The sequence below is a fragment of the Scomber scombrus genome, chromosome 16, assembly GCF_963691925.1.
Source record: "Scomber scombrus chromosome 16, fScoSco1.1, whole genome shotgun sequence".
Lineage (NCBI taxonomy): Eukaryota > Metazoa > Chordata > Actinopteri > Scombriformes > Scombridae > Scomber > Scomber scombrus.
The window spans coordinates 15952788-16096966 of NC_084985.1; the positions used below are offsets into that span (position 1 = coordinate 15952788).

At 40.3% G+C, this 144179-nt stretch overlaps 7 protein-coding genes across 19 annotated transcripts in view; 1 reads left to right on the plus strand and 6 right to left on the minus strand.

Annotated features, from left to right (window-relative positions):
* tinagl1 (tubulointerstitial nephritis antigen-like 1) overlaps positions 1–3908 on the minus strand; it is a 24574-nt gene extending 20666 nt beyond the window's left edge. The window contains exons 1-2 of the mRNA XM_062436629.1: positions 3780–3908; positions 1–161 (exon numbers count right to left, since the gene is read on the minus strand). The exon at positions 1–161 is cut by the window's left edge and continues 150 nt beyond it. Coding sequence (XP_062292613.1) covers positions 1–154 — 154 coding nt within the window. The 5' untranslated portion in view covers positions 155–161; positions 3780–3908. The remainder of the gene's footprint in view (positions 162–3779) is intronic.
* Positions 3909–22492: 18584 nt separating this feature from the next.
* On the plus strand, positions 22493–26358 carry cfap300 (cilia and flagella associated protein 300). Its single transcript, XM_062435427.1, has 7 exons — positions 22493–22605; positions 22816–22897; positions 23415–23484; positions 23611–23768; positions 23858–24030; positions 24164–24230; positions 26227–26358. Exons 1-7 carry the CDS (start codon positions 22493–22495, stop codon positions 26356–26358), a joined length of 795 nt encoding a protein of 264 aa, XP_062291411.1.
* Positions 26359–30749: 4391 nt separating this feature from the next.
* Positions 30750–74148, minus strand: LOC133995841 (potassium voltage-gated channel subfamily KQT member 4). Its single transcript, XM_062435327.1, has 16 exons — positions 73847–74148; positions 45935–46025; positions 44287–44413; positions 43989–44164; positions 43247–43372; positions 41915–42025; positions 41724–41819; positions 40814–40902; positions 39995–40120; positions 39540–39560; positions 38442–38498; positions 36409–36638; positions 36218–36314; positions 31961–32092; positions 31498–31636; positions 30750–30972 (listed from the first exon to the last, which is right to left on the minus strand). Exons 1-16 carry the CDS (start codon positions 74146–74148, stop codon positions 30769–30771), a joined length of 2124 nt encoding a protein of 707 aa, XP_062291311.1. The 3' UTR covers positions 30750–30768.
* An 8258-nt stretch (positions 74149–82406) lies between these two features.
* On the minus strand, positions 82407–104719 carry nfyc (nuclear transcription factor Y, gamma). Of its 8 annotated transcripts, none has more exons than XM_062435332.1 (11): positions 104621–104719; positions 93171–93280; positions 92953–93021; positions 91535–91648; positions 89577–89672; positions 88329–88505; positions 86070–86138; positions 84872–85027; positions 84361–84465; positions 84209–84265; positions 82407–83722 (listed from the first exon to the last, which is right to left on the minus strand). In XM_062435332.1, the coding sequence occupies exons 2-11, from the start codon at positions 93267–93269 to the stop codon at positions 83603–83605; spliced, it is 1062 nt and encodes a 353-aa protein (XP_062291316.1). In that variant the 5' UTR covers positions 93270–93280; positions 104621–104719; the 3' UTR covers positions 82407–83602. The 8 variants fall into 8 exon arrangements, with proteins under 8 accessions (XP_062291316.1, XP_062291312.1, XP_062291318.1 ...); XM_062435328.1 differs by having other exon boundaries at positions 92953–93024; XM_062435334.1 differs by lacking the exon at positions 104621–104719 and adding an exon at positions 101590–101719.
* Positions 104720–107355: 2636 nt separating this feature from the next.
* si:ch211-13c6.2 (uncharacterized protein LOC100000125 homolog) lies at positions 107356–121134 on the minus strand. 2 transcript variants are annotated; one of them, XM_062436248.1, is made up of 13 exons: positions 120971–121134; positions 119742–119810; positions 117514–117538; positions 114403–114489; positions 114155–114300; positions 113924–114043; positions 113785–113830; positions 112231–113104; positions 112001–112121; positions 111797–111862; positions 111581–111682; positions 111221–111470; positions 107356–107805 (listed from the first exon to the last, which is right to left on the minus strand). In XM_062436248.1, exons 1-13 carry the CDS (start codon positions 121052–121054, stop codon positions 107549–107551), a joined length of 2247 nt encoding a protein of 748 aa, XP_062292232.1. In that variant the 5' UTR covers positions 121055–121134; the 3' UTR covers positions 107356–107548. The 2 variants fall into 2 exon arrangements, with proteins under 2 accessions (XP_062292232.1, XP_062292233.1); XM_062436249.1 differs by lacking the exon at positions 117514–117538.
* Positions 121135–121384: 250 nt separating this feature from the next.
* On the minus strand, positions 121385–129525 carry LOC133996140 (regulation of nuclear pre-mRNA domain-containing protein 1A-like). Of its 4 annotated transcripts, XM_062435706.1 has the most exons (7): positions 129133–129525; positions 126818–126947; positions 126328–126434; positions 125669–125763; positions 125286–125412; positions 124121–124296; positions 121385–122485 (listed from the first exon to the last, which is right to left on the minus strand). In XM_062435706.1, the coding sequence occupies exons 1-7, from the start codon at positions 129281–129283 to the stop codon at positions 122387–122389; spliced, it is 885 nt and encodes a 294-aa protein (XP_062291690.1). In that variant the 5' UTR covers positions 129284–129525; the 3' UTR covers positions 121385–122386. The 4 variants fall into 4 exon arrangements, with proteins under 4 accessions (XP_062291690.1, XP_062291688.1, XP_062291689.1 ...); XM_062435704.1 differs by lacking the exon at positions 129133–129525 and having other exon boundaries at positions 126818–127856; XM_062435705.1 differs by lacking the exon at positions 121385–122485 and having other exon boundaries at positions 123635–124296.
* Positions 129526–130498: 973 nt separating this feature from the next.
* On the minus strand, positions 130499–138873 carry si:ch211-199g17.2 (uncharacterized). Of its 2 annotated transcripts, XM_062435987.1 has the most exons (12): positions 138752–138873; positions 137701–137811; positions 136245–136286; positions 136080–136151; positions 135848–135990; positions 135638–135760; positions 135491–135548; positions 134968–135297; positions 134118–134254; positions 133893–133994; positions 133210–133756; positions 130499–133103 (listed from the first exon to the last, which is right to left on the minus strand). In XM_062435987.1, exons 3-11 carry the CDS (start codon positions 136267–136269, stop codon positions 133652–133654), a joined length of 1095 nt encoding a protein of 364 aa, XP_062291971.1. In that variant the 5' UTR covers positions 136270–136286; positions 137701–137811; positions 138752–138873; the 3' UTR covers positions 130499–133103; positions 133210–133651. The 2 variants fall into 2 exon arrangements, with proteins under 2 accessions (XP_062291971.1, XP_062291970.1); XM_062435986.1 differs by lacking the exons at positions 133893–133994; positions 134118–134254; positions 134968–135297; ... (5 more) ...; positions 137701–137811; positions 138752–138873 and having other exon boundaries at positions 133210–133646.
* Positions 138874–144179: the final 5306 nt, after the last annotated feature.

Sequence of the window (144179 nt, forward strand, 5' to 3'; positions counted from 1 at the left end):
TCCTCTGGCAATATGAGCCATAGGGGTCCCTGATGCCGCCTACATGGAGTGGAGTGGCAAGCTCCCTTTTGGTCCTTCTTGACAGGATTCTTTCTGCAGTTCCCTCTCCCACCACCAGGAGCAGCGTTGCCATAGTCAACAGGAAGAGGTTCATGGTAAATCTGTGAAAGAATGGAGACAGGGAATAGGATATAAGATGCTTATGATCAGGTAATAGATCTATAATCCTTATTCTTATGGACAGTTATATGATGGAATGGAAAATGTTTGCTCGCTTTCCAAAGAAGAAATACTTCTCGCTTCACAGGAGAAGAGGTGAAGAGACTACAGTGTGAGCAGAATAATTGGGGTATGACTGAACCAACACACCATCCACTTCCTAAAATTCACATAGACTACGTACACACTCATATACACTTGGTAGCACACACACACACACACACACACACACACACACACACACACACACACACACACACACACACACACACAAAAGACATCTTTAAACAGAGTTGGCCAGTAAATGGTCCAAACAGAAACTCACATGATCCTTTGGTGACTGTCTGCTTATTTTTTTTCCAACTTTCCTCTCAAGCAGCCAAGACAAACAGCAGCTAAAAATGAAAATACACTCAGCAAGAAAGTGGGAAAACAAGTGTTCAGCAATAGAAACACACTGCTTTTTAAATGCTGGATGACGCATGATAGGGTCATTTCAGGTCTCAGGGTGAAAAGCTGGTTCCCTGAGACTACTACACAAGTACATGTAGGTCCCACATTTTATTTGTTTGGGGGTTTTTTTCATAAATGCTGGTATTATATTTACTCATGCAGATCACCTTGTAATAAAATATTTTATCTCAGAGGAACCTGCCAGTACAGTTACTAGAATGAGGGAGGGACATTATCATCCAAGATTAGGGATGGTCACAGTCACGGAAATAAAGTAAAAGCTGATGAGCTGTCAAAGATCTGTCACACTGGAGGAAATTATCTGGCTGAATAGACACAACACACATCGAGTAATAACTGACCCCAGAGACAAAGAGGTTTATCTAAATGCCATGTCGGGACATGGTAAAAGGTCAGAAGGAGGTTAACTATACATATACTTTAAATGCCTGTTAGTCACAGAAACTAATATGAACACGCTTGTGCTGGAGGCTCTGATATCTCACAATGAGCATTTAAGGGCAGGATGTTGGACGATCAGCACTTTGAGAAGTGTGTGAAACTAACAGATAAAAATGCGAATGTCATTTGAAAAAACAACAACATGAAATATTGTTTACAGAGTGCTATTAAAGGTACATTTTGAGCCTATGTGGCACGTGATCTTCAACTTTAGATATGATACACTGTGATATGGAATATTTCTACATGGCAACAGTGTCAGGGATTCAGGTTTGAAGAACAATGCACTCTCCAGTGTGTGTTTATACATGTGAAACTCCTTGAATGGTCAGGCTTTTATTAATTATTAATATGTGTGTGTGGGGCGGTATGAATTACTTTGACCAGCTGACTGGGGACAGCTTGGCAGTTGCTGTCCCAATTTGGTATAACACTTATTTTTTGTAAATAAGTAAATGCCCCAAAAGTGATTTAAGTAAAGTGTGTTTGTGTGTGTGTGTGTGTGTGTGTGTGTGTGTGTGTGTGTGTGTGTGTGTGTGTGTGTGTGTGTGTGTGTGTGTGTGTGTGTGTGTGTGTGTGTGTGTGTGTGTGTGTGCATGTAGGTGGGTGTGTGAATAATCCAAACTCTCACTCTCAGGCTTAACAAAGGTCAAATAATCATCCATGTGTATGTGTGTGTGTTTATTGGTCTCAGGTTACAGAATAGTGCGGTCTATGAGGGGCCGGACAAAGGCGAGGGGTCGGCCTGCTGCTTACATAAATAGCATCATTAATTATCCAATCAGATCTCAGAACACAATAGACACTCTGCACATAAAGCAGGGGCTCCGGAAAAGATCTTTGCTGTGCTGTTTTCTGCATGACTGCGCCTTTAGTTGAAACACACACACACACATACCACACTCTACACTAGCACGCACGCACGCACACAAATACACACACACAAGCATATGGCATGGGATGGTTAGGTCTCCTCCTTTACACAAGTGTTTTGTTGTGGCAGACCCTGAGCAGCAGTGCAATTAAACACCCACCAGTCTGCCAAACGAGCTGCTGAGGCCTTCAGGTCAAACTGCCATGGTGAAAAAAAAAAGTGCTAATCATAATGCTGGCAGCTGACAATACTTTAGCAGTAGCTTTTCTATACAAAGTAGCATTTGTAACCAACAGCAAAAAATCCTCCTCATTCTCCCAGTAGCTCTCAGATATTGTGAGTTAAGAATTATCATTTTAGCATATTATCCAATTTTCTTCACCAAACTAGCATTTAAAAACTCAATATTTCTAACAGATTTATATGGATTCATATGATAAGGAGACACATTTAATGCGGAGCAACAAACATTGTAGCCTTTCAGTACATAATACACCTCTTTAGTCATGTCTCTGAGGTTTACAGAGTGTCACCGAAGCTGCCATATGGCCCATCAGTGCTCCAGACAGCTGTAGCCAAACTACTGATCCCACATTGCAGCTACAGGACAGATGAACCCTCTGCATGTGGCTCACACACACGCTCACACACAAATACTGTACATATACACATCACATAGGTTGCATCAGAGGAGTCAGTGTCAGCTCTCCAGCTGGACCTTCATCCCAGCTTCAGGACCACGATCACAAACTCAACTGGTTTGATCTCAGTGAACAGAGCATTACAGTATGTAAGACTGATTATATCACACTCAAACGCATTATTAAACAGCCAGTTATCCCCAAATTTCAAAGTGGTATGTAGCAATCCAGTTAATTATGTTTGAATTATTTCCTAGTTTTTAGAGATTTAATTAAACAGCAGCACCTCTCTCCAGAAACAGTGTTCCAGCTAGTCTAAACAATGCACCGACCTCAATGTGGGCAAATGAAACTACTTTATACTAGTCTGCTGACAGCATGATCAACATGTTGTGATTTTTTTTTAATGATGTGGGCACCAGAAATCAACTAATTATCTCAAACTATCTATGCGTTTGGGTTAGGGTTAGAGGTGTGTGAAAAAATCTTGAAAATTTGGGTCAACCGAAACTTTAATTTCCCCTGCTTAGACATGCTTTGACCACACTTTTTCTTTCGTGCAGCTGAACTTTGAGATATCACTGCACCACCCACAAGATAAATCAGCCTTCCTGGCTCAGTATGCTATTTGTAAAAAGCTCTTTCACACAGCCTTTGACTATTATCTGCCCAGCTGTATTTTTGTAAAACACCCACCAGGTCAAGACAGTGGAGAACAGAGAACTTTTTTTAATGCTGTACAGGTGTTTAATGAGGCTTACACCACAACAGGTGAGTGAAGGGATTAGGTCTTGGTGCACTATCAGTCTCATTGTGAGGTACACAAGAGGAGCAGCCACACACTCACTGGACTCAGGAACCTCTTCCAAAAAAAACAAAAACAAATCCCACCAGTCTCCCAATCATATTATCAAATCTATTAATAACGTTGTGAATATTGTGTCCTGCCATCCAACACCTAGAAAGTAAATATGTCGTATAACAGTTAAGACTTGACTAATGAGAAAGATATTAATGGTAACATGAGGAAAAGTGTATGCCACAGTGTGACGTTCAGCCTGCACCTGCCTGGAGTCTGGCAGAGGAGAGAGGGAGAGGGTAAAAGCGAAGAAAGCAAAAAGTTTCTTTACCTTGTTTGGAGAGATATATCAGAGGTTTTTGTAATCCGATAGAAAACTGGAGAGTTTTGTTGATGCCTTGCTCAGGAAGTCCTTCAGAGGTAGAGAGTATTTAGATAAAAAGTCAGTCTCCCTTTTCTCTGTTCCTCTCTCTCTCTCACAGGATCTGCTCTGTCACACTCTGTCTTCTCTATATACAGGCAGCCAGCAAGGCTAACCACTCCCCCCAATGCCCCCCCTTCACTCTCTGCCCTGTCCCCTGGATATACTTGGCTTCACTGCCTCCTGCTCTCTCTCTCTCTCTCTCTCTCTCTCTCTCTCTCTCTCTCTCTCTCTCTCTCTCTCTCTCTCTCTCTCTCTCTCTCTCTCTCTCTCTCTCTCTCTCTCTCTCTCTCGCTCTCTCGCTCTCTCTCACATACACACTCACCCTGACTCCCACAGGTTGGCTGTCTCTTCATGCCTTTCCTTTCCTTATCAGAACTGGTACGTCCAATCAGAAAGTGAAATGCTTTGCACTCAGACACATCTATATTCGCTCCACTGCTTCTTCTTGTGTTTTCTTTCCACAGCCACTTTCACTAACAGAAGCAAAGACAACAATGATTTCCCCTCAACTATCTATGGCCTCTCATTGTCTGATCACACTGCTGGGTCACATCCACTTGTCTCCTCTGTTGTAGAAGAGTGCAAGGCCTATGGACCTCCTGTCTACCATCTAGTGGTGATGCATTGCATAACTTCATCCCAGGGAGCCAGGAAGTTATGGAAGACCTCCCTGTTTCTAGAAACGTTCAAAGCAGCCTCTGGAGTTTAGGTTTTGGCAGGCATGGTTTTAAGGGAGGTCAAATACTCTGAATTTACAAAATATTATGGATGTTTTCTTTTGTGTAATCCATGTTAGCTGTCATCTGATTCTTCTGATTTCATAATATGTCCTCCTTTCCAACATGAATAAATTCAGTTCAGGAAATTAAAAAAGGGATGGATTTCCCAAATCAATTTAGTTATTTAAGAAGACCCTATACCACTGTACAGACATATCATTGCACTAAAATAGTCACTATGGATTATATATTACATGTGTATATAATCAGTCTGCTGAAAAGATTGAATCTTTTATATTTGATGCAAAATTCAACAAATGAAACTCCACAAAAACAACTCCATTGTTAATGATTTATTTCAGTCATCTTGTATTTTTTGAGACAAGAAGGCTGAATGGGTAGTTAGGAAACTGACATGGTGGTCTCAAAAGAAGCAGCTGTGCCATAGACCCCCTTTGGGTTGATCAATAAGCCAAAGGCTGAATCAATGACTGTGACACAGCAGGGTGTTAGTGTGGGTTAGGGCGGAGGCCAGGGTCCCCCAAAAATGATCAAACAGCAGGTCAGATTTGGTTAGATAAAGAAAGACAGACGGATGTACAATGACCATATACTGTAGGTTGCTGTCAGTGACTTGAATTTGTTCAGCATAAACAGCATACATTTGTATCGGCCAATACTTGTCAGAAATTATTCAAACAATATTTACACATTTTCAGAAGTGAAAAAAATATATTTATTGGAGCAGTTAATAATAAATTTCACTTAAACAGTGTTGTTTTTTGTTTTTTCACTATGGCTGCCAACACCCACTGAACAGGTGTCTGATACAGTTTGTGTCTGGCTCGACAGACTTCAGATAGTGTTGTTTTAATGACTTGATTTATTTAATGCTGTGCAGTTAAAATAGCAGCTGCTTACTCTGTAGACATTAAAAACTCTGGTAGGTCAAAGAAATTATTTCCTAAACTTACATTTTTGTTCAGTGAATCTCAAAGAATTTGAAAGGCAACTGCAGTATCATCGCCCTTTTTCACCAGGTGTCTGATAGAGATGGAAAATGACTGTTTGAAATACCATTTGGATTTTAAAGGTATGTGGAGGAGTTGACCTATCCAGCATTTTGAAAGTAAAAGGAACACCATTTTCAAGTTTGGAGATAAGATCTGATGCATATTTCATATTTACAGATTGTGTTTTGGAGTAGCAAGCACCACCTGTAAAATAACTTGGGTTACACTTTTGTCTTATGTCCAAGTGTAACCCAAGTTCACCAAGTTTCCTCTTCAGGAACTTTCTGTAAAAACTGATTGTGATGTTACATTTGCATGCATGGTTCAAAAAAGTGTCATCCCATCATAGAAAAGAAAAGCTCTCCGGCAGTTTCTGTCTATTGTGCAAGCAAAGCTGAAATGGTTCTAGGTAATATTATCACTGTTTATAAAATATAATTGTGGTTTGAACACATCTCACACAACCCCCTGAAGAAATTTGCTCTAAGCTACAATATGTTGACAGTGTTTTATGGTCATCACCACCTCATCAATCAATTATCAATCATTATTATGCCTGTTACTGTACAAGTTGTTAAACTTCCAGTGAAGATTGATTCAGTTGTACTAACATGTAAAGAATGCTGTTTTGGATATAGATACTGGCAGCAAATTAATCATGTACAGCAGAGTATGGCTATGATGCTTCATTGATGGTAAATGCACAACAGCTTGATTGTAGCCGTCTGTACGAGAAGGTGTGTGTGTGTGTGTGTGTGTGTGTGTGTGTGTGTGTGTGTGTGTGTGTGTGTGTGTGTGTGTGTGTGTGTGTGTGTGTGTGTGTGTGTGTGTGTGTGTGTGTGTGTGTGTGTGTGTGTGTGTGTGAGGACCCTCAGATAAGCCCAAACAGACCCCTTCATCAGAGAAGGAAGTCACCAGATGTGGGAGTTGTGTGTGATTCATTCTCAGTTCATCAGTGAAGACAGGGAGAGTGAATCACCTTGGATGATTATTAGCGGTGTGTTTCACAATATCTGTAGGCGGTGTGTTGTAAGACTCATGTATGGGTGTACATCCAATATGTACATATGACCCAGCCTGTATAGTGACTCAGGCCTTAACAAGACCTCCAGATGTTTAATTGTGACATTTAATTCCTCAGGGCAAAAGCAGAAAATAGGAACCAGATATCAGATCACCAGTGCTTCTGTTTGTGAGGTCACTTCCCGAAAATAGCCTGAACTGTGGAGGCTGAGGACACACATGGTAACAATAGAGCCTATACATACACAGGGAGTGTTGTAAGCGGGAGCACTCTAGGCACTCCAAGAAAAAAGCAACACACACACACACACACACACACACACACTTACATGCACACAAGAAAGCAGTTGTGTGCACTTACAGATGTGTACGCTTTTATGTGAATGGACTTTAAATGTGTTCAATAAGGAAACTTCAGGGATAATAGCTCTGAGATTGGAGATTACAGCCGCATTGCGTGTGCCAAACACACACACTCTCACACACACACACAGAGTCATCCTGAGGAACAATTCTCTCTTTCTCCTGATCGGTGCATCTCAATCCTCCCATGATGCTACGCAACGATGCTGGGAATCCCAGCTGCTCCATGTCAGGGTGGAGGCCTGCTCTCCTGACCCCACAGGGGAGTGGACACATATTCCTCTCCATCTCTCTGGTACATTTCCTGTTCCAGGAACATGTCAAAGGAGTGTAAGTAGAGTGATAGTAAACAATAATTGGCATGCTGGCTGCAGCCTCATGGACGTAGGATAGCACATAAAAAATCTTTCTAGATGTTCATGAGTCAGTGAGCAGCAGGTGTATGGAAAAACACCCACATATTAGTGCTGATGAGAAGCACAGACATTTGGGAGGGTATTAGAATATCATTGTACTGTTTGTTCTTTCTTTTTCTGCAGCTGCAGCTTTTAACAATTTTGGTTTTGTGAGCAGTCAATGTTCTGTTGGTCGGATGCTCCAAAATTACCCTCACACAAACAACTTCATGCAGTGGAACATAAGATACATTTGCTTTCTCTCTATAATCCCCTTGTACAGGTCAGTTTCAGGCTCAGATTTCTTCTCACGTTAAAGCTACCCTTACCTTTGTTACATTTTTACACATTTTTTTGTTTAGGTTAAAATGCTATTAATAAGGTAATGGCACACTAAAATGTTAGAGAGATCCACCAGGCATAGAAACTAATCATTATTCCATTCTCATAATATTCTGTGAAAACTCTGATCAATCATATCATTCGGTCCGAATGATATGATTGGCCGAGCGACCTGCCTGTTTTCCCCTTCGCATTATGTAATCGCGCGCACCCCCACCCAGAAGAGAGTCTGTTGTGGATCCACGGCATTATAATACATCCATGATCCACGGAGATAGCCGTAAACAGCCAGTAGCGACTGACAACGACCCGCAAAAGCGGGCCACGGCTTCCACCTCCAGCCGCTCCCACAGGGAAAAAGAAAACTATATATATATAGTGCGCGTTCGCGGAGGGGAAGGGAGTGCGGGGGTGGGACATAGCAGGGAGGAGGGGTTGTTGCTGTTCAAGTTTTTCAAAGTGCTGTGTGAAATGCAAGAAGGGTAAGAGTAGCTTTAAGTAAAACGTATCCGTCCTGTATTCTGATCTACATTTGCTTTTGTTCTACTTATCTCCAAGACAAAACTCCTGACCCATAATTATTCAGCCTACAAAAGACAAGAATAGTAAAAAGAAGAACTTTTTTCAGTGTGACTGCTTTAATGCAAAAATCCTTATAATGCGCAATTCTGAAGATTTGAAACTAAAATGTGGAACAAGGGTCAGGTCAGTGTCCGCAAATGACTGGCTTAACTAAAGGGCAAACAAGACACTGTAGAAACCCACACTGCCTCTTGTCAAGAGCATACATTATATACTCTCTCACACTTGCACACACAAATAACTGTACGTCTTATTTATTTATTTATTTTTGTTATACTAAAAACAAGAATGGTTTCTATTTAGTATATTATTAATTACCATAGACAAATCCCTTTGCCACAGTTGCCATAAATATCAAACACACCCACTGTCATTACGGTAAAAAATTATCTGCTCAAGGTGTCTTGTGGCCAAGGTGTTAAGGCAACGTAACTGGTTCATATCCAGCAAGGTCTTTGTTGTATGTGGTTCCTCCTCATTTCCTGTCAACTCTCCACTGTCGCTATCAAATAGAAGCTGGCAAGACCGTTTATAGTGGCTCTGTGAAGCTGTACTTAGGCACAGCTATTCATTAAGTGAGCTAAATGCTAATGTCAGCAAGTTAAAATACAGATAAGATACAGAGACACAAAGTACTGCTAAGGGTTATGGGAATGTCATTATCTTGGACAAATTCAAAGTCTAACCTCATGGTGGTGATGGAGGAAAAGTCACCAACCATATTACAATTCGTCATGTGGGGAATACAAATTAATTAACCGAATTTCATGACAATCCATCCAACTGTTGTTGAAAGCACAAGAAAAACACAATTGTCAACTTCCTGGTGGCACTAGTGGAAATATCAGAGGATCACCAAAGTCATTAGGATGCATCCTCTGCACACAGCGGTCCATCCGGTCACTGAAACCCAAAATTGTCAACCTCATGGTGGCATTAAAGGAAAAATCAAACGAAAACCAAACCATGAATGTCTGTGCAAAATTTCATGACAATCTATCTATATTGTGGAAACAATGATTGATATTGCTATAACTAAAAATGCTCCCAAAATCATTTTTGACTTGCTCAGCATGAATCACAGAATCAAAAATGCCGTAAAGGTCAGTCCGTCTGTCACCTCTGCCACACACACGTCTAGACGTCTGCCGCCTTAGATTCATATTGATTGTGAAACCACTGAGGAGCAGAATAATTATTGCTGACAGGAAAGTGACAGATTCTTAATCATTCAGTTATAGGGAAAAACTAATTGCAAAAAATCTCTGAACCTCATGTGACCTAAATCAAATTTCAGTTCTGCTTTATATGATGAATCACTGACAAGCTCAGCAGATGCTGAGCTTAAAGTAAATTACTCCATTAGAAAAAAGTCAGTGTCATGTTTATGTCCTAAAACATTCACTTCTCAACAGATGTTTCCTTTATGCATAAATAGTTATACCAATAGCATTTGTGACTTTGCATCATAGATTAAGTATCAATCCAGGACTACATGGCAATAAAAAAGACAGTAATAATTACAATTAAAGCCGCAAGCGGCGATGGCGGGCCCTCGCTCACCCATGCCACCGCGGGGCCTGAGGCATGGCAGGGCTGTGGCGTGAAGCAGAAAGTGAGAAAAAACCTGGAAGGAGGCCAAAAATGCAATGTCACAGGTAGTTACACATATGGTCTGGTGTGGTCTGGTGTGTTCAGGGCGGCCACTCATCAGTCATGTGAAGTTTGGAGTGAATTGGACAAAGCATGAAGGAGTTATGAGAGGTTGATGGTTCATCCACCAGGGGGCAGTAGAGTGTAACAAAACACAAGCGGTTGCGTTCAGGGTGGGACAGTGATTACACATGTGAAGTTTTGTGGAAATCGCACAATGATGATGTAAAATATGGCACTTCCTGTTTCCACTAGGGGGCGACACGAGTGAGATCGCCTATGAGCGAATGGAGACGTTGAGGTCGGCACCCTGGACCTGTGTACCAATTTTCATGATGATACGAGTTCAATAAAGCCATCAAAAAGCCAAACATATTTTCATGGCGAGGAATTGATGGTCGCTGCGTCGCCACACGGACGCCATTACTCGTAGCTTCACAGTCTTCATAATGTAGCTTCACCAACTGGTTCTGAATGAAGTTGATGGGGCAAAGTATGTAATTTTAATGAATCTTAGTTAACTTCCTGTTACCACCGGGGGGCGCTATGAGTTACGTGGGAAGTTAATATATCGGGACGTTCAGGGCGGAGCCATCATCATGTCCAGCAAGTTTGAAGCTGATTGGATGAAGTATGTGGGCGTGAGAGCCACTCGTATGTACATGGCGAGCACGCCAAAGTTAGTTGAGCCCTGGCAGACACGCCCTTTGACCTACGGATGCGCAGAGCACAACTTAAGCTCAGCTAGGTCTGGAGATGTTGCGTACCTAATTTGAACTTGATCGGGCGAACGCTGTGGGAGGAGATAATTTTAGGCGGGAAAAATCAAAACCAAAATGGCCGACTTCCTGTTGGGTTGAGGTCATGAGGTCAAGAGGCTTTTTTGCATATGTGGGTATAATACATATGTGTACCGAATTTTGTGAGCATAGGACAAAGTTAGCAAAATTCCCTATGGGCATTTTTGGACTTTGTAGGGGGCGCTATTCCGCCATTCTGCGTCGACCATGTGCGACCACCCAAAAATATCGAATTTCGGATGAGGCCGGACGTCCGTGCAAAAGTATAAGCATTTTCGCATTTGGGAAAGGGGCGAAATTGGGGCACGAAATGTCGGAAGAATAATAATAATAATAATAAACATTACAATTTCAATAGGGCTTTCGCCAGGCGACTTGCAGTCGCCGCTCGGGCCCTAATAATAAACATTACAATTTCAATAGGGCTTTCGCCAGGCGACTTGCAGTCGCCGCTCGGGCCCTAATAATAAACATTACAATTTCAATAGGGCTTTCGCCAGGCGACTTGCAGTCGCCGCTCGGGCCCTAATAAACATTACAATTTCAATAGGGCTTTCGCCAGGCAACTTGCAGTCGCCGCTCGGGCCCTAACAATAATAATAATAATAAACATTACAATTTCAATAGGGCTTTCGCCAGGCGACTTGCAGTCGCCGCTCGGGCCCTAATAATAATAAACATTACAATTTCAATAGGGCTTTCGCCAGGCGACTTGCAGTCGCAGCTCGGGCCCTAATTACATAAGTGTTTTACAATAGAACAATTTATACCTAAGCATTAAAAACATTGTAAAACCCAGCATGTCATGACCTATTTTAAAAACTAGATAGAGAAACGCTTACACACAAAAACTTTTGAAGATTGAACTACCTCTCAATAAACACATCTTCTCTATCACTAGAAAGATCTTGCACCATCAAATATAGGTATAATAAATCTGTTCAAAAGGATATTTTATCACTCTAAATTAAACTACATGGTATTTTCACTGTCATAGATTACACATTATGAAACAAAACCACTGCCTCAAGGCAAGACCTCCATTATTTTGTTGCCACAAAAGAGGCAACATAATTAAGGAGGTCTTTTCATAAATAGGATGCTGTATGTGGCATGCAAGGGCTTGATGCTTTGTTTGTTTTGTATTTTTCGTGGTGTATGAGACATGTTTGAATGAAGTCACTGTTGGTTAAACTGTGTTGCAATCACCACCTTTTATTTATCAAAAAAAAACAACATTAATTTAAGACTCATTCGAGGGTAACAGATTCTTTGACTTCCAAAGGGAGGAACGGCAGCACTGGTCAGTGAATGAAACTCAAACACTGGCCACATTTTAGATGTGTGTGTGTCTACTGGGAGAAGAGAGCAAAAACACCACACAGATGTGTGATACTCACTGTCTCCCTTGCCTATGATGTCATGTCAAACAAAAAACAAAAAGAAGGCCTCAGGTGGTGTTTCATTCCCCCTGTTCTCCCCCAACCCAGGTCCTTTATCCATCTATTCCTGCATCCCCACAGGGACTGGCCCAGCTGTGGTGGTCTTGGTCTTAACACCCTCGCTCAATACCTGTCACCCACTCCTGCACTTATCCATCCATCCATCCATTCTCTGAATGTGCTCAGCTCTTCAGTGGAGCATAACACATCCCCCAGGATTGTTATATTGACCTCTGTAAAGACCTGGTTACACCAGCATTTAAATGGTGAATTTTTTGCTATTAAATGACATAGTAAATCTGCACAAAAATTGTTTTTGTGCTTTGATAAAATTAGGCACTGTTGACCACACAGCAAGGTATTTTGAAAATGCAGACCTTTGATTTAATCTAAAGTGAGAGTCCAAAGTGGGGGATTGTAGTTTAAAGCTATGTAAAACATTGACATATCATAACCTATTTAAGCAAACAGTAAATGCACAACAACACTATCATTCATTTGAGGTATTTCTGTCCACCTTTAATACCTTCAATATTCACCATTTTATTTTCATTCTATTGTTAGCTCTGTTTTTTCGTCTCTAGCGACTTCCGAGGGACATATTTGACTCTTTAGCTGTTCCATGTTAGGCAGCAAGTCACTGTCTCTGTTTGCTGTCTGTGAAAACGGTTGTCTGCTGCAGCTCAATGATATGAGAATGCTGAGAGTGAACCAAAACAGCAACACTGCAGACAGCACAGGTAAACAATGAGCTGAAACTTGCTAAAGCTCTGTAAAGTTGGTGGGAGCTGCAGAGTTAGCTGATAATTCTCTGTAGGTTCAAAGTATTGCCTCTCACTTTACACATTGTCATTTGATGATACCTCATTATTATAAAAAATATTGATTATACCCACTTTAATATCCTCTGTTGGAGTATAAACTTGCTTCTCAAAAGAGGAATGGTATGCTGTCATGAGACAGCTGAAGAACAAATAAATAAATAATAAAGTGTTAACTTATTGTCCTTTAGCAACCAAGCTAATAGGCTTGCTAACTGTTAATCACAGGTTGGGTCCATGACCAAATGACCTCTGACACTCATTAACTACTCTCTATCTCTGCCTAGGAGACGGTTGGTCAATATACTAGTCTATAGTAAATAGTGATTTCAGACACAATGTATCATCTGAAAAAATGCCAGATGGGAAGTAAACAGCACATTGAAAATACAATGAAGCCAAGAGATTTATTGTGACTTACAAACACTTGTACGCTCCAGGCTTGCTAGCAAGTTAGCTCACCAGCTATAGTTCACCAACTAGCCCTGCACCATACAGTCCCTAGTCACCAAACCTCTTACAGCACCTATTTTGCAAAGACACAGAATAATTATGCTGTGCCACCTGGGTGAGTGGGCCTTTCAGCTAACCCATCTAGATGTACCTTTATAGAAAACATATATTGCAGATGAAGCAAAGAAATTCTCAAAATACACTAAATATTAGTCACTAAATACCATTCCTGAGGACAAAAGAGTTCATGTATAGTGGCATCACATGTTAGTGTCTAAAAATGCTGAGTCACTCATGTAAATACACACTTTGTTTTAGAAATACTTTACTAAGGGATAAGCTGTGTGACTTATGACAACGTGACTTGATATCTTCTCCCCAAATAAAGTAGGTAGGTAGGTTTGGCCCAAAGGAAGAGGTTTTATTGTATTTGGAGCAGAGTGGGGTTCAGAGGGCCAACGCTGAGGCTCCGGGGACTGCCGCATCAGCAGCGCTCTTCACCTCTTCTGTATTTATCATTTATTTATTCTGTCTCAACCTTACAACTGTTACACAAATGATCCAATGATATTCACAGGGACTCAAGATGCTGGTAAATTAAGTTGTTGTTTTTTAAAGGAACCATAACTGATTTAATGAGCCGCTGAGTGTTATTTTAGGCCGATATTAGACATTCTCTGGTAAGTTTATCTTAATTTCCTCCCTCTTCTTCTCTCAAGTTGTTTACCATTTACTCTCTGGCCTTAGTGGGTCATGTTCCGACACAGTGGGACAGTTAACTGACTCACTCAGTACAGGAAGTGCATACTGCATAAAATAACCATACGAACACATTTATTTTCCTAGAGGGCACGTGCATGTGCATGCTTCTGTTGCTGCAGAGCCCTGCGTTGGTGTCAGGGCATGCGGAAGCAGACAGCAGGCAGAGACAGTCTCAGTGCTTCTTGTTGTTTGCCAGTTAGTGTCACAGGAGCAAGATTGTCTCCGTGAGAGGCTACAGCAGGCTGGCAAAGACTTGAGATTACATTCCTTGACGCCTGCGGAACATCCAGCCTCATGTTCCATGTCAGGCAGCTGTACACAGACCGTTACTACGGAGACAAGAACAAAAACGAGCAAAAACAGAAGTGTCAAGAAGCGCGACAAGTGTTTGAGCTGTCTCAAAAATGTCAAGAGGGCAAGAGAGGCAAGAGATAAATAAATTTGGTCAAGATATAAATGGAAAGTTGTTAATGTAATATTCACTTAATATAAAATGCAGATGTGTCAGTGGTTTTTAAATGGAATCTCTTAACAGCCTGATGTTAACAAACTACTAGCAGTTTATCATCCACTAACACTTCTCACTGCATCATGGACCAGTCACAGTGCATTACGTCACTCTGCAGACACTTTTTTCCCAGGGCCCATTAGAAAACAAACTCACTCACCTTATATACAGTAGATGTTCAGAGTCTCTGAAGGTAATAGTTGCAACAAAGTGACTGTAGACATAAAGGGACTGTTGCTCTGTAACTTCGACTCTGAGAAGTTTAGCTGTGGTTTAGGATGGGTCCAGCTACAGTGGATTTTGTAGGGGTTTAAAACACAGCTGCATGCTACACTGGACTTGAATGTCATGTCAAAACATGTAAAGGTTCAGTTTAAGTGCAACTAAACTGCCACTTAACCAGATGTATAATGACATTACTATAAGATTTACCCAACGCGGGTGGTCTGTGTAATTACCTGACTTTTGTGTCTATAAGCCTCATTTTCATTTTTTACATTTGCTTTTTAAAATAAGCTTGTGAAACCCAAAATTGAAATGTTATGTACACCTTCCAGACATCGATTCTAAATCCTGTGTGTCCTATTCCTAGAAGCAGAAATCAATAGGCTTAAATATTTCAGCTAATATTACACCCATTAGGGTAATTGTTTATGACTTCATCTCCTCTTACCTTTGATTATTGCAACTCATTTTTTACATTCCCATGGTGCAAAATACAAGTAAGGCCTCTGACAAGCAGTAAACACAGAGATCAAATCTCTTCCTCCCTTGGCTGCATTATATGGCTCACTATAGACTTGCTTTATAGAGTCTTGGTGTTAAGGCAACCACTATGATCAACAACGTCCATCGTGAATCTGGATGGACTTGTGTTGCAAATCATACCCTGATTTTTTCTCCCTTTATTTCATGTCATCTCTTTACCATCCCGCCATAAGAAAAGCATAAAATGCCTACTGAAGGATTATGAAATCCAAGCCTTTTACCATCACACTCATGAAAAAGGCTGCTATAGAGCAAATCCTTGCATCAACCAGTACATATAATGGTCCTGACCTCTGACCACTGCAGCTGCCAGAAACCTCTTTGTCTGTAAAACCACAACACTGATCCTGTAAGACCATCAACACCGATCTCTCAAGACCATCACTACCTGATGCTGACGCTGAGTTGCTGACACCATTAGGTTAAAGTGGGATAGTATGGCGAGGAGACACAGAGCAGACAGTCCCACAGATACCATCAAACACACATTAAAGAACAGCCACATCAGTGAGGGTCTTATCTCAAGAGACTCGCTCTACCTGTGGCCCCTTCCCATTCCACCTCCATCTCCGTCTCCATTGTCTCTTCACTCCCTCCTATATATTCCCCCTCCTTGGCATGTCCCTGCATGGCTCCTCTAGAATTCCCAGAATATCTTAGATACACTATCACACAGCGGAGGGAAAATTAATAAACAATGGAAAATAAAAGAAGAGAGTGTGCTCACAGGAAGACATAACAAAGTTGCTCTGGTTTCTGATGTTCTTGTCTGGAGCGAAATAAAAACTTGAAGAAAAAACTCCCTGTATGTGTGTACTGTGTACGTGTGTTGGTATCCAGCCTGGTAGTACAAACAACCCAAAGATAAATCTGAAGGGACATTAAACGATAAGAGATGGGACTGGAATAAACTATTTCTGTAAGACAAAAATAATAAGGTTTAATATATTAAATATATACAGTGCTTTTAAAGATACTAAAAGATGATTTAAGAAACAAATTAAAAAGATCCCTAAAAAAACACTGAAACCACAAGATAGCAAACAAACTTAATCATACGTTATGTTTATATATTCTGACTTCTCAGATTTGAGCTTTTTTAGATACATCACCCCTTTAAAAATCCTTTAGATGAAACAATTTGATAATATGTGGCCCCAAGATGGAAAACACATCAACACTTCACAAAACATTTCAGAAAATACTCCAGAAAACAAAACCAAATTTTGGAAAACAACAACAAATTCTGTATTTTGTGAAATGTTAATACATAATAAAAGTTGCTATAATAATAGAATTATCACAACATTTTGAAAATAGAACATACAGTAAAACATCAAAATACCAAAGAGCATAAAGAGACATAAAATAATAACTATTATATACTATTTAGAAAAGACCTTTTGGCAAAAAACAAATAGCTGTAACATAAATATACTAATTCTCTTTTGCAAAAGCAAATATTGTGGTCGTAAGACTTGTCATCATCAAGTGAACTACAAACACACAAACACAAACATTCCTGTTCAATATAACTGTTGAATCAACAGAGTGGAGGTTCAGTGTGTTTGTTTCCAGTCACTATATCTGATGTTGTCATGAACCTTGCTGCTCTACAGTATCACAATGAGCCATACAAACAAAGGAGCTCGGAATAACCACGCTTCCTTCGGGACTCGCTCACTGCTGTACTAGTTGACCCTGAACAGAATAAAAAGTACTCTGTGACCAATTTCACTTTTACCATGACATCATTAGGAAAAGTTTACTGATTCATTCAATATCAACTCCAGCTGGATTGTTCCATTGTTGTCATAGTTTCACTTGCTTCCTCTTTCTCCATGGTAATGCCACATTGACTTTTATGTCAAACAAATGTTCATACATGGAGTTCCCTTACTACCTCACTTAACTGATACTCAAACAGTAATGTGATAACTGTCACCTGTTTTTCTACAGAGTTGAAAATAACGACATTTTTATGCTTTGAGAAAATTGGGCAAATGTGGCTGCAACTTCTTTCGTTTCTGCTGTTTTTCAAATTACATAAGAGGGTGAGGAGATAAGAGGATGATTAAAAAAAAACACAACAAAAACTGAAGAAGTTGATGGTGGTGTAAGTAATCACATGGCTTTTGTCTGTGTTGAGTAGTCTTCCTGCAGGCATCTTTGGGTGGGTATGCTGCGTTTTGGAGCCACGTCAAGCTTCCTAATTGTCTGAATGACATTTAGGAATAGGAAACACAGCCTGCATTGAAAGAGGTCAGGACAGATAATGTCACTGGGCCTGGAAACATGATCAATTCAGAAGCACTTATTGCAGGAGACTCCACTAATGCTGAGTGGTCTGCTACCAAAGGTCCTCCCAAACCTGAGAGTTGTTCTGCCTAAACATTGTTATCACTCTGAATACCTGGCTTTAATTTTCTCTGTTCTTCTCTCTTACCGTCTATCTTTTGTTTCCATTATCTCACTATTGTACAAACCTGTTCTTACCTCAAAACATGTTCATTCAGCAGAGGCACAGGTGAGTATAGATGGCCTTTCCGGGAAGCAAATCCGTGACTGTAATCTTCTGTCCTGGTCTGAGTGGAGTGATGCAAAGATAGAAAAAAGTTTCAGTCCAATAGGCAACAGTAAGGCAATGGTGCAGAAATTAGCAAAGCTAAGGAAGGACTTTGGAGTGAGAAATGGTTTTGCCTGCAGAATTTCAGAAGTTTTGCTCATGTACAAAACGTCCCTTTTCTGCATGTCTTACTTTATTATCCTCTCCATGTGCCAAGTTTTTTTTTTAACCTTATATTATGACCAGAGAGTTTGATTATGTTGGAGCAGAGGGTGTGAGGGAACACTAGTTTGGCAGTTGGGAGCGCCTCGAAAAATCAAAATACAACAATGAATAATTTGGTTTTAATGAGAATGTCATCAATCACAAATACGATTTCTATTTTTTAATTTAAAGCTGAATAAAACTGAAATAACAGGCTCAAGGCCGTAGCCAGGATTTTAGAAATTCTGAGGTCATAATTCCCTCCAAAACAACCATATTACCTTTCAACTTTGACCACACACCAAAAAGAAGGACCGTGGAAATTGTTCAGCTTTTTTATTCTTTATTTAGTTATTTTCTTGTTGGCCTATGAGGCTTTAATCATCCCCCAAAGGTCCCTAAAATCCCCAATTTAAAAAAAATACAAATGACATTACCTCAGTGTTCTTAATTGTATCTACAGCCTTGCGCAAGCTTAGTCATACACGTTTTTCATCGAGAGTGTTTGGACAGAAATTAGCGTAGGCTGTTCTCTGGAGGTAATGAGGCAATCCAACCAACGTTCTATTGTCATGATATCACAGATTATCACATAGCATTTGGAAAAAGCAGCAGTGTTGCTGTTGCATGTGTCGTACTGGCTTGTAAAGATACGATCACAAACAGCAAACACCTCCCAACATTCCTCAGCTGTTACATCTTCTCACCTGCCTCGCCTTATTGCCTGCCAGGTTTCAGATGGGATCTCTGTAAATCTGATGAGCAAGAATCAAGTGCAATTACCACATAGCAATCAACAGACAATGACAACAGCATCATTTTAATGATCTGACTCAATTATGTCAGCTAAATCCCTTAAGTCCCTGTCTGTAAACTGTCAAAACATCCATTTAACGCAATTTTCCCTCTCTCCTTCAAGTCTTTCTTTGCGTTATAACAGCTGGATGTGGCCTCATTTTGGGCCCATCACACATCCTCTGTCACTGTCTAGACACACTAAATTATCGCAGGCTGTTTTCATTATGACAGTTTTAAAAATGGATCATTCCAATTATCATCAGTATGTAAAGGATGGACTAATAGTTAACTTATGGCTAATATGTTCAAATGGGTATTTGTGTTAGACCATAATACAGTTAGTGATGATAGTCTTCACATTTGGAAGTGAGGCAGGGGTAACTTTGCTAACATCTTATTTTACATGTCATTGAATTTTATACTAATTTTAAGGACATTTTACAGAGAGTATACTGCAATTTTGTTCAAATTATTTTTTTAAACTTACCTTGTAAGGCAGCTGGATTCGCAAGATTATCTGCTGTGTCAGTTTAAGAAAAAACAGTTCACTCAAGTGTTAAGTTGCACTTGGTAAGTGCCCACTCATTATATTTGGATTCATATGTAGTTGCAAAAAGTCTAAATAAATTAGACCCTTAACAATTATTTAACTGTCAGAAAATATGTGTGTAGTTTTGAGTGTCAAACTGCAAGAATTAATGGTTACACAAGAGCTACTGTTAGGAAATTATTGATAAAAAAGGATCCATAAAATTGAAAGTGTAGCAAAAACTGTAAATGCTCTATCATTTTACTGTAACTTTAAGAAACAATATGCTAATCCATTGTTTGACACACTCTGTTATAGAATTAAGGATCAAATATATAACGTTTTTTTTCATTATTATACATACATATCATATGATGATATATATTTTTGCATACATATGAAACCAAATATATTGAGTTTGCATTTATCACTTAAACCAATTATTAAAAAATATATTTTTCTTATCATTTGTTCCAGTGTCCTAAAAACTGAACAATTACACACCTGCAAATTAGTATAAGACTTAGGGACCTATCAAATAAAGCATTACTGTAACTTTAAAATAGACCTTGAAGAAGAAAAACCCATTTGGGCAGATCACTCAGGTGATGTCTGAAAACAGCCCCTTGATCATTTTACTGTCCCCTGATGACTGACCAACACAACCCGGGATATCAAACACCACCATCACAGCAAACTTTGAACAAGGACTAGAGTGAATTTCTTCAACAACTTTTAACGTGTAACTCTGACTAGTTTAAATAACAAGAAACTGCATTAGTCATGTTCTTAATAAAGTTTCATAACCTCTTTATATATTAACTGGACTTCATAAAGTGATTAGATTTATTGCTGAAGATCTTTTGGAGTTGTTTTTGCCCCTGTGACCCTGCTGTAATGACTTCTTGTCTTTCTCCACCCTCTCATCCCTCATGTCATCAACTGAGTTAATCATAATTACTGTTAAAAAGATCAAAGTTAAAAATAATTATTTTATTCTCTAATAAAAACAGTATAGTGCACAGATATGACGATCCATTAAAAATGCTCTCGAAGTGAACGGTATCTTATTAACACATCTTTTTACATTTTAATTAGAGGTTAACTGCATTGGGACTCTGTATCTTCTCGACCAGATACTTATCATGGTAATAAATCTGGCTTATCTGATGTGTAGCTCAACTTGTGGGGTTTTAAATGCTTTAATGAAGCCAAAGGCAACACAGTTAAAGAGACAACACAACTCTGTTACACAATCAAGACTTAAGGGTGTCCATACCGGATATTCTTGACTCCTCTTATGGGGAAGATCAGGGTCTGGGCGCCCTATACTGGAATGTGGATCAAAAGGATCCCACATCCTCGGCCAACCTGGAATGTTGGGAATGAGGTGAATGAATCGAAGCTTGATAAGCGCAGTTTCAGGAGCGGGAAAACACACCAATTACACCCCTTGCTGCTCCTATATAAACAGACCTAACCCTCTGCTCCCTCTTCGCTCTCGTATTCGAGTTTCCCCCCCCCCCTCTCTCTTTCTGTTCTTCTCTCCTTCTTATAGGTTCCTAGGGGGTTCGTCGCTGCCCGGGCGCTGCGGCGGATCCCTTATCCGGCCTCCCCACACCGCATACATCATTCATTCATTCATTCATTCGCTAATCTGTTCAATAAATCTGTCAATCGTATCTGATTGGTAGTGTTTTCCTTGCTCGTGAAATGAGTATTTGAGCCAGGATGAATACAACTATTTGTAGAGCTCTGTATGTATGTTAAAAGAAGAGCTTTAATCCTGCACATGTTGTAGAAGAGTAACACACACACACACACACACAGCAAAGTTCATCCTAAACACAGCGTCCTTCAGAGGGGATGTCAAAACAATATGGTGAACGGAGATGAACCTATAAATGTTATGTTGGTAGTAAAACAGAGCCTGCCCTTTTTTGCCTCTGATGCTCAGGTGCTCTTGTCAGATTAAACAAAATTTACAAGAGAACATCTAGTTATCTGGGAAAAATGGGTCAGTCAAAATGTCCACCTGTACTTAGTCTTCAGGCTTTACAAAGAGGTGCATTGGTAAGGTGCCACAAGCTGTCATAGACTATTTGCCTGATGAAGGTCTAACACCAAAATACTGCAATAAATGTATCACTGCATTCATTCATCCTTCTCCTCTTATTATGGTTTAAAACTAAACTACAAACTAAAACTGGGTGTGGTAAACATTTTAGTTGTCAATTTATTCAAATGTGTCAACACAACAGGCTTCACAGACATGTTGGTGTATGTTAATTGAGACTGGTATGTCTAATTAACGTAAGTCAACTGTCTTCAAAAAGTGGTGTGTGTGTGTGTGTGTGTGTGTGTGTGTGTGTGTGTGTGTGTGTGTGTGTGTGTGTGTGTGTGTGTGTGTGTGTGTGTGTGTGTGTGTGTGTTTCTGTCTCTATATACGGCTCTGTGAAAGACAAGACACGGTCGCTCCCTGGTGGCTGTGAAGACAAGTTCATCTATTATTGACATGGTTGCCCTCACTCTAACAGACTGGTGTAAGTTAATTCATTTGGTATGTCTTTATCGGACCGGTGAAGAAGCTGTTGGAGACAAGAGGTGGACACTAACAAAGCGGAATCAAAAGAAATCGACGATGGAAGCGTTAAAAAAAGAAAGAAAGAAGGAAAAGAAACTTCTGGTAAAAAAGCATGGACGTTACTGCGTCTGTTGTCAAGGCAACAAGTACACGGAAGCTACTTAGCTTTAATTTCCGGTGACTGAGGCGAACTAGAAGCTTATTGGCTGTTGTCGAGCACACCTGTCGTTGATTGGTCGGTAAACGCCTACACGTCTTCACTGTTGCTGTAACTACAGCCCAACAGTAGCTAAACATGGCAGGAGAGCAATTATACGCGTTTGAGCAAAGTTTTTCCTTCAGTCCTCTTCCCTCCAAGAAGTATTCTTTCCTGCAGGACAAGGACATTTTAACCCTGCTAATGAAATGGTGCCGTTGGAATTTTCACTTTTACAAGCCCTCTCTTTGTGTAAGTTAGATCCAGTGAAGCTCTACTGGCCTTCTGATCAAATGAGTGTGTGTGTGTGTGTGTGTGTGTGTGTGTGTGTGTGTGTGTGTGTGTGTGTGTGTGTGTGTGTGTGTGTGTGTGTGTGTGTGTGTGTGTGTGTGTGTGTGTGTGTGTGTGTGTGTGTATTTCAGGTCCATGCTTGGGAGGATTTCAGCTCAGACTTTCAGCTTTGACCAGAGTTTTTACCCTTACAACAGTGAAAGGTTTGCACTGGTAAGACCTGCCATAATCAGTTAACTTACTGTACAAGTACTGTCATATCTGGACTACATTAATAGGCGGACTACACAGACTGTTTAAAATACAGTTTAAGATATGTGAAACCTTTACTCCGTTCAAACTGAAAATAAAAGGGGGGCATTTCAGTGATGTTTCTCCTTCCAGACCACATTAGATCAGTTCCAGATCAAAAACCACTATACTTAGACTTATCAAATCTGGACTAGATTGACAAAGAGACAACAGTTACGCATTAAAACACAGTTTCAAGTTTGTGTAACCTTTATTCTAGTTTTTTAAATGATTTCACCGCTTTTATCCCATCCAGACAAAATTAGGCTGGATTTGAGGAGTGTAAGTATAACAGTTTTTGATCTGGACCTGGTGTGATGTTACTAATATGAAGCGCATCGATCTCATGAAAGTCAATATTTACTGTTTGACTGTTATGTGGTACTTTTTCAACAGTTTAATAACATTTAATATCTCTATAACGTCATCCTTCATGCAGTGTTTTTTCAGAGACCCAGATGTGGTTTCCAGTCTGAGAAAGATGGAGACAGGAGCCTGGGTGCCTCTCGGTATGTCATGTCCCCTAGAAAGCCTTTCATCACTGATAGTAGGATAATTGATCTCATCTGCTGGTTAATATTTGCAGTCAGATCTCTGTCTGTGGAATGTTTTTGATTACTACGTGTGTTTTGTAGAAAAGCCGGCGGTGTCTGTTGATGTGGAGGTTGTGCCGTGCACTAAGGTCTCCATGGAGCTATTTGACCCAATCTACTCTTGTGGTGTCCTGAGGCCTACTGGACATGTAGTTAAATGCTTCCATGACGTCTACCCTGACTATGATGAACTCAGACAGGTGAATCTCTCTTTCTTCTTTCACCTCTCTGTCTTGTCTGTCTGTTTCTCTGACATGGAGTCAGATCAAGTCTTCCTCTGTTTCTCCAGATGCTGCAGGAAGAGGACTCTGAGCACTATCATGTGATTGGGAGAGCTGAGCGAGGGGAGTTTCTGTTTCGCCTGTTCAAGCACCTGTGTCTAGGGGGAGAGCTATGTCAGTACGAGGACACCATTGACCCTTATATCAGCACCACAAAGCACATTTACAAAGACCTGATCAGGTAGGCTCCCTCGACTTTATACTATCCAGCTTTAAAAATCAGGTTCACCTACATCTCCTCCTACACACGTATGTCTTCCCTGCATAAATCATGATCTAATGACGGCATTGCAATTGTATCATTTTTTCTGTAGTGTACAGAAGGCTCCAGAGACAAATAAGATCAGTGTTGTCTCCACAGTGCTCAAAGTCTCTGCCCAGGTGAGTGACGAGTTTAGTCTGAATCAGCTCTTCATATACAAAGAAGGCTGTGTGTTTCTGATGTAAACCTTTTCTAAATTCAAATAAGTTCACATGGACACGACCCTTAAAGGAAATGCTTTAGTGAGATAAAGCTTTGTTTATGTGTACAAATTTGTATTGAACTTCTGATTGGCTAATATTTAAAAGCCATTGTAAAATACCTGATAAATGCTGATAAGTGGTCACTATTTACGGAAGCTTATTGCATTCATTCAATAAAAAAAAATACAGATCCTGTTTTTCTGAGTAATTTTTCTGTTTTTCTGAGTAATTTTTTTTAAAATCAGTTTTTCTGAGTAATTTTTTCTGTTTTTCTGAGTAATTTTTTTTTAAATCAGTTTTTCTGAGTAATTATTTATGTTTTTCTGAGTAATTTTTTTGGATCAGTTTTTCTGAGTAATTTTTTTCCTGTTTTTCTGAGTAATCCTTTTTGGATCAGTTTTTCTGAGTAATTATTTCTGTTTTTCTGAGTAATTTTTTTTTCCTGTTTTTCTGAGTAATTTTTTCCCCTTGTTTTTCTGAGTAATTTTTTTCCCTGTTTTTTTGAGTAATTTTTTCTCTACTTCGAAATCTCGCGATAACACCTCACTTGCAAGTGACTCCTGCAGCTCCTGCTCCTGCTATGACCCGTCTTCAGCTCTCTACTCCACCGGGGTCAATTAAGGTGAGGCAAGTTACACACAGGGTATGATACACATGATATCAGTTTAGTTAGCCGCTAACAGTTTTGTTTCCATCATGCCGGACAGTTTCTTTTGTCAAAAGTGAATCGCCTTTCTTCCATTTTATTGGCTTGGCACAAATAAAACGAGCCCACATGCCGTCATAATATTAAGCTATATGCTAATCGTAGCCTATGACTCATAGGCTATGAGCAGTGTTGGGTAGTAACGCGTTATTAGCCTAGTAACGCCGTTACTTTGTGCCAAGCCAATAAAATGGAAGAAAGGCGATTCACTTTTGACAAAAGAAACTGTCCGGCATGATGGAAACAAAACTGTTAGCGGCTAACTAAACTGATATCATGTGTATCATACCCTGTGTGTAACTTGCCTCACCTTAATTGACCCCGGTGGAGTAGAGAGCTGAAGACGGGTCATAGCAGGAGCAGGAGCTGCAGGAGTCACTTGCAAGTGAGGTGTTATCGCGAGATTTCGAAGTAGAGAAAAAATTACTCAAAAAAACAGGGAAAAAAATTACTCAGAAAAACAAGGGGAAAAAATTACTCAGAAAAACAAGGGGAAAAAATTACTCAGAAAAACAGGGGGAAAAAAATTACTCAGAAAAACAGGAAAAAAAAAATTACTCAGAAAAACAGAAATAATTACTCAGAAAAACTGATCCAAAAAAAATTACTCAGAAAAACAGGAAAAAAATTACTCAGAAAAACTGATCCAAAAAAATTACTCAGAAAAACAGAAATAATTACTCAGAAAAACAGAAATAATTACTCAGAAAAACTGATTTAAAAAAAAATTACTCAGAAAAACAGAAAAAATTACTCAGAAAAACTGATTTTAAAAAAAATTACTCAGAAAAACAGAAAAATTACTCAGAAAAACAGGATCTGTATTTTTTTTTTATTGAATGAATGCAATAAGCTTCCGTAACTATTAATGCACTATTCACAATTTATACTAATACAGTTCACAAACAATATATTGTTTGGTTTCAGGTCATTGTTATAATGCAATTACTGATTTAACCTAATGTATTAATGTATTACACACAGACTTTTGAGCATGGAAGTTCATTCTTGATCATGGAAACAGTAGATTGACAAAAAGTACTTTACTTATTTGCTTCTAACAACTTCAACAACATTTTAAGTAGAGTTGTATGCAGACCCAAACAGTAAGTTGTAATATGGCAATAGTTGAAGTGCTTGCTTGAACTGCACATTTTAAGGCTCTCCTTAAGGGCAATATCATTCTGTAATATTTTTCCCCTGTAGGATGAGTCTGGAAGATGTTACCCTGGGAGAGGGGAGGCGGAGCAGACATTTGCCTATATGATTGTCGACCCCTACAAACGACATGTGACTTTGTTATACCACTGTTACGGCGTTGGTAGCTTCACATTTTGACAGTGAAAACTTGGAAATGGACTTGCTGCTTGAGTCTGTCTCCTGCTGTATACACTAACATACAAGCTCAGACTTGCACCTTGGCATAAAAAAGCAGTTCACACAGCGGCCATCAGCTTTCCTCCGTCACTGCTATGAGAAATGTGAATAAAAGCAGTCAAAGGCAGAGCACACCGGAAAGCAGGTGCATTGTACTAAACAGAGGATTTCCAGGTGACCTAACAAAGTAGAAGGAATAACTATTTTGTCCTGTTAAAGCATGCCAATAAAATGTTTGGAAATAGCCTCACATAAATGACTTCATTCCTGCTGTATGGATCACACTGAGCCTATAGTTGGCTCTCACTGTTCACCAATAATATGATCAGTTCATTGGCAGCCTACCTCACCTGAATATTGATATACAATATGTAATATGCAACATGTAGAATTTAGCAGTATCTAGTGGAAGACTTTGCTGAAATGGGATATAATATTCATAATTATGTTTTAATTAGTGTATAATTGCCTGAAAATAAGAATTTGTTATTCGTTACCTTAGAATGAGCCCTTCATATCTACATAGGGAGCAGGTCCTCTTCCATGAAGCACTGCCATGTTTCTACAGTAGCCAAGAAAGAGACAAAGGAAACACAGGCTCAAGAGAGGGCCTTTCGCATTTTTCTGGGAGTGTCGCAGCCACCACAGGTTCTACAGACTTAGAAGGAAGAGGGTATTTAGTTGATTGCAATCTCCAACCTCACCACTACATGCCACTTTGTTTTTAAACATTTTTTTAGATCCTTTATGGTCATTGTGACAAGTACAACGAAATTTAAAGTGCTTTATCCTACACACTGTACCTTTTTAAATAGACATCTTATTATTCAGGAAATACAAAACAGTAATACAAACCAGAGGCCAGAGACAACATACAGTCCAAAGAGCTTTATTGAAACAAATAAATTAATAAGTTAGTCAAGTGAGCTAATTTTATTTTCAGCAGATACACTTGAGTAAATATCTTTCAAAGATCAAATAGGAGGTGTGCACTAAATTAGAAAACAAGAACTTGTTAATAAGCGCCATATTTCATCAACAAGTAGCTACATCAATTGGAACTGGAAGACTTAGGTTTTGCTTATTGCTTTGATCGTTTGTGTTTCATTTTAACAATTCCAACACCTAAGAGAGCAGTTAAAGGGCAACGAGCTGGAATGTCAAATGGCAGCAAGTCAGTGAATGATGGATGGCGGGATGTCATGAGGAAGAGCAGGGTGAAAAAGAGAAAGGGAACGTGCAGATTGAGTCATGCATAGCATTCACTTAGACATTCAGTTACTGGTTCTCATACTTGGTTTCCTAGACTAGCGCCCCCTAGTGGCCTCAGAGGTAGTTGTGTGGAAGCCATTCTGATGTGTGTGACATGCTTATGAAAGGACACATGCCTGCAGAATTTTCTATGATGACACAAATGTCCATGCCTCCAACCCTCCAGATCTGACAGGTGTTAACACGGGAAGGGTGATGATGCAACGAGGTCCGCTTAGAGTTACAATGATATGCTAAAAATACAGTAATACTCTCAGAAAATATCAAAGGTTGCTACAGTCATAAAAGACTTGAAATGTTTAGAACAATTTTGATGGTGTTTCTTTGTTCGATCAAGGTTTTGCAAAAAAAAAAAAAAAAGCATGGATATCATGTGATATCCTAATAAAATACTGTTCTGTTCAAAGCAGCATCAATAATATTTGAGACAGAGTTGTTATGTAATGCAGTCGCACCAGATCAGTTACAGAACAAGGACATAGAAGGCACGGGTCATTTCCTTTCATGTCTTGGCTCAAGACTTAACAGGAGAGATCCTTACATTTTGTTTTGTTTTTTTCTCTAACACTGGGGCCACCACTAACAACAACATGCAATACAGTGGTCTCACATATATTTTTATGGAGCTCAAACTTCCAGGTAACAATAAAGTGATAGCACTGTTCAGTTTAATAATACCTCTAATAAGTAGGCATCTCTTATTATTCTTAATATTAGGCAAAATAATAAAGCTACCTAACATTTCTCTATGAAATGAATGCAGAAACTGTTTGATGCCAACAGCAAGCCAAGTGCCATTTTTTTTTTTTAAAGTTATGGCAGAAAGAGCATCAGATCATAAATAGATCTACTGTAAATAGACTGAGCAATGAAGTACATTCACTGAAGTCTTGGCTTAAATGGAAAAGTGAAGCACCTGAGTCAACTGGCTTGACTGGACTAAATAAATCAAAGTCTCATGACGGGACAGGACAAATGTTTTTACTGGCCAAATACAGTATGGTGAATGATTTCATAGTTGAAGCTGGTAGCAATTATCTGATGACATTAAAAAAATATACATACGAGCTCTGCAAGTTGTGTGTGTCCGAACCTGATCGGCTGTGTGTTTAGTTACAACTGTGTCATCCATGATTCAACTTTACAAAAATGCTACATTTAAAGTACATATCTAGATGAATTAAATATATTAACATAAATCCTTCATTCACTTTAGCAACCAAAATCATAAAAAAAACAAAAAAACATAGAAATTTATTGTTGTACATTACGCAAAATCAAGTGCATGAATTACACTAAAGAAATCAACACAAAAAGAATTATACATGACAAAAAATATGTTATATTTATCAAGTGCCAAAGTATTTAAGTAAAGGAATTGCTCCTGTGTGTGTGTGTGTGTGTGTGTGTGTGTGTGTGTGTGTGTGTGTGTGTGTGTGTGTGTGTGTGTGTGTGTGTGTGTGTGTGTGTGTGTGTGTGTGTGTGTGTGTGTGTGTGTGTGTGTGTGTGTGCACTCTCCAGTTTTGTCCCCTTGCACACAGCTTTTAATGTACATGAAACATCTCCAAGAAATAATCAGAAGAGGGAAGAACAGCGGAGAGTAAAGTTGACAGGCTACAACTGGAACTCCTTTGTGTTGCAACTTGTGCCCAACCTCGTGCACTGTGTCCGTTTTGAAGTGAAACGTACTGAAGACACGTGCATTCATGAGGATAATGGTCTGAACTTCATGCATTAGACCTCGACACCTTGCAAGTAAAAAATAACACCGAGCTGGCCAAAAGAGTTGTTGTCTCCACGGCTGCTGTGCATGTTGCTTCTCTAGAGTGAGACTTACTGACTGCCTGAACCAGCTGACCTGGTAAACCCAACCTGCAACTAGATGCGAGTGATGAGGAGCAGTGCAGAAAATTTGACAAAATTGACATTTTTTCGACAGAACATGCATGTCTGAAGGGTGGGCTGCAAGACACAGAGGTTTTATATGGTGTGAAAAACACAGTTAGGTAACTGAAATACTCAAGGAGGTACAGTAGCTTTTGAAATATTGCAAATGAAGAATTTTGGACCTGTGAACAGACATTTTGGCTCTATCAAATTCTAAATAAGTAGGAACATTCCTTACTTGAATGCCAACCAAAATGGGGACAATGTCTTGGAATTTTTGTTGGGTTTTTTTTGCAATTGGGCTTGTCAGAGACAGAACTTCTCAGAGAGGGAATGGAGATCAAAACAAACAACAATATACAGTACACAGCAGTCACTCCGACACATTCCTCCAGCTCTGGTGTCATGAGACACATCCAGGCAATTAAAGCAGGATTCACACATGTAAAATGCCCTAGTTTATGATGGCAGATGTACCGTAGAAGTTTAGTGCTTTGGCGAGGTGGCTGTCAGCCCAGTCTGCACGTCCAGGTCCCAGAGAGCAGATTATTTCTGTGTTGAGGGCTCCTCCAGTGCTTGATTTTTTTCTTCTTCTGGTGAACACATAATTGAAGGTGGGACCCATTACATTCATCACAGTATCAAGAATAGTGATGCCTTCTGAACAGTGACTGGCAAGGTACTGAACAAATGACACTTGCAGCACTGTTTATGTCAACTGAATCAGCAAATTCTCAGAGGCAGTTGATTCAAGCAGCTGAGAAAAAAGAAATAAGGAAAAAAAGACAAGATTTCTCAAAAGATTAAAAAAAAAACTTCAAAAGTCTGATTATCTACAGTTGAAGCTTTAAAGTGGGCTTAGATATATGTGTAGCATGAGGTGGTGAGTGGGTGAAGGTGGTTCAGTAGTCAAGTAATAGTCATCTCCATCCTCCTTTAGTGGGTTTGAGAGGCATGTGTGATAAGCAGCTTTGGCTGAGGCTCCTTGTCAGATGGAGCCATCTGGTGGGTATATTTGTATCAGCTCCAGAGGCTTTCACTTGAGGAAAAAAAGGTGAGGATGCAGATATGAGATGGGAGTGGGGGGTTGGAGGTGCCAGAAATCATACATTTACAGACATTTAGATTGAGCTGCTCAGAGTGAAGACTCAACTGAAGGAAGACGTTATGTAAAGGGTTGTGTCTGTGCTTGATCAACCCCCAACTCAGCTGTCATTCTAAATTGCCACTCTCAGACTGGGAGATGTTGAGCGTGTTTACGGAGGGGAAGAGATCTCTTTGGTCCGTGGGGCTGTGGTAGTCAGATGTCAGGTCTGGATCCAGAAGGGAGGAAAGGGTGAAGTGGGACGAGCCTTTCTTTAGGCACTGGGAGTAGAAGTTGAGCAGGAGGTCCAGCTTGTTCTCTATGGACTGTACCTAAACCAACAAACACAAATGTCAAACTTTTTTTCTCCACACTGTATTAATTGAGAGCCTTCATGTGTCTTTCACATTTTTTCCTGACGAGATGAAAGAGGTTCCTGGAGTTTTCTGTCCCTATTCTAATATAAATGGGTGTCTATTAAAATAGTAGCCACTAAAATTTAAATACTGGAACACTAACAATTATTAACCCTTAAAGACATTGCATCACATTAATATCTTATGAGCAGCAGAGAAGAAAGACTGATGAAAGTAAAAACCCATTGAGTTAGTAGAACAGAGAACAGAGCATGGCTTTTTATTGTCACTTTCATGTCATTGCTTTAAGTTGATCTCACTTCCTGTATTAATTTGCAGCAGCTTCTTTTAGATCTACCGGAGTACTTTTTGCTTTTCAAACGAGTGACTGAAAACACTGAAAGACTAATTCACACCATTATACAAAGTAAGTTCAGCACTCACGTTTACCTAATACATTGCTACATAAATGCAATACAAACCAAACTACCCATCTGTTACCTGTTTCTCCACCTTGACTACACGACCCATCATGCTTAGCTCATCCAGTGGGTCTAGTTCTGGCGGCGTCTTCTCTCCCTTTTCAGGACGCGCCTTCTTATCGGGCTGAACAGCCCCTCGCCCAATGATCTGATCCACCCTTTCACACACACAAAAAAATGTATAAGTTATTATCATTATAATCATTTTGCACAAGCTTAATAAAGCACGTTCAAAGGCACAGTAGAAAGTGAGTACAATACAATATACAACATATTTCAAATAGAATGAAGAGCAAAGAGGGAAGAAGCAGGAGAACAAAGAAAAAAAAACCCAAAGAAACCCACAATACATAAGTCCCACACTGATAGATTCTACTGGATGTGTGTGTGTGTGTGTGTGTGTGTGTGTGTGTGTGTGTGTGTGTGTGTGTGTGTGTGTGTGTGTGTGTGTGTGTGTGTGTGTGTGTGTGTGTGAAACCTACCGCATCTGCAGGCTCTTGATGCGGCCCAGCATATCCAGGTGTCCAGCAGAGTACTGCTCTATGACGTCCTTCACATCATACGGGCGTAATGTCTCCTTAAACTTCCTTTTGGCCACAAGGAACTTCAAGATCCTACACACACACACAGACACACTGTTAATGCTCCACTGGGCACCTTTAAAAAGCCTCACACTGCACTTCCACATACTGTATATGAACGGAAAGTAAACCTTCAGGAACAACGCAGGGGCAAGACAGCTATCAAAGGGATGCAGGCCATCCTGAGAATAATAAGATTAATTACAGTCAGAGTGACCTTATCATTCACAAACAGCCCTATAAAGAGAGCAGAGTTGCAGAGGGAGCCACCCCCCTACCAAACCATTTGCTTATCAGTGCTTGCTGTTTCAGCAATTAGCACAAATCCATAGATAGTAATGCTCAACACACACACATCTACCATAACTCCTTCCCATTTCTGCTCTTTTTCAAATATGACAGCCGTGTTGGTGCCACTGGACCAAAGCTGCTCCCACCCCCAGTGCACACAGCTCATCATCGCCACCCACATCCAACTGACTGTGGGGGTATCACACCGAGGAATGTTGACCCAGCACTACTGTGTCCGGCAAACACATCATTGACAACATCCTTGGACACAGTCGCTCTGGTTGGACGTCACCCTTGAGGGAGTGGAGGATGTGCAAGAGATAATGGAAAGGGAGTGCAAAAAGTTTAAGCGTGTGTGTGTGTGTGTGTGTGTGTGTGTGTGTGTGTGTGTGTGTGTGTGTGTGTGTGTGTGTGTGTGTGTGTGTGTGTGTGTGTGTGTGCCTGGCTCTCTATGTTGGGTGGGTCATTCAATTCCATTCTTATCACTTATGCGATAGGCAGCCCAGAGATGCTGGTTCTGCAAAAGGACAGGAAACATCAAATGTAGGCAAGAAAAAAATATACACACTCAAGCTGTCATCTCACCCTGTGAAGGATTGCACTACAAGTCAAGCTAGGAGAGACGGAGGAATGAAAGAGGCAGGAAGGGCAAGAACATATTTTTGTTTGTTTGGGGGTTTTTTTACGAGGAAATGCTATCTCTCACATCCAGACCACTAAGTCCACCATAATACTCCCACTTGACTTCACGGGAGGAAGAAAAGAAATCACATCAAAGGTCTGAGGAAGCGAAAGATAACAAATGCTCAGCTGTTCCAAGAAAAAATCACACACATATCTGTATACAACCACACACACGTACAATAAAAAAAATATGACGCCACAAATGCACGCATGAGTATAGCCACATACACACTCACAGTCAGACGCACATTAACACTACTACACACATGTGGGCTAAGCAGGGGCAGGTGAAATCTGAACTTGTGAGTGGGGTCAGTTTTCTTAAATGACCACTGTAATCTTTGTTTAGGTCTGCAGCGTTTGCATTCACCACAGTCACATATAGCGCACAGTTTTGTGTGGTGACCACTGTTGCAACAAAGAAGAGGAGAAGGTGCAAGGAAAGGAGAAGAGAAGAGGAGCGAGAGAAGGAGGATGGTCTACAGCTGGTGCTGTAGCAACCTTCAGCGTACTCTTCCCCCTCACACAGCACATTGTTTCTTGATGACTCCTGCGTTTGGGTTATTTTTGCAGGCAGTCTTTTCTTATTTTGCAGGTAGATGCAGATTTTTTTGTGAGGGTGGGTCTCAGGTGGTGGTGGAGGGGTTTCCTCCAAGGGTTTCTTCAAAATGCTGACTCTCTTTCTTGGCCAATGAAATGGCTTTCATAATACATACTCAGGTTTGAGTGTGGCCCCCTGAACACAGACCCTGGCAGTGGTTCAGTACAGCTGGCACAGCTCACTGAAAGATATGATACCTTCCTATTGTTAGGAAGTTGAGACATAAAAAAACCAATGATTCGAGGGACAGGAAGTGTCATCTGTGCCCCAAAATGCTTGCGTAGCCTGTATAAATATTTTTGCAATTCAGCAAAGGTGGATCCCTGGTATTCTCCAATGGCCAGGTTTTTATCTGTGACTGTATGACTGTAATGCTGACACGAATAGGTGGGCCACTGCAGAGACAAGACTGATTTTTTTTGCTGGATACGACCACCTACCTGCTAAGTGAACAAAATGTAACGCACTGGCTACATGCTACAAAAACTGATGACAATGTCTGCAGACAAAATGGTTGTAAGTAGTAAGCATGTCCAAACTCTTTATATATTATTAATAACCAAGGCGCTAACATGCAGACATTTTGTGTTTTGTGCAGTGTTGGATTAGTGCATGAGAGTCACAGTAGAGAAAGAACAGAAATATATTAGGCCTTGTTTCCCCATCCTCCTTCCCCTCCTCTCTTGACTGATAAACCACATGCATCTCTCTAAAGTGAAGTCTCAGCACTAAGACCTGCTGCACAAATTTGTGTTTCACAGAAATCAATCGTGAACACTCGCTGAGACGCTACATGCGCATGTGTGTATGTGTTAAAACAATGAAGCACCTGCTGTTTACACACCTGGACTATCTATAGGCACTCCCTATTGCCTGTTATCTGCAGCACAGACCAGCTGAAATCAGAGCTATCTGCTGAGTCAAGTGCAAACCCGAGGAGAGATCGTATAATACACTATCAGCAGCACAACAAAATCATACAGCCATTTATCAGACAATAATAATTGATCATCAACTGCACCCAGAGAGTCATTGGAGCCCAGCTGCCCCCTCTCAAAGCTATCTCAGTAGAGCCACCATCATTTATAATGACCCGACACGCCCTTGCCTCCACCTCTTCAGTCCCCTGCCTTCTGGACGGCACTACAGGTGCATCAGTGCCCGCACTTCCAGATTAAGGAACAGTTTCTACCCAAGAGCAATATATCTCCTGAAACAATCTGCAAAAATCCAACAGAGTTAGGATTACAAGGCTGCACCGACATGTCTGCACATCACTTCTTCACGCATACCCACTTCATTTCACAAGTGCTTCACAATTTTTTCCACCAGGAATGTAGTAAGCAGACCTGGAAAACGGAGTGCACATGGAACCACACAACCAAAAAGCAGCACGCTACCATGGGAAATGCTTTGAGAGTACAGAGCTGACATACGGGAAGTCATCATTATCCGCTCTCATCAAACCCCCCCGGAGACTGGAGTCTGGCCCCCACACCAGATGTTTGTTAGCAATTGTAGTTTTTTCTGCCACCATCAGTGAAAACTCTGTGTGTGTGTGTGTGTGTGTGTGTGTGTGTGTGTGTGTGTGTGTGTGTGTGTGTGTGTGTGTGTGTGTGTGTGTGTGTGTGTGTGTGTGTGTTTGCTGAGCGGGGAAAATTGTTCTGGGTTGTGTGTTAGGTGGGGGTGGCACACATATGTCCCTATATGTCTGCTTTCAAGGTTTTGTTGGTATTCCTGTGGGATATTTGCAAATTTAAAGAAGGTTATGTACATTGGCATTTGTCACTTAACGATTAATGATTAATTAAAAAAAAAAAATTATGGAATAATTTGCCAACAGTGCAGTTCCTCCACACACATGCACTTTTTGTAATTAGATTATGAGTGCAGCTAACCATACCCATTCATTCAAATGTCTCAGCACATATTGTGTAAGGACCTCCACCTTTGCAACACAACAGAAACATTACATCAAAGAGTCTAATCCAGGCATTGTAGGAAGAGATGACAAGTGACATCAATCAGTATCAACATCAGCAGCCCTCTTAATCAGTTGCTATTACAGTTGTCCTTGTCTAAACTGTACAACATCGTCTCTATACAGTTGTACTGTACTGTGATCCTCCATTTGTACCACATTTGTTTGTAATCGCTAACCACCCTATCACACCCCCTCACGCATGACTAGCCTGAGTGAGTTGGGCTTGCTGAGCGACAAGGTCACATGGGGGAACTAACCCTGCCTGCAGGAGGGCTCAGTTACCGCTCCTAAGTGGACATTTCTCCTCAGTCAGCTGAATGTGCACACGCCAGCATCTAAATGGAAGAGCAGCATGTTGATCTATTAATGCAGGCTGTGAATACCATGAGAAGCAGCTATGGTCCGGATACACATGCATTTGACTAAAGTGACCTTATTCTGTCAGTGACTGGCTTAAGGTTGTGATGTGCCAGGTCTTACCTGGAAGTTTTTGGTTAAGGGTTTCACATCTAAATATAGTTCAAAGAAGTACCTACAGATGCATCCAAATTTTGACTTTTGAGGGAATGACTAAAATTTAGTTGATGGGAAGACTCACCTGACAGCCCGGATAAGTGTCTTCACTGCTGGAATTACCTCCTCCATGGCCACGTCACAATATGGTTTGTCTTCCACACTGTCCTCTCCAAGCCCCTCTATTGGGTCCAGGCAAAGGGAAGATATTCAGATATATTACTATGCAAAAATGACTGCAGGAGAATGTGATTGAAAAGTGTTACTGCTACTTACCATCTACAGGAGGTCGCGGTTTAAGGCGAAGGGAGGTACGGAAGCGTGTGCGGTCATTAAAGCTCCAGCTTTTCTGGACCTTTCCCGGGCTAGTGGCCTCTGGGACATTCTCCTGGCTGGGAGAGCGGCGGACACCTGAACCGGGAGGCAGTGGTGACGCCTTGTTGCGAATGGTTTGGGATGATCGGGAATTGTTCATCCTGATCCGATCCCTGAAGCCTAGTTTACTGCTGATAATGAAGACAAAAAACTCAAACATCTGTGGGTAAAACATTATTTTTGGATCATGCTAGGATCTGTGTTTTTCCTCATTGATAACAATGTCCATGCCATTGACCCTAATGGAAAACTAAGCTGTGTTATTCTGGGAACTTTGGGAAGCAGCAGAGAGACAGCCTGAGCTTGTTAGAAAAGATTATGTTAGTAATTGTGAAGTAACACCAAAAAAAAAAGTGACTTCTGATTTTCATAGTAATCAACACAGAGACAAGTCGACAAACAGATAAAACAGGGACAAAAACAAACATTCACATTTTGTCTTGATGAAGGACAGACTAGCTGATTAACTATGGAGGCAGTCTGCCCACAGGGACCACAGTATTGTTAAAAACTAATTCTGCCCTGAAGAGTTGCTTATTTAATGTGTCTATCATAGCACCTGATTCAGCAAAATGTGAATGAAACCTGATTCAAGACTTGCAGTAGCACTGGGATGGCGGAAAATATTCCACCTACCATCAAAATAGAGACACGCTTCCTTAATCCCTTCAACAAGAGTGAATAAGCATCAAAATATCGGCTTCAAAGCACAGCCGTACAAGATGTGTGTCATTAAGTATTCTATATCACTCACCACAACCCAAACGCAGGCCTGAATGTGAGGTCATCTATTTACAGGAGGAAAGCTATTTGGCGGCCATGCTCTCCAACAGATTGACTCCTAATGCTGCTGTTAAAGCATGCTTTTGACACAGCTCCTTCCCTGAAGCCCCTTGCATGTTACGCACTGTCACGGATCCATAAGGCAATGCAAAAGTCATGCACCACAGAGCAATTCCAGCCGAGTCCTTCACTCCCGCATTTTTACGATGATATACTCTTTGTTGTGCGTGTGTTATAGCCGGCCATTTAAATTAAAATTTAAATAGTCAGGGCATGTTAGTGGAAGCATTTCATATGAGCAAGCTAAAATGCTTCAGGTAGACTGAAGGAAAATGGGGGAAGACAGAGTGAAAACCTTTGCATGCTGTTGGGGAAAGGAAGTTAATTATTTGGATGCATTCAGGGCCATAAATTGAATCCTTCCAAAACATTGAAAGAAAAGTGCATGCAAACAGAAACATTTTAGCACTTAAAAACCTTTTAAGTAATATACCACATACATACGGATTTGGTAGAAAGGTCTACAGTGTAAGACTAATCTGAACCAGGACAGCACTCAATCATTTAAACCTTCTTATCTCCAAGAGGAGACAACAACTGAGTTGAAAACATGAAGCAAGTCATGAGTGAGGCAAATCCTTACTTCAACTGTCCTGAATTTGGAAAACTACTGTGTAAATATTTAATATCTTTGTTTCATCAGAGATGTGTGATGAAATATGTTAGAAAGAAAGAAAAGCACACACATTCATAAACCATCAATGACTTCTGCCATGTTTTCAACATATGGTTTATCATGACCTTCAAGCCAAGGCAGGCAAAAATAGCCTTACAGTAGTTTCTCCAAGCTGGAGAAACTTCCTCTCGGCAAAAAGGATTCACTCAAGTATTTGTGGACCGGAGTACAGTGCCTTTTAATTGGTAACAGTCCACGGTTGAAAATAAGAGAAGTATTGTATCTGTCATGTCAAACTCACAAACTGCAAATGGTGTAACACTTTATCAATAACTCAAAACATTTAGCAAACTGCTGCACCGGTCCAGAAATGTTTGTGTGTCAGGCAAAGTGAGCAGGATGTGCGTATTAAAGGAGATGTCATTATTGGTGATGTTCTAGCGTGCCCCGTGCACAGGCTTGTTGCTGTGGATACCTCTGCTTGCGGCCAGCGTGAATCCGGAAGAGACCCCGCTTTTTAGAAAGGAGCTGACTGGGGAGACACACAAGGCAGAGGGAGAGAGGGTGAGGGGAAAAGTGGAGTGGAAGAAGGTGGGGTAGGTGAAGGAGGACGAGAAGTTCTGGGACACAACCTTGGTGCATGGTGAACCCGTGAGGATAAAATGTAGCAGAGGAGAAGGTGAAGCGGAGGAGTGAGGTGTGGTATCTCAATAGTCAAAAAAGCCTTTTTCTTTTCTGTTCTTGTTGCCTTGTCTAAAACTGGGAAATGTACTCTGAGAGGCGATTTTGGATTATGGAGACACACTCAGTGAGGAGTGAGGAATTGGGTTTGTACCAGTGAGGGAAGGATCATGCAAAGGTAGTACGTAGTGGTTCACCCGAGTATATTCATCAAGAAAAAGCCCATTAATTAGCATGGTGTGACAGCAGCTCCTCAAATCAAATTCTACCAGCAAAAATTGTATTATTCAGACACACTAATGTCTCATCTAATGCATGCAGCAGTCTGATATATACCATTAACTTAAAGTATAATTCCAATATTTTTCAACCTGAAATCTATTTTCCCATCATTTGGGGTCTAAGTGACTGATGGAGACAACAATTTTTGGAGTCCCAGTCTGTTTCTGCAGAGTGGGACCTGTTGCTGCCAGACTCGGAAAAATCTAGAAGTGTCCACGGATGAAAGTAATGCTGCTACAGGTGACTATATCCTGTGTTTACTTTCATTGTCAGACACTTATAATAACAATCGCCTGTCAGTGGCAAAAACAAGTACTTTTAGTGGACGTACTTTGACACACGCAATTGCCCATAAGGATTACATTGCAGCCTGTTTCGTGGCTGCCATTCGAAGCTATCTCACTTAATACAGGATCAATTCCAAAAAATGTTATCCCCATTAGTCACTTAGACCCCAAATGATGGGAAAATAGGGTTGAAAAATAGCAGCTTTACCCCGAATCCCTCCCTTGTTTAAACTTTAGGCTACCGAAGTTAACAAACTGTATGTAGCAGGTCCATCTAACTACCCTTCAATCAACAAGCACAGCTCATGATTTGAAGAACAAACCTGCATGGAACGTCTGCCTTCCTGAGAACAGATGAAGGATGAAGGATGGATGGCATGGAAACGATAGGATGGAAATACAGAGAAAGAAAGGAAGAAAGGAAGAAAGAAAGAAAGAAAGAAAGAAAGAAAGAAAGAAGAGTACACCAGTGAGTGAACAACGGGTGGCGGAGATGGCAAGAGTATGAGCTAAGCAGACAAAGATGCAGAGAAGCAGGGGGGCCTGCAACACAGTGGTCTCAGATCGGCATTAGTGAAATATTGTTAGACACGACACATCCATGCAGAAAGCTCCGGAAGCAGTCAGCCTTGATTGTGTTCACCTATTGAATGTGTTGTTCTCTAAGTCCATGTTGTTGCTGTTTGACTGTTTGGGCGTTTTTTAAATGAGCATGACTGTAGGTTTGGCCACCTGTCTGAGTGTACTGTGAGACTGTGAGAGGTGGCGAGGTGCGTACCTGTCCCCCGACAGATAGGGGGAGCTGTAGGGCCGCAGCCCAGACAGCAGCGTGTGGTAGGAGTTGTGGAGAGCCTTCTTGGTGTTACGCTGTCGCTGGAGGTGACTGAACAGTAGAGTCAGTTCTCTGACACCCACGTGCACAAATAAACAAAAAACAAATGACAAATGAACAAAAAAACAACAAATGACGAAAAACTCACAAAAAGGCCAAATCAATGGTCCGAATGCTCAAAAGAAGAGGGATACTTGAGAGAGATCATTCAAAGGTAAGGTAAAGATGTTTACTTAATATTAACGTAAGCATGTTTCTATTTATGCTTCTCATCTTCCCCTCCTTTTAAGCAAAACAAAAATTAGTCAAATTAATACAGAAATGCAAAATATAAGAAACCACTGCGCAGAAGAAAATGAAAATATAATTGAATAGTGGTGGCAAGTGTTTGAACGGGCTGGACACAAATTTAAATTTAAAAGAATAATTTAAAATTTGAGAGGAAATCAACACTATTATGTTTTATCGAAACCACCACTGCACAAATTCAACTGAAGAGGGTTCTTCGTGGACCAAAGGTAGCAGGTACAATGTGCATTGTTTGTTCACAAAAATATGAATGTATGAGGAAGGGTAAAACAAAATCACTGACTACTGTCAACTAATCACAGTTCACAGGCTCTAATCCAAGAGATTTTGTGATGCAACCCTAAAATCTCTGTCTGCATTGATTACAACACTTCAAACAAATGACAAAAGCAAACACAGACTTCTGCAAGTTGAATCCACTCAGTGCTGAGCATGTAGACTGATTGTAACACCTACCTAAAAGACGGCAGCATGCTGTCATAGAAGTACCATGTAGCTGTGAGATAAGAGTGTTTGGCATCTGTAGAGTAGAGACGCCATGCAGCCTAAACAAAAACACAAAACAGAAATATAAAGTAAAAGATTGCACCACACTATACACCATCAAAGAGCAATTTATTAAAGGATGACTCTATCTGTGTCCCATTCTGGGTTTTTAAAATGGAAAAAGCCCACTCAACCATTAGCACAACGCCGTGACGTAGGTTAGAACCAGAGCACTGATGCCTGTATAAAACACACACACTGACAGTTTGCTGACAGTGTCTTCCTAACATACTTGCACGTTGTACGTTAGAGTACAAAATATTGTCCAGATACACTACACGCAGTGTTACAGCGCTGAGTCTGTGGGTGTGAGATGTTTATAAATGCTTATAAAGGAGCAGAGGGACAGACAGCTGGTGAGTACCAGGAGCTCAGAAGGAGAGAGCCGGGAGAAGAGCATGAGCTTTGGGACAAATAACACCTGCGGGTCACACCAGATTCTGCTTTGATCTGGATCCGGTTACTGTTGGGAGGAGAGCTCAGAGTTGATTTTTTAAACTTTGAGCAGCAGCAATGGTGAGTGTTAAGTCTGTCTGTTAGCACGTTTAGCAGAGTAGCAGCAACAGCGAGCGCTCAGTCCGTCTCAGTGGCTACTGGCTAGGTGGGTTTATGGTTTTATATCGATTTATATGTGGCAACGTCATAATGCAGAGACCTACATCAGGTCGTATGGTAAAGGTTTTTGGAAGAGCTTTGAATTTGATTTTAATAAATAATAATAAATAAATATAGAACTACTAATGTGAAGCTACAGACTTCAAAAACGCATAAAATAATGTACCAGCCCTTTAAACATCATATGAAAATGAATCCCACTTGCCTGTATCAGGTTGGCAGCAGGCATCCTCCGCTTCTCAAAGTGCTTCTGCCGGTGCTGCTCCTGAACCTTCAAGGCAAAGCCTGATCCCAGAATTCCCTAAGGGTCAGAGGCCATAATAAAATCACAGGTGAACCTCTGAGCAGGCGGAGAGGAGTCACAAACAGGGCTGTGAGTAAATATAAGAGACTTACGGCAGGCAGGGCAAAGAAGGAAACTCCCAGAAGAGCAAAGCCAGCAGCTAGGAGCCGTCCTTGCCAGGTACGAGGAGTCTTATCGCCATAGCCAATAGTCGTCAGAGTAATCTACAGACGACCACACATTCATGTATAATATAAGTCTGTAAAGCTCTAAACAGGGGGGTTGTACAAATAAGAAAATGCTAGCATTGGCACACCACACTGTATTTGTCTTTATAGGCCAGTTTCAACGAGGACATTTTGATTCGTCATTATAGGAAAAGCACAGGTGATATCAGTAACAATGATGTCTCTGTTCTGTTTTCTGTGTCACAGTAAGTCATGACAGTGTGACAGAGAGCCAACACTAAATTCAGCCACCATTCATTATATTATTTACACCTGTGCTTTTCCTGCAGTGAAAAGGTCTATTTTCTCTCAGGAATATTTACATTCAAACACAACAATTTGTGTGTCCAGATTTATTTCTACATCTGAACCCAACACTGAACCCAAGGTATTCACAGAGCATAAACCACATTCAACAAAATATTCCACATCAAACTAAAACCCAGTTACACCTGTCATCTGTCTTTATAGTTAGTTTATAAGTAGTAATCAGGTGTAGGCACGGAGTGTTAGCTCTGTGACTGTTTAATGTTGAATTTCATCTGAATCAGCAGTTGATACAAGGGGGAAAGAAAATAATCTATTTCTGACATCTGATCAGTTTGGATGAATAATCTGCTGAATATAGCAACTCTGGAATGTACGCAAAGCAAATGAATAAAAGCAAGTGCATTTGTCAAGGATGATAATGTACTTGTGATCTACCTTATTGTTGTTTGAACATACAGTTCCAAGGTACTTTTAAAAACCTGTTCAACAGCTGATGTAAGACATTTGTGCAGTTTGCTGCACAATTTCACTTTTTTTCTATGAAATCTGAAAAGTTGACATTGACTTATCTGTGCACTTTTCTCAAGAGAAGTGTGACGACAACTATCAAAATTTGTTGTAATCATTTGGTTTCATGGACAGTGATGAAGATCCTACTATTTGTGAAAAATAGTTAATGGATTAGCAAGTCTCACATTTGCTTACATTTTTATGTGAACTAGTTTACACCTTCTTCCTTGTTCCAGTGCTAGATTAGTTGTCATGTAAATATTTGATTTAAAGGGGATCACCTCTTGCTATTTTAGAGGCATCTGTGCTGCAAATTTGAGACACTAATGATGGCCAAAAACATTTTATCTGTAAATAAAATTATGAGCTACTTTTGTGAAAAAAATGTGCATGAAACATTTCTACATTTCTAGTGTGTGTGCACCATGCAGTACTCACAGTCCCCCACCAGAGGGAGTCCGCATAGGTGTTGAAATCTGTGTTGTTGTCTTTCTCTGCCAGGTAGACCAGGAAGGAGGCAAAGATCAGGACCAGGAAACCTATGTACCAGGCTGTAATCAACTCCTGAGAGAGGGAGGAGGGGGGGGGGGGGGGGGGGGGGGGGTACACAGTCAAGTGTCAGCAGCAGCATCATAATCTCTGCTGTCATTACCATATCACTATCATCATTATTGGCTAAAATCCCCATCATCATCACATTTGGCTTACACTTTGCTAAGACAGCTGATGCATCAATTAATCATCATCACCTCGTGTGTAACTGTGTTCCGTAGCTGACCGGTGGGTGTTGGGTGTTTAAGTCAGCAAAAAAGCTAACAACTAATTGCCAAAATTGAGCAGCTAAAGGGGAGTTTGATGTTTTAGAATGGTGAATGTAATCAAGTAACAGCTGGTCATCAGCCGACTCACTGCTTATTCCTCAAGATCAAGATTTATTAAGTTATTATCCCAATTTGTAAACATCATGACCATTATTACCAGTCCTTTAATAACACTCTCCAACACTCAGACTTCTGCTTCCTGCTCTTATAATAATCCATAATCCTGTATGTATACTTTCAATTGTCTATGTCTATACAAGTTAAAAATGTAAATCATACTCAAATATACTTAAATCAGGAAAAAGTGCACCTTTGAGGTTGAGCAGTTTTGAGATCAGTACTATATTTAGCATTCCCACCTTGCTGTGAGCATAAACCACTGAGCCCAGTAGTTTCCAGGTGCCTCCTCGTCGGTCCATACGAACCATGCGTAAGATTTGCAGGAAGCGCATGCTGCGCAGGGCTGAGGTGGCAAAGATGTTGCCCTGCGTTCCTGCAGCGATCACTGCCAACGATGCCACAAACACTATAAAATCTACAGAGAAGATCAGAGACACAGAGGAAGGAGTGGGGACTAGTTAGTTATGAAATGATAATCAAGACACACAACGCAAGTTTACGTGTGTTTATATTCTGTTAACAAACAAACACATTAACCTATGACACAGAAGGGCTTCCTGGCAAATCTTAGTCGTCCCTGCCATCCACGGTATCTGCAACAACAGCCGGCTGCCCAGATCCTGATGAAGTACTCCAACCCGAACACCACAATCATCACAAACTCCTGCAGACAACATTTCCACACAAAGAGGTCAGAAGCAGGAAAAGATCATTTAAACTTAGCTGTTGCATGTGTCCACTATGCAAGATTTACAAGTTATCCATTTTATTTAAAGCATCATATTTGGGTTTATGTACACTATATTTTAATCTTTTTAAAACTCAGGCTATAGCAGGTTCAAGACTTAATCTTGAAAATCCAGTTAAACTGTTGTCATCTTCCATCAGTTTGGCATGTGTGGGCATCCTGTCAGTGCTGAATGGGATAGGTGATGTGCACTATGTGCTATCTGAGAGTCAAATGCTGAACGGCAAGTGAATATGGCAACATAAAAAGTAAAAAGCTTGCAGTATGTCATGTGTGATGGACTTCAAAGTTGGGAAGTCAATTTTCCAATATTTATGATCACGCTTTCTCAGACTGTTTGAATCACTGATCAACTAATGTGAATAGTATTTACATATAATTTACATGATCCTTTCCTATAATAGTTACACCTTAACTTGCAAGGCAGCTGGACACATGTGTGATCTTGTTTTGAATTTGTGATCTCACAAATCCAGCTGCCTCATAAGGTAAGAAGGTAATAGACAGATGGTTCATCAAATCGCCTGCCAAGTTTTTTTATTTAAAGTTTCTCTGACTTTTCCAAACAGTTTCCAAGGACGACTCAGATGGTTCTTTGTAACAAACCATCTGACATCCGTTAAGTTACACCTGTGCAATAACTGCATTATAACTGAGAATGTACCTTAATTGACATAAACAAATTCAATTAAAGAAATTAAAGTTGTGCTCTATATGTCACTCTGTACGACTTCTCTTTATTTTTCTTTCTTATGTGCTTGTTTCTGGACTGTACAGGCAGTTTTAAGGTGCACTGAAGCAATCTGTCCTTACAGCTAATGTTCATGTAAGTAAAATCCACTAATGGCTGATTGCCTGCTAATGGCTGTGTGATTGATCGAAAGAGTGAACAGAGAGAATGTGAAAGTCAAGAGTCCAACCATTAAATAACACGTAAAGATGAACAAGGTGGGAATAGAGAGTGAGAGTAGGGGAGGGGGAGAGGGGGTTGAGAGAGGACGAGTCAGGTTAAGGAGGAGAAAACAAGTGTCCATTACCCTTCACTAAAGCAGCTGGAGAACAGAGGAAGAGGGGAGATTATGGGATAGCTATTAGGATTAGTGGAGTGTGTCTGTGATTTCCTGCGCAGTCAACAACACCTGAATCCTCCCACCTGCTTACATGGCTGTCTGTGCCTCCAGCAGCAAATTTAAATAACACGTACGCAAGCACATACAGATACTTTGCAGTAAGTGAGATGGTGTGTGTAAAAGGACAGAGTATCAAACGAAAAATGGATGCTGAAGTAGTCAGTGTGTACTTTCTGTGTGTGTGTGTGTGTGTGTGTGTGTGTGTGTGTGTGTGTGTGTGTGTGTGTGTGTGTGTGTGTGTGTGTGTGTGTGTGTGTGTGTGTGTGTGTGTGTGTGTGTGTGTGTGTGTGTGATGGTGGGGTCTTACCAGGATGAAGAGGCCTTGATTGGCAAACTTATGGTGGTCGGGGATGGTGGAGAACACGGACAACACCAAGCAGCTGAACACCAGCAGAAAACTGAAACACACACATCACACACAGGTCAGTAAACAAAAATCAAAACACACATATAAGAAGTACGAAGACTCCTGGGTTATATTAATCCCATCAGAGAAAAACAATTGGACTAAATAAAACTCATTAAATATTTTTTTTTGTTCACTCTCTGCGTGATTAACCAAGAGGGAAAAACACAATTGCAAATACACACACAGGATCCATAACACAATAAAAGCACAGCATGCCGAGTCAGAGGCACAAGAATCAAAGCAACGGAACAAAGTTTACCTGTTTTTGGTACGCAAACTGTATATCTTAATAAACTTATATAAGAACAGTACTGATATACATTATTTATTTATTTTTAAAGTATTAACTGTATTGGATTGTATGTCAGCTATCGTGCTGTTCAATGTATTTTGATCAATTTGCTTCTATTTAAAAATGATGAATACTGATTAGATAAAAAAGATCTACTGATTTGACCTACTGAGGGAAATTTACTGCTGTTAGTCAAAGTGTTATTTTTACTATTTTTATTTGACTTTATTCATACTTTTTTGGTCTTTGTCATGTCATTTCTTGACTAACAACCACATAGAATACTGTCAGCTTTATCCTTAAAGTGCTAGAAATCTTTTTTTGGTATACTCTGTATGTCAATTGTTTAATAAATAAAACCGAGCAATGACATTCAGCTGGTTGAAGCAACATTTAAGTAATGTTGAAAATTAACAGTTGAAATGAATCCCTCTTCTTTAAAAGGAAGAATAGGTTGCTGAAATTCTGCAGGGACAGAAATGACTGTCCTGTAGAAATAATGGCCACTTCAGTTTGAGAACTACTTAAGAATAAAACACAACATAAATTCCGGCGAATTGTGTCTCATGTTCGTATAAACATTTAATCTGTTCTGCGATACTGTGGAGTGAGATGTCTCCACTAGATAATCTCCATCATTAACTCTAGTTCAAGAGGAGAGCAACATGAATGTACATTATCTTTTCTGCAGACTTGAAGGTCTGTACAACATCTCTTTAAACGACTAACACTATTATCACATACTGTAACTGTCACACACGGCTGTTAAATATACAGTATGATGTGATTTCCTCTTTAGTGAAAATGAAAGACAGAGAGTTCCCTGGTCAAATCTTTTTGGCAACAGAGTCTTAACTACCCATCAAACTGTAAATATTTCTTGCTGCTCAAAATGATGTTCCTCAGTTAAGATGATGTATTAACCCTCACTTCAAAGTAAAAACATTTATCTTTTATGTTTCCTCCTGAAAAGAAAACTGTGGCATTTATGTGGCGACTGAGGCTGTCTGTTCCACTTAACCATCGGAAAAAGTCATTGTTGGATATTTCAGTGGAACTGTCGGCAGGGAGATTAAAAGGAACTATTTACCAGAGAGAGGAGGGAGATGTGTGTAGTAAATCATGTTACAAACTCTAAGTAAGACCATTTTTGTATTTTCTTTATCTGTCAAGCACTGTATGAGAACAGGCCAGACAATGATTAAGAAGAATGCAGTACAATAAATGAATTAATTTGGGACAAATTCATATTTGACTCTTGATATATATACTGTATCACATGTTGAATACAGTAAGTTTATTTAATCAGATATTTGATTTATTTTTCAATAAAACAATTACAAAGAACCATACCAGCACCATGCAAGAATAAACATAACAAGGCAACTAAAAGAGCTAATAAAAACTCAGAAAAACACCAGACAATAAAGCTTTAAAATATAAAATAATGTGCATTGTGTAATACATACAACTTTTAGTTTTTACCATCATTTCTGATGGTAAATAAAGTAGATACAGTTCTCCTGTGTTTATTTTGCATTCCTATATTTTGGTATCACAGTGTGACCTTATAGTTGTATCCACAATACCTTTTCTGTGACTTAAATCATGGATACAGCACTTTAACCATGTGTGCCATCAGGGGAACAGGCAGAAAATGTTGCACACAAACACACACCACCACTGCCTACCAGCCCTGTGTGCCATGTGAATCCAGAGCAGCGAGGCAGGATTAGCCAGGTGGCAGCTGCTGGTCCAGCTGGTCTAGATGTCAGAGCCCAAAACACTTGTTGGTCGCTAAACCAATTCTCATGGCCTCACACAATGGTGCCCTTTCTCTTCGGTTAGTAATGCGATCAACAAGTCTCTCACTGGGCTAATGTGTGTGAAATTAAATGAATTTTATGTGCTCACATTAAAAATCTGCTTTAAAATATGTGTGTAAATCAGAGAACAAAGCAGCGGAGGACAGCTGCTGTACAGAAGTGCATGGCGTGTAGTCTATCCAAAATGTATAAAGGCTACACATCATTGAAGCCACACAGAGATTTACATAGGAATAAAGCTTTATATATTCAGTTCATAATAACTCATATGTTAGTCTGGCCTTAGTCCCTACATCATACATCTCCGGTTAGCTTTACACATTGAATTGAAGATCATGACCACAGGATATTAGGTGGCCAATGTATATTCAAAGGGAATTTCTCTTAATGCAAATATCTCATTAAATATTAATACAAGTCTGAAGGTACTGTTTATTTTCTCCATCTCTCTCTGAAAACATGACATGTGCGAGGAGTCACTGAATGAGCAGCTTCTCCAGCTGTTTTTGTTTTCATCTGCCTGCCTGGCCACATTTTCAAATGGTGAGACGCTCCAAATAGTAAGCAAGATAAAGCACATCTTAGACAGTTAGGAAGACAACGGACACCAGGCGTGAATAAACAGACACCCCCAAATTACTACTGTATATTTCTCAGCCCAGTGATGCGTGCACTGGCCAGAGTTTGTGCTTCAGCCATGGCGGAGTTACTTCAGATGACTCTCTGTTAACAATGCATTTTGGTCGTTCATCAACTGAGTAATGTGCTGACTAAACCGTCTGTCTTTTTCCCCTCAATTAACTCAAAGAGCTGTGTGTATTTCCATAAAGGGGAGATTAGTTGGGGCAGCATCTCAGGTGGTTTCTTTCATTGACTTGTGCTTTATGTCAGGAAACAAGTTACAGCACAGATAGCTGGATCGACAGCTTGGCTTTTACAAAATGCAGACACAACATTCCCGTAGAAACAAGTTATGAAAGCAACTCTGCATTTACCTGAATATAATACTATCCCTTACATGCTGCACACTAACTGCAAAACACTGCAATGAGTTACTGCCAACACAGCTCTCCAGATCTGTTTATGCAGCCAGTTTGCGTAATCACAAAGTAGATTTCTGCTGGGTGTCATGTAACAAACCCCATAAACCTCATTTCATTCAGACCACGAGCCACAGACAGACCTCACAAATCCCATCAGTGTCAGGTGTAGACTACTTGGTTTTTATAAAAATCTTCCATGCACAGGATTGAAGTAGTAATAATTTCTATTTAAGTAGACATCTGTCTGACTTTTAAGGTAGGGGGTCACTTTTTATAATTGGTTCATTTATTATTTATGAATGGCAACCCACAAATGTTGCTGCTGTCACCGCTAGTCTTCAGTTTCTATCTATTAGGGTCGTAAGGATACATCGATCTACATCGCTACATCGATTTAAGGAGAAATGAGCCAATAGCATCGATGCAAAATGAAAACATTGATCAGACATCGTTCATTTAAGACGTGCTTTTATTTTGAAAGCATTCAGTATCCTCTGAATCCACCCAAGCGCGCACACCTCCAAACACTTCGCACAAATACTAAAAACCACAACTCTAAATGAGCGACGAGCTCCACTGTGTCCATAGCTGGGTTATAGAGACAGTCTATCATCAGATGCTTCGGACATCACGTTACTGTAAACTCAGATACACAGAAAGACCTGAAATGTGCTGCTGCTCGTCTTTTGTCCTTTCGATTTTTCCTCCTCAGACACTGTAGAGAAGCAAAAATCCTGCTTTAATGTATAAAACTAGTGACTTAATGTTCTTTCAGTTTTCTGTTATAGACTTTGTGATATCGGCAAACATCGAATCATTGTTCATTGAATCGATATATTGTATCGTGAAGAAACTAATGATTTACACCCCTAATATCTATATCTATATCTAATTCTATATCGATCTATTTCAGCCCCAGCCTGATCACTGCCAACTATCCAACCAAGTGTATTAAATAAAATGTATTAAAATAAAGACATCACAAAGGATTTATCAATTAGGATTTACAGATGAGAGAAAATATATAACCGAACGAATATAGCCCAAGACAAAAACAATAAGAAAATGAGTATTTGTTTAGAGGTAAAAATGACAACAAAGGATATTGTCTCATCCACTACAACGAGCTTGGGCATGTGGCCAATCAGGTGAGTGGAGGATAAAGGATTGCCTGACTCATCATAAGCATTATGAATGGGCATATCAATGTGTAGATGCACCACATGTACTGTGGCCAATCAGAGAGACTCTCTTGATATAATGAAAGAAATAATTTATGAAAGTCAGCCACTCAGGAGGTTTACTGTAAGGCTGTCTGCAATAGTAATTGCTCCAGAACTTTTACAAAGAATTATGCATGCACTGCTATATACTCAGAATATCTGACTTCTCTCCAAAAGCCGGCCCAGTGTAATTTGTCTCGTGGACACTGTGGAGAATCAAGAAAAATGCAAGCACAGTAAGACATATAAAGAAAGAAAAAAAGAAAAAAGAAAAAGAAGGAGCACCCACAACTCTTTGCATGTTCATCTAAACAATTCTTATTTATTCACATCCCAGGTATCTGTCCCCAGAAACAACTGCTCTCTGTGTATAAAGCACACACAATTTGAACTGTAAAGCTCCAGAGAGTTGGCTGCTGCTGGAGCAGACAGCAAATAAGTGTACAGCAGCAAAAGCGCAACCATATTGCTTTTAATGGAAGATAAGCAGGGTGCTTTTACTGCTGTTTTCCTGTAAGCAAACGTAAGTGAAAAGGAATATCTCACATTACTTTGTCTGGACTGTGAAAATATTTTAGTGTGATAAATAGGTGGTAATAAACCAGTGCTAATAAACATATATGATATTGTGTATTGCTGTGTGTGTGTGTGTGTGTGTGTGTGTGTGTGTGTGTGTGTGTGTGTGTGTGTGTGTTTGTGTGTGTGTGTGTGTGTGTGTGTGTGTGTGTGTGTGTGTGTGTGTGTGTGTGTGTGTGTGTGTGTGTGTGTGTGTGTGTGTGTTTGTATGTGTGTGTGTGTGTGTTTATGAGGTCCACTCTGCCAGTCAGCGTGCCTGGCAGATAGAAGCAGATCTGGACTGTGGGAGAATGCACCTTTGATTCAATCGCCACTGGATGATAAAGCAGCTATCAGTTACACACAACAGAGCAGGCGGAGGGAGGGGAGGGGGGATCAGGACAGGGTGATGAAGAAGACCAAGAAGGAAGACAGCCAAGAAAAAGGCATGAACAACACAAACCGAGGTTCAGAGATGCGAATATAGATGATTGGACTGCAAACATGGGCTGAATCAGGCTGGGGATGCTGGGAAAAAGTCAAACTAGGAGGAAAAAAACAAAAGAGCCCTGGGGTCATGTCACTCAGTGTGAAGCTTGGACACACGTGTGCATACCGGTGCATATGAGGTGTAAGTGCATGTGTATGTGTGTGTGCGGCGCCAGCCCAAATCAATGAAGCTCTGACGACGGCTTTCAAGCATTGACCTGCAAGCTGTGCACGTGGGCAGGTGCACAAACACGCAAACAAAAAGAGAACACACGCGGAACATCCAGTTATTGAACACACCTTCCACAAGGGCATACACAGGTAAACATATAGACCTGCTCAAACAAATGGAAAAAGCTCAATTAGAACATGAGATTTATATATAGAAGCAGCTGACGGACATGTATGTGAACCAATGTCAAATGTCACCTTGGAAATGTAGCCCTTCACACCTTCACACACAATGCTAGCAGCAGCTAAGCCCTAAACAAAAAATAAAAGGAACTGTCCAAAAAGGAGGAATTAGGGACAGGAATCAAGTGGGTCCAGCTGGGAACCTGTTCCAAATTGTCCGATCCATTGGGAATCATATTCCTCCATGCTTATCATTTCCTTTTATTAATGCCTGTATGAAGGTTGCACATTGCAAAACAATGACATCAAACTCATGCTCCTACGCAGTTGAAAACTTCCAACAAGAAGGAGTCATGGAGGACAGGAAGGAGCAGTCCAAACTATGGCTTCATTTCATGAAGAAAGATGACAACAGTACTAGTTGTAATGTCTGTAAAAAGATCATTTCTGGTAAGGGTGGAAACACCAACAATATTCTGAAACATCTTTCTACGTAAGTACAAGTACCACTGCTTTCCAACCAAGCAGTATATCTGTTAATGAGGGTAAATATCTGATGTTATTAGCGCCACACAGGCAGGCTTTGACTAAGAAAACCTGTATGACAATGAATGCTGCACACATATTCTCTCATTTCATTTATTTTACAGCTAGCGCTCAGGCAACAGTCAGCTACGTTTTTTCCACACAGAAAATTGATCAGGAATCAATAAGGAGCCAATTAACAGAATCAATAATGGCATCGGTAACAATAACATCTTGTCAATTCCCACCCGTAGGAGTCAGACAGTTAAAAGATGAGGTATCAGAGGGTGAAAAAGAGGAGTGAGAATGTCGAAAGCAGAGGAAGAGGAGGGAGGGAGAGGAGAAAGAGAGGAGAAAGGTGGAAACAGTAGAACGATATTAATAGCATTTCACTCTCCTTAAATAGCGACTGCGGGCAAAATGTGTGCAGGTAGGCTGCAGAGAACAAGCCCGTTAGTTCCTCCTCCTTCTTCTGGGGCTACAAACTTTTCAAAGGAGGAACAGAAACCCAACCCACAAACAAATACGAGATGAAAAGTGTTTTTTCATAAGGAAAGAAGCTGACTGAGCAATTCAGAGGCTGGTGCATGACCCAGGAAGAGAGAAGTGAAAAGGGGGTGGGGGGGGGGGGGGGGGGGGGGGAGATTAATGTTTTTGTTTCCCTCTGAATGCCACAACTTTCAACAAAATTACGTGACAAGATCAATTATTTACATAGCTGAGAGAAAGAGTTGTTCACACTGCTTACGCAGGTTCAACCTTGGTAGTTTGCTTTAAAAGCAACTGCTACCTGACACTTCTGCACAAATAATCTGCTTTATTACATACATGGCCTCTTCACACATAAAAAGCGCTGCACACTCTCCATCGCAGACACACACCCTCTGTTAAGCCAGACCAAACTCACACACACACACACACACACACAGACACACACACACTGCCATGCTGTTCCACCGTCTGTCTGCAGATGACGCATTTCAAACAGAGTGCCAATTAGACTGATACATTTTCCTTGCTGGAGAATGTCACTCCCAGTTACAGCAGTCATGAAAGTATCTGTCATCAACACACACACACACACACACACACACACACACACACACACACACACACACACACACACACACACACACACACACACACACACACACTCACACACACAGTGCCTGCACTCCTGCTCAGCCAATGTTACATCACATCATAATTGAGTCCTTTGTTCTCTGCTTTTGATTCATTGAAACTACTCTTTTAGTTGCATAAAACATCAGGTAAACAGAAGACTTCTTCCTTTCTCTGGACGTTTGTCCCCAGCTCTCACTCGCACAGGAAAGTCCCGTACCCTGTTCACTTTCATATAAGTATGTGTGACAGAGTAAATAGATTAGGTTGGATTAAGGTTGCAGTGCTCCTGGAGTCATTTCACCAGTTGCTGCGAGTTCAGTGATTCATACCGAATACAAAGACTCATTCCAGTGACTCTTTTTCAGAAAATGAGGCATTTGTGACATTCCCAATATTTTAATGGTTGTGTCCAGCCTAGTCTAGTTTTAAGGTATCCAAATGCAATCATTTTGGAATAATTAGACCACAAAACACTTGAGCACACACTCCCCTCTTAAATATTCTCATTTATTTGATTACACTGGGTTTTTTATATTTTGTAATTTCCTCAATCACACGGTCCATAAAAAAAAGTTAAATGCAATGAGAGAATTTAATTTGTGTAACAGTAGTATTGAAATGTTTTTTTTGTTTAAAAACACTTTTGTTTTAAATCTTTGTCAGATGACACATTGTACAACTTAATTCATGTCAAGCAGACTGAACCCTCGAGCAGCATTTCTTATTCCTCAGAACAATGTCCAACTAGCACTATGCTCACACACTCACAGGCACTGTGTTCATATACATTTTGGTGAAACTCTTACGTTCACAATGTGCACTGTAGACTACATCCCACACTGCTAAAACCTGAAGAAAATACAGAGGATGTGACCTTGGTGTCTGCAGGGGCATTTATGGCCTCCACTGCATTTTCACTTGTGGGTATATTTTTGAAACAAGGCATTATCTTGGAATGCAGGACTCTAGTATCAAGAAAAATGTTGCAGGAAAAGCTGATATTCATTGCAAACCCTTCACTTGTTTTAAGAGAAAAAAACTTTGGGCCACAAATGACCTGACTTTGAACTTAGTATAATTTGATTGTGTAAACAATAATAGAGACATCTGCATAATATCAAGGAATGTACTACAATTATTTGGCCTTATGTTATACAGTTGTTGCTCTTAGTGTTCATCCACATTTCACCCTTCAAGTCTGCTGCATGAGCACCCTCTCCCCCCCAAATCATTGGCCTTGACTTATTAAATAATAATTAAGCAGTATTTCAATGTTTCTTGACTCACTGGTAGTTTCTTGTGCCTCACTGAGATGATTCTGTGCAAATATGTGGTCCAGATGGTTAGAAACTGAAGAAATATGCCCAGTGTGGTCGCATATCTTACCAGTAAATGGAGCAAAATGAAAGTGTAACCACAGAGGACAGATAAATTCATGATGGTTGCACAAGCCTGTGTGTATGTGTGTGTCTGTATTGTCTGTCAGGAACAGGATTAATAGTAATTGCACACAATTTCTTGGTGATTAGTGGTGCTTTGACCTAGTGGGATGGGGTTTATGACATCAGAACAATTCAGTGTGAAATTGTTCAAATAAATTATAGAAAATGTACGTGATTACTGGGGAAAAGGGGGTGGGAAATGAAACCATGTGTGATTTACACACACAATATTAACATCAGTTGTCTACTAAGCTGGAGGAAATGGTGACCATCATAAAGACCCTGGTGAGCTTATAATTAAACGTAAGCGCTGACCCATGTGTTCAACCTCACACTCCACTCCACTCTGATTCCTGCTCTTTGCTGCTTATAGACTGGTTGTCACTGAAGTGTACCATACAGAGCTCGGAGACGGTCGAGGCAATGTGCTGAGAGAGCTCTGACATTTAGCTGTGGTATTGTTAGCGCCAGCTAGCCAATTAGCACAGAGTCTACAAACCCTTTAGTAGCTGTATGGGCTGCCACACAAGCACACTAGCTGCCACCAGTGTGCTTGTGTAACGCTGATGTTTCACCTTTTAAGCTGTGAGCACGATCTATGTTCACACAGCTTTGATCTGCAGGCTAGAGAGAATCATTGTTGATAGTAGAGATGGTAAAAGGAAGGCCAAAAGAACATCTTGGTGCTTCCGTACATGTTTTTCTGACATTACAAAAATACCTTCAAAATTAAAATCAGAAGACACTCCAGTAGCATTCAGGGCTCAACCATGTGACTTCTCAGACATTTATTGGATGTGAACCCTCTACCACCCAACACTATACCCTGTTACCCCCCCTCCTTGACCAGGGTTACGACTGAATTTCAGGCCGATCATCATTACTCTGTGGCAGGTCTGATTTTGTTACCATGGCAGTGGGGATCTCCAGTGATGGATAACAAAGGGTCGGGGGCAGCTCACGAGGATTGAGAAACAGCAAAAAGAAAGTGGTGGTTTAACATTTGAACTCGTGGTAATGGGATTGGCCCAGCACTTGAGGAGAGGGGTATGAGCTGGGGTCACACACAACACCAGTGGTCAGCGGATCTCGAGGAGCTGACAGGATTTACGGAGTACGTAATGGTGCAGTAATGTGAAGGTCACCATTACTAATACAGAGGTCTAAGATCACTGTGCAAGAATGATCTATGATCCTATCCTATACCTGAATAGAGTGGTGTTTGCCTTTTTTTTTTTTTTTTTGATAGGAGCGGAAATCCTATAATGGTCCACAATCAGATCTGAACTGGGAATGTCGCATCCACATGGCACACATTCCAGACCAGCCACACCAATATCTTGTTACTTTTCAGCTGACATATGTGCCAAAAGTACAATATCTATTCAAGGGAATCTCTCTTGATATATTGTCCCATCAGTTTATCAGTCCGGCACTAGTATGACAACCATCATTTACTGACATGGACAGACTTCACAACTGATCTGCACCTTCTCTATCACATCTTTGTCCGGCCCCCAACTGCAACACAAACGTTAACTACTAATAAATTCACAGTTAGACTTTTTCACATTGTGCTAACTGGAAAAAAACATTATTTTAATGGCACGAAGAGCCCAACAGTAATTAAACAAACATCTGCATACACACACAAATGTTAAAAACTAAAAACATAGAAACTCTCAAATGTGTATGAACAGCAAACTGTTTCCACAGCACTCCACTTGTCTGTTGTCAGTTGGTTACCATGGCAGTGAACTCGTGACCCTGAGGCTGGAGTTCCTTCTTTGATGGTGATTCCTCTGTTGGAATGGGATAGATATGCAGTAGCTGTCAGGGTGTTCCACATTGAGGTCTCGCTATCTGTCCACTGACATTATCTCTGCTGTTATTTAAGTCGAACACTGGTACCGAGGTCACATCACATGGTGGGGCGGCACTGTGTTACTCCTCAGTCCAGTTTGGGTGCTGCTCTCCCTCCCTGTCAAACTAAATGTTTGTGTGTCTGTCTTTGTGTAACTGTCAGTGTCTTTATGTTCAGTGTAATTTTAAGACAGAGTCCAGAGCCATGTGCAGTGGCTTACATCATCACCCAGTGCAGCCCTGAAAACACCACCAGCTCCCACACAAACATACCACACACTCACGTCGCTGTTGCCATTTTCCATCACTACTTCCTGAGCTGCGCCTATAGTATAGCCACAAACAAAACTTGTCGGCCAGTACTGAGTATTTAGAGTTGGGGAGCTAGGTTTTTTTTTTTTTTTTACTCCTTGCATATTGAGCAATATCACAATCCAAGACAGTAGGCAAAAGAGCACAGATAACATAGGGTTTATTTTCTAGTAGGATAAAGGGTACAGCTCTGAACTGTACAACTCTGTAAAAACAGTTGACCCTTGTTCGCTTACCGAATGTAGTACAGAAAGCATGTTGTCAAAGCCTGGACATGCCTTCTGTTTGCTTGAATTTTGGGTCATAAAAATTTCCTCCAATGTATAATGTGGTGTCACTTTATTTCCTCCAACACACATATCCCCCTGAGGGCTAACAAAAACATGAAGCAGGATAAAGAGCATTTGTTCAGTTTACACATTCTGTCAGCTTTCCAAGTCCCTCCTTAATGTTACTGGATTAGATATTCAAACACAACTCCCACATGAGACTGCAGACGTCAACACTTGGTTTAAACGGGAACTATTATGCTCATTTCCTGTTCTATATTTTTATTCTGGGACTCTACAAGAGTAGCTTTGCATGATTCACAGTAAAAAAAAACGACAACTCCCTATTCATCTTACACAAGCCCATTCTGCAGCGCCTCAGTTCAGCCTCTGTCTTTTAACAGGCAGTCTTAGCTCCTGTCTCCTTATGAGCCCACTCTGTTCTGATTGGCCAGCTTTGGCTCACAATGATTACTTCTATATATATTTAACTCATTATTTGACACATTGGCCACATTTGATACGAACATTCAACATTGTAACAATATATATATGACTGAAAATAAGAAAAAGTGTAAAAGGGCCCCTTCAAACTTATTATGTTCTGCTCCCTGTCATTATATTCTCACCCTCTTCCTTTCTTTCCCACTCTTACCCTAACTTGCTTCCTTACTCCTTTGTGTCTTGCCTCTCCTCCTCCTCTCTTTGGTGTAGCTGAAGCAGAGCCAGGATCAGAGTGGGCCACTTGTGGGCCTCTCAGCCACACCCGCTCCCCTCTTTAACTCATTACAACCAATTAGGTGACAGGCGAGGGAGTGGAAGGGCAGATGAGAGTGAAGAGATAATACTCTTCTGAATTATTCATTCATCTACTGAATCTCACCCTGCTCTCTCACAGCCCAGACCTCTTAATTCTCATCCTGGTTGCTATTCTCTGCTGTCCCTTCAGTCTATCTTGCCATATTTATTCTGTCCAAATGCCATATCCAGATTGTGCTACTGGCACCAATTGGTGTCTGCACTATATGATGCCGACATGTGTTACTGTTAAGACTATCAATTCCACACTAAGGCTCAGATAGACTTTTGCCCTGTGTGATAAAACAGGTCAAATATTACCAGACAGCAGTGCAACAACATCCAGTAAAATTCACAGTAGATAACTTTGTAATGTAAACAGGGTATTTCTTTGAAAACAAGTGATTGTCACTGTGTTGATTTTCCAAAGTCCTACAAATTAGTTCTCTGTTCTCTGTGCAAAAAAAAAAGTAAAGTATGTGGTCACAGAGAGCACATACTAAATTCTGGTTCTTTTATCCCACAGGAGCTATGACAGCATTACCATACTTTGTAAGAAAGTAAATTGGGATTTTGACATATCTTAATTTAATATTGATTTTCTATGTTGTTTTTATTGATGGTTTAAATGTGGGTTTTTACTTAATGCATTTTGGTAGTTACTGTTGGTTGATTAATATCGGAACACTGAAATGTCCATGCTCTTATAGATGAATACTGACTGTGACTGCAGACTGTGATGCACAAATGTGTTGTTTGCTGACCATAAGAAAAATAAGAGAATTAGTAAAACAAACTGTAAACACTTGCTGTGTTTGGACCCATGTCATTTTTAGATTTAGACTCAGTGTGGACATGGGGATAGTTATGCCTGATTGTCCAACCACTGTATATTTATTCCTGATACTCCACTTTGTTTTATTGGCCTTGTCTGAAGTGCATTCTGGGACACAGGACATGGCTCACACGTCACGGGATACCAAAGGGGCTGGCCATCGGGGACCAAAATGATTGATTGACCTCTGATGAGTAGAGAGAGAGAAAATAGTACAGTAAGTATAGGAAGCAGGAAGAGTAGCAATGACCACAAGGAGTGAGTATCAGTCAGACAGAGAGAGGGAGATAGATAATGAGGAAAAAATAGTGGACAAGAGACAGAAAGAGATGGCTGAATAATAGATTGGACAAACGGGGGGACAGTGAGACGAGGAGAGCCAGAATGGGAAAGAGAGAGAGAGAGATGAGGTATCGTCTGTGAGGTCTCATCACACACTTGCTGACATTGCTTTAATCTCAGGGCCAAGAGGAGACCAGAGGGCCCACCGACACATGCGCACGCACATATACTTGCAGAATGAACATGGTTGCCGACATGTAGGAACATATTTACTGTTTGCTTTTACAAAGGAAATTTTAAAAAATCAAAAAGCCAGGCAGGACTCCTGCATGACATCACCACAAGCAAATATGAACACAGTCTGATTTGAGAGGCTTACATTTATGTTTGTATTGCACACTTGGCCTTAATACATTTCTGTAGTTTTTCTACACCAAAACATGTTTTGACATCAGTTAAAGCATCTTCTTCATCTATAACCTTTCATTATATTCAAGTTGTAAAAAAGGACTGTATTCATGTCACCAGAGCAGCAACAGAATCAGCAGTAGATAAAACAGTCTTGGAGGATGGGGCCGGATGACTTTTGGTCAAGTTTTTCTCCCTCCTCCTCTGCTCATAATAATGCCTGTTGACATGGTATCACGTCAAGAGATGAGTAATCAAAAGAGAGAGAGTGAATGACAAAGACAGAGGATGAAAGTATGAGGAGAAGCAGAAGCAGAAGCAGAAGTTCAAAAGAATAAAGACAAACAAATACAGTCCAGAGAGAGAGAAAGCACAGAGTGCTAATGGAAATAGACAAAGATACGAGATCGGGGAAGCATTTTACAGCAGCAGGAACTGAAAACATAACCATCAGGAATAGAGGAAATGACACTGAGATTTAGAGATGCAAATGTGCAAGTAAGACATTTTAGAGCAGAACGGACAGAATGCAGGAAAAAACAATCTCATGAGAGTGGCAGGCAGCCTGCGTAATTACGGCTCCATCGTTAACATTTGATTATTGTTTATGCTCTGCCCACAATGCCACTGGCCAGGCATATACACACACACACATACACACAAGCAATTTCCATAAACCTACACATGCATGACTGCACACACATTTTGCAAATGTGCACACGCCAATCAAGACCTTTTTTGACAGTATGCACACTCAGCCGCATGAGCAATGACACGCACACACATACAGAGACACACATATATACACACTGCAAAGCGCTTTGTGCAGGCCAGGCAGACCTTATAAATACTGTCCTACATTGTGATTTTGTTTGAGCTCCGTCTCCATGGTGCTGCTTCCTCACATGTTTATAGTGACTGCCGTTATAAATTAAAATGATCTTAACAACACTTAAGCCAGGCTGTGCATATGGGTGCAACCAGGCAGGGACAATAGGCGAAAGATACAGAGACCTGGGGTATCCCAAGATAGAGAGAGACAAGAGACAGCGAGTGAAAAGAGAGGGTGGAAGAAGACTGGAAAAGAGAGAAAACAGGGTTCACTTTAAAAGGTGAGTGAGATGTAAAGCAGCTCTTGACAAAAGTAGACTGAAAAACCTGGTTTGTATATGTACATGTGTCTCTACATCCATGTAAACACATCAGGTATGCCTGCACAGTAATGCAGCCTCCTCAACCTAGAATATACTGTATACCAAAGGTACTCAGTGAAACCCCAGGGCACGTGCCTGATAGGGTAAAGTTACAAACACATGGACAGAGAATAAAATCTAATACCTGAAAAATAACCTCCCAGAGAGACACAGTCTGATATACAGAGGCTATTTGACGTTAAACACACCAGTGAGACTGGAACCATCTCATGAGCAAAACAGATGATCAGTCTTTACACATGCCAAATTAAGGCCAATTTTTAATAAACTTTTACATAGCTTTCAAGCTTATATCCTTACAATTTAAAACAGTTTGAATATGCACCTTTACGTTGTTTTCACATTTAAAAGGCTGACCTGAGTTGAGTTTACAATTCACTGCCTCCTTGAAGCAAAAATCCAATAAATAACCTTTAATATGACAATTATATACATTTGTCTATATCAGAGATATATAATAGAGGATTTCATCCATATGACCCTACTTCAACTGACAATTAATAATTGGAGTTACTTTATACTCCACTCTCCTCAGTTCAGCCTCTGTCAGAAACCGGCTATTTTAACTCATATCTTTTTGAGGCCCCCCTGCCAATGAGCCAACTCCAGCTTCCTGAAGCAGCGTCTGACTTTCAGCGGCTTGAGAGGCTACATAAACAAACAATGCTAGAACAATGTCTCGTTCTTTACTCGAAATGGAAGCTTATCAAATATGTCCGTACATGTTCAAGCCCAACCTGTGGCCAACCTTGGCAACAAAGGCTTCAGAATGGACAGCTGTTTGTAGGCGTGTAGGACAATCTGACGTCATCTCGAGGACGAAGTAGAGATAACATTGCAAACAAAGCCTTCAGAGCAGGTTGAAGCCCTGACTTTGAATAACAGAAAATCACAAACAGCATGTAATGTCTCCTTTAAGTTGTATAATTAGTCTCTGCCTTCTTTAAAGCAAGCAATTCCTATAGCTTTTGATTAGATTTACATTTATATCCGATTCTTGCAACAGTTTCTCAACTTTTCACCTTTGAATTCAACATCACTTTTCCTTGAATGTCTCAGAATCGTTGTCATATAGACCAGTGAATGAGATATGATTTGTAAAAACTAGCATGTTAATTCCTTATCAACGGTTAGCTACAGAGTTAGTTTCCACAGTATTCGACATCTGCTGATAATCCGCGGCCTGCAGGTGCAGCCACCCATTAGGGTCAGGCCTTAAGTGTGCTGCTGAGAGATAATGGCAGGACTAGGGCTATTGATTTATTTTCAGCCTGCCTTATGGTCTTCCTAGTTATTGGCTAGACACAGGTCCAGCTCTCTTCAACACTCTATCTCACTCTAAAGACCTTGATGAACAGACAGCTCCATGCTCACCATATTCACTGAAGTCTTGGATCATATTTTTTGTTTTTGAACAGTAAAATAAAAGATGGCTGTGGATCATGGAGGCTCAGCAAGCAACTGATTGTGGACTATGTGTCAACAGTTAACATACTGAGTTGCCGGGGGATCGTAGGTGTACAGAAGGGGACACGGTGCCCAAGCTGCAGACAGTTATCTGCCTTTGTATACAAAAAGAATTCAACAGCGACATATTCAATGGCGCAGCAACTGTGCTCATTTACACAGGGTGACATTACACCCTTGCCAGTAAAGTCTGACTCTCTTTTAGCTGGAAATGTGATGTGACACACACCATGGGAAAGTAGCGCTGTAACTGTTTTGACAGTCCAATGGTGGTGGCACCAGACCAAAAGTGTTCCAAGAGAAAGCTCCCAGATCAGAGAGAGAGAGGTGTCAAATGAAATTTTGCAGTGAGATAGAGTGAGAGTTATGTTGATCACTCAACCCAAATCAGGATTAAATGTGAGCAGTTGTTGCCATATTGTGTAATCATACAGATCAGAGGAGGGGAATTCAGTTGTTGAAGCACAGTGTAATGCTAGGCAGTATCAACAATATTAGTTGTGGAACAAAATGGGTGGCATTTGAATAGAAACTCTTTCAATGAGCAAATTAGAGAGCATAACCTGAAGTGGCAAGTGTACTGCTTTTTCCAGCCATTTTTGCAGTGGTGGGATGGGCAACAATGGGACATGTTTTAATAATACTAAATCTAATTTCAACATGCATCTGGTTGTATTTGCATCTGTGTGTATAAACCCCTCTTCAGCCAGGACTTATCTGCTTTAGAAAACAGGATCTGTCATTTTGTTGTTTTGAGATCTTTTAATGTTTCAGCAACTACTCCATACAAATAAATCAAACAATATAATGTAATGTATTTACTGTCAAATGTAAATCTTCAAACTGAAGTTATCACACCTCCTCAGCATCACTGTATACACCAAAATGTGTCTACAGCTTGGATAACACTATGTCTCCTGAGAACACTGGTGATACACGAGCAAACTGCTGAAAAATTAACAAAATCCCTCACCTACAGGATTTTGTTTAACTGAATGATTGTGACAAGAAACTGACTTAATAATTTGTCAGTATTTGTGGTTGTACGTCTACTTGAGCAGATTTGTCACTTCTGAAGAAATTGCTGCTGTTACCTATTGCAGAGATATAGAAAGATTAAATACTAACATACAGAGAGGAGTTGGAAGACTGCCTCTGGATTTTCCTGGCTGTGAAAGCAGACCTGGCTTGTTTAGAGGTTCTTGAATCGTCAAAATAAACTTTTGGCATTTCCCTTCGACCCTGCCGGCCAAATGCCACAAGATTCCTGGCCCGCTCCAACGACAATAACATTACATAAACACAGATTACTGCAGATTAGGGGGTGTCAACACCCCTACTGATCACCTACCTGCAGGATAATGAAGCGGGACCATTGTCTCTGGTTCAAGATCTCTGCTCGTTGTGTCTGTATGTTTGTGTGTGTGCATGTGTGAGGTTACCTGTAAGCTGAATTTCACCTTCAGCTTTTTTACACGTTTACCATCAAGTAAATAAACAACAATGGTTTGTTTTCCCACTTAATGGGGATAATGTGTGTGCATGTCCTGTTCCTGGCTGAAAGTGAGCACACAGAGCAGGGATGGATATTTGGAGAAACTTGATTCCTGGTTGGCCATCCCAGGACAGACAGTTCCCTCCCTGGGGAAACACATTTTGCCCCGAAAGGAGAAATTAATACGGCAACTAACCTCGACTCTCCCCTCTCTCCAACTCACTCCTATTCCCCTCTGTCTGATTCTTTCTCCACATGCACAAAAATCTTTAAGTCCTGCTAAGCCTGTCCTTCCTTTGAAGGGTATGAAAACGTTTTCTTTACATTTGAAGCTAATGTTTCTATGCAGACTGTATGTTCCTGACATAATCTGGCATCTGGCCTGCTGAAGTGTCCTTGAGCAAGACAGGATATCTCTACAGATCTGGGGCTTGAAAGCAGATAGAGAATTTTACTGGGGATCAATAGAGTATCAAATTATCATCATAATCATTCATCTATAGCAACCGAAATCAAGCTCTCTGTACTCCGTCCTCCTCCCTCTGCGTTTCCTCTTCGTCACACAACAGTGTTAGCAAATAGTGAGTAGCTCTACAGATAAATAAAGCCCCAGTTCTGGTGTGAGCCAGCAGGGGAAAGCAAAGAGGTTTAAGCAGTTGAAGCAGAACGTGACAGACCACCGAAAGAGACGTCAGGACACATGACATAAGACCTTCAGGCGGACTCTGACACACACAAAGGCCAGGTGTAAAGAGACGGGTGGACGGGGTTCATGAAGATTAAAGACCTGAAGATTTTTAAAACAGGACAAAACAACAATCAGGATAGCGACGAGATATGGTTATTGTAATTTAATAAAGTAAGTTAAATATTTACCCAGTTACCAGATTGGTCGTCAGGTTCAGCCAAAAAGGAAATTTGCATTTAAAGAATAATAAATGAAATCTCTCAAACTCTTATTTCATATTATTTCGATATTCCTTCTCCAAAGACAACGTTCTGGCTTTTATAGAATGTGCGCTTTTAAAATAAAAACATTGGGCGTATGTTCAAGGGGGGAATTAAAGGACTGTAGGATTTAGTGTTATTTAGCGGTGAAGCTACAGTTCACAACCAACTGATAATCCCTCATCCTCCCATTGCAAGTGTGTAGAAGAACCTACGGTGGCCACAAAACTTGCAAAAACACAAAGGGCCCTCTCTAGAACCAGTGTTTGGTTTGTCTAATCTCGGCTACAATAAAAACATGACAGTTCAACATGGCGTGCTCCATGGATCATTCCCTATGTAGATATAAAGGGCTGTTTCTAAGGTAACGAAAACACAGCTTTTCTTATTTTCAGGTGATTATACATACACATACATATACCTTTAAGGTACAGATCTTTGAAATGACTTCCAATATCTATTCGTCCCTCTAAACAGCTTTTTTAAAATTGTATTATATCCCCATTGAACTGTTGCCCTCACAGGAAGCACAGCAGCACCATATAAAGATAACTTGACTCGATCCTGACCTCATGCCTGTCTCCAAAACTGTGTCTTTCAAGTCCTCAAAAACAAAAATCAGCCAGAGCCCTGCAAAATCATCTCCTCTGAGTTCCTGCCCAATCCAGTTACTCTGGCCTTAATCTTATTAGCAGCTCGACTGGATGTTAGTTCCTCCCTCACTCAAATCAAAGGAAATGCCACAGATAATCTATCACAGAAGCATTACTAGAGCTGTAGTGTTGGTGTGTCTTTACAGTAGACTCTAAATACTATTTCAAGAGGTTCATTAAGGACCTTTACAATTTCTGAGTATATAGAAGAGCTTCTGAGATACAGATTTGTAACAACTTAGCAACTGATGAAAACAATACAAGGTAGTCTAAATTTCTAAAACCGAAGTCAGCACAGCTCTTGCAATCAGTAATGGTTTGGTCCCTCTGACTAATATATTATTATATATGACATCATTAGATTATTAATACTGAAGCATCAGTGTTAGAGCAGCATGTTACTGTTGTAGCTGCTCGAGGTGGAGCTAGTTTCAACTACTTTATATACAATTAGTTTAGTCCAGTGGTTCCCAACCTAGGGTTAGGGCCCTTCCAAAAGGTCCTCACATAAATTTGAGGGGTCCGGAGATGACTAATGGGAGAGGAAAGAAGAAAAAACAAAGTTCTGGAAAACAAAGTTCTTGGACTTCTTCTTTAATATTACATTTTTGGTGAAATATTGAATCATTTGAACATTTATTGAAATAAAAGAAAGAAGTTTAGAGGGAAAAATCACTATTTCGTGGAGCTGTTAACAAATCATAAGACAGCTGATATGTGAGCCCAACATACACACTGCTTTTTGTAAGACATCAAAAACCACTAGTTTCATCTCTCAATGTGTCATATTTAAAAAATATGTTATAGCATCCATTGTATCAAATTTTCATCTGAAACGTAACTAAAGCTGTCAAATAAATGTAGTGGAGTAGAAAGTACAATATTTCCCTCTGAAATGCAGTGGGGTTGAAATATACAGCAGCATCAAATGGAAATACTCAAGTACCTCAAAATTGAATACTTGACTAATTGTACTTTTCACTTTTCATTGTTACTTTTCACCACTGGTAACTTGTGCATATATGTCAGCATTATGAGTTAATGATCTTTATGGAGTTTTTTTTACGTGTTAGAGCTAAAACCTTAACCTCTTAAGAGTGAAGATTTTGCTGCTTTTCTGTTTGGATTTGTAAAGTCCTTGTAAATTGATCATCTTTACATTTTGGACGTTTGGTTGGATGAAACTGTAGATTCAAAAACATGACCTTACATATGTTATGAATTTTTCACCTTTTCCTGGAATTTTATTTTATATTAAAATATTTCATGAAATAATTTATGAATTGTTCAGAAAAATAATCAACAGATTAAATAATAGTGAATATAATCAGTTCTATTTATCCTCAACACTGTTCTCAAGATAGCTAATCCTCTTTTACAGAAAGAGAGTGTCTTTTTTCAGAAACCAGTTATCCAGCCAATCAGACCTGGGTGGAAGAAAGAGAGAGAGAGCGGTAATGAGGGAGGGGAAGTCATTTAGACAGAGCAATACAGCAAATGAGGGATGATATTCCCACTCAGGAGGAAAGAGAAGAAGGGAACGATGGAGGCGAGAGAGAGAGAGAGAGAGAGAGAGAGAGAGAGAGAGAGAGAGAGAGAGAGAGAGAGAGAGAGAGAGAGAGAGAGAGAGAGAGAGAAGGAAAAGCAAAGGCATTTTGGTCATAAAGGATTCTTAATGGAGCAGAATTTACACAACCTGCTGAGGTGAACAGATTAAAAAAACAGCAGCGGTAAATGAACAACAAGCTTCCATTCTGCAGTCCTGAGCAGGTTAAAACCCCACACAAAGTGCAGAGTGGCTTTCTCCCTTTACCATTTTATGGTGCCACTTCCCCACCCCACCCTTCTTTCTCCTTACTTAGTCATCAATAAAAACACATTCATGTGCTGACTAAAAAGGCAAACAACAAAACAAAAAGCTATTTTCTGACACTACTCAGACCATAAATAATATAAAAGCGTCCAACACCAAATGCGTCAGTGATTTTTGGAGGATGCCAGAGGGGGGCAATTTCAGTGGATTTTGTGTCGCGTGGTTGAAAACCTGGAAAAGCAAACCAGACTGTTTCCATGACCCAGGTGAGAAAGCAGATTAGCTGAACTATGTTCAGAGGGAAGGAAAAATGCGAGAATAGACAGATAGAGGGAACACATTCAATCAACAAGCTGTCTGAGCTAAATGAGTTTAATAATGCCAGAAAGGCAATTCACCTTTAATAAAAAAGCTTGCAAGATGAATTCTGTGTACAGCACTGTTAACACAAAAGATGTTTAGTGGATAAAGTATCGCCATACAGACATTTAAAAAACCTCTTTGACCAGACTATCAGCGGACAGGTTATGGAGAGCATTAGGCTGTGAGTCCTGTTGTGGGTATCTCCCTCCACATCTATAAATAATGTGGCTTTACGCTCAAGCTTTCATAAACAGACACCATCACCGGTTCCTGTGCCATAAAAGGTTAAAGTGAAAGGATTCCTATACACAAAGGAGACTAAAGGGCTTATCTGGCAAAGTTTTACCCGGCATGAGAAATTTCAACGGAAGCGGAAAATCAAAGGGATAACTAATGATAACTGAGTCATCTATTTAAAAGCGTAAACAACGCATCATTAAAAGCTCTAACAAATTTAAAATGTACTAAGTGCTCTCTCGGAAATTAAATGAATGCATAGTGTTGTCATGTATAAGTGTATTTGTTTTAGTTTATTTCCAAATGTGCAGTTTGCAAAAAAAAATTATTAAAGGTATACTGGCCAAAATCGAAGCAGCCGAGGCCAACATACCCTGACCTTTAGTCCCATAATAGTAAAGCTCCAACAGAACTTAATAGCATACTTTCTGTAATACAACATGATAATGTGTCTTTGTTAGATCGTTCATCCCTGGTAAACTCCACACATCCAGTTGGTAACGCAGGCTTTCTGTTATAAATCTGTAGTCTTCAAGCCCAAACTGAGTCCTGATGACATCACTATGGCATCATCAGGATTTGACAAAGCTACTCCACAGCAACAGGTATTATTCAGCTGTTTTCACAGTCTGTGTAGGAGTTATATAGTTGCTCTTTAACTAGAGCAAACAGCTGCATGATATTCTGGAAAACAAACTTGCTAAATTCTCAATTAGCCTGCCAGGAGGTTTAGCATACGGCACCTCATAAAACTATTTCATACTGATACTGATGCTATTGTGTGAGTCTAACTGACTCCCTGCTACTCCCATTTATAATTTTGCCCCATGTCTCTGCTCCTGCTTTGTAAGACATCAATAATACATGGCCGGTATATTTTCACCCTCCTTAGACCAAATCAATCACTGGCTGGTCAGTACTCATCTTGACTGCTTTTCCTGTACGTCCACATGCACTATAACTTTAAGATAAAAATAAGATAAGATAGATTTTATTTGTCATTCAGATCATACACTATACAGTGCACATCCAAAATAATTTTGTAGCAATGGCTCAAAATAGTACAGAGTATCAAAAAAGTGCTGATATCAAAGATAATAATAACAAGGGAAATTTAAAAAACTAAACACTATGTGTGTATATATAATATATAAATAAGTATATATATATATATATATATTGCACATTTGCATGAGTATAATTGCACAGCAGTAGTCTGTAAACTTGTATAGTCCATGGAACCGTCCATTGTGAGTGTGTGAGTGTGTGAGTGTGTGTGTGTGTGTGTGTGTGTGTGTGTGTGTGTGTGTGTGTGTGTGTGTGTGTGTGTGTGTGTGTGTGTGTGTGTGCGTGTGTGTGTGTGTGTGTGTGTGTGTGTGTGTGCGAAGGTGGGGAGATCACTTGGAGTTCAACAATCTGATGGCTAGGGGGAAGAAGCTGTTGCAGAATTGGGCTGTTCTGCTACGAATGCTGCATAACCTCTTCTCAGAGGCCAGCAGGGAGAACAGTCCATGTTGGGGGTGGGAGGGGTCTCTGACGATGTTGTGAGCTCTGGTCAGACAGCGTTTTTGTGCAGTGTCCTGGATGGGAGGAAGAATGTACCAAGCCAGAGAATAAAATGGCAGCCAATGGAAGCCAAGATCAACACATTCAACTGTGCTGGTATTAGTTGGCAGCAGGTTCTGTGACCTGATCAGAGACTGGTAGCCTGATTTTAGACTACAAGTTCCAGCTATAATAGTTCATCCCCTGCTGGGATGAACTATTATAGTCTGTATGTGATGGTCTATATGTGGCACTGACTTTATGGTGGAAATGGATGAGGGGTCAAAGGTGAGGGGAAATACTGAAACTGATCCTTCTAACTGTTGTTAGTCATCTGCCAAGCTTATGGGGCAAGTTTTCACATAGACACTCCACATGCATAAACACACACTCACAGATGACAGAACTATAAGTAGAGCTGAAACAATCAGTCAATTGATCAACTAGTCATATAATAGAAAATTAATCTGCAACTATTGTGATAATTGACTATTCATTTAAGTCCATTATAGTCATTCTCAGGTCCCTTTCTCTGTTTCATATCATTGTAAACATCATATCTTTGGAGTTTAAACTGTCATTCGGAAAACAATTTATTATTTTAAGTAACAATTTTTATAGACAAATTATTCAGTAATTAAAAAAATGATTTAAAAAAAAAAATTAAAAACACACACAGACACTGTTTGCACCTGATTCATATTTAATTTCTTAAAGATTTTTAATGAGATATAAGTTTCATCTATGCAGATTCTTGGAACCCTTCATCACTTTTTACATCCTAAACATTCTTGCAGGGCCGCTGGTGCTTAAAAGCCTGAAATTGTCAGTACTTAACTGGCTCAAACAGGCAGACCCTCCCGCTCACATTGCAAGATTTCAAGCAGCTGAAACAAAGAGAAAGGACTCAAAGATGACAAAGAGGTCTTCAGATTTTACTGTGATTGAGTGAAGGGACAACAGACACTTAACATTTCAAACCATCCACCCACCATTTAAATCAGTGCTTCGGTGAACGCAAGAATCAGTGTCTAGGCAACCAATCAGGTCGGTGAGCAGAGGAATTCTTTGTAGCTGGCCGTTTTTCACAAATACAATTAAGTTTCCAAGGAAACTATTGTGTCTTTTAACAAGTCTCTGTGTCCTCACCCCTACTTATTTTCTTGGTAGTGTAAAAAACAAGGCTTCTGGTTGAGAGGCGAGGAGAAGAGAGGAGAGAATAGGAGAGGAGAGGAGAGGAGAGGAGAGGAGAGGAGAGGAGAGGAGAGGAGAGGAGAGGAGAGGAGAGGAGAGGAGATTAATGCCAGGTCTGAATTAGCATACAGCTGTTACACTTGCAACAGAGAGTGTTTGAAGAGTGTCCACAGGAAAAAGTCAACATTCAAATATGAAACAGTTTACAATATTGTAACCTGAGCCGCAGGATGTTAAAGTTACTGTAAGACCTTTATCTAAGGAGGAAATCTGCCTCAGTGAGGATGCATCTTCTGTGCAGCTGTGGCTGTGACGCCGAGGGTTAAGGGGGGGTTGAGGAGTGTCGTGGGACTTAATTGGGTGTCCATGGAGAGACATTACAGTGGAGAGCTACTTCGTCCCTTTTCCATACACACTCCAACACACAGCTGCAAAGAGAGGTTCTGTACAAGCAACGCATCTGCTCCAGCGTCCCCAGTTACAATACAGGACTAATTAAAGGATCACGGGAAGTTAGTGCAGTCTCCTACACAGCAGTGTATGACTCAATGTAATTACAACAGATCAATGCAGCTTTAATTGAGCTTCATCGTAAAATAAGTTTACCTCACACATGCTACAGTTCTCAGCATGGTGAGCACCTTACATGTAATTAATCAAAACAAATGCACGACTCAGGCCCTGAGGGTGACACACTATCAGGGGAATGATGCACTCAGCTAGACATATGTGTACCCAACATATTTCATATCAACATGCAAGGACAAAATCCTAGTTTAGCTTTTAGAATTAGGTACATTCTGCCTTCTTCTAAGAAAGCGACATAAATCGGGAGCTTCTCACTTCCAAAGTCAGTCCAGCTATATCTTTGAGGCCATGGCATCTGAAACGTGATCTGGGCACCTCTGAGCGCCTGCCCTGCCTCCCTAACAGAGACATAACAACAATGGCAAAGCTGCTATCCACTATGTCAGGGAGAATGCCACAAGCAGCCAACCTGCAAAGGCCAAATAGCTCTTAATGAGAAACACAGTACATGACATGTAGCTCTGTGTGTACTGAGTGTTCGTGTCGTGGGAATAGAAAAGAAAGAAGTGAAACAGGTGAACAATGTGAGACTACAGTTGCAGTTATATGCCAATTAGACCTGTCACAATAATTACGTTATCAACTTATGACAACATAATTTTTTACATTATCATGTCCATATATCCATGCCCATTGTGTTTACATTATTGTTTGTTTACATAAGAACACCAGAATAAACATCATCACCTATTGTGTGTGATCTATATATTTCAACCAAATAATCTGTCTGCCTGTTTCCACAAGCTATTTCCAGAGAGTTTGATAAATTCAGTTTTCTGTCTTGCTGTTAAATATTAAAAAATAAACGTGAAGGCAGCACCTGAGGCCCGCTCTTTCTCTGCCTCCACATTACAGGCAGGCCTCCTAAACTCCACATTGACGGCTAATAGGCTAGTTATATCACATTGACAAACTAAGTAGTCACATTGCTTGCTGCGCACTTCCCGAGTGGGGAATGCGCAAGCGTGCTGCGCAACTCATAGGGCATTAACTGTAAATAACTTTGTCCTGGCCTGTGATGGCGGCTTGGCATCTTTACGGAAGCGTAGCGTTCACTCTGTGATCCCCCCCAACCCCCCTTTCATATCGCCCCGGTGAGTGAGCAGCTCAAGGTTGAGCCGCAAAAGCAACCGCCATTACTACCCAGCCACTTCCATATTTACATGTGATATCGGAGGTGGGAGCCATTTGCAGGCAATCTTAACTAACCTTGCTCATTTTTATATTATATTATGTTATATTATATTATATTATATTATATCAGTGGGTTCCTAAAATGACAATAGTATTGTTGAATGCAATTATTTACGGGACAACATATCGTCCCACAAAAGTAGCTATCGTCACAGGCCTATTGCCGGCGGTATATGATGAGAATGCATATGAGAATCGCAGCTCTGCAGTGGGATTTCCCTCTGATATAAACACATGATGGCATTGGCAGAGAGACAGCTGTACTTGTCTAAACAACGACACAGAAAGCCAAGGAGCTTCCACACATAATGCTCTGTCCACTATTTGCCAGACTCAGACACAGCTGCAAGACTGCTGCTGCACAACTGTCCTGAGATTCACATAAAAAGAAGCTGAAATGTGAACTTTTACATTTAATGGTACACACAGGCCCGCCATTTACACTACACTTTCTGGAAATTAAATTTGAGTCTCAAACAGGTTCATAGCCAACCCAATAACAATTCGGTACAGTTTTACTGTTTAGAAAGCCTCGTTTTATGTCGTGGTGAGCACCATAAGTTTCAAATATACCTCATTAGCTGTTGGGTCTGTCAGAGGGGTGCACACACTAGTGAGCTCATACTTTACCTGTATTTACTTGATGTATACATTATAAAGCATATGGCACAGGGTACTTTGAAGCCCTTACAGAACACTCTGCAGTGGGGAAAAGTTGCATTGGTTTGAGCTCTGTTTGATGCATGTGTTTAATTGGTTAGATTTTGCTGTAAGTAATGGGTTCAAGTCTTTTTTAGCTTATATATCATTTGCCTGTCAAAAAAATCTTGCAACAAAGTGCAGACAGCATAAAGTTACTTCAGTCACACTTATAATTAATCAGTGATGTTTTTTCTTTTTAATTCACTGTCATTACAAACCTTTTGAGTCCATTGCCCACAGTTCTATTATACTAACTCATTAGTCAAGCATGCCAATTTATTTGAAAAAAAACAACTTAATGAATAGTTTTTCAAAAGTGTGATTATCAGCAAGCATCAAAAATATTTACAGGGGGAATTTGCTTTAAAAAATGCCAGTGTCGCCGTGTGGATTTGGATAAATTCAATTTAATATCCAAGGACCTCCAGATGATTTAATCAGTCAGAGACAAAGGGAAATTGAACATTAGACCCCGTGTTGAGATGATGTATGGCATATGGCCGAGCTAATTGCTGCATAAGCAACTCTGCTTGGTTAATTGGAGAATTCATCAAAGAACTGCCGTCCTATGGCGATCAAAACACATGATTGGAAACAAGTCAGACTAGTCTATCTCGTAGCATGTAGCTGCCCGCTCTAACTTTCTAACTTCATGAAACTTTTAAAAAGTTCTTAAGACAAATGCAAATAGCAGAATGAGGAGTTTTTTGCACAATTTTGTCACTTATAATAAAAAAACGATGATGTTAAACTTACATGAAAGCATGGTAGATGAATGCCCATCCTCTTGGTCTTTCCAGCACGTTGTACAGGCAGTTTTGCAACTTTCTGAAGCGTTTGCTGGTGCCGGACGCGTTGGCCCGGGGTCCGGGCGGCCCGGGCAGCGGGGTGCCCAGTAACCCTGTGCGGTGAGACGGGTGTCCGCGCTCCGGTGTCGACGGCTCGCTTCTCTCCGTGTGGACAGCGGTGAGAGCCACGAACTCTACCCGCCTGTCGTCGTTCGGAGCCGGGGGCACTAGCATTCTGATGCCGCCGTTGTTTGACGGACTTCCTAACATCTTCAGGCCAACACAATTAAACTACATATGATTTGACACTTTTCACTGGGTCACCCGCAGGAGCGCTGAGCAAAGTTGTGACCGAGTCATAGCCCGGTTTGTCTTGGCTATAAAGTGGACTAAAACCAGTCAACTTCTAAAACACATGAGTAAATATCATCACTGCTATTTTTCCGGTCTCGGTAGGATTTGTCAAGATGTAAAAGTTATCTGTAAATCAAGTCACGGTCGCCAAAGAAACGATTCACAATAATTGGCCAAGTGCGTTGCGTTGAAATGTGACCTTCAACGATCATCGTTAAGAGAGAGATGTGAGAGGTAATCAGCGGGTTGCAGAGAAGTAATTGCACATGCACTAACTCCAGGAAAACAATGACACTGAGCAGCTAACGACCTGACATCACTTTGAAGAAATGATAGCACAAACTGGCCTCAATCAAGTATTAATGCATGACCATAAATACACTTTAAACATGCAGTTATAAATCACTAAACTGGGCTACAAAGAAAGCGATCGCAATGTGGAACCACGCAATCCAAATCAACTATATCCAAATACAGTTAGCAGCATTCTTTCATTAAATTCGTCTTAGCTATTTCTATAGTTTCAGCTGGCAAACGGATACTTGCCACAATCACTAACATCAGCCTACTCTCCCCTCCTTGAGCGTCTCCCGGGTCCAGCGCTCCGCTCCGGCAGGCGGGGTGGAGCGCGCAGAAGTGAAGACCATCAGTATGATGTCAAGAATCGCGAAACACCAACTCTAAAAGTCTGTAGAAAGGCCGGTAAGAGAAAAAAACGTCTGCTGATGTTTGCATCTGGTTTCTTAAGAGCTTGCAAAGACGGGGGAAAAACCCTCTGCGGCGAGTTGCCGTGCAGGAACAGAAGCTCTGGTGAGGGGCGAGTATTGCGTGCACAGGATGGGTATGAACATGGGATGCACGCCGTGAGGGGGAGAGTGAAACCGGACAGAGATTGTCTTGTTTATGAGTGGCAGAGCTTGGTCGAGCACTAAGTTTGATAAGAGGTGCTGATCATAAATATGTATCTAAATGCTGTATAACCATCATGAGTAGTAGTTTATAAGTATCAAATTGAAGCAGATACATTCTCTGAGTTACTAGGGAGTCCCACACATACTTTTTCCGAAAGCAGCATTTGAAATAACAACTTTCCTTTGCTCTGAAATGAAAATACCACTTATGTGTACTATGAGAGGGGGCTTGAATCCATGGTTACAGGAGTTTGGGACAGGTGCTGAGAGACACAGCAACACTGGCCCCAGTCTCAGTAGTAGACACAGCTTTCTAAATCTATGACTGTGACACACAGGGGCCTGCAGTTATGACACAAATGCTGAGGGTTATGGAGAACAGTGCCCTGTAGAGAGATCACCTGTCAGAGGGCCTCTGGGGAATGCATTGTGAGGTGGTCCCCAAACTCCTGCTGGCCTCACTGTATCATCTGACCACCAGAAGCGACATCAGCAAAATGCCAAGTCAACTCACAATGATCTATTTCTTTAAACATAATATCTGTGTTCAGCTAAAACCAAAAACCAGGTCATTTGTTAACTGATGAAGTTAAATTCCACGGGAGAGAAAAAAAGTAGAGAAATTCTGCATAACAAAGGAGAACAAATCAGAACCTCATCCCTCACATCTCTGATCCCAACTGAAGTGCATAGTCTTCAATGACATCATTACTGTGAAATATATGATACACTTAATTCAACTGTACATTACTGCCTGCATCAAATAGATGAACTGACCATGTCCCACAGACATGCATTTGACACTGCGCAAGTTTTACAGTGTTCCATAACAACAGAAGAGGGAGGTTACTCATGCTAACTATGTGCGCTCCTGCCCATTGTGGCTGCTGCAGTTTATGGAACATGCAGGTCTGTGGAATGACGTGGGAATGTGGCTGGAGTCTCTCACAAGTCACAAATCTAGACATTATTCCCAGGGCTCACTCCTATTACGTAACTTAACATGACTAATCCTTAACTCTTTACTTAGTATCATACATATAGACTGATGGAAGACTGTTGGCTAGTAGACTGTTGACAGCTATGCTTGTGTTAATACAGACGAATCGGTCTGAAATGTTATGTGACATTTTCCAAATGGATCTTGTGTCTCCTTAAAGTGCAGTATGCATGTTGTCAGATTGACGTTTAATTGCTCTTAGAAACAGCAAGAGTTTAATCGACATAAGGGCTGCAGCTAACGATATTTACATTATTCCTTAATCAAGTCGGGCATTTTTTCAATTAATCATTTAGTCTGTAAAAAATCAGAATATAATGAAAAATGCCCATCACAATTTCCCAAGGCCCATGGCCGAAATTGCCTGTTTTGTCTGACCAAAAGTCCAAAAACTGTTTTATATCATTGTAAATATTTTATTTACCATGGTAAATATTTAATTTACCATTAAAAAAACAGCAAAAACCTCACATTTGAGAAGCTGGAACCTGGTGTTTATTTAAACAATTAATTTATCAAACACAATCTGTAATCCACTGTTAAATGTAAACTTCTTTTTTTTCAATGACAAAATGGCAATTTAGTTTGATAATAAGGCTTCAAATGACATCATTGAAACATGATTGACTATCACTCACAGCCAGCAATTGAATCTACCTCACTCACTTTCTGATACTGTCACAAGTTCATTGACTTCAGTGGTTTATATCTTTAATTATGATCAGTTGACCAGCACATAAAATGGTGATATTTCACTTATAAATTAAATTATTTTTTATTATAAGTGAATGTAACTCTATATGATGAAAAAATTAAGGATAAGGTCTTGCAGAAGGGCAAAGCTGAAATGTACACCTCCCTTGGGTGTTAGAAAAAGGCGTAACAAATATTTCTGCACTCTTAAAAAAGGAATATGGATATGAATGATAAAAAGGTAAAGGACAGGGGAATCTAATTTGGGAAGGGGGTCATCTAAAAGTTGAGCCTTGTGGATTCTAACTATCCCATGATGAAAGGATGAGGTTCAATCAAATCATCAACACAATGGCATCCTGTGAATCTCCCACTACAACCCTCTCTGCTCACCTGGTTTCCTTTCCTCCTAAAGTTTCCCTTGACTGCCCTCCTCTCCGTCTCTCAGCAGTCCACACCAGGGCGGGGACAGTAATCAACACTTCAAGCTGGGCTGAGGATCCAACGTGGGCTCTGGGCTAAAGGCCACCCCCTGACAACATACAACAGCTGAGCAAGGTCAGACTGTAAACTATGAATGTGGAAAGACCATAAGGAAGAGCTCACCTCCACAGCTCACACGCAGTCATACAAACATTTAATAACTCGTCAACAACTCTTGTATGAGGGTGGAATTACAGTCGGGGATGGCCCAGAGTGGACAACAGGGGCCCAGTGTTAAGAAGCTGTTGTGTTCCCTTTAGGCCCACTTCTCCCCTTTCTGTTGTTTTTCCACTGCACTCTTCACTCCAAGCATTCACTCACGCCCCACAGAGCCCGCTGAGCTCCGGGAGTCGACAGCCACTCAGGGAATCTATGGGAACTTAAAAATACTCACATCAGCAATTGTGCACCACACAAAGTACCGTGCAAACTCGCTCCATCTGACCCCCACCAACCTTTCCACTGTGCACTTGGACGGTTGCTTACTCCACTTAATGGCGTTCCCAGACCGCACTCTTGTTTGCCTTTATTTAATCTCTTTTGTCCACTCTTGTTTTTTATCTGGTTCCTCCTCTTCAACATACATTTTTCTTAATGAAAAACATCAGAGGAACATAGAGAGAGGATGAGTCGGGAGGGGGCAGATGAGTTGTTGACACAGTGTCTGTTGTGTTGGGTTAATGTTGTTGTGATACGTTGTGTTAAAGTCTTTGGAGAGATGAAATGACATTGTATCAAACAGTGCCGTGTTTGGAATAAGAATCCCCCGCCGTGCAACACACTCCAACCATCACGTAGACGTAAAAACATCAGCTGTGATGAAGCAGTTTTCCTGTGCGTGATGAATATGCAAGTGTGACTGACTAAATGACTGAGGCAGGAAATTACAGAAGTTTTGGTAGAGACCACACTCAGTGGCCCATTCATGATTAGTCAAAAGATCCTTTGTAACTTACTACCACTAGTTTTTTTACACCAGTGAGTAAGCAGGCTCCTATTGGAAGTCAGCAATGTTTTACTAACAACCATTTACCGTAGAGGGGAGGAGTGGACTGCAGTGTAGACACTACCTCATTTCCCTCACCCATACAAACCGTGCTATAAAAAGCAAGATACACAATAAAGAAGAACAAGTGTTAGAACATGGCTGGTTGTGAAACATCCGTGCCTTTTATTAACAGTCACTTAATCCAGTCCATGAATGGTAGGGTCAAAAGATCTAAAATCATCAGATCAGAAAGGTCTTCAGTCTACTGAGTTAGGCTACATTAATGAATTCCTAATAATTCCTAAAAGTAATTTTTCTGTATCAGACAGTGAAATCTTTCTGAATGTTGAATAGCTCAGCCCTGCTCAGAGCAGGAAGAATGCTCTGCTTCTACTAAAAGTGTTACTAAAAGTTTCATTTGGGGTTGGTTTCTGCCTGGAAAAGAGTGAGTCTGTTCTGTTCTGAATGAACCACAACCATTTGGAAAGCGGTGTATTAAAAAGGACATTATAAACTGTTGGACACAGCAGCTGAAGGGCTCCCGACAGGGTATCAGTACATTATATTTATCGTCTTCATAAATTATAATTAATGATTTTGGAGAGCAGTTCTTGTCTTAATGGTAAATGAAATGAAGCAATACTTTAGTTCATGCAGGACACGGAAGTCATACACCCCAGCTGTAATCAGCTGACAGCCACTAATTGAATCAGCATACCTTATCAGTCACACACCAATCACAGCCATTCTCACCACATCATCAGGCGGTCCATTTAAATATGAATCCCACCTACACTGATCTTGCTTCAACGTTGCTCACAAAGCTGCCTCCACCACCCCATCCTCCACCTTTCTGGTTCAGGGTCCCATCATAGCTCTAAGGTCAATCCACAATTCATGTCTTGCTTTCGGCCCACTCTGCAGGGGTGGTTTTGCATTATGCTTCCTGTTTTTAGCTCAGCATGCTGCTGGCTAATGCAGGGAGCATCTTAGAGTGGAGCCTTTAACGCCAAGTAAAACTGTATTACCATTTGTTGCAATAAATAGTTTGATCTATGACGAGTGTTCCTGACTGAACTGTACTTATAAAGCGTTTTTTTAGTCTTTCTGACCACTCAAAGCATTCTTATAATTTCATTTTCACCTACTCACACACATTCATACATTGATGACAGGGGCTACCATGCAGGGTGCATATCTGCTCATCAGGAAGGAAACTAACCATTCACACACATTCCACACACAGCCATCGGGAGCAATTCAGGGTTAAGTATCTTGCAATTCAGAGGAGCTGGGAATCTAGCCGGGAATCGAGGGCGACTTTTCTCTACCTCCTGAGCTACAGGAGCAACAAAAGCTTAAGAATCTGTTAGGTTAGTCAGATTATTTTGGGGTCATTTTTGTCTTGATTTAATAGTTGATAGCACAGAGACACATACTGTACAGATACTGATAAAGGTGTGACATACAACAAAGGCCTAACATGAAAATGAAAATATTCACAGTAAAAAATAAAGTATCAAGTCATTCGTGAGGTTGACAGTATAAATGCCATTTTCTTATACTCAGTTCTAAGATTTGATAAACAGGTGAGTAATATTTGCAAAAAAAAGTTAAATCATACCTCAGCTGCTTCAGACTCATCAGGCAGCATCTACCCTTAAGCACAGAACAGCTTGACATGCATGGCGTTATATTCATTCATACTGCATCACTACCTGGTCACAAGCCTCACAATCAACCATAAAGCCCCTCATATCACTATATAACCAGAAAATAAACGTCATGGACTAATAACCAATAGGGTGACATCTTGGAGAAACCTGATACATTCAGCTTCGAAAATTTCATAAGCGATACCAACATAAACCTTATTTTTAAATGCCTACGTGGTCGTGCTCCTTCTCTTCTTAATGGATTTGTTACAAGACACCAGCACTGCAGTGGAGTCACTACACAGGCCTCAATGAACAATAACTGTCTCATTACAATACGCAAACCCTCATTTTGAGTCATCTATGGTAAAGGAGCAAAACTCTGGAGTTGTTTAGCTACTCAGTTAAAGATGAAACACATTTTTTATGTTTTCAATAGAGGTGTTAAATCATAGCTAAAAGAGAAACAACCCTGTTCTCATAACTAATACACCTATACAGACACACCTGTATATTTGTGTGGATGTATTTTTTTTTCTTTTCTTTTCCATTTTTTCTATTTGATTTTGTTTTTTTAAAGCCTCGTGTGAACAGATGTTGTAAATTAACGCTTGGCTACAAACACTAAATATAGTGCATCTGGTGTTTGTGTATAATTGTTCTGTATGTTGCAGTTCCAATGGGATGTCCATGTCAAATAAAATACATTTATTTAAAATGTATTTAAACTTAACTGTTTTGTGTCTTTCACCATTAGAACTGACAATATCCTCAAAATTTTTTTGTCTTTACCTGACGCAAACAATTAAATATCTTTATTAACAACTTTGGGGCTTTTAATACAATATAAGGTTTTAATTGATGTACTACTTTGTAATACTTGTAATGCATAAGCTGGTTGTGAATCTGTTTGATCCCCAGAGATGCTGTTCTGTTGCTGACCATGCACTATGGGCTCCTCTTGAAGGAAGATAAGCAATAAGAGAATTTTTCTACATGGATCACGGAAGTGTCACATTGAAATGCCAGGACCTGGGAAAGCTTGAGTTATGTTTGATGATGATTAAAAGAAAATATTCCCAACACCTCAATAGAGAGAAAAGAGGATCAAAAACAAACCCCACATTAGTGACTCTTCACTCGTGTTACGGGTTTGTTGCTAACTTGGTGAGACCAGCTGGTGTTGTGGCTCTATCACAAGGTCCAGACCACAGCCAAAGCAGTCAGCCTCAATTTATCTGACCAAGACTGCCTTGATCTGACCAGATGAGCCAGCCAAGAAAAATACCACCAGACAATCCTTTTCACGCTTGACTTAAGCTCAAACATTCTCACAATCCTCGTTGCTCTTATTAGAAAGAGCCAAGCATGAGTCTGCGCTCATTAATGCAGTTATTGTTCGGTGATTAAGTCGATTAAGAAAGGTCCCTCCTGTTTAAGTAATGTTTACTTGTGGCTCTGACTGCTGTGGCTTACCCAGACAACTGTGTAGTAAGTGTTCACTTGACTGTATATGCGGGGAAATTAATGTTTTCACACAACGAGATAAGAAAGTACTTCAAAGTGATACTTGCCATTTTTGAACTTTCAGCACTGACACATTGTGAATTGTGAGACCTATTACTCGGGGCAAATTGGAACATTATAGCATTATGCATCTTTCTACCCACCTAATTTTCTGTTCCACCATAATTACTTCTCTTCCTTTTAAGATTTAGGTCGGATAAGGAATGCAGTCTGATCTCACAGGAGCTGAGCAGTCTCCAGCCAAATAACTCGTGACTCTATTGTTAACCGCTTGCCCTTTTCTGGCACATGAATTTTTTTCCAGCACTCATGGAGGGCAGCAGAAATAAGATTAGTTGTGTTCATATAGTCTGGTTTTTGTGCAATGTGTAGATATTGATTGCACATTTTTGCCAGGCAGCTGCAGTGCTGTGTGCTTTGGATATGTCCATGCTGCTAAAACAATGCTAGTGGTGAAGAATGATAAACTTGTGCTTGGCAATATATCAGGTGCTCTTAGTGTAACAGTGGAATTTACAGTATGCTGGATGAGTGCTGCCCTCCTGTGGTCATTTGGAAACTTAAGTTTCCGAATGGCCTCATATTCACACAATATTTTCTCTTGGCCTTAGTTTAAAATATATTATGAGCATTAAAATACTTTTATCTTTGTTTTATAACATATTGCTTTCATTTTACACCTGTAAGATCAGAGATACTTCAACACAGGAAATTATATTTTAGGCTGTGCTGTTAGGTCTACCCTGAACATCTAGTAGTGGGTGACTGTCTTATCTCCTGGTGTGCTGTTGCATTTCTCACCTGTCTCCCTGTCTACTGTCACACCAGTAACGTGTTTAACTCACCTAAAATAAAACAACAAAAAGAAGATGATGAGATACCAACGCAACCCCCCAAAAATACAATGAAAACACGACTCTTAGACAAGTTATGGTTTTTATTTTTTCTCACAAACAAAGTTTGCTTACAAAAAAGGAACATCAAAAATAAAATTGTACCTATCTATTGCATGTCATGCTGGCAGTTTGAACTACATGCAAAAACAATAATAAGAAGAACATTGATAATAATCATTACTGTACAAAAATGATGATAGATATGAGGCCAAACATCATTTTAAAATCAAAAGAAAAAACACTTGTATTGAAAAAAATGAGAGATCTATAAAAAGGGTGTTTTTGTTTGTCTTTTTTTTTTTTTTTTGCTCCAGACGGAGTCATGTGTTTGTACATGAGACTTAAACCAGGGCACAAGACTCCAGAACAACCCGAGTAGAGTGAAACTGCATAGAGGCAGAGAACAGTTTCCCCACTCTCAAGACAGAGGGATGAAGAGAGAGTGAATGAAAAGAACAAAATAAAAGAGTAGAGATGACCATGTCACATACAGGTAACCTACACAGTTTGAAGCCCTTACGTTGTTAAGTCATGCTTCATGATTAAATTTGGAAAAATAACACAACTACATGAAATGATCATTGAATCTTAAAACCTCTTCTGGCAATCCCTTAGATTGACTTGTTGTAAAAAGTGATATCTGAGGTATATGGCTTCATTTTATCCATCAAATACATGACAAACAATGAAGAGGGTATAATGGAAAGCAAGAGGTGAAGTGTCCTGTGGCTACCTCCAACCACAGATAAGCAGGCCAGAAGCAGGTAATGTAGACAGAGATGGACATTTCCCCAAATCATTTTTAAATGAAGAGCAGAAAGGAAGGAATTAAACACACACTTTTTTATGTTTTAAAAACCTTTTAAGTTCGGACAAGAGATGAAAGGGGGAGAAGACTGTTGTCAGGGACTGTGGCAGTGGGTGCACACTTTCTGCACAGATGCAGAGTTACAGAAGTACAAAAACGTAAACTATGCATTGATGTAATTTAACATGTTTTCATAAGAAAGTCAATTAGTGTCCCTTTGGTTTTTGATCCAGTGTACTAAATTTATTACAAAAAAATGAGAGTTACAAGATTTTAGGTCCCTCGTCTAAATGAGCAGTGCTTAAAATCAAGATTATCAAGTGTCCTTTGACAGGGTTGGTTGCATGTGTCGGCATCACATGGGCTGGTGTGTGTTTTGTGTGTGTGAAGAAAAGGTTCCTGGCCGGGCTTATTCAGTGCTGACCTGCGTGACCTGTGCGTCAGCTGTCTGGTTGGTGGACTGAATGAACATTGGTTGGGTCAACTCCTGTCCTGCTGGCATTGTCACCTGCTGAATCTGATACAACTGCTGTAAAACAGAAAGACAAAGATGTTGAAGGTGTGGGTGTAGTCAGATGTAGCATTGCATTTGGAGTTTTTTCATTCTCCTTCAAGTGGTACCTGTGTATACTAATTAAAATGATGTTAATAATGCTAACAAGGCAGAAATGAACAAACTCGAGTAAGTCACATGCCTGAAAATAGATCAATATTCACGGCATATGGGAATCCCTCATATGTTGATCTTCCTGAGCTTTCTTCATTTTCCCTCTATTAAAGGGTTAGTTCTGAGTTTGTTTTTTGAGTTTTTTCCTTATCTGAATCAAGGGGTCTACAAATAGAGTAATAATTCAAATAGAGGGTGCTCTGCGCTGTACAGACTGTAAAACGCAAAAAGGCAAATTTGTACAGTAACGTGTGATTTTGGTCTATGTATATAATTGACCTTTTATCTCAAAATATCTGTCAAAGGTTAAGATATGACACATTAAATATATTCTTTTGCATTCAGTACCTGTCCATCAGTAAACTGGTTGAACTGCTGCTGTCCTTGTACCTCTGTCTGTGTGATCTGAAAACAAAACAAGTTATTCATTTACAACACATAACTAATTGAATCATGTAAATGCTCGGATATCAGGTTGATTTTTTTCTCTTTGTGATTACCTGCTGCGTGTTGGCAAGAGTCTGAATTTGTCCTTGAACCACTTGTGCTCCGGAGACAGGCTGAGCTAAACGGATGTATTGTAGCTGACCTGTGTTTAGTTGTACCTGCACCCAGTCAACACAAGGGGGAGACAGAGTTTGGTTTAGAACAAATGTCATTCGAACACAGAGGTCACAGCCATTTTCCCCATTCTAGACAACAATAACGTTCACTTTCCTCTAGTGAATTGTTAATTTTCTAAAAGCGTATGTTTGATGACTCCCATTAAAGAGTGAAGGATAAATATTCACTAAAACCACAGTCTTAATTAAGTCAACCCGCCATTACAGTAACAACATGCGGCAAACACGCTACTGTGGCATTTCGTCTGCTTCCGCCTGGGGCTATTTCTTCTTCCCCTCATTCAAATCCGTGACCTTTTCTTCCACTGCTTGCTACATCACCTAATGCTGGCTTCTTCCTCCTCTAATGCTCCTCGCTTTTATTTTCCAACTTGACGCCATTTCTTACCGGAATTTGCTGGATCTCTCCCGTGTTGGTGATGATCTGCTGCATGACCTGCATGGTCTGGCCCTGGGCTTGAGCTGTCTGAGCTTGACCCTGGGCTGTGGTCTGGACAATCTGTACCTGTTGACCCTCACCCACCTGCATGGCCACTGGAGCGCTCTGAGAGAGAGAGAGAGAGAGAGAGAGAGAGAGAGAGAGCAAAGAAAGAAATAAAAGGAAGAAAGAAAGAAAGAATAGACAGACAGCGACAGAAGTAACACATTAGTTGTTTAATGACTGGTTCAGGCATGTGGTTTATGATTGACACAAAGCAAAGGGGACCCAGGAGATAACTGACTTTGCTGGAATAAGACTGTAACAAAGCAGTCTGAAGCTCATGTGTCCCTTCACTTTATAAGTCTGTTAAAAGATCATCAGGCAGGCACAAAAGACACGAGGACACAAGGTGACAAAGCAGATTTGAAAACCTCTCATTCTCTTTGGTCTATGCAGGAAAGGCCACCTGATCTCAAGCTGTGGTCACCTTTAAGCCGGGCTCAGACTACAGTAAATGGTAAAATGCAGGGTTGACAAATCCAATCTTATATCAGTTTCATATTTAGGAGTTAAAATCAGGATGATTAAGTCACTATTTTACAAGCTGGACCACAATAGCCAATAAGAGAGAGCTGATTGTGTTGCCAAGCAACAGTAAACATTTTAGCCCTTGAGGTTAACATTAGCTAGCATACTACTGTTGACAGATATTAAAACTGACAGTTACAATCTCACCTCCAGTTATCGCTGAAGAACAGACAACCCCCGTCTCCACAAACCCTTTTTCATCTAGACTCATTTAGCCTTCTGCTATAGTTTTTTCTCACTGCGAAGCATTTTCTTTACATCTGCTTCCTCATAAGATCACGTGAGGTGCTGCGTTGTTTCCTCTGACTCGATAATCTTAATAATATCCTGTAGTGTGTGCATGTTTGCGACTAAAGTGAACATTTGTGAAGTTTCTCCTTGCATCTCGCACATACGTGATGCAACCCAATTTTCAAAATCGGTAGGATTTTAAAACTCTTACTCTATTAACTTTTAAAACTGTAGTCTGAGCCTGGCTTCACAGACCTCAGTCACCTGTGCAGGACAGAGCTCGTCACCTAAAGGGCTATGGCAACCAGTAATGTACATATAAATGGAAGTGTGCATGTGTGTTTACCGTGATGGGTGTGCCCTGTGATTGCACCTGCACTTGCTGTAACTGCTGCATGGTGGCACCTTGAAGCATCTGATGGCCGACAGAATAAACGACCAGGCGGTGGAGAATGAGAAAATGAGAGAAAGACACAGTGAGAAAGCAGCGATTGCAACAACTTAACACGTGAATATAAGCATGTGAGGTGTGTATGCGCAGAAAGCTTAAATGTTAGAGCGGCAAACTGTGACATATAAGCAGCAAATGACATTTAGGAGCATGTTTATCAGATATGCAAGTAAAACAGGGAAATGATAAAAAAGGGCTGCGGTGAAATGGCAAAAACATGTAATAACAATCATGGTTGTGTTAGGACAGGTTTAAAAAATGCATGTGATGTTCCTGGCAGCTTAAGTAATGTCAACTGTGGTTTTATAAGAGAGAGTTGGTGACCTGATAGGGGGGAAAAATGGCAGAATTGGTTCAACAGTGACAACTAGTGACACTGAAAGCTCTGCACATGGACACATACAAAAAGAGCCCATCAACTTTCACTATTCTAACTTTCAGTTTTTTCTTTATATTCTTTGTCAGTCCGTATTCTAAAGTACTTCCTGTTAGCACCTCACTCCGCAAACCAAACATGACATGTACCTGATAGGTAGTGGCAAGCTAATCTTTTTTTGTTTTTTTACACCAGTTAACACTTAGAAAGTAATGATGGAATCTGAATACTGAAAAGAGGGATTGTGATGATGCTAAGGTGCACTAGGATTATGTTGGCAGACAACAAACTTGAGGAATAGGAAACATACAATTACCAGGTTGTAATGACACAGAGAGTTGTGGTGAAACTTTAAACATCCCAGCTTTTTATCTGATCTCAAAAGCACTTCAACAAACAGAATACATTCTTGGAAGATTTAAATGTAAATCTTTCACTTATTCCCGTAAGGCACACCTTTTAAAGTGCTACCTTGTAAATAGCTTACAATGGAGTCTACTTAAGGTGAGTGTCAAAGTGTGACCTCCCTGCTCTCTGCAGGGACTGCAGCAGTAGCAGCGCTACTGAATCAGGCCAGGTCTAAACGAGTATGACAGCTCAGCTAAAGGCAGTCTGCTGAAGCAGCATGAAGCACCACAGCAACCCAGCAGCATAACTACATGACATGCAGAGTCCAAGCTGGACAGGGAGCGCTCAGGAGCAAAACTAAGAGAAATGAGACAATTAAAAAAAGAGAGATAATTGAAACGTTTCCCTAAATATATTTGTGACCTTATTGGGTAGTGAAATCATTCTGATCCTGAGGGGGGATGTTCACTCCCCAATACTGTGTGCTTGTGTGTGAGAGATTGAGTGTGTGTTTGTATTTGTGCTAGGAAACCGCTATTAATGCCCAGTTTTTGTTTCTTTCAGCTAGTTTTTTGAATCACACAGCACCAGTGAGGATGACAAACAGGTAAAAACACATTTTAAAAAAAGCTAAAGCTAAAAAAAAGATAATTAATTTTTAAAGATGAGGGCAGTTTGGTTTTTTTAAATCCGTTGTTGCGTTATTAACTTTTAAAGGCAACGCATACTGTGTGTACCTCATGCTTATATTAATCAGAATCTAAGCCGAGATTCACACACTGTAAAGCTGTATGATGTGTATATTTTGGAGTAAAGAATTTTGGGGGGGAAAAGATACATTTAAATCACTTCAGTTACATAAAGTATTTTATGTGTCTATAAACATAATTTATATACAAAATAATATACAATATTCAATATTCAGCTAAAGAAAGTTTTCAGGTCAAATATTTCCTGGGCAGGGTTTCAGAGGAGTAGTTATGTGCACTGGGTGTGTTCTGAGGTTCAGTTACTCTTGCTGGTGGGAGAGCGGTCAGCTCCTAAATATGAGCTAAGACTAATATCAATAAAGCCAGGTGTTATTACCCCAGCAACAGGCCTTTTACAGCAGGATTCCCAGGATCGGGTGCAGTTTATAGTGTACTACTTAACATTATTTGGGAGACTGGTAATCCTTCAGGTGGTACAGAGACACACACACACAATATCTTTTTATTGGAGGTTTAGCAGAGGCATCCTTGACTGGTTATTTGCGTGTTTTTGTGGGGGTAACTCAGCCTCTCAGCTGTAGTCTGTAATTCTCGTGTTTGCCTGATATTCTCATATCCACCTGTGCTTTCATTTTATTGTTGCTTGTTTTATTTTTTCTGCAAGTCCACTGCACTCTGAAATGCTTTGTGTTAAACCCTGGGAAAATTTGTAGACAGTACCTGTCCTTGCTGTGGCTGGGCGATGATGATCTGTCCCGGCTGGATGGTCGTGGCTGTTTGTGCCCCGGGTTGCTGGCCCTGTTGTGTGCCCTGCACCTGAACAGCTCCGGGCTGCTGGGCCAAGGTGAAGTAGTACTGCACCGGCTCTGCTGGAGCTACTGACTGACGCATCTCCTCCTGAAGATCACACACACACACAGACACACACACCGAAGGAGGCCTATCAGTCCATTACATCTCCATGAATTATTTTTGCAGGTGTAATGGTAGAGGAGGGCACGTCTGATAAATAACTGATGGGCTGTGGCTGCAGAAGAGTAATGTAATCTGGACCTAAGATCCATTACAAGCATCATACTGGTCAATACCATAGACTTCAGGCCTGGAGGCTGAATAGACTGAATGTGCTGTTAACTCTGATCAACTTGCACAATTTACACAAAGAACTGTACCAGATATTTATGATTCTAATGTATTATAGATATAATATGACAGTTATTGATTAATGTATTGAAACACGTTTTCCGTTCGTCCTCTTCCAGGGTCAGCCACAGAAATGCAGCGTCAGAGTGTGTTGGGATTCTGTTAACTCAGCACACTTCAGCAGGTTGGATGCTTGCTGGCACAGGGGCTTGAGTCCAGGTCTAACAATTATCACAAATTAAGTGTCAGGGTACGCCGACCTGTGTCTTAACTGACTAATGAGCAGGGCTTCATCTTGATGAGGTTTCTCCATCACCAGAAGCGTAAACACCCTTCTCCCAGCTCCATGACAACACAGCTGAGAGTGTAGGATGTTTACATGTCTGGAGACAGTCTACTTAACAACAAATTTAAATCTCTCACTCCTCCATCTGGCATCCTACATTTTTATGCAGTGCATCAAGCTCCAGCTTCAGCAAATTTAAACATAATATTTTATTTTCTGTAAGAAAAGGCAATTTAATTTATCCTAACTGATATGTCCCTGGTACAGGACATATTCAAAGCTACAGTGTCATAGCTGGTGCTACTGTTGGCTGTCAGAGGCAATAAGATGCTGCAAACATCCGACTGAAAGCCCTTGCTTTCCAAACCCCAGCTTCCAGTCAAGGATGTTTACAGCACCTCCAGGTTGCCAACAAAGATGACGACACAAATGTTCAGCTCTGATGTCTAATTTTCATGTGTAAGAAATGTATTTTCCAAACTCAGATCACCTTTGGATACACCAGCTGTTTGCCAGTCAGTGTTGGTGTGCTTCCCTACCTGTCGTTTAGGAGGCTTTAGGTCGTCCCGTGGCACAATGTCGATCAGGAAGTCAAACTGGTCAAACTTTGTTATCGCCATGGCAATGTCGTTCCTCTGTTAACATGACAAAGACACAGAAGGTCAAGAGATGTGGTCACAGTTTGATTATACTATTTCCATACATGTAGCTACCTATATATAAACATGCCACAAGGGCTAACGTCAGCTCTCTTGAAATAGCCACATGACAGGCTACTGCGTCATTGAAATAGATTCCCAGTAGCACTGTATTTGCTTTGATAACTCAGCTCAAAGAAAGAGAGGACAAGTTAAGAGCTGAAACAAAGGGCCAATTTTTTAAAAATCAATTAAAAAATTTGAGTCACTTTTCAAGCAAAAACTGGCAAACATTCCAGCTTCTTGAGGATTTATTGGTTTTCTTCTGTTATTGTAGATTGAATGACTTTGGGTTTTGGACTGGACTCATTGTGTCACCTTGGACTCAGCAAAACTGTCATCTTTTTCCTGACATTTTATAGACAAAACAATGAAGAAATGTATTAGCAAATTAGTCAAAGATGAAAATAATGGTGACTTGCAGCTCTAAATAGGTTACATGTCAGATCAACAACTTTCTTTTTTACCCAACAGTAGCTTTAGGCAAATGGATTAATAAAAACACCCTAGCATCACAATCTTAAAACTGTGTGTGTGAGATGGGTCAAACAATTAACAGAAATTATGTTTTCCTGCCCTCATGATCACAGGCTCTGCTGCTATACCCCTTCCTATATCCACAGCAGTGTGCTGTCTCTGGAATTTTCCACAGGATATTGGCTGTCAGGACCCCCCATTGTGGCCCTCCCTGCACAAGAGGCTATTTATAGTCGCTTGATTAATATCTGGTAGCACCAGGTCACATCTACACTTGTTCTATTGATGAGCGTCGCTATGGTGAACCCAATTGGCGTGCCCTCTTCACAATAGGACTCAGGCTCTGCACATGTGTGTATGTGCAAACGTGTGGACAAAGAGAGCACATTTTCCCTCACGTAGACACCAGAAAATAACACATTCATGAGTTGAAACGTCACGTGTGTTTAATGCGTCATCTGTGGTGTAAAATGTGATCAACATGTAAACCTTTGCAGTAAATAGAGTTTCTATTTGAAGCCTGCAGTGCAGATATTCTCCAACTGAGAGTCTCATCTAAAAAAAAATCAACTGTGGGATGCAGATAAGCCAAGGCAACAGCAAAGTGAACACACTTCCAAAGTAGGTCTTCAATTTAAGAACCCTCCAAGTCTAACTGCGATGAAAGCGATTACACTCTTTTTTTTTCCAGCCTCTTTTTTACCTGCGCTGGCATACACACACATATCCATGAGCTGCTAATCTCTCAGAGGTATGTGAATGGATAAAGTGGACTTAAGGACTTTTATGTTCTACTCCGCGGTTTTCCCCCCCTTGACATCCAGGTGAGACAAGCTCCAGTCTGATTTTCCCAACTGTTCCCATCAGTGCTCTCATGTTCCCGGTTTCCTTTTACCCCTCACATCATTCCCAGAGTCCATCTTATTCAACTTTGGGACAGCAATGCAGGCAAAATGGCACCGGAGGTAAAAGTGGGTCACCGGTGCCCGCATGGCTTTTGCTTTCAAAGTCAATGGAGGGAGACAAAACTAAACAGAGGGGTATTCCTCAAGAGGATGCTGATATGGGGTCTCTGCTTGTATATGCACACAGACACAAGCACTTTGTGAATATACAAGTGACAAAAGACACCAAAATGATGCAATGATGTGAGACAGGAGTTCAAAAGAGAAAAGTAGTAGAATAAAAGGTATGTAAAGAAACAGGAGAGAGGTAAGGAAACACAAATGTGATCTGATATTGAAGAACAGGTAAAGATATGAAAGAGTAAAAAGAAGATGACGAGAACAGAAGTCACACAACTTTATGTGTGTACATCTGACCTGTAGTGTGCGTCTCTTGTTGTCCTCGGTGTGGATCCATGCTCTGAGGGTGAGCTCTGTGATGAATATCTGAGCTGCCTTGGCAAACAGGACCGGAGCCTCTGCGCTGATCATCTGTACAATGGAGATGGAGTTACACTTGGTTGAATACGCCCACATGTTATATGCTACATGAATCACTGAGGACCTGACAAACAAATAGCTGCATCAATCTCACAGGTGCTGCAAAATAGGATATAAACTCATTAATTTGTTTCAAGCCCAAAACATCACTCAAACAAAACCACTTTGCTTCCTGGGAGAAGTGTAAACCAAAACATTCACATTATTTTTATTTTAATCTTCACTAACCGTCAGACCTGTTTGTTCCTCACCTCTTCAGTTAAGTATATGGACATAAATGTGAAGCTTAGACATACAACACAGGCTGAAATAATGCCACACTGCTCACATGTGCATGCACACATGCAGTGAAAAGCTGCTGTGTCTGGGCTGCCAGAAGGGTCTGGTCTTCAGATATGTTAGTGATCTCCTGATCTCTTTACCACTTTAAGCTGCTGCTTAACTAAGGGGATAGTGCTCTTGACACGACACATTCAAGCCACACACATACATGCACACACATGTTCCAAGGTTCTGTCTTTAGAGACTATGAACAGTCGTTGCTGATAATCTCTTGGGGGAAATAATCACTCCTACATGTGCTCTGACTGTCAAGTTTAATGCAGCTGACAAATGTTAGCAGATGGGTAAGCTATATTTCTTTGAATAAATCTTGTGAATTGATATCAAGGTGTATTTGTATTGGCTATAATAAACCAAATCAAATCAAATCCTTCTTTTATCATTCCCAGTTGTTCAACATTAACAACAACGACTTGTTAAAATGAGCAATATGTTCAGCAAAAGCAGCTAGAATCTCTGCAATGTGAAGCTATACAAGGTCAAAACAGCTCAACAGCTACTGCTAATGGCAACACTAAGTGGCATTAACAACTACTTATTACACAATCTGCTTTGTAATTTTACTTAATGATGCTTGATTATTCCTCTATGCACACTTTTATGCTTTGATATAAACCCATTTGACATAAGTAATGGACTTCAACAGACACTGCTGAATGCGTAAGAGCTGATAATATTATTTACATCATAAAAAAGTCCTTGCTGTTGAGTCCAACAGTGGTCTGAGCACTGGTAGAAGGCACTTGCTACGTTACTTTTTCCCCAGACTCGCCTGATGTTATGTTTGTGGTTATTGAAAATGATCAGGAAACCAAACCTATTTATAGTCCATTTAATTTCTCTACTTTTCTGAAGAGTACAGTTGATCTACTGTGTGCAGCTCTTATTAGACATTTCTGTACACCCACCTTATAATAAATATTGTCTTAAAATGATGTGTCAATTCCTCTTACCTTGACATCCTCATCCAGCTTCATGATTTTCTTGATTCGAGCCAGAGGCAACTCCTGCACGCGGAAATCCTTCTGAAATTAACAGACGGGTGTTCGGTTGGTGACAAAGAACAGAGCACAGCAGGATTTTCATGAGTCTTGGGAGAAATTATTAAACATTTGTATCTTAATGTTCATTTTGTTGGTACGTGGGTGTCTGTCTGTTTCAGTGATCGTACCACAGTCAGGTTCCTGATCTCCTCCATGACACGGGGCCAAAAGGACTGGAGGGTTTGCTGGGCATCGCTGCCCCCGGCTCCGAAGGCATCGGCAGACATCCTCTACTCTGCTACATGGAGAAACGACAGGGGGGGAAAAAAGGTTGAATATTAGAAAACAAAAACAAAGACATGGTATGCTAAGAGTCACAGACACTCAAAACAAGCCATTCTTCAAGGACACAAGACACCAGGACATTAGGATATAGTGTCAGTTCAAGCCAGGCCTGCGCTGCCCACAGAGCTTCCCGTGTGTCAGGACCACATATCCTATCACGGCCTATAATTATAATACAGTGAAATCTAAAATAAGGCCCTGGCAGGCTGCTATTCTTGTCCTTGTGGGATGTTGACATGCCCAAGATCCCACCACCAGACGGGCTGCACGCTGCCTAATTATGAATGGCTCTATCACCTTCTGCACATAGCTGCAGCTTCTTTGCCAACACGAACCATGTTATGTGAAAGTCAATATCTGCTGGTGACTCCACACACCGAGGACAATCCAGAAGCCACAGATCTAAGAGGAACGTGTATTTTTGTGTTTGTGTCACAGAGAAACAATCTGCTAACAACAATTGAAGTCCAGTTTTAATGGATTGTGAACACACACGCGTTCACTAACTAACCAAAAGTTGTAAACTGAAATAAAGCAACTGTTACATACATACGAGCCAGCGTTTCTACAAGGGGTCTGACGGCTGGAAAGAGGATCCAGCAGGTTACTATGGCATGCCAGGAATCTGCTGGGGGAATATTGGCCTGCCTGTCTGAGCATGCAGAGCTTGAAGTGTCTGGATCGCACTTTTTCACTCTCCCGCTTTTCTCCCTACCTCGGTGAAAAGATTCGGCAGGGAGAGAAAAAACAAGAAACATGGAGGTGGGTGGGAGGGAGGGGGGGGCAGAACAAGAGATGAGTGTGTGGGGCTACTCAGGAGAGACGGGGTACGTTTGTGTGTGTGTTGCCGAGGGAGGGGGTAGTGCCTTGTCCAGTTCAGCATTAATCCAACACTAAGACAAAGTGCCAAAGGCTTTAACAGGGGGTGGTAAGAGACAGACAGGGCCACAGTCACACTGCTGTGCAAACTAGCTATGTGGGTCAAACAAGACAGACAGAGGGAGACACACAGAGAAAAAGACACATGACAGTACAAAGAAAAAGAGTGTTAGGAGAAAAGGAGGGGGGGGGTCTCCTATCCTTTCTTTCCTCACTCTGGCCCAACAAGCATGAATGGCTGCAGCTCTGGTCCAGCTGACAGACCACTACAAAACAAAAGACGGCCTTTCAAAGCCTACATCCAGTGTCTCCCCCTCTTGGTTCTGTTACAGTGGCGGTGTAGCGGTTGGTTTTGACTTTGGGTCCATGTCAGCTCCTTTATTCATACCAGTTAAGTGCAGTTGTAAATATTTTACACTGATAAATCACTAATTCAGAACGCAGGCCCTTCGCCGGATTGATTTTTGACAGGAAAGACTGCCTCTCCAGCAAATGTGGAAGTTACTGAATAATATAGAAGAAGCGCTGCTGCATCCTGGTCTGTCGTTGAGTTTTGGACAGAGTGTAGCCTAAATCAATGAGACAGAATGGCAGCAGGGGGAGGACGGGGGGGGGGGGGGGGGGGGGGGCTTTATATAAATCAATCAGGCTGCATGTAGCTATGGCATGGCAGGCTAGTGATTGACCTTGACAATGTCTCCCCTTCTCTGTCTGACGCTCCAGTGTCCAGTTGCATTTCAAGGTTGATTGAAATCCTGCAGTCACTAGAACAATCCTTGCATTCCACGTGGAAGGAATGACAGATGGGAATTGTAGTCTTTTTTTTTCCTCCTCCTCCTCCTCCTCTGCCCGACGGCTGAACTCCCCTCTGCCGGTTCTTTCTGGGTCTCTGTGTAGTCTGCCACTAAGCTGAACAACGTGACCGTGACCGACACTGTGACCATGCAAATAGGGTGAGCAGTATAAGAGCAATGAGAACCATTTGGTTTTTTCCAGCTAAACTACATTTTACCACTTGTATCAGCACTTGATCTTGTGATAATTTCTTTGAACAAGACAGCCTTGTGTATCTTGTGCGCACCCAGCTTGTGTGGCCATTCCGCTACTGGTAGCCTTTCAAGATACTATAATTGAGCAGTTCAACTTAACGGCATTATAATAAACCATCGGGCTAATTACCATGGTAACAACGCCAAGGCCCAGAGGAAGTGCAAGACGGATAAAGGAGTTAAAATAGCAAATGATTTGATTGACGAGTTGATAAGTAAAAAAACATGCAGGCCACCGCAGCTCCTTCTTCTGCTTACACACACACTTCATTTTTCTTAAATTCTCACCTTTTCTTTTAAAACACTTGAGAGAGATAGAGCTAACACATACACCCCAACCCCCTCTCAATGACCCTGTGACCTTCAATCTAAATACAGAGCTATACACTAACCACAGCTGTAATGAGAGGCAGGCTGAGGGGGGGGGGGGGGGGGGGGGGGGGGGGGGGGTGTAAAAGAAACATATGTGAGAAAACTGAAGGACTGAGTGTTGCTCCTCCAGCTACCCACAGTACACCAATATTACCATATTTCCCAAGGCTTCGTATCTATGGAAAGTTTGCGTGGGAGCCAGCCGATGCCTGACACACGAGCACAAAGCGCAATGTCTTCCGCTGACTCTGTGAAACACCTGCTATGGTCTGGGTCGAGTCATAACCAAACAAAGACTCGAGCACAAAGGAAATCAATTACGACACTCCCCCAAAGCTAATAAATGTCAGTGTTAGAAGGTATTGGAGGTTAACGCAGACACACCAGTTTCAAGACAGCTTATTTCATCTGCACTCACACTTGTTTCCATATTTCAGGTTTCTTAACCAGACTGAGCTTTGCAGGACTTAAATAGAAATCTGTACTTAAGAGTATGTTTAAGCTTGTCCAGTTCACTTCCTGTAGCATTTCCTGCACTTAACGGTTGCAGCACTGCAAGAGGACGCTGTAGGTGGTGTCTACAAATGTTATGAATGTATTGTACTGTAATGTGTGCTTGTTTTTCTTGTTTCCGTTGGACTGTGCAGTAAACCCGATAAGCTCATCGCTGCTGTGTTGTTCTAAGCTGCTACTGTATGCTATATTAGGGAACATTGTGTTGTTCTGCAGTGTGCATCTCTCCTCTCCTCTTCCCTGCAGTTCTGCTGTCCTTCATCAGGTCATCGAGACAGGAGGTGACGGTGTTGGGTTTCCTCTCTCTCTCTCTCTCTCTCTCTCTCTCTCTGTCTTTGAGGATAAATGTGATGTCTGTGCTTTGTCGACACTGTCCAACACAGCAACTTGCTCTTCCGCCTTGCGGCGGCTCCACATCTCTCTTCCTGTCTCTCCTTCAGTACTTCCCATCTCTCTCTGTCACTCGTGGGCGTGCGTTTCTCTCTTCCTCTGTCTTACTTACTTTCAGCTGATCCCCCTCCTTCCAACTTCTCTGAGAAAGTCAATGTTGCTCCGCTTGGAGCAGCTGAATCAGCGCTAACGTTGTTCTGCCAGCCTGTTCCTGCGCCTCTCCTCCCTCATTCTCAACCCTCCCTCCCTTCCTCCCTCGCCTACTGGCATGTCACATCAAGTGGCCACTCATAGCAGCATCAGCTACTCGCTCCAACTCTGACATCACACCACTTCCATGAGGCTTCAATTCCTGTCCAAATAAACCCAATAGCAGCGCAGAAGACCGGAAAAACAAGGAGATAGTATCGCTCAGCCGTATTCCTCTTCATTTGCTCTTTTAGATAACCAAAAGAGGAAGGAAAGGGCAAACTGGGAGAGGAAAGTTTCAGCCGAAAACTGCACATTGTCTTAAAAGAGAGCAGTCGAGCAAATGGATTAATTGGTCTTTGGTTAGAGTGAAGTGTTCTGCAGTTAATTGCCCCTTATTGACCTGACAGTTGGTGTAAATTGAGCTTCATTTTGCTGAGTGTAGTTGATGTATAATGAGGCGAGGTAGTCTGGGACAACCTGAAGGCCTATTTGAGGCAGAGGAGTGAACTTTTCCCTGAGGTGTTTCAGTATCACATTGTCGCTGTGGTAAAGAAAAAGTCATCTCATCCCAGATCTTTCCCCTGAAGCAGGACTGACGCCTTATATTGAGGCAGATTTACTCTGAGAGGACCTGACCCAAAAAGAAATATAACAGGCACATATTATAGCAAATGATTGTGGAAATGTGAACGAGTAGTAGAATTTGCAGGGTTTTTTCTCCCTCTTGATTGCAGAGAAACTTTATCAGTGAATCCATTTAGTTAATGTGTGTTAATGTGATTCATTTATAAGTGTGAAAAACTGTGAGAAAGACAATTAACAATTAACACATAAGCTGTGAGTTAATGCAGCGACAACCACAATCGCTGTTTCAGTTTTTTACAGTGCAATTTCATATTACATAGTTGCCAAGAATATACTTAAGCTAAATGCAGATTGTGACACAAATTTTAAAACCAACTTTTACAAACTGCCTTTCAATTCCCAATGACTGTTAGCATATCAACACATGTAAGCAAATGAACATGTTAACAATTGATAGAGGGAGAGGACGACAGAGAGGAAAAGAAAATGTTATGACCTTAAAGTAACCTTCCACGTTGTTATTCTTCGTGGTTACTGATAGATAAAACATCAGGCTGAACGGAGAGCAAACATGAACCCACTTGGACCGGTTGGTGGTTACTCCTGTGTTTCACTATAAAAATGATGAAATAAACCGAAAGACATTTTTGTATAATATAATACCAAGAAACTACAGGATGAGTGTTGCCTCACTGGCGGTGTCTTTAGCAAAAGGTTTCAACAAGCCCCCCGTATGAAACTGTCAGTGATGTAGAACGGGCAGTTTTTAGGAAGGTCACTAAAGGTTGAAGCCTGCTAGGTTTTAGCTTCCTAAGCAAAAAAGGGAGCGCAACTATGTTTACACAACATACATTACCATAAACCAGAATATATCATCGAACCACTGAGAGTTAAACTTAATGTTTAACCTTTAGTGTTTGATATGACGGCTTCTCTCTGATTTACTGCACCCAAACAGAGGTAATAAACACAGCCTGGGTAACAAACGTCACAGTGACAAAACATGATGGCCATAAGTCAAAGCGGGTGTATTTACAAATTCTCAACTATTAAAGCGTTCACCTTGATGAACCCAATCACAAATACCACACAGAAACAAACTGGCACAGTTACGGCATGCGGGGTAAATGATCTACTCAGGCAAAACAAAAAAACAAGAAGTTCCCAGCCAGGAATTACAGATTAACCGCTGGAGCACGCACAGCATTTTCACAGATGTTGGTGCAAATGTTTTGTGATTAAAAAAAAAAAAAAAGGACAAACAGGGTTATAATGATAGACACGCACGCCGTGACCTGCAGTGCAACATCCCTTTGGCATGGTTGGACCGAACCGGCCGACCAAACAGCCCTGCAAACTTTGCCCTTGGTTCTGCTTCAAGCCAACTCCAGGAAGTGCTAGTCACTGATCTCCCAAGGTCATTCAACAGAGGAGAGAGAAACCAGAGAGGGAGGAGGGAGAGAGAGAGAGAGAGGGAGAGGGAGAGAGAAAGAGAGAGAGATGAAAGAGAGAGGGGGAGGGAGAGAGGGGGAGAATACAGAAGGACAGGCTTTTCAACTTTCACTGCAGCACTTAAGTGACCCCGGTGGTTCAGGCTGTTTACTTTCTAAGAAGCTTAATAAAAACATCACATACTGCACATATTAGCTGGGTTCTGTATCCCGCTTTGAGTTTAGCTTCCTCTGCGTCCTCTCATCTCCCTCTAACATGTTTCCTTCTCATTGCTGACAGAGAGACTGCAGGAGCCAATCTCACATTCCTGTGACCTTCATCCAACGCTAGGCCCCGTCTCTGGCGTCAAAGTAGGCAGGGCTAAAAGCTACCTGCATATTACAACGCTGGAGCACAGCTGACTCCCCCTGGCTGCCCACACTGTCTTTAGTGACAGTGTACACATGTAAAAACACAAGAGGAGGAGGGGGGGCAAGGGCAAAAGAGCGAATACAGAGTAATAGTGGTCACCTTAGTGATAAGCTGAAAGGCCGAGCTGTGTCTAGGCAGTTTGCATGTTTGGTTTACTTTTTCCTCCCCCGGTGTGCCTTTGGTACAGCGTGGGGCACAAATGATATTCAAATCTCATGCAGACAGCAGCCAACCCTGGGATTTGGCAGCAAGGGCTTCAACTTAAGAGTTATTTTTAGTCTCCCTCGCTCAATCTCTCGCACACTCTCTCTCTCGTTCTCTCCCTCTCTCTCTTTCCCCAACGGGACTTTGTTTTGTCAAAGGCACCAATGGAAACTTTCAATTAGGGAGCGAGGGAGGGTAGAGAAAGGGAGTCAGGGAGAAGAAGTGAGAGAGAAGAGGAGCCCTCCAAAGATTCCATCAGAAGAGATCAGATCAAACTATTAGCCTCCTCTGCCCCTGAAGCTGACAGGCTGACAGTCTGTCCCATCTGGGTGTCTGGCACTGCCGGGGTGGGGGCCTGGGGGATCCTGAGGTCACTGCAACCAGCTGCACCCCCACCCCTGGGGACCCCTGACACCGACAGTGACAACAACACTGAGAGATATCCTTTCAGAGAGACCCCACCACCACATATATATATACATATGCAACAAATCTCCTTTTCAACATGGATGCCATCTTTGCTGCTCAGCTCTGTGTCACTGACTGGCGCTAATGTTTAAACAAGGACTTCGGGGAAGGAAAGCGGGGTCCGGAGCAGCACGCTGAGGGACTGCGGCCATGGGCCTCCAGGACATCAGCACCACAAAGAAAGTCAAGTGCACGTGATGTCAGAGTCTGGAAGCGTTGCACTTCCATGCAGTGGATAACCCAGCTCCAAGTAAGTGTTTCAGTGCATGTCTGTGTGGATGGTGGTCCAAAGTCAAAACACAACAAGTGACAGCCGAAGAGCGACAGACTCCACTATGATTTGTTACTTTGAGGGTAAAAAAAAAACAAATTCGAAACATTAACAACCATTACAGTTTGTTTTTTTAACCACAATCCGTTCTGTAAAACTGTCACAGCTGGACTGATGTGACAACTGAAGGACATGGATGAGAGCGACACACACACACACACAAACACACACGCAACGCACAACTCCAATCTTCCAAGGAGAGTACTACAGGACAGGAAAGGGAGGGGGATTGGGGACGGCTGCAGAGGACAGACACTGTCTCATCACTGCAGAGCGTGATGGAGAGAGATAGACAACAGAAAGTGAATGCAGGCAAACTATTTTTTTTTTTTTTGGCTCCAAAAACTCAAAGCCTTACCAACTTGACAGGTCTTCTCTCTGAGTGTGTTTTCAGCGGTCAGACTTACCCCTGTGCCCTTCATGGTGAACGGTCTGCCCTGTTGGAGCGGAGCAGAATATAGGGAAACAGATAGCCCCGTTCAAGTCTCCTTGAGAGCAGCAGCTGCAGCAGCAGGAAGAAGAGGCACAGAGGTTGACAGAAAAACTCTATCAAGCTCCTTCACTTCCTCCGGTCCCCTGATCGTATCAACAGACAAAAGGCACTCTGGCTCCACTGGATGGCTTTAAAAAGGCTCTCAGCCCAGCAACCCCCCCCCCCCCCCCCCCCCCCCCCACACACACACACACACACACTCCCCCCTCTACCCCTCCCCCCTCTCTCTCCCACTGCCCCGTCTCCTTCAGCAGCCCCCCAACGTCCTACTCCTGCCTAAACATAAAGCTCCGTGCCTCTTCTCGTTTCTCTTCTGATCAAGTCCCCTCAACTAGCTGACCTTCTCTCTCTCTCCCTCTTCCTCTGTCTCTTTTCACTCACTAACCCCTCTCCACCAGCCAGTGACCCCCCGTGCGTTTGTCTTTGAGCTGACCCCTGGCCCGGTGCAAAAGAAGAGGGCGAGTGGGAATAGAAAGCCAGCACAGCAGCAGGCAACAGCGCAACAGCAGGCAAACAGTACAGCGGCACTCCCGACTCACAGACAAAAATCTCTAGCCTCCTTCCCCTTTAACATTCAAGAGTAATCAATCTAGCTTGCTACATGATACTAAAACCCCGCCTCACACAGGGCTCCCACTTCACACTGACACTTGCGACCAATGAGAGCACAGTGTCCTCCCACGCCATTGGACGTCGCACACACCAGTCAGCACTGACACATCCCCTGCTCCTCCCCTTTCCTCCACCCAACCCCCTTTTACCGACAGCCAACTTCCTGCTCTAAGTTACCTTGAGCTGCAGGATAGGGGTCAGGGAAAAGAAAAGAGGAAGAGAGAGTAGAGAGGAGAATAGGTGAAAAAGAGCAAATAAAGTTGTGGAAAGCTCCTCGGGGAGTGTGTGAGGGTGTGCTAGTGGTGGCTTGCCTCGGCATTGTTTGTTCTCAGGCAGTCCCTGCCTCTCCTGCTGTTGGACGGATGAGAACGGTTCCACGGGCTGCTCTCTGACAACTGCTCTCTGCTTATTTACAATGTCAAACTAAATGTCTCCCTCCGTCCCGCCTCCGCTCCGCTGCTACAGGCTGACGGCACAGTGATGCAGGCAGCCAAACTGGCCCTCACTGGCTGAGAGAAGTGCCAGAAAGGATGCCGCATGTTGCATCCACATGATTTAAAGTACAAAAGCATACTGGGCAGACTCGCTGTCTCATACGTGTGCACAGGCATACATGCACATCCGCACACACATACACATACACATTTTGCCCTTGCTTTCTTATTCATCCTTGCTCACAGTCACAGGTACACACTGCACACACATCTAGCCTCTAGTCAGCCTACTTGTTATATTGAGATTTATTGTACTGTTCATGTTATGCTAACAGAGGAGCAGAATTGTCTACACGCGTGGTCACTCATTATCCGCACATCATATGAATTTAGTTGAATTAGACTTTATTCTCATGACGCAAACAACAACGTTTAGCGATGCTGCTTACTGCAATCTCAACATTAATCCAATGAAATCCTAATTATAGTGCCAATCAAATTTTCACAAACACTAATTACTGCAAAACATATCATCTTTGAGTCTTTGCACAAAACGAAGAAAAATCAGCTGACTGGAGAGCAGCCACCGGGGGGGGAAAAAACAGTGTATTTAATTCTCGTCCTATTTGTGGATAAACAAGACTTAAGAGATATGAGTGAAAGTCTGTAAACAAAGACAATGTTGTCTTGACCCCAAAAACGACGCTCACAGCAACTTCCACAATTAAAACGTCATCAAAAAACCACGTCAGCAATGTCGCACAATGCCCTTCTTGTTAACTCGCCGCTGGTTTAATGTGCATACCTCCAACACAGTAACCTTTACTTTAGAACACCGAAGCAGGACACCGCTGCTCATGTGCACAACTCATGGTGTTAATGCACCACTGACTACATCTGTAGTTCCACATCGTGTATGCAAACTGATTAGGACTAAGTAAAGCTTAGATAAAGTGTGGAGAAGTGACAGAGGCTTTGTGTTATGATAATGAAATTTTAGCCGGAGCAGCCTTTAACTGATAACTTGTGCAAAAGATGGAGGTTCGACCTGAAGCTTATGCTGCATATTACTGCAAATCCCGACTGTAGTGAAGAACACAACCTGCTTAAGTGAGAGCGAAAGAGAGCAAACCTGCCCCATCAATGAAAAACCTAGAGGGGGGAGGGGAACCGGAAGGATGGAGAAGGACAGAGAGGAGAGTTGTTACAGGATGGGAGGGGTAGAACGAGAGAGAGACTCAAGAGAAACAAAGCTAAATGTTCCCTTTTCTATTTTTGTGAGGAGCATGGGGACTAGAGCAGGTACTACAGCCATCCAGTTAATGATTTAAGTGGTGCTGCACAAAGATTAATCTATCCAGCATGGCTGCCGTGCCAGAGCAGTTCTCTGTAGGTGCATTCTGGCTACCCAAAATGCCTCAGTAATGACACCTGGCAAGGTCACTGTACAAATGAGACCTTCCCATGACCTGCGCTGCCCGTAGCAGAGACATGTTTGCTCTCACTGACGTTGTTTAGAGATAAACACACCCCATCTAGGCTGCTAGTTTCATAAACACACATCTTCCTCAGGGTAGCCAAGCCAAACCATGCATTCACCCACAAACACACAAAAACACGTGAAATGTTTTACTCTGATTAAGTTCCTTACTGTATGACTGACCTTCATCTTGTCATTTAAAATATAATGTAATGTTAAAGAACAGTAAATTAGGAAGAGAACAATAATGGACCTCTTGTAGATTAATTAAGTTAACTGAGATGCAGTAATGGCACTTTGAAATTATTATATTCTCTAGCAGAGAGATGGTATTATTTATTTATCATCATCTTTAATGTGCAATAAACACATTCCTGAGAGACATTTACTTTAAAGTTTTTTTTTTGTTTTTTGTTTTAAGATAAAAACATTAATGCAGCTTCATGTTGGGTGATTTTGTTTTGATCCTGTGGCTGAACTTCAATCCCTGTATTATCTAAGCGTTATGAGTATATTCAGAACAGGAGTACTAGCAGTGACCTGAGTAAGAAAACAGAGGCTATTGATAACCACACATAGATAGCACTGAGAGTAAGTTAGAGTAACTTTAGTTAATGATGAACAACGTTAGATGATACATAAGCCAGTTAAGATCAACAAAGTCCCAGTTTAGGTAGCAGGCAGGAGTCAGTTTTCAATCAACAGAGAGACTGAGGACGCAATAATAAACCGACTTTAATTATGAGCGCTGTAGAGCCAGGTTGTGAGATATAGGCAGCTTAAACGCCTTTTAAAAATTGCACATTCAGCGTTAGAAGCTAACGCTATCATGCTCATTGCTGACCGGGACTTTAATGCTAACGATAGTGAAGTTAATGTGAGCCTGTCGGAGATGAACACTGGTGACAGCTACACGGCACGGGAGACCATCTGCAACGTGTCTTAATTTTCATCGCCACCGGACAACGAGCCCTGCCATCAAATGAAAGTTAGTAAAGCTTTCCAAAGCTAGGAAGAAGCAGTCTAACCAATAAAGACAACGTTTGGATCTGTCCTTCAGACCAATCAAACCTCGGACTAGATTCCACCAATCAAGGTTTTTAGGGGCTAAGTTCCTTCTGCAACTGACGCCATTCGGGGGTCCAACAGGAATGGCCAGTCCATTTGAAAACCACTCAGACAAGAGCCAATATGGCGGAAATAGAAGACCAGTTTCCTGACCGCCCGTGATCCCTTCAGCGGGCCACCAATAAGCGCCTCAGAGAGCGGGGAGGGAAATGGCGCCTGTGTTCATCTTCCAAAACAATCGTCTATTGGTCAAGAACAGCAAATGAAAAGAAGCGAAGTAATTGTCCCCGCTTCCACCCAACGCGGGCCACTTTCTCGCAAACGTTCAACATACAGATGCATTTTTAATATGTTACTCACTTTGTTTTACGGGATCGAAGTGAAGTCCGGCTCAGCGTATTATTTATTTTATTTAGCTAGCAAGGGGAAACAAGATGGCTGCTATTCGAACCGGAAAGACTTCGACGCACGAACGTGATGACGTTGCAATTACGCTCCCTTACAATGTTTTTTTTTCTACCATTCATTTAATTGAAATGGAAACATCATATAAGAAGTATGTAAAATGAAAGAAGTCATGTACCTGTATGAATACCTGAATGTAACTTGTGCCTTTTTGATTGTTCAGTAAAAAAAATAAAAAATAAATGTAGAAGACAATGTATTAACTCTTATTAATCACAGTGAAACACAATTGAACACCTGAAAACAACTTTTCATATAGCAATTAAAGTCCCCCTCCATTAATAAACATGTTTTCCTTCTTTTTCTTGCAGTTGAATGTTTAAGCTTCACTGTGTTTTCACATTAATCTGCTGAAAGTAGAAAGTTTCTCTGTGCTACTTGAAAATCCAGTTTTTGAGGAGGTGGGCCTATGATCATGATTTTTCGGAGCAAATCCTAGTCCATTATTCGATTTAGATAAGTATGATGCAGGAACTTGAAGCCTGCAGTGCACAAACACTGATAATATAATTTACAATGAAGAAGGAGACATATGTCGAACTATTAAACTTCTGATATTAAATATATTTACATATTTATAGATTCAGGAATTTTTTAATGAGGCAGGAGTAGAAGTCATTTTAAGAAGTTAATTAATATAACAACCTTTTTTGTGGAAAAACCATATCAAACACAAATTATTAGTCAAAGTTTTGTTCTTTTATATACAACTTAAAACATGTCTGAGGGGATTTGTAAATATAAGCCAGCTGAGTAATACACTATATACACCTAACATGTCAAAGTGCACCTGTGTAACAATAAGATATACAACACCACTTCCGCTATTTTCTTTGACATAAAACTTTATTTCCTCTTACACAAAATGATATTAAATTATTAATCTTAAGGTTTGCAGAAGTTGAAAAAAAACTGAGCTAAAGGTAGTATCATTCATAAAGATTTGTTTTTTGTTGCTTGAATATATTTAATGTTTTTTATAGCCTATGTATATTTTACACAGACATAAGTAAAAGAAAATAAATACAAATACAAATAAAACAAATGAAAAATGCAGTGTATTAAGTATTAAGACCACTTCACTTTTCACATTTTCTGTTGCAGTTATATGCCAAAATCATTTTATCATCTTTTTCATCTACACTCAATACCCCATAATGCCAAAGTGACAAACATGATTTTAAAAGTTTTTTGCAAATTTATTAAAGATCGACATTGACATAAGCCTTTGGCAGCGATTACAGACTTGAGTCTTCTTGGTATGACGTGACAAGCTTTGCACACCTGGATTTGGAGATTTTCTGCCATTCGTCTCTGCAGATCCTCCTAAGCACTGTCAGATTGGATGAGGACTCCTCGGTGGACAGCCATTTTCAGGTCTATTCAGTGATGCTTGATTGGGTTCAAGTCAGGGCTCTGGTTGGGCCACTCAAGGACATTCACAGACTTGTCCCTAAGCCACTCCTGCACCGCCTTGGCTGTGTGCTTAGGGTCATTGTCCTGTTGGAATGTGAACCCTTGGCCCAGTCAGAGGTCCTGAGCAGTCTGGACCAGGTTTTCTTTAAGGATATCGCTGTACTTTGCTCCGTTAAGCTTTCCCTCAACCCTAACCAGACCCCCAGTCCCTGCTGCTGAAAAATCCCCCGAGCGTGATGCTGCCATCACCATGCTTCACCGTTGGGATGTTATGAGCAGGTGATGAGGGGTGCCTGGTTTTTTCCAGACAGGATGCTTAGAACCGAGGCCAAACAGTTTATTCTTCGTTTGCAGTGTTGCAGTGATTGTTGTCCTTCGAACGTTTCTCCCACCTCCACACAGGATCTCTGGAGCTCAGCCAAAGCGACAATCAGGTTCTCGGTCAGCTCTCTTACCAAGGCCCTTCTCCCCCAAATGCTCAGTTTAACCGGGCAGCCACCTCTAGGAAAAATCCTGGTTGTTCCACGCTTTTTCCTTTTAAGAATTATGGAGGCTCTTGGGAACAAGCACAAAAATCTTATATGCACTGTCAGCTCTGACACATTATAGACAGGTGTTTGCCTTTCCAAATCACGTTCCATCAATTGAATTTAACACAGGTGGACTCCAATCAAGGTGTAGAAACACCTCAAAGAGATTTAAGAGAAATGGGAAGCACCTGAGCTAAATATCAAGTTTAATAACTTATTTCTGTTTTTGCATTTTCACTTTAGGGTACTGAGTGCAGATTGATAAGAAAATAATGAATTATTATAGAAAATTAATTATTTTAGCAAAAGACTGCAACATAACAAAACATGGAAAAGGTGAAGGGAGCCTGAATACTTTCTGCACTGTATACAGTATGTAGTTGACTAGCTCAACAAGTTATACTGTATATAAACTTTATTTCTTAATCAGTACCTCAGAAAGTACAAAGTAGCGTAACTTGTTGCAGTGCATAAAGTTTCCCCATATTGTTTGGAATGTTTGAGTAAAAAGATTTTAAACAAACAAAACAAAAACAGGTATTCATAGTTTTTGCAGTAATAGTGAGTTGAATCTAATCAAATGTGCTGCACAGTTCAAGGCTAAAATGTAAAAATGAATAATACTATTCTTGCTGCAGGTGATAATAGTAATATGAAGAATTTAAAGACATGACAGCTGTAGTAGACACATTTTTAATAAAAAAACATTTTTTTAAATTCAGTTCTTCACAAATGTCGACAGCAAATAATCTAAAAAATAAACAATGAGAAGGAAATTTAACATCAATTTGTGTTTTCAAACCCAATATTCTGTTAAAAGTGTGAATATTTAAGGCTTGAACTTGACTGTACAGAACATCTATGGAAAATCTCATGATTATTTCCTGGCCACAAGTTCGAGGAGGGTGGAGGTTATTTTGTCCAGGCTGTTGGAGTACTGAGGGCCCCTGTGCATCCTGGGCCCTCGCTCCATGTGGAGGGGAGGTGCAGAGGAGCGGGATTCAAAAAACTCCTCAGCGGAGGGGCGGTAGTCACGAGGCTGCATGTGATCTTGAAACCTTTCAGGATGACGTGCTGGCTCATCAGGATGCATAGCATGTGGTGACGGATACATCTCAGACATCCCAAAAACTTCTGAAAGAAAAACATTCGGGAAACAACTTCAATGGATTTTCCAAGTGGAAAAAAATGTAGGCTTATTTTGACAGAGGGATATGTCATTATCACAACATAAAATAACAAGATGAATTTACACAACTGTGCACACTGCCTCCAAAATTATTACACATACATGACAAATAATTTCAAATGGGTTTATACACAATATAAACAATTCTTCCACACAATGGGCCAGATGCAAGGATATGTTCGCATTTTTCTTCTTAAATCTGTCATACTTTTTTCGTGAGGTGGAATTTACGAGTGTGCCACGTCGGATTCACGAAACACTCGTATCACCAGGAAACAGTCGTAAATGACCTTCGTAAACATGATGAATCCCACCTGTTCTAAATGAACGCGCGTTCCCGAGAATAGTAAATTAAAATGAATGACGCCCCCAAAATACCAAATAAGGTCAGACGACCGGCAGGTTGTAGAGCTCCATCCATGAAAATGGCACTAAAGACTAAGAATAAGAACTTTACGAGCTCTCAGACTGAGGTCCCGTTCTCAGAAATAGATCAACAGAAACACATATTATTATTTAGTGTTAGTGGTGGAATTAAAGGTCCTGAGAAAGACAAAGAATGAGGAAAAATGACCCGTGCTGTGAACGCTGTCTCAGCTGTTGCGCACCATCACAGAAATAAAAACAAAAATGACTGAGCATGAATTATGCCAGAGGATGTCATCAGCCAGGGAGTTAAACTATTACTTCGATAGGCAATATTTCAATCAAATGAATAACAGTTATTAATAAATAGTCAGTTTATATTGTGGAAAAGTAACTGTGGAAAAGTAACTGTTTATATTGTACGCTTACATTATATCATAGTTTCAATTGTCAATTCAAATGACTGATATATCTACCTAAATTGTTAAATAGCCTACTTCTTTATACTAAATAGCCTAATTATTTTACAAACAGAGTAATGTCATCATGATTATGGATTCAGAAGTGCAATTTAATGAACGCGACATAGTATACACTTTCCCCCCTTCTCTACATCCCCTGTAGTTCACAGCCATTACTCAGGGGTCTCTAAAATACTGACAATATAATAATCGCTCAGCCTGCGGATCGACATTATTAATTTCTCTGTTAAGTGGTAGTAGGCATACAGTGATGTTAAAAAGAAAATCCAAGTCAGTTGATTCTGAAGCTCAACTGCTGATGTTACACCTGCTGCCGGACTGCTGTCAGCACAGACCTGCTAACACCTGGATGTGTCCCAGCTGCCTTTAAACATGCTGTGGTCCAGCCCCTCATCAAAAAACATAATCTTGACCCCACAGTTTTATCCAACTTTAGGCCTATCTCCAAGCTTCCTTTTCTTTCTAAGGTCTTGGAGAAGGTGGTTAATGAACAGCTGCAGTCTTTTATTGATCTAAATGGCATTTCAGAGAAGTTCCAGTCTGGTTTCAAGTCACGCCATAGCACTGAAACAGCGCTTTTAAGAATTTTAAATGACCTTCTTTTAACAGTTGACTCTGGTAAATCTGCTGTCCTGGTCCTTCTGGATCTGACAGCTGCCTTTGACACAGTGGATCACAACATCCTCCTGTCTCGCTTAAACACCTGTGTGGGCATTAAGGGTACCGTTCTTAAGTGGTTTCAGTCATATCTCTCAGACAGGAGCTTCTCTGTCCAGCTGGGCCAGTATTCTTTGGCCACTTCACCCCTGAGCTGTGGGGTGCCTCAGGGCTCTATTTTGGGCCCCCTTCTCTTTTCAATATATATGTTGCCATTGGGATCCATATTCAGAAAGCACAATGTCTCATTTCATTGCTTTGCGGACGATGTACAAATCTATATACCCTTAAAAACAAATGAGCAAGCCTCTGTCCAGGTCTTATTAGACTGCCTCAATGACATTAGATCTTGGATGGAAGTGAACTTTCTCTCCATGAACAAAAATAAAACTGAGATTATTTTATTCGGCCAACAAAATCTCCTAGATGGTTATGACAGCGCCATTGGCACCCTTAAGTCTCACTGTCACCCTTTTGCAAGGAACCTTGGTGTTATCTTGGACAGTGACTTTAGGTTCGATAAACAGATAAGCTCTATCGTTAAAACAAGCTTCTTCCAGCTAAGACTAGTAGCTAAAGTAAAGGCTTATCTCCCCAGAAAGGAACTTGAGAAAGTTATTCACACCTTTGTTACATCACGCCTAGACTACTGTAACTCTTTACTTGTTGGTCTCGACCAGTCAGCACTGCGTCGGTTACAGGTTGTCCAGAATGCAGCCGCCCGCCTGCTGACTGGAAAGAAACGGCGTGATCATATCAGTCCCGCCCTTGCATCTTTGCACTGGTTGCCTGTTAATTTTATGATCCAGTTCAAGGTTTTATTAATTGTTTTTAAGTGTTTAAATGGTCTGGCACCACCTTATTTATCAGAGCTTGTACAGCCTCACAGTATGTCCAGAGCACTTAGGTCGGCAAACCAGCTGCTCCTGGCAGTACCTCGGTCCAGACTTTGTACCCGTGGGGACAGAGCCTTCTCAGTGGCGGCCCCAAAGCTGTGGAACAGCCTACCTATCCAGGTCAGAGCTGCAGTCTGTTGAGCACTTTAAAACACTGCTGAAAACCCATCTTTTTTCCTTGGCGTTCAGCCACAGCTAGGCGAGAATCCTTGGCTCTTATTTTATTTTATTGTACTTTACTTTTACTCTTTTTAAAAAAAAAATTGAGCTCTTATTATTCCTTTACTGTTTTATTTATTATTATATTTGTGTGTGATTATATTGTATTTTAACAACTGTACAGCACTTTGGTTCAACTGAGGTTGTTTTTAAATGTGCTTTATAAATAAAGTTTGACTTGACTTGACTTGACTTGACACCCGGGATGACAACGCAGGGCAAGCCGGCAGAAGAAGTTGGAGATGAGGGTACCCGTGTGGAGGTGTTATGTTTTCACTAAATGATTATAATATCTTGCTTATAGATATAAATTGAGTTCCCCCAAAAGACATGATATCGTTGGCACACTGCCATTAGACAATTAGACAGTAACAGTCGTGTTTTATTGCTTTGGAGGACTGCAGGTTGGCTGTGCGTGACAGGTACAACAGGTCTGCACCACTCGTAAATTTTGTTCGTACCTAAGAGAAAATCCAAAATACGAGGAAATTGGTGAATGCGGCAAATCCTCGTAAATCACTCGTACGCATGGTTTAAGAACGAATCTGTGCGTACGAGTGGTTCTTGCATCTGGCCCAATGCTTTTAATGAAAAATATTTTGTAATATTTGACCAAATGCACAAACTCAGAACTTACGGAGGTTGTCTGTCAACTTACCCATTACAGCATGCTATGCAGCTTATAGAAAATTGTTTATTTATGTTGACGTTGAGCACATCGACTAATGCCATAAATTTACCTTCATAGCGGCGTCTGTTTGAGTGTCTGGGTTCCTCGCGTACAGGATGGTCGTATTCTTGGTGCCGCTCATCAGGATTGTGCTGGTGCTGCTCCCGACCTCTTCTTCTGTGATCTTCTCTAAGATAGAGATCTTCTGACTGTCTGATGTCTGAATCTCCTCTGAAGGATCTCTCATATTGATGTCGTGGAGGCAGCTGCATGTCCGGCTTTAAGCTGCTGGAGATGCCTGCACGACCGTGGCTATTTTGCTGTAACAACAAAAACACATTCTCCTTTCATTATTTTCCTTTGCAGAGAGGAAGAGAATTAAACAACACGCTAATTCATAAAAACTGTCCCTTTGCAGGGTGGCACATACCACAGTCTTCTCAGATTTTTTGGTCTTGAATTCTTTCAGAAGAGTGCAAAGTTTGTCCTTAAGGAACTCTGCCTCTTCTGCATTCTCAATTTCAATGTTGTTCTATTAGGGAAAAGTCACAAGGGAAAAATACATTAAGATCACATGTACAATGAATGGCTACATAACAAACACATCACTGCTATATGATTTGCAAATTCTAATACATAATCTTACCAGCATATCAAGGACCCTCCCTGAGTCAGAGCCTCCTCTTTGGTAGCTGTCAGTATCATATGGGTTCTAAAAAACAACAGGTTCTACATCACTACAACCTTTTTACTGCATAAATGAGTACACATTGTGAATAAGATAGAAATATGAATTATTGACATGTTACTTGTTCATCACAATAAATACCCTGACTTTACAGTTAACTACCTGAGATTCTGTGTAAAGGTCAGAATGTTGTGTTCTATGGACTTCAGGTTCAAACAGTACACCACCTGATCTAGAATGACCGCCAAACTTTGGATTTGGAGGTCTATAGTCATCATGGAACCTGAAGCAGAAATCAAACATAAAATGATATATGGAGATGAAAATATAGCATTTAGTTAAATAATATAAAACATTTGCATTTAAAAAAAGGTATATATTAAATCACTCACATCTCGTTCGCATTCTCCAGTTCCTCTGCAGTGGCATCAGAGAAGCGACTCTTTCTTTTTCTTTTACAGTGTCCTTCATCACCAACAGTCCCTTTCAGGAAGTTCCTAAATGGCTCTGGGATGTCAGACGTGGACCTGGTAACTTCCATTGGTCTCTGGAAGGGTCCTGTTCTGCTAGGCCCAGCATTGGAAAATTGCTCCTCTCCTCTTACTTTATGCCCATAATCTCTAATAAAATGTGTCTGGTCATCTTCCATGAGTGCAGGAAAGCTCCTCCTCTTGGCCTCTGATTCACTAGATCCCTGCCTTCCTGCTCTATTCCTGCTTTCATGTCTACCAGATTCCCTGTCCAGAGACCACTGGCGTTTATCGTCTTCTGGATACACCGGCTGTGAGGGCTGATACTCAGCAGATCGATATCGCCCACGCCTCACTTCCTCAGTGTAGAACTCCTTCAACTGATCTTTTTCTGGATATGGCCTTCTGAAAGGAGGAGCCCCTTCGGGGTAATACTCTGGGCCATGGTGCATCTCCTCCCTAGAATCATACTTGTGAACACCACTTGGCTTGAGTGCAGCTGGTGTTAGTGGCTCTTCAACATACTCGTCTTCATACTCCCTACGATAATCACTGTCCATATTCTCTCGTCTGTACATATCGCTTTCTCTGTAATCTGCTCTCTGCAGCTCCTCTTCTGTGCAGTCTGTGTTTAAAGTGTAAGGGTCGTCTGGATGGAATGGGGCTGTGTTTTGGAAACCTGGGGAAAACCTCCTCTCTCGGTGAGAGAACTCTTCTTGATAGTTCCTGAGTCCTGGAGGTTGTGTCACACTCTGTGGGATATTTCGATCCCTATTTTGCCTCGGCCTTGGGAGAACTAGGAAACAAATTTAAAAGTAAAAATAACAAAGTATTGGATCATTTGCAAAGTTTTTATAAACACTTCTTTTATAGTTGCAGTGGTCCTAAACCATGTGCTACGTACAGTAACTTGTAAACTGTTCAACTACACGTGGAATGAGGTCTTCAAGTATTATTTTTTTTAATTTATAGCAGTAATCATTTCACCATTAGTTTAGAATAATATTACAGACAGTATTTCCTTTATGAGCTGTTTTTAAGAAATTCCAATAGAGAAATGCCAAAGATTTGCATCTACAAACTATGTTTGCATTACATAATTTGCCCACCAGAGACCACTGACGAGTTTATTTTTCAACTGTAAAAAGTCATGTTCAAAACATGCACATTGTGACACAAAAAAATTATCATCAGGAATGTTTGTGTATTTCATGTGTTCATTATCATTATCGGCCTGAAAAATCCTTTTCAGCAAGGCAATGATTATTAGTTAAAAAAAATGTCAACATGCATGTTGACATGTTGAACAGTTACCATACTTTTTGTAATACTGTCCTTTACCACATATATTCTGGGTGGAATATTGACTTATCAATAGACACATTCCTATGTGTGTATCAACGCTTACAAAGGCTAGTGAGAACAAGCTTAGCAAGCTTAACTAAGCTTGATTATCTTTTTTTTGTATGAATGTACCTTTAGAGATGTTTAATTTGCCCACAGTCACTGTTTTCTTCATTGGCTGTAACATAAAAAACATTTATTACTCTCAAAATAATTTCATGATTTTAAAAGTAGACATTATTTATTCAACATGACAAATTGGTGTGCCCACCGTTGGAGATCCTCTTCCATCCTGTCTCTCTATTATCTCTGCTCTGGCACGTATGATCTTTCCTCCTTGGGTCATTATGGATTGCTTATCCCAGGTCACCAAATCTGGCCGTTTCAATTGCTACACATACACAAGGTAAGACATTTTCATTTTGTTTTCTTAAGTAAAAAGCATATCAGGCACTCAAAAAGTTCCACTGGAGTTTTGTGAAAACTAATGAAAATGCGTTACCATGTATTTCTGCCTGTGTTTGCGTCCTATCACATGATGGACCATTTCTGGAAGATTTGTAGTCACATTACATAGCCTACATGTGTATCTGGGTCCAATGTTTTGGTCAGCAACGTTATCTGGCACTTCATCCAAAAAATTCAAACCTAGGAAAAAAAAAGCAGGAAAACGTATAAAAAGGCATAAAAATGAACATGGAACAAAATGGAATATTTTTTTTAAAGAAGAAAAAAAGTAAAGTTATTCACCAATGATAGGCTCATCAAGCTTCAAGTATTCCAGATATTGTAATATGTCCTCAAATTCTGGTACAGTGTGTTGTCTAACACCAAGCCCTGAAAAAGCCAAACACTCACAGTTAGCAGGCATTACAACAGAGAGGGTTTTTTTTAGATCAATATTATGTACAATGTATGGTCTTATTGTTTGAATATTGTCTTGCTGTTTAGCTTGTATCAGATGTCTTTTGTGAGATTAACTTACTTTGCTGGTCAGATCACAGTATAGTACAATGGTTCTGTTAACTTTTGTGTAGTTCTATTTTTTTGCTTATGGTCCAGCAACACCCCAATGTGTCACTAGACGTCTCACCAACTTTTGCCTTAATCTTTTTCCAGACATCCAAGTGTTTGATGAGACAAAAGTCTAATTACATGAGATTTGTAGTGAGTATTAATTTTGTTAAATAAATTGCTTCATAATGTACTTGATTTCAAGACCATTGCCCAGAAAGTCTTACAAGTGGATGATCACATATTACATGTATATGACATGCCAAGAGGTGTAAGGGTTAATATTTTGGAGGTTGGATTCTTCAGTTCACACACCAATGTCAAATCTGACTACTGTCGATGAGTAACCATACACATTTTATGTATGATCTCCACTGCTTTAGCTTTGAACACTTGAGTCCTCAAAGTCTGCTCTACTTACATCAGCACAGAAGTGATCTCTGAAAAAAACACATGGTACAATCTTCTGTATCTCATGATTATTTGATGGAAAATGTCTTTATGTAAGGAAATGTTGACTGATTAAAATACTACCAGTACCACACACCATTTTTTTGCATACCTGATGCACAGTTTTCTTTGTTTAATCGTACACTACATTCCTCAACAGGTAAAGCTGGAACATGGTTCTTGGGGCAGCACATTAGCAAACGTGCATAGATGTTGTTTGAAAAATGTTTAATGGTGATTTCTTTTATGTAGTTTTTTCCTTTCTGTTTTGAATCCACCTCCCAACAGAAAGGTGAATTTAAAAAAAATTAGCTGGTTTCATACCCAGCATTGCACAACCCATTGTTATGACATTTGGGTGTCAGCTCCTCTGCAACCTACAGTTACTCATAACACCTTTCTCTGTGCAGAATTGTGGAGATGTTTACTTGTATCTTTCATCCTATAATTCTGTTGCCAGTAAGATAAGATAATAAGATAACTTCATTATCAATGTACAAGTACAATTAAGTGTTGTTTGGAGCCAACTCATAGATGCCTAATGGAAAAAGTGGCATCTACATGGAGCGCTCCGGCCCACTGCGTCCATGTGTGACGCTGTGCCAAGTCAGGATGAATGCAGCTGAGTGTTGGTGAAGTCATTGATGTTTCAGCACCAGGATGACTGAATGTGAGCCTGCTGTACCCCTCATATAGCTGTCAAATTTGGCTACAGTAGTTTTTGGGGCAGCCTTGTGGGAACAGGTAGGACCGGGCATCCAAATGTCTGCAAGTACCACCCATTTGAATGATGGGTGAATGAATGACATTTATGGACAACAAAGTGTCAAAGAGCACAAGCAGAAGGCAGCTGCTCTCTAAGTTAGCGCGCGACAACAGGTGCTAAGTGAAACTCTTAGCAGAGGATTGTGGCTGATGAAGGTAGCCAACTCGTGTAAATGTAAAGTCCATAAACTCTTCCTGTACGGATGCTGAAAAGAGCTGTTTAGATTTTTTCTTCAAGAGACTGCAAAATGAAGAAATTCCCCAGCATGATTCATCCATCAAGAGCATGTATAAAACTGGCCATGACAAGTTGCACAGTCCTCCACCATAAACAAGATGAAAACATACATGTTGAGAAGTTGTCTCTACAGTTTGTTGCAACTTTCATTCGAAAGAGAGATGACAGCGACAATGAACTATGATGACACTATTGCATCCCTGGAGCAATCCTCTACAACGTCTTGTACTGTAAAGCCTTCTAAGGGCATTTTCAAATCTGCCCTGTATAGACTTTGAATGGGACTCTGGTTGGTTTTCCACCTTTGTGCGATTTGTTTGTCCCATTTTTGATGGGAGCGTGATCCGACCTCGTCTTGAACTACAAGGCATACTCTACAAGTTTGAGCTATACAGTGGTCTTTGCATCCTGAAATGTGAATCAGCGAAATCAACAGTTGCAAGGAGGTAGATGGAGAGTGAATCGAATTCCAACCTGGATACAGCACAAAAGATGCTGGCTTGTTAATACAGACAGGTAGGACCTTTTTCAGGACTTTTTTCCAGTGTTTATGTCCTTGATCCCACCCCAGACACAATTAACCAATGAGTGCTAATAAAGTTTTCACATGGCTTATGGTGATACATTTTGGTTCACTTAGATATTGCTTTCTGTGTAAAAATAAACTGAACCAATGGGAAAACACATTAAGTTTACCAACTCTTCCAACGATTCAGACCAGAGCAAATTAACTATAGATTTGAAAATACCCTAATTGAGGACATAACTGAGTTATGCCTCTCCCAAGCTTATATTTGGCTCATAGGAGCAAGCTATACTTGGGTCATCCAATGATATACAAGGCACATCCATCATGATATTTCTGGCCATGCCACTGTTTTGGGCAGATTGGGAAGATTTGAAGTGACAAGCAGCGCCATTTGTTGCACCCTGGCTTGCTTTTGCTAGTTTCAGTAACCAGAAACAAACCAGTGCAACATTACCAGACCTGTATTAGTCAGGCAACCAGACGTGCTGGATTTATGCAACTGTTGTGCCATATCGGCTGCCTGAAACAGTTTTTTCTGCAAACTAACGATGATATATAAATACCAGGCATAACACTTGAGGAATTGTTCGACATCTCATTCCATGGGCCTTAATATGTTGCTATAGCCACCCCTACGGGGAAGGTTACGGAGGCCTACTACAGTGATTTGTTTCAATTCAGTCACAAGAACATTAGGGAGGTTGGGCGCTAAGACCTTGCTCGATGTCCATTAAAACCAGGCAACAGATTAGAATTGCCTCCCATTACCTTAATGTTTAGACTGAATTACCTGACAGATCACATGGCAAATAAACTAGAGCCAGAATATAACAAAATGACCAGACTGAAGATGAAGTTTACTTACCCGCAGCAACAAAGGCATCCTCTTTCTGCCAGGGATGAAAGGAGAGCAATGAAAATTAAATCAATCAGCACTTCACAATGGTTAGAGTTCACCACTGCTATAAACAGAGATAAGGTTATGTCACGGAAGAAAAACATTTTTAACACATTTACTTAAGTATGTGTAGTTAAAGTAGTTGTGAAGGAGTCATCTTTTTCAAATGTCATGAGTAAACATAAGTGATTATAATAAGTGGCGTTCACAATGCAAGAAGTATGTCTTATGAACTAACTGGTAGGAGGTTATATTGAACGTTAGAGGCCAAATTAGATGTGAAAATTGGCTATCTGTATGCAGGGAAGCAGTATCTAATTTTCAGCTTGCAGCTTAACGCATCTGCTGCAGACACTGACGGAGGACCGTAGCTGCTCAGTTGCTGACAAGTTATTGTGGCTAGACAACCACTTTGGACAAAGTTTTATCATTTGTAATGGTCAGCTGTGAAAGTATTGTCCATGTTTATTTGTTTGTCTACCAGGCTTCATTTTCCAGTAGTAAGGTGTGTGAAAGCGTTGAGTCTGAAGTCAGTTATCAGACCTTCCCACCAACACAAGAATCTCAAGTCTCCATACCAGTTTCCCATGTGCATTACCTGTGAGTGTTGCAGCTTTTGGTCAAATCAACACTCTAGCAGACGATTTCCCGAAATTTCAAGGTGCAGACCTATTACATTTCTGGAAAGTGTTGGAAAACATGTTTTTCCATATGAAGCAGACACAGAAAATTGAAAGAAACTGTCTACATTAAAGTGATGTGAGACAGTAGCTCAAGGACATCCTCCATATGACAGAAACCACAAGACAGACCCACTATCAGAGAGAATCTCTCACGAAATACTGTTCCACAGAATGTTAAGCTCATTTGATGAAGTGACCTGACTTCATTATCCAGGATTTCAGGTTGTCATGTACAAAACCATCAATACCATTTCATTTATTGATGCACAATACTTGACATGTGAACCAAGGCAAGTTCAGTTATAGCTGATGGCTTTCAGAAAACAAATGTAAGGTTACATTTTGTAGTGCAGAACTGTTACACAGCACGCTTTTTCTACTCTATTCAAGTTGCGTGCATCACAATTGTCCAGATACAATGATGTGAAACAACATGAAAGAAATGAAGATCAAGTCTTATGGGTCCGTCTGACCAAAACATGCTGACATGTTGCCTTCACGTGCCATACACATACTACCAGGTGGCTCTTCAAAGAGACAATGCTCCTTCAGAATGACTGTTCCTTATGCACTAAATGGAGCTTGAAAGATATGCAGGTCTCTTCCTATGAAAAAGCTAAGCCTGTGCAGAAACTCTGACCCATGCGTCAGAAGAAACTGGCAATGCAGATGGTGAACTGAAGGCAGATTGTATGATGATGCCTTGCATATATTTCATTTCATGTAATATTAGTGATTACTGAACTATCAATAAAATATTGAGCACAATGCACTGCCTCGCCATCACAATCCCAACCCCAAGAACGCAGAGGAGAGGGCCAGGCTTTATGGTACTCACTCTTGTAGGCAGTTCTGGAGCAACCAGAGTGCCAGGATGTGGCAGTTTCAACCCTCACACCTCACACCACCAAGGACACAGTGTTCATGGTGGTTAAAGGCAAACATAGGTATGCAACAATTTTCCCTGGTTGTTCATTGTTGCCAAAGAAGTGATGGAAAAGGTAGTCATGGTTCCATGAATGAAGAATGTAAGCACATATGCAAAAAATGCCAATATGCACAGGATTTGAGCATCAAGTCTGACTCACCTTGCCTGTTGTTGACACTGATCTGGTATTTAGTGTACCACCAGTGTATCTGGCTTTGACATACCAAGATGCATTGTGTTTGACTAGAACAGAAATAGATCCGGTACAAACCATAAGGATATACAAGCAGGCAAAAGATAAGATATAGACTGGATCAGTCTTTAAGAGGGAAAAAAGTCCACAAATCCCCAGTCATTGCCAGCAGTAGGGAATATAGTTTTTGGAGACTCCTTGTTTCCCAGCTATGAGAACCTGTGAAGGACTTGTGACTGAATGAAAAGAAAAGCAGGTCAAATGAACAACAGTGGTTACAGTTACGGGCTCGCTAACAACCTATAAATCTATCACTGGGTATTTTAGCTACAACAGTACAACTTTCAGAGACTGCATAGGCAAGTCTGCACTGGTAAATTGTCCTGTATACCTTTATATGTCCTGGTGTAGTCATGTGTATCTTGTACAAGGTATCACCTCTTATGGATTTTTCGCAGGCCTTGAGAAAAAGAGAAAACATAAATCACTATCATATACACACAAAGGTATGACGGTTGACACATTATTTGGTACATTTAGCTTAAACTAATGCATTCTTTATTCTTCCCTCATAGCTATAATAAAAAATAAGTTGGGCTTACTTCGAGGTTGCTGTATTAAGACTGCTTTAGATAAATTGGGAGTGACAAAACGCTTAAAGCAGACTACTCAACACTGTATCAACCTTTCGAAGTAAATGAATCATGGCAAGATGTTTCAATGCCTTGCCTCACTATGAATCACGAAAAATCGGATACTAAAAGTCAAATATGTACTAACAAACCTGCAAGAAACTATTTATACAGCAGAAAGGAAAATTACTCCATGTGGAATTTGTGTGGAACTCTCCTGGTTTGAACATTCAATCTGAAACAACACAGCTTCTACCATATGAATTTGTTATTCCTAACAAAACTGTGCATAATATACATCCCACTGACAAATTTGACTCAAGATATGTGGATGTCAATGTCAGTTATGAAGAAACAACTAAAGGTCGGGGTTGTGGAAAAAATTGATTACTTTGACACTCAAACCAACCACTCAGTTAAACTAGAAGCCAAATATGTAATGTCATACTATGAAAACAAAAAAACTTTATTACTTTTACTGGGACAATTTATACCCAATATCCTGTTACCATATTGAATGTATCAACCAGTTGTAGGTAAAGACATGTCTGTTATGTTATCTTTATTTCATTATGATGTCCAAGTGCCCTCTATTATTGTCACACGTTTTAAGTGATGCTTTCTATAAAGACAGTAAAATATACCACGACATTTAAAAATAAAACTGTTAACTATTTAAAAGTGGTCAGTTTTAACCATATAGACTTTATTGAACAAAATAACTAATGAAATCAGTTTCATCTCAGATTTAATTAAACCTATATAACACCAATAGTTGCCCGGTAGATGTCGCCACTTTGACTTTCAAATGCTTGAAAACAATAACAATTTTGAATGTACTTGTTTCATGTTGACTCAAATTTTATACAGCTTCGTTTACCTAGCACTACTTCAGAGCAGCTGTTGTATCAAACTGCTTTAGATGAACTGTAGCTAGACGTAACAACTAGTGTAGACAGTGTTTTGACAGTAAGTAACGTTAGCTTACCGCACATTCAATAAACTCAGTCGAGGCTTCATCTTCGTACGGTGTCTCGAAGTTGTCCATCGTTGAATATTGTACTCCTACCATACAAAAGAATTAACGTGTGCGTGTGTGGTTTATATTATGTGTACTGTATGGCTATCAGCTACACTCAGAAAACAATGATGGCTAACGTTATTTCCTGTCAGAGCGATAGCTTCCTGTATGTACGTGCAGTTTGACCTCTGTAATTCACATGCGCGGGTTCATTTGTCCTAGTATCGCGAGACATGTAATTTTAAGGCAAACCATGATCTTCCCCTAATCCTGACCAAGTGTTAACCAAACCTTAACCATAGTGTTATCACAGCTTAAAACACAATCTCAGCTGCTCATACTGGAGACAAGGATGCAACATTTTGTACATATTCTGTTTATTTGGTTCTAAGAAGAATTTGAATCCTATGTACAAAAAAACAAGCAGCTGTTTTTGGAAACTGGGGCACTTCTCAAGCTGTGTAAGGCATCTGCACAGCATTCAGTAAACTGAGGGATAAAATTATGAAGCAGTATGATCCAGTAAACAAGATCACAATAGACTCCTTTACAAATTATTTTCAGTACATTGAAGGTCTGAGCAACTACAAAGATATCAGTCTACTGATACCTCAGTAATTTGTTTAAATGACCATTTCATTTCACAAGCCATGTTGACATGGATACAAATAAGGACTTACAGGTATAACGCCTTCATATTTACATGCAATTTTGAATATATACACTGACCAATGATCCACACTTCCCTCTCATCAGGAGGCTTTATGTAAATTGTAATTACATATGTTGGTTTGCTTTCAGGAACATAGTTAACTTCTCAACTTCAGAATCTGGTTTCCTAATGATTTCACTAGTATATCATTCTCTTCAAAGGCCATTATCACGCTGCAAAAAAACAGACAATTTCAGCTTCAATACCTGCTGTGATTATCTTACCAAAAACCAGAACAGATGCATTTACAGAAAGGGTAAAAGAAAGGTGTGAAAGCAATTCAAAATATTTAAAAATTATTATGAAATGTCACAGTAAGGGGATATACTCTGGTGCATTATCTCAAGTCAGTATAAATACAAAAATATCACACCAGCATCATCCATGTCACTTTAAAGCTGTGAAAGTTAGATGGGCAGGCACCAAAGCATGGAGTGCCTATGACTGATGATTATAAATCTTAATTTACAGTTTACTGCTGATATTGCTGTTAATAAAAGCCAGGTGGATAAATAAACTGCTGAAGACAGAATGAGAACTTCAGGATGCCATACAGGGAGACACTGACACTTTGCAAAATCAAGAACAAAAGTACTATGGCTAATATCTAACAGACAGGTTGAGATGTTTCTGTAGCAGGAAGGTCGGGTATCTGGTCAGATGGCGAAACGTCAGTTTGATGAGTTGTATCGTCCTCCTGGAAGATTGTTCAAACGGGAACGCAGCTCCTTCCGGACCTGGGTCACTTTCGCCAGTTTGTGTTTGTACTCCTGAAAAAGTCCACCACAGAAAAGGTCCATCAGAGGATATTAACACCAAATAAAAGTGTACATACAGTTAAAGATCTGAAGTTTTATATAAGTTAAGTTTATATTTCTGGCCAAAACTTGCATCCAAGATGTCACAGATTTTGTGTTTTCCTTAATTAATCTCATTAGAAACTACATCACATAAATGAAAATTCTAAATATGTAAAATGTAATCAGTGAGCCTGTGCACTGTTTCAAGCTGTCAAGTTTGCGATGAGTTCAACTCTGTACTCCCTCAAACCATAGGATGTATAATGAGATGTGATTTTTTTTTTTTTTTTAAACAAATCTCTAAATTTTTACTCTGCAAGTTCATGACCTCTTCACTTGCATCTATAAAATCTATGAAATATCATAAACAAAAAGGACATTTTCCTCTTCTAATTTATTTTGAGAATATGCTATGCAAAGGTTCAAGTGTTTAGGTTTAAATAACATCTTTGTAGTAAAACACTAAAACAGCAGCGCCTCATCAAAAGGTGAATGAAATTTACACAGATCAGGGCTGTGGCACAAAGCTAGAAGCCAGTCAGCTTAGTTATTTTTGATGAATGATTTCCCCCAATTCATGTATATGCAAAGATTGTAACTTTAAAAAGGTGCAGTCACATGAAATGTCAGTCATGTTTCATTCTCTGTTCCAGCTTTGCTTTAAAGTTGTGCTTATTGTAAATGATCGCCAAACAGCTGGTGCATGTATGGGTGTTGTGCTAGCAGAACACACATTTCCTCACGCTACGGGAGGTTTTAAAGCTCATCATGAATCACAAAAATGGTTTCATCTGTACTGACTAAAATATCACTGAGTGTTGTGAACATTAGAACTAAACCTGATAAATACAAAAATTCTTAAATCTTGCTGTTCTTTTGCTAATTTTTGTTTGACTTGTAATAACAGGACAGACATGATTTTTCTTGATCTGAAGATCAATTATCGAGTGTGTAGTAAATAGTTATTGTGTTTATACTAAAAAAAAGTGTAAATACTGTTAGTACAAACCATCTTTGAATTTCAAATTCATACAAAGCATGCATCACCAGGGGCTGCAAGTGTTACAGCAAAATGAAAGCACTCACGAGATCAGTTTCCTTTTTTATTTCCAGTTTTTTATTGCAAAGACTTGACTGTGTGAAGATACAAATATGAAATGCTTTATACTCTTGGTATCCTGTGGATAAAGGCTGGACAGTTAATGTCAAAGAATGGCTATGAGAAAACAATACAGTCTGTAATTAAGTTTTTCAAGATCTAACACTGTCAGTGGTCAGTACTTACCTTGTGGGAGGTACACTGTAAGTGAACAGAGCGGTAGCCTGACTTGGATATCAAGTGTGTATTTAATTAGGAATATTTGTCTGTTTGTAATGCAGCAGGCCTAAAACTAAAATCTACAGTTTGTTTTTTATATCAAAAGAGGCACTCTGAATAAGTATGCAACATGCTGAAATATGTGAAATGTTATTTCAAAGTGTGAGCATGCAGTTACGTAACAGATAGACACACACCCAGAATGAATAATGATGACACAAAGGTGAGGGGAACAAGGCACACAGATACACAAATGATAATGGAAAGAAGAAAAGTGATTCACGCACTTCAAGTTTCTGCTCGTTCTGGGCCAAGCCATCCTTCTGGCTTTGCAGGAAGACCGTTAGTGTGCGCGTGAGCTGCCTCCTATCATCTATCTCTGCCGCCAAGCGGCCACTGTAGTCTGCAAGCAGCATGCAGGCCTCCTCCACCAGCCGGGAAAGCCGCTCCCCTGACTCCTTATCTAAAGCACAGAAAGCATACAAAGACCAGGGCACCATGCTTAAATATAACCAAGGACTGAACTAGAGGTCACTCAGTTATTCATCAGTACTGGTAAAATATTGCCACTATTTCAATGTTGTGACATCACTGGTAATTCAGACACTTCCTTATGGCAGATGAAGGTGTTTTTAGCCCTTTTCATTCCTCTAGCTTCATTGTCCTGCTCAACGGCACTTCAGTTTTCATTGCTGAGTGAGGCAGAGATATAAAGGCAAGAGTTTAAATGCTTATATAGCCTTATGATGTACAATATGTCAAAGTGGTCAAATTAAGGGCAACTCAACTGGTTGAGACACACCACATAACCACAAAAGCTGTGGTTTGTTTCTAGCCAACGACCCTTGTTGCACGTCCTACCCTTCTCTGTTACATGTGTCTCTGCACTTTTGATTATCAAATAATGGCAAGAAAGTGGTAAAATTAGTAAGACATATTGATAGTGACTATCTTTGAATATCAAGAAGAATCATTTACTGTAAGTTTCTCAGCAGTAAATGTACAGACCGTTGGTGTTTTGGCTGTCCTCTCACAGCCTTCTTAATAATATTGTCACTAACAGTATTGTCATTTTTAAAAACAGTTTCTTTCCTTATCCTGCAGGGTTGAGGTAAGTAATAGGTGGGGAATGAATGTAATCTTATGCAGGAGTGGAGAGGGAGGAAATGTTCCATTTATTTATGCTTCACTGTGTTACACTGTTAAATTTACGGGAAAGTGAAAAAGAAAAAAAAAGTTATTTGTGCAGGACAGGTATTTGTTGTCTCAGAGATGTGGACCTTGGTGTTTTAGATAGATAGCTGTTTCCCTAGTATTTTCCCCATACTGCTTCCTGTGAAGACACTTAATTAATCAGTACATGTGTTTAAGTGTTGTGGGGAAGAGTTGTGTGTGTTTGTATATATACACACACACACAGTACACAATACTGTGCTGTGTCCTGCCTCCTACCTGTGATCCTGTGAAGCAGTGATGTGTCCTGTACCTCAGCAGGAAGGGAGGAGATGCGCTGACGCAGCACTGAATCGCCAGAGGCTGCATTCTCAAGCTCTTGCAGAGCTCGGATTAACTCTGCTGTCTGAGGTAGAGAGGCGATAAGCAGGACAGGGAGATGAGAGGAACAAATGGGGGAACAGATTATGAGAAAAGTTGAGGGCAAGGATACGTGTGTGACATACATGAGAAATATTAGATAGGCAGCACATTAAGATAATAATCCATGTAGAAATGCTGTGTTAACTGTGTTATTATTAAGTAACCTCAATGTGGTTACAAGTATCATTTCTTTAAACCCTGTATGTATGGGTTAGGGTTAGGTATGCCTAGGCCCAGACCTGTGGGGGCTCAGCTGGGGAGCTCTGAGAGGCAAAGTCCTCATCCTCTGGTTGGGTATCCTCATATGACCTCTTCTTAGCCTTTTTTTCTCCATCTAGGATTTACAAGAAAAGAGCACAAGGCAGAAGAATACAACACACACACACACGTTATTTAAAAATGAATGTGGCAGCGACGTCTTACGAGACTAACTCTGTGTCTAGACAGCAAGTGTGTCAGATGTTTTTTTCACACACAACAGATACTCCCTCATTTTAATCTATACAGCTGTCTGCACCGGCTCCATGGAGGTTGTGTCTCAGCTGTGTCTCCAGGGCATAACCACGACCTGTAGCATTAATTCATACTTCAAGTCTATTGTCCTTACATACACTCCTACAGTATTGTTCATTGAGCACTGTGCGCTTCCAAAATATGGCTGACCTACACTCAACACTGCACCTGAACGCCTCCGGTGTAGACACACAGACAGAGCACTCACTGCTGCTGTTCACGCTACATTTGCAGTCTAGCCCCGGGTAACCCAGTGAGGTTAACCCTGTTGACTAGCAGAGTAAGTAGTCACATTATCTTACTGTATTAAAGTGAGACCATGTAGACATGGTTTGGTGTTGTGCATGAACCTGTGTAGTTACAGGATAGTATTATGTGAACTTACAAAGGACTTGTGAGAGCTGGTCCAACAGGTTGTTCTCGTACACGGTTCTCTCCTGCCAGATGGACAAAACCCGACCCAACTGTTTCTTACAGCCCTCCTCGCCCTCTCTGGATACATACAATACATACAACAGACACGTACACTTTAAAATGCTTTGTTAAACTCAATTAATGTTGACTGGATGATACAGAAATAAAAGGTGGCAACTTCAATGTTGATACACTGATGGCAACATGATTATATGCAAGTGTTTAGGTATTGGGGCGTTTTTCACTCTTGGAGAAATCTGACATCATTTTTTGTAATGCTAATTTTTTCAACTTTAATCTTTGTACAATGACTCAATTCATTAAAAAATTGTGTAACTTTAGCGGCCTAAAATAAACAAACACATTACCTAGTCCTACATAAGGTAGTTTTACTCTTAGCATTTTCTTGAGCCATTTACAGATATATAGACATACTGATGATACGTCATATTAAATCTGACCTGTACACATGTTTGAATGCATCAACGATGATCGGTGCAAAGTCCTGGGTGAACTCTGGTCCTTTCCTCTTGCTGTTCTGAATGACGTCATTGGCCAAATAAAGGAAGGTCAGCTTCCGTGACACCTGAGCTGCATATATCCAAATGTACACATACACACACACACACGCACACGCGCATACACACACACACACACACACACACACACACACACACACACACACACACACACACACACACACACACACACACACACACACACACACACACACACACACACACACATCACTCAGGGGCTTGACTGTCAGACTTTTGGACATGATTTATATGACAGAACCATATGTTGGATTTAAGAATTTAATTAATTAATTAGTGACATTCAGGGAAATTATCACAAGAAAATACAAAATCTTAAATGCAATGCCACAATTTTCCCAACAAGCCAGACCATTGTGTATTGAAGTCACAAATCACCTCACAGTAATCACTCACCACTAAGAATAAAATCTATCTAGTAACAACCACACAGCAGTCACACAGCTCATTTCTCATAATGACAATATACAGATCCAAGGGGAAATCTATTTCACAAGTTATTTTTTCTTGTTCTCTCTAATTAAACGGCTTGTTTCATGTCTTTTTCATTAAAGTTTTATCCACCAATATGCACTTCAGTGGCACAGTCAGATTATATATTTAATGATGCATATTGTTGTTTATGGACAGGTCACAGTCAACAATACGCCAAGCATAAAGCTCCAGAGAAATGTGCTGTCTCTATTCCCACTGCTATTAACGTTCTTTTCTGCCTTCAGACGAGCTCCCAAAATACTATATCCACTGGAGGTATCATTAGGTCGCTGACTTGCACCCTAAGGAGAAGTGTGCCACTATTAGCTTCAAGCACTGCAGAACCTGCCATCTATACAACAGGCACAACAGCTTCCCCCAAAAGCTCAAAAATGTGTCTATACAGTGACTAAATCTACACAATACATCTAGAGTCAGGTTGTTTTTTACAGTATCAGGTAAGTGATGAATATTTTCCATCTGACACACTTTAAATGGCATCAACTATTCTTAAAAAGTACAAATCCATAGGCTACTCCTTACATTTTTGTGACACTACGTTTAACACATTCAATATTCTTTTTTGTAGAATATTATAGGCAGTGGAAGAGTTTAATTTCTATTCTTAAAAGTTTCAGTGGGACATTTGAAGCATGTCGGGCCTCAAAACAGATTTCAAACTTCAGTCAAACTAAGTATATTTGCACCATTGCTTGAGAGAGAAATAAATAAAGGAAATTAAGGAGAAGCCACTTTTGGCCACCCCACTAGAAATGCAGATCCATCTCACAAACTACAAACAAATGTGTGTTCTTAACATTCACTTTTTAAAGCTTGACTCACTGATTTCTTGTGCGCTCAGGAGCAGTAGAAGCAAGGATCCTGCATTATATGTAAACAACTGTCCATTGCTTATTTGCACATCCTGCAGATGGAGCAACATCTGCATTCTTTTTTTGAGTTTCCTGAATGCTTTGTTTTGGTCTCCACCTTCTCCCGGTGAACATATCTGGCTCAGTAGTCATTTGGTAGTGCATAGATAGCACAGGGTGGGTTTTATCAATCAGAGCATTTTAGCTGAAAACAGTTGCCTTTAGTGTTGGAAAAGAGGTGAATGATAAAACAAAGACATGAAAGACTAAAACGCTCTGTAGAGCTAAACTGGGTGACAACGCCCCCTTTTTCACATAGTCCTTAGCTCAACCGTTTGTATAAACACTATTGGTGTAACTTACTGTAACTTAATGAATTTGGCTTATCGAGTATTTAATATCTGCAATGAGTTGGTGAAGTTGATTAACTTCAGGACCTCGATACATGGTATGAAAGACTTTTACCAGGCTCGATAAAAGAGCCTACTATAATCTCGTCTGTCTAGGCTACCATTAATGTTGTGCAAATTGCAGAAATCCAGTATTAATTTTTTGAGTAACTTTTTCAGCCTTCACATAGCCAGTACATAAAGAGACGAGGGATAACGCGGTTAAATGCTAACTCTACTGGTATTAGCCTATGTGAGTCAACACGTTTTCAACTGGCCGTGCTCATTAGCTAGGGTTAGCAATTAACGAGAAAAGATCAGAGATGGATAACTTTGACACAACTGTTAGCAAAGAGTTTGATATTTATAATTACTCTAACATGTGACTTCTAGAAACATGTGAGCAGTCTTTGTTTGTGACTTGTGGGGACATGATGGCAGTCTTCTTAGCAGGGAACTAGCTAGCTTATCATGTCAACCTTACCTTTTCTCAGTTCGTTGAACCAAACATTGACAATACTCTTCGAGTGTTTTCTATGATGAATGAGCCAGAGAGACAACGTCTGCACACTTTGCTGAGAGTTACTAAGCTCGGATAGTTTCTTTTCTAGAGCCGCCTCGGAGAAAGCTGACATCTCGACGAGATTGGGCAGAGTACGAGACACCGGGAGAGGCAGCTTTAAGGTTCTCCCAGATGTGTTATTAATTAGCCAGTAACTACACAAAACGTATCCATCCAAATTACATATCCTACGCCACCTTTTCTATGTTAAAGACTGGTTGTTAATGCTAACGCACCGCCCTCGGGGGGTGTTAAAGGGTGACTGAGCTAGCTAGCTGGCTTTGCTTAGGTCAACCTACAGCAGCCTGCAAGAGGCGCTTCCGTACGCCCTCGATGCTGCGTTCACGTCCGACGGAAATAACAGATAGGATGGATTAGGGTAATGCGGGACACTTTATGAAATTCTGACTTGTTTACCATATTTACACATGAATCCAATACATTATATCAACACCTAATATCATTATTAAAAAAAGAGATAAATCCACTGTAGCTTAGGTGTCCTACATTGGTCAATGTCCAAAACTACCCTAATCCACCCTATATTAGATATTGTCAAGTATGTTATAGTCTCCAAAATGTCTTGTATATTTAATGTATTTTTATTATCTTCTGCTTTTGTTTTATTTTTGTATGGTTGATACTAACCTCTTGTCTTAGCATCATTACTACTTCTGCCAATATTGTTTCTGCATGTTTTTCTTGTTTTATTTATCATTCATATATGTGAGGGTATATGTATGTGTTCTTGTGTCAAAAAAAATCCACAAAAAAATCATAATAAAAGTGTCAGATGTTGTTAGATATTTTACAAGTGTAGTAAATGAAGTGTCAGGTTTGTCTGATGACTGGTTTGACCGAAAACAAATTACAAAAAATATGTTTGTTTACTTTAGGGCCGATGTACTGGTCACTGCCTGTACATCAGTGACTCCACCCCTGAGGACAACATTCTTTATTGAATTGGATTCAAACAGTCATATACAATATCCTGCCACACTTTATATTAACTTTTATCTTTTTAATTTGACATTGAGAGACCACTATCACCATTATTCATCCATCAATCCTGAGTCACTGTCATAAGCTATTACTAATGTAGTCAACTGATTTACTTAAGAGGACACAACAGCGACCTACAAGAGGAAATTACTCTGAAGACATTTAGAAAGTCACTTAATTATGCACTGGGCATGCAGACTGTAATAATCAGTCTGTCAAAATCTTTAAAAGTCTCCTTGTTGATGCCATCCATGGAGGGTTAGAAGAAAAATGTTCAGTAAATGTGTATAAAGTGCTTTTATTTTTTCAAACTTAAGTACAACAGATTCAGCAGACAACATTAAGAGATGTGATTTAAATGAGAAACTTAATGTCACCTTAAATTGAAACCAAACCACAAACCAGACCAAACAAATAATAAACATTTGATCTCACATCCTTCTAATTATATGCCAGTTAACAAAAATATGTATCTTGTGGTGCACCAAATCAGCTAAATGGATCACAATCATCCAGGATGATGTTTTGACATGACATTTAGTTAAATAATATACTTGATATTGTTTCATGACATTAACATGATCAGGTAAGATCATTTAAGAAAATCTACTCAAGAACATACTTAAAAGTTATCACACAATTAATGAATGTAAAGTCATCATGGAGTTATTCGGGCACTACTTGTATAATAAACCCAGTCACATAGGTGTAATGGTCCAAATGACAAAGAAAATCTCAGTGTCAATAGTTTAACATATTAACAAGCACGAACCACAGCCTCACTGTGATTTTCCCAACTTTTGTTATTCTTTACAGATATGAAGCACTGAAAAATATAACGTGATGTTTAATAATACTGAGGATGTTTTGTACTCTCACTTCATTTTGGGTATGTATTTAAAACCTCATCTTATCAGTAAATTATGGTACATTTCACTTTAAATTATCTCATTATCTTCTGCATAGCACGGCTTGAGTCAATTTTATATTTCTCACATAAGAAAAACGTAAAGTGGTGTTAGGATTGTGCTCAGTACTAACTCAAAAAGCAGTGATGTTTATTGATATGTAACCAGATAATGTAGCTATTATAGATATTCAGCTATACAAATCAAATTGACTTGACCTAAAATTGACTATTATCCTGAAGTTCAGAAGAGAAAAAAAAGAAAAAGAAAAATCACACTCAAGAATGTAAAAAACACAGAATCAGCATTTCAGTCCATTTTGTAACAGCAGTTTAGTCCATATTAAATGATGGAGTCATTACAATTTTACAACCAGTCGATTTCATTATTAGTCATGTCCCAAAATTCGAATTAGCGACCTCTTTATGTTTCCAAACATATTATAGAAAACATGTTGGCTTCATGTTAGTCTATGTATTTTGTCATATTAAATATGAATGTTAAAACTGAAAGTCAATAGGGACAATGCTAAATTTATTTCATATAACATTGAGAAGCTTCCTCTATTAGGAGATTCACATTTTTTAGATAATCATACATGTTTTCTTTTAGAAAAACATGAAGTAGTATGACAGAAACCATTGAAACCATGCCAGCAGTCAGTGGAAATGTGGTGTCAGTGAGATGGGGTACTGTATGCAGAAACAGGATATGCATACATGTTCCAGTGTGGTGTTCCAGTTACATTCCCTGAAATCATCCCACCTGAAAAACCAGTGACCTTGATGTTAAGATCAGAGTAGGCTTCATAACGCTGAGCTTGCCCAGGTGGGATGTATTCATTTGAATAGGACATGCCACTGCTGCCACCACCGCCTGGATGAAGAAAGAGCTGGTCAGCATTTGTAGACATCCCCCTGTGGCCTACTTTAATAGCTTGATAGGCCAAAGGTTGTATCATATGACTTTGTGGAGCCATTGGGACGTGGCCAGTTGTGACCTCTGCGTATGTTTGCAATCGTCTCTGTTCCATCTTAAATTGTTCTCCAGTCTCTGGTGTAATGCCGTCGCTGTGAGCATGGGAATCTCCTAGATGAGGATGCACGTTAATCCCAGCAGCAACTAAATGAGGAGCCAGTTCACCAGACAAACCATAGTGTCCCACACTTCCCACAGGAAGACGTGTATGATGTTGTGCCATGTATTGCGTAGTGGGCTGTTGCTGGCAATACTGTTGGGTAGCATTTGAGCTTATCTCGTGTCTCTCCCCTCTGGGTACATCCACTCTTGAGTCAAATCCATTCTGGAAAGATGAATTGTACCATTGCTCAGTGTAACCCTCCTCACGTCTGTCAGAAGAGGGATAAGATGACCATTCCTGAGCACGGGACACAGCAGGTAACTGTCCTTGATTTTGCCACTCTGCATAAAAGTTATTTGATCTTCCTTGTGATTGAGGCAGTCTATTGTAATTCCTTTCCTCACAGGCTCCTTGGTTTTGTTTATTATTTATGTGTTTAGACTGGCTGAAGTAATCACCGTTATTGAAATAACCATCTACTTCCTGATACTGAGGGACAGTGATGTTTCTTTCTGGTCCCACGTATTGACCAGAGCCTGCATCTCCTCTACCAAAATCTTGCTGAAGTTGCGAGGGTGCACACATTGATGTGTGCTCAGAGTGGTTAATGGCAAATGACCCAGAGTCCCAGTCTAACTCATATTCCTCTGTCTGGGTTTCTGGCGAGGGAATGACATCCGAGTCGGCTGAAGGGGAGTATGATGACACAGGGAGGCTGTCCATGTTGAAAGACGTCCTCTCCAGCAGTATTGCACCTTTGGTGAGAGGTAAGCTTACCTTAAACACCGTATTAGTCACTTTCCTCATCTTTCTTTTTGCTTTCTTTCTTTGTGCCCGTTTTGACAGCCCTACAGCACATTTCTCTGGCGTGCCTTGACAGAAGGTCTTGTTGACAATTGGCCCTTAAAGAAAAAGTGTCAATTAAACATGGAGAGGTTGAAAAGCAACAGAAAATTACAAAAACGTTTTCACCCTCTTCAATGATCTGCGGCTTTGAAAGACACACACCTTCGACAGCAATTTTCCTCTTTTCAGTGTTATTTTGTGTCCATCCCTTACACAGCATCTTTAAACCTGGGACAAAAAGAAAACAATACGAGGGGTATACAAAGAAAAACAAACTGTGTTCACAAAATTCACTGACAGAAAGAGTAAGTTAGTAGTTATGATAGTATGCTTGGGTGCTGTATAAGTACAATAAGAGAGGAAAAATCAAGATAAAAAAGGGGTGAATGATACAACAATAGATAATACAAGGATAAGTTCCAGGAGGGAGTGAGTGTTTCAAACTTGAGATCTTGTGGAGTATCATTTTTATGCAGAGCACCTATTCAAGCAAAGAAAAGTAATAAAAAGTGTCAGTGTGAGGGGGCAGAGTTAAACAATCTTTATACTTACATCAGGAGTCCCTCCTCAAGAACAGAGAGTTGGGGCTAAAGAGGTGAATGTTTTATGGCCAAACAAGAAAACAGTGGACAGGCATATATCTGTACTTACACCAGTGGTAACTTTTGCCAGTCAGTAAGATACAGATGGATTCTGGTGCACTCACCACCTAAAAACATTCAAGTGTTCAAGTGAAATAAATATATTTTAGGTTAATCTTTTTTTTTTAAACCTCAAGAGCTACTGTATTTAAAACCCAGCATAGGCAAGGCAGAATAGTTTGTGCATAAAAGTAAATGAGATACCTCCAGCTCTCCTCTGCCCTCCTCTTGCTCCACCTTCTTTGCCAGTGATTGGAGAAGCTGATTGTCATTAATATCCTCCACCTGCTCAGGATGAGATTCCACCTACACACAGACATTTTCATTGAGCTTCAAACTTATTTATAGCATGTTTCTAAAGCCTTTGGTTAATGATTAATGATCTGTGTTCATATTTCAATTGAAATTATTAATACACAACAAACTGACCAAGTAGTTGACAAGATGGCAAGTGCTGGTTAGGTGATCAATGATGTCCTTTTTGTTGATTCTGATGCGGCAGCAGTGGCACATGAAACAGTATGTGTGACCATCTTCACTTCTACACTCAACCACTCTGGAAAGACCTGTTGCAAACATGTAAAAGCAGCTTCTTTTTTTTTTAAAGCAATAGTTTAAGATCTGGGAAAATACTTATTTTCTTTCTTGGCAAGAGTTACATGAGAAGACTGACACCACTTCAAATGTGTCACTGGAGCCAGCAGCCAGTTAGCTTAGCATAGCACAATGACTGGAAACACAGGGAAACAGCTAGCCTGCCTCTACAAAATCCACCTACCAACACCTCTGAAGTTAACTTGATGATACTCTAATCAGTTTAATCAGCACGACCTGTAAAAATTACAATTTTACAGGGGTTATTTACTGTACTATTTCTTGGCCAAAAGTGGCAAGTTAGTGGTTCCAGTCACTGACATACAAGTGGTATCAATCTTCTCATTTAACTCTTTCTAAGAAAGAGAATGAGCATATTTCCCAAACTCAAACTATTGCTTAAATGATCCATAATATATGCAGTAGCACTCATCAGTAGTATTCTCACCAAAAAAATCCACTATTAAGTACTAATATCCAACACCTATTATTGGTGATGTTGTGGGGAAGAACTACTTATTTTAAGATTTTTTTAAATTCTCAATAGTTTCGGTGCATTAAATCAATCAATCAATCATTATGTGTGGAATTTTCTTATCCCACGACCAAAATGTAAACTTTTCAATCATGTTTAAGGTTCAGGTTTTGAGTAACTGTAACACCTATTGTTATTATTCATGCTCACCAATAAGAAGCTTGGTTCCTGTGTAGCCATCTATAAAGCTGTTGCTATCGTCTGACGTCCGAGTATTGTCTAACTGTGATGTAGAGATGTTATCTAACCAGCTGTTTGAGTCGATAGAAGGAGCTAAAGTTGACTGGATTAGAGATGGAGGCTCGTTAGTTTGTGCTGAGGACTTCTGTGATTTCATGTCAGCATTGAAGGATTTCTTGGAGTGTCTCTGGTGGCCCTGGCCAAGCAATACAATCCTCTGTGGCACAGATGTAGCCTCTGAACAGCTCTCAAGGTCTTTCCACCACTGTCCATGTCTTAAGGAATTTATCAGAGTGACTGCTGTGGTTTTAAGAAAGAGGAACACACATTTATGGAATGAGAGAAAGATACATATGAAAATAGTGCAAAAAATATAAAAACAAAAAGGGTGAAGGACAGGAAATAAGAATAAGGGTGAGATTGGAGGGGTGGACAAAGCAGAGGTTGAGAGTCACTGTTCTCAACAAGTGAACCGTTACACATAAAGACTGACCGTCACTGTCACTTTGTCTTGCAATCTTCTGGTATACAGCATCTTCAACCTCAAACATCTTCATAGGAGGGTGCAAAAAATATGAACACTCACATCCAAAATTCTCATCAAACAGAAATAAAGACAGACACAGTCAAGCTAATATACCTTAATATCCCCAGGTCCCTCTTTTTCCTCAAGCATCTTGGCCTTCTCCATCAGTGGCCAGGCCAGCAGTGACAGGTCTGAGCTCTCCTTCCATTCAGACACAAAATTGGGGTGCCAGGCTTTCTGTCCAGCAAAATGCGAACAGTTACCAAACTACAATCACTAGGCTGCTCACAAACTTGCCATAATGACTTTGGCAATACTACTTACAGTGTAATTGTATCTGTGGAGACTTCCCATAATGTGGTTTCGCATGTCAGATATACTGAGTCGACACACACAAACCTCACACAGGTAAAGTGCTTCTCTGCTGTCTGACCCCATCTTCACACATTCTATAATACTGCCCAGGCCTGAATGTACACAAAATTAGACAAATTGTTTCGATACACGCAGGACACACAGAACTAAACACACAAACTAGAGATTTGTTGCTACAGACCAATAATGGGTTGTAGTCTGTTCCTGTTGTTCAGATACTCCTTCAGAGAGTCAAACAGCTTGCTAGAAAGTCCTACAGAGAATACAAAATGCAAACGTAGTTCCAGATAAAAGCATGATTATATGGTTTAAGAATGGTAGCTCACATGCACAGTGAAATACTTACTTTTTTGAGTCACCCCTCGCTGCATGCTTGTAGAATCACAACCTGCACGCAGTTTAAGTTAATTAAGATTCAAATTCACATTATTATGGCAAAATGTATAGAAATACTAGGCAAGGGACAGAAAAAAGTTTAGTGTATTCAGGTCTTTGTAAGTGGACACCTCAGCCGAAAGAGAGAGTGAGTGCACAACATGCTCAATGCAGTCTGCATTTGTACACACATACACAACACAATTGCTTTGATACTTGTAGTACACACGTCACTACTCCTAACACGCCTACCTTATGTGACACTAAGCCAAGTTAAGAATGGACATGAACAGAAAGATGATGTATTTCCCTCATACAACTCATATAAAATCACAAAAAGAAACTAAAATATAATTTGACATTTTTATTTCTGAGCTCAACCAGACATTTGAATGAAAAGCAATCGATTCTTTTTAAATAAATTCAGATCTCCTGTTCACTATAAAGTGCCACTGAAAGAACATTAAGTTACTATTTTTATACATTAAAGCAGGATTTTTGCTTCTCTTTCAAAACTGCCGTGTCTACCGTGCTGTGGAGGGGGGGGGAAATGAGAGGACCCACCTCACTTTGCCCGAAAGATGTGCGACAATGGCACATTTCAGGCCTTTCTGTGTGGCCGATTTTATAGTATTTCTGACTTGCCTATAATATGATAGACTTGCCTCTACTCGGACATGTTGCTAAACCACAGCTGTGATACTCATCACTCTTTTCAAGTCGTGGTTTAGTTATTGTGGAAAGAAGCTGTTCAGGATATCTTCACTGACGATTTTCTGTCCACTTTCAAAATAAACGCACATCTTAAAGATGATATGTGTTGATGTCTAATCAATGTTTTCATTTTGCATTGATGCTATCGGCTCGTTGATCATTGAATTGGTTTATCGATGTATCTTTACAACCCTAATCATTACAATTAATGTCATCATACCATTTGTCATTCATTTTACAACTAATGGCGAGCAACTTTGATGGAGCTATATTGAAACCTGTTTGTATCATATCATCATACTTTGAGCTTTGATTGAAAATGTTTGGTTTTCTATTATTTTATTTATTTCTTATTTTATTTTATTTCTTATCCTGTGGGATCAAGTCATATTTCAAAACTGGAAAAAAAAACCAAGCTTCAAAAAGGTCTAAACTCATTTTGAAATCCCCCGAAAAAAAGGTTTTACATGATTGAAACCAAGTTTTGAAGGCTTGCATAATGTTTGGATGGGCTGAAATAAATGTTGAAATTTCTTCAAACAATATTTTGTGTGTGAGTTTTCCTTCTTTTACAACTGCAGGGCTTTTACAGTGTTTCTCCAACACATTTTCAGTTTTAGATTTGCTACTGTTCTGTGTATTTGTATGTTTTCCAGGTTTGAAACTTTGTAAATAGTGAAACACTGAAACAGAATTTACAGTATGACACTTACTTTTCAGAGATCTACCCACACAGTTGCAGGCTTGCGAGTCACAGGATTTCCTTTTTTCAGACCGTGTTTCACAGTTTCAGACGACCAGAGTTGCTAGACAAAAGATGTCACCTGGAAAACAAAGTAATACATTGTGAGAGCAGTGAAAAATTTAAAACTGAGAAAATGTGAGGTAGAGATTGTGTAAAAAGGGAGCTGCAGTTGTAAAGAAGACAAACTCGAACACAGAATGATGTTCAATCAAAACATGATGCAAGCCTTCAAAACGTTTCAACATTTCAAGGCTTTTTTTGTTTGTTTCAAAATATGGCATGATATTCATTCCATGCAATCCTGCTCGTATAGTCATTAAACCTCAGACACAAACACTATAAACTGTGGTTCCAAATACAACTATAAACAGCAGATGGCGCTTCAATAATATCAGACAGTTCAGCCAGCCAGGCTATACTACACAGGAGACAGTGGTCACCTAAAATGAGGATGTCAGACATTTTTTATGTTGCGTATTCTCAAAAATAAAGACATGCCCATCACAGACTCTGAAAAAAATGTAGCTTGCTGTTGAGTATGTGTCGTCAAATTACAAATATCTCCTAATGTGTAATTTACAGAGAAATATGGAGCGCCACTTTAACACTCTTACAGTTATAAATGACCTTAGTTAAACACACACCAGGTCCTTTCTGTTGGCTGAACCTACATAAACCAACGTTTTGCGCTTTCTGCTGAACTTATTCACTTCACCCACGCTGACAACAGCTGCTCACTTACGTTACTGTCAATTAACGTTCACTTCGCTAACATGGTTATTTACATATAAGCGCTAAAAAATAAAGTAACGTAGCGTTTAAATATTCATCATATTACACTAGGTATAAATGTGTACTTTATCCCCTTTTTTTAAAGAGAAACTGACGATGATTCTCACAAGTTTCACGCATGTAAACATGCAGACAAACTTTCCAGTTAAGCGACAGAAACCAACTCACCTTCCGACGTCGAAATAAGTCATTTGTTAACGAGGTAAGGGCACTGACTTCATACTTACCAAAAGTTAAAAGTTATTGTCTGTCTATCTGTTTGTTTGTTGCTTGGTCAAGCAAAATCTATGCAGTTGGGTGAAAACCGCAAAGTGACGCTGCCTAATGCGCTCAATGAGCAAAAACTTTGATTAACATCCGCTGCTGCTTAGCCTCCAGTTTAACCGAGTGGGCGTGAACGCAACACACTGTCTCTTCGACCAATCAAATCAACAACTCTAATCTATCAGTTTTATAGTTGATATATTTTTAATATTTAGCTAACTTTACTCATATTTAGCTAATTTTTCTTTCATTTGAGACAACAATTCATGTAAAACAACATTTAACATTTAGATTAAACATTTAGATTTGATTTAATATTTAGATTTAGATTTAGATTTAGATCTGTATAAGTTCTGCATTATATGAATTTCTACCCTTTGAATGAACTTGCCCGCTAGACATTTTTAAATTGTGCAGACATAATCCCTTAAAAAGAAAGATGTGGATGGACACACGGTGTGTTAATTTTCCAAACAAGCAGTGTAAGTAAATATAACAAGCAAAACTTTATGTTATCTAAGTCTGGAATGAGCTGCACCTGACTGTGCAAACTATCATAGCTAATCTAAAGGTAACTGTTAGTGTGCTTTTTATAACTATCCTTCATACATAGCAGACAGTATGGCTATCACTCAGTGGAAGGAATGGAATGCACTAATAGATTTGGACAAAAATACTTGGCCAGGCCTCAGCTCATATTTTGTTTAGGTTACCCCCTTATGTAATGGAGAACAGCTGGCATGTCAGGAATACTCTATAAGCTGCTCCTTCTTGTTTGTTCATTGTCATTTTAACCATGCATGTAGCCTTATGACCTGAGCTCTTATTAAATGTGCATTGAAGATAACTCCTTGTTTTATATCATCTTTGCGTCTTTGGGATCATCACAAACCAATAGTGCTCACAATAACTAAGAACATCTCCTAAGTGAAATAGGGCAAAGGAGAGCAACCTAAGGGATAATAACAGCTCATTTCTTTGAGCTCTGAACCTCAGTGTTAGGAGCACTGACCGCGTCCTGAATTTACTCTGTATGACCGCCGCCGTACAGTACGGCAGCTTTTAGCTTTGATTGTGCCGAAGAAATAGATCCAGGATTCGTAGTGACGACTACGTCTTAAGATAAAGATTAGCTAATCATGGGAAATGCAGGAAACAAGTCCAGAGGGCCATCTGGTAGAGTACATGATACGGTTCTATGGAAGAGATAGTGTTAGCTGGTTGTCTGTGTGGTCGAAAAAATTTGAATTTCTATGTTTTCACTATTATTGGGTTTCATTTTTATTCCTCAAATTGCATGTTTTTATGTTTTTTATTTCCAATTCTTACTGTTAAATGTTTGTTTTATGTAAAGCACATTGAATTGCCATTGTGTATGAAATGGGCTATATAAATAAAGCTGCCTTGCCTTGCCTTGCCTTGCCTTGCCTTGCCTTGCCTTTTGTACACTGATATTTGATTCTTTACCAATAAATGATACAAAGATACGTTTCTTGTTAATGACACCACAGATATCCTGTTATAGAAGACACTGTGACAGAACTGGTCTTAAAACACTGAACACACATATGAAATAGTGCCTAAAACACTGCTAAATTGAAGATTAAACATTATTATTGTCCAATAAGGAGACAAACATTAACAAAAAACGTCAAAGGGACAAAACAGCAACGGGGCAACTATGCAGACGTCTTTCTTTTCTGGGAACTGTTAAGTACTTCAGATTCTGATACTCCCTAGTGGTTTACGACATCTTTTCCTTTGATGTAGACACCTTATTTCTCAGTCAGGATTTATGGCTGCAATTGGGAGGTTTCTGTAAAGGCACCTCAATCTGTTGCCTGCTCTTTGTCTCTCTTGAGCAACCAATAGCCTGCCTGTTTTGACCCTGTGAACTTTAAACTTACAGGCATAATTAAAACTAAACTTACAGACCTGATTATTTACACCTCAGTTCTTATTCCTGTGAGGGAAATAGTTTTTAATGATTCATTTGTTATTCATTTTTGTATTAAGGTGAGTTCGTTTTTTGTCCTTAGGTTGTTGTTTGTTTTACTCTCTAACCCTAACTCTAACCCTAAACCTAACCCTAACCCTAACCCTAACCCTTCCCTTATTTGCAAAACACACTTCTTCCTTTTTATATTTTTGTTTTCTCACTGATCTCCTCTTTCAAGTCAGATCATGTACACCACTTTCACTTAGATATACATACTGTACAAGCTATATCCAACTTTCCCTTTGTTAGTCAGTTTTGAACACTGTTCTGACCCACCCTTGCACAAGTGTAATTCTGTTTTGCTTACTAAAGAATTTTTACTTATTAAAGAATCTTAAAGACATTTTTCTCTGCTCTGTTCTTCTCACCAAGGTACTTTTTTTCCCACCACAGTTTCAAACTTTAGTTTAAATTCTCCATTATTTAAGTTTTTTAGCATGCATCTCCTGCAAAGCTTTAACCTTTGAAAAAAAAAATTGGATCCACGATATGTACACATACAGCATACAGTCAGATACCTGTGTCTGCTGCTGAATAAAGAATGTCATGGAAGTTGCCTGCAAACACTCAATCATGAAACAACATGAAAAACACTGAAAAGCTAAAGATTAAAATATATTGCATACAAATATATTGGAGATCATTCCTTGATACTGAAGTCAGAGGGAAGTGTCTCAAAGGAGAGACAAGCTCAGTGTCTTCATAGTATTCAGCAACACAAAGAAGCCTTGCATGATTGATATGCGGTGATATACTGGGGTGCATTCAATTATATTTTGTCCACCCTGTTATCATACATGAGTGGGGCAACTATGCCGACATGTTTCTTATATGAGAACTTTAAGTGCTTCAGGGACTGATACTATCTTCTGGATTACTACAGACTTGCAGACACCGTGTTTCTCGGTAGGAATGTATGGCTGTAGGTGGGAGGTTTGTGTTTAGGCACCTCAGTCTGATTCTTGTTCTTTGTGTCTCTTGAGCAGCTGGAAGCCTGCATGCATTGGCCCAGTTCCAGTTTTTGTCCCAAACTCTAGTTTTAATCCCTCCATTTTTTCAGTTTTTTAGCTTGCATCTTCTGCAATGCCTTAAACTTTAGGGGGAAAAAATCACCAATCACAATCGGTCACCAATTGCAAACATTCTTCTGTGGTATCTGTTCTGCCTTTGTCCTGTGGCATCCTGTGACATTCGAATACATGTTTTTCTTAGGTTAAAGGTTAAAAGTCTGGTATAGCTTATGGGCCAGAGGCTGTTTTTTCCTGAATGATCAATTGTTCAGAAAATGGAGTTTTTAGAGATAGGAAACTATATACAGTGTTGCCAAATGTCGTGTTCAAATTTGAAGAAAGCGATGCAGGAAATGTTTGAAAGTTCAAAGATCAAAGTGTTTATTTGACAAAGCAAAGAATTATACACAGCTGCAGACTTCGTCTACTTCGCTCGGAAGTATAAGAATCCCTGAATATGCATTTTTAATTCATTATATACCTTTGCAGTTTGGGTGATGCTATGTGCTACAACCTCATTGGCTCACTCTGGATGCTTATTGTTCTTTTGGGGTTCTGCCAAATCATATATGGTCGTGACATGTGCCTTCTGTCAAATTTCTGTGGAAAGATGAAGTTTTCTAAGTTTTTGCTGCTTCAGGTCTGGGACCTGTCAAAAATAGATAATGTATCTGGAGTCACTTCCTCTAAATGGGCCTACAGCAGCTCTCGAACTTCCTGTAGAACAGCTTAGGTGCATAAATTGTTCCGCTCCTGTCTCGTATTATTCTGTTTTCTTCTTCCTTGTGGTCGGCTGTCTTGGCCTTTTGCACTTTCAGAGAAGGAAAGTTATACTCTCACTTCTGTCTCTTTGAGTTGAATCTAAGGCCTTAGCCTACTAGTGATCTTTCGAATCTCCATCCCACAGCATCACCTCAAACCATAATGACCACTCTGTCTGGCTCCGCATTATTTGAAGAGATGTACAAAACTTTTTTGTGTTACATTATGTCTGATAAAAATGATTAATAAAAGGATACAAAACCTCACACAAAACTGGAGTAGGGAGAAAGACTCAGATCGGCACCAGGGACTCTCAAGATTGGATGTTTGACACTGTTCTCTTTTGTAATAAAATCTTTTAAATATACAACTGAGACGGTGGTTTTCCTTCTTTTTTATCAACACATCAAGAGACAATCATTTTATACTACACTTCCCCTTTTTGTATTAAGATATTCTTGGGTCTTGGGTTATGACTGAGGAAATAGCTGCAGTAATATTTTGGTACCACAGAATATATATGCAGACACCTGTGTCTGCTTCTGAGTCAAGAAAAGACACAGTTTGTTGCAGAAGTAATACATAATAGTGTTTGACAAGATTACTTCTTTGGCATTGGCATAGAGACAATATGTTACAGAGTCTTCATGGGTTTTGTGAGATAAAGGTAACACAAGATTGTAAATGTAGTTTCTTAAAAAAAAGTTAAATGAGATGCAAAGGTTTTTTTTGCAGTTTTGTCTGAACCAGGAAACATTCTTGGGTGAGAGATTACTTAAAACCTTTTATGAGTGGGTCCTTCTCAAATAGTTGCAAGCTAACTCGTTGTAGACTCATACATTATTTGAAATCTGAGAGTGCAGTGTTAAATTTGATTCCTTCTCCCTATGAATTCCAAAACAAAGACAAGATTAGAGAAACTCACAATGAAGGACATCAGTGTCGAATTGCTTTGTCTCGAGGACACATACACTGTAACAAATGTACTTATCTACAGAATGTTTCCATGTATCAGGGTTAAGTTGCCTCTTAGGCTGGCATAGATTTCATCGGGCGCTTACAGCAGTTATTCACTGAATCCAACATTTGAGATAAATTGGTGAGAGATCAAGGAATCCTCTTGAGGTGTTGAAGAAATTCACTCATGTTCTTGTTCAAAGTTTGCTGTGATGGTGGTGTTTATTGATATCCCGGGTTATCCGTGAGTGGACTGACACAGAGCGGGTCTGAGACATTAGACTGACCCAGAACAAATGAAATGGAAGCATTTTATACAGTAAGACACACAGGCAAGATACATGGTCAACTTAATAGGGGGAGGTGGTTCTTAGGTGCTCAGTTGACAATGTTAACTGTAAAGGGTCAAAAGGAGAGGGGGTAGCAAAAGTTAAAAACAACAGGACTACAAATGATTTCAGGGCTGTTCTCAGACATCATCTGATTAAAGGCGAGATCACTCCCCTGTCAACATTTGAACTGGGTTTGGAAACATTTCAATATATTTCCATTCTATGAACATGAATCTGCGTCCACAATCCATACAACATTAGACAAAGCACACACAGGGTAACTGTGATAATTAATATATCTTGGTTGTAGCCCATAAACATACATTAAGGC

Bases quoted from the DNA above. Each gene is read 5' to 3' on its own strand.
- cfap300 (XM_062435427.1), top strand. From the start codon at position 22,493: ATGGCAGGAGAGCAATTATACGCGTTTGAGCAAAGTTTTTCCTTCAGT. The intron at 23,769-23,857 runs GTGAATCTCTCT...CTGTTTCTCCAG, and splicing joins ACTATGATGAACTCAGACAG to ATGCTGCAGGAAGAGGACTC. The intron at 24,031-24,163 runs GTAGGCTCCCTC...TTTTTTCTGTAG, and splicing joins ATTTACAAAGACCTGATCAG to TGTACAGAAGGCTCCAGAGA.
- LOC133995841 (XM_062435327.1), bottom strand. From the start codon at position 74,148: ATGTTAGGAAGTCCGTCAAACAACGGCGGCATCAGAATGCTAGTGCCC. The intron at 44,414-45,934 runs GTAAGACCCCAC...TGTTGTCTGCAG, and splicing joins ATCAAGGCCTCTTCATCCTG to GAGTTTGTGATGATTGTGGT. The intron at 31,637-31,960 runs GTAGGTTTCACA...TGTGTGTGAAAG, and splicing joins ATCAAGAGCCTGCAGATGCG to GGTGGATCAGATCATTGGGC.
- nfyc (XM_062435328.1), bottom strand. From the start codon at position 93,269: ATGTCTGCCGATGCCTTCGGAGCCGGGGGCAGCGATGCCCAGCAAACC. The intron at 89,673-91,534 runs GTCAGATGTACA...TCATGTTAACAG, and splicing joins ACAAGAGACGCACACTACAG to AGGAACGACATTGCCATGGC. The intron at 83,723-84,208 runs GTACTGAATGCA...TCTGTTTTACAG, and splicing joins ACCAGTTTACTGATGGACAG to CAGTTGTATCAGATTCAGCA.
- si:ch211-13c6.2 (XM_062436248.1), bottom strand. From the start codon at position 121,054: ATGGTAGGAGTACAATATTCAACGATGGACAACTTCGAGACACCGTAC. The intron at 117,539-119,741 runs GTATACAGGACA...CATCCCTGGCAG, and splicing joins CTACACCAGGACATATAAAG to AAAGAGGATGCCTTTGTTGC. The intron at 114,490-117,513 runs GTAAGTAAACTT...TGGCTTTTTCAG, and splicing joins GGATGCCTTTGTTGCTGCGG to GGCTTGGTGTTAGACAACAC.
- LOC133996140 (XM_062435703.1), bottom strand. From the start codon at position 127,137: ATGTCCAAAAGTCTGACAGTCAAGCCCCTGAGTGATGTGTGTGTGTGT. The intron at 126,435-126,817 runs GTCAGATTTAAT...GTATGTATCCAG, and splicing joins GCATTCAAACATGTGTACAG to AGAGGGCGAGGAGGGCTGTA. The intron at 124,297-125,285 runs GTAGGAGGCAGG...TCTGTGCTTTAG, and splicing joins ACTGCTTCACAGGATCACAG to ATAAGGAGTCAGGGGAGCGG.
- si:ch211-199g17.2 (XM_062435986.1), bottom strand. From the start codon at position 133,267: ATGCTGTGTAAGGGATGGACACAAAATAACACTGAAAAGAGGAAAATT. The intron at 133,104-133,209 runs GTGTGTGTCTTT...TTTTTCTTTAAG, and splicing joins GAGGAAAATTGCTGTCGAAG to GGCCAATTGTCAACAAGACC.